Genomic DNA, 121,896 nt, shown 5'->3' on the forward strand with positions numbered 1-121,896 from the left:
GTTGACCCAACGAGCTGAGAGCTGTGTTCTGACCTCCCCGGGTCACTACCAGCCTAATGTCTCTCACAAAGCAGAACAAAAACAAACATGCTGCGCTCCTCAATGGCCAAAACTGCTCCGACTCAAAGGGGTGTTGTATGTCCTTAACCTCAATAAAAGCTTCAATCATCATGAGTGTTTTAGTTCAACCAAACTTCTCTCATTCTTAAATGGAAATATGTCAATTGTTCATGCAGTGCTGCTCAGGGATCGCTAATGGAAGACTGGAAATAAATAGGCGTTTTCAGGGTGGAGGAACTTTTTCATAGTTCCACTATAATAACCCTGTTTTTACTGTGTCCAAAGGGACTTTTTAGCTCCTATTTCAGACTAATTACTCTCGCCACACAAGAAGAACGATAAGTGACATAAGCGTAGTGATTGGTCCAGAGGTGTAAGTCTATATTGATTGGCTGAACACTGCCAATGCAGCACTGGCAACCACCATTTTTAAAAACATTAGCAGTGTAAACAACAGACACCACAGAACAAAAAACTACAGCTCATAAAATGGAAGAACACATGAAAAAAAAAGGCTGAGCATAGACAGGTTTAACTGAGCACATATGCAAAAGGGATTTTTTTTCACTCGTCTGCTGTCAGCAGGCTTACAGCACTTCAGCATTCCTATTTGCGGTGTGAATGCAAACAGTTCAAAAAGGGAGCTCCTCAGTGGGAAGTTCCTCTCAAGGAGTCCAACAGTTTGGTCCGAAAACACCTATTGTTTTAGTTTAAGAAAGACAAAAGAATCATTGTCATGTCATGCCCTGAGCTGAGCAGCTGTTTTATGTTTGCTAATAAATACTGATCAGATCACATGTCCTGTGAGTCTGGATGGCAGGGGCAACTCTACCCCATAGTCCACTCCAAATGCAATTACAGCCAAACAGTGACAGTTAGTGGCCCAGGAGCCAGGTACCCTCTACTCTCCCTGTCCCCTGAGGCCGACACACTCCTCTCTCCATCCCATCCGTCCCTCCCCAGGCTCCACTGAGCCCCTTGCAGGCCATAATTGGATTGGTCAGCAATTTAACTGCATTACAGCTGAGCAGTCGGGCACTTGATATTTCCAAGTTGTTGGCAGTAATTTGCTCCTATTAGCAGCTTTTACTGAGAATAAGAGTCCCAGCGTAAACAATCAACTAAGTAGGGTTTCAGTGTCCAGTTCATGTGTGTTTGTATGTTCATGTGTATAAAAGGGTGTTTGTTTCAGAGGGAGATTCAATTTGCGGAGTCAAATCTAATCAGAGGACACAGAAGTCTTGCAGGACAGAGTGTGTTGAAGTGGGTGTCAGAGGGGCCTGGGTGGCTCTGGTTACCCCAGGAGTGATGCAGTAATGGGACAGAGAGGCTGACGACTGGTTCACTGCTCTGTAGTCGGAGTGAGGAAGGAGACGAGGATGTAGACATGAGATATTTGAATAGCCTGTCCGTAACTGTTTTGTAGGAAAATTAAAATTACGATGCAAATATGCTCAAAGGATGGTTTAAGGCAATACTTCACATCAGTGTCTCTGTAAGCACGACAGAGCGTGAAATAATTCTTGTGTTGGATGCATGCAAACAGAAAAATGAAGAGTTATCATACTCACTGTTTTGAATGTGGTTCAGATTCATTTCCATATTATTTTTCTTTACCATAGGCTGCTGTTATGCCAGCTGTTCTCATGACCAGTTTCTATGTTTTCCTACAAATAGTAATGCACTGGAGTTACACGAAATTTCTTCCACTGATAAAGCAAAGTAATGTTGACAGCCTATCAGGCAGGTGGGAGAGGGAGGGAGGGGTGACGGCAAAAACAAACCTGTGACTTTCAACTGGAAGACCAGTGTTCATGCCCTGTTGTCTGGAAGAAGTAGTTTTCAAGCCTTACCCTGTTCTTTTTTCCTCACCATAGAACATCGGTTTTGATGCCGTATCTTAAGGAAGTCTTTTTGGTGCCTAAACCTAACCATTAGGGCTGGGGTTAAAAAAATTGATTCTAAGATTTAAAATCAATATTGAATTTAATTTTCCGGTTGCTTGGGACAAATATTTATGAGCGCACAGAGGCAAACAATGCGTTAGCTTAAGCCAGCTGGACAAGGTTTTGCTCGTGAGATCAAGACAAGACTATAGGATAGATCATTAATATGTAGACGCCACCTGCTGGACACAGGTGTGAATTGCTTTAATTATGGTGGATCAACCCAGTTTTCTAATCCGTCAAAATGACAGGCGTCCTTCAGAGGTTTCAATCATTATTTTTAAAAATTACAAAAAATGTTCAGTTACTGCAGCCCCTGGTCGGCGGCTGCTCAATCTTGAATCGATATTGGATCGAGCCTGGACCTTGTGAATCCGAATTGGATTGATTAAAAAAATCAGTGGCAATACCCAGCCCTAGTAACCATTTTGCAACATTACCTACATGTTTAAAACAGTTATCGTGACGTGCAACAGCGGCCTTCACGTGTCATATTTTACAGGATATCATACGTAATGCACTGCAAAAGTTTCAACTAGCAGACATATCAGAATGGTACAAATGGTTTGCATCTTTTATTAGGGCCACGGGGCAATCGCACCGAGCACTGGCCCCATACAGCAATAGCTTGCCCCGAGCACTATTATTATACTGTGGATTTTTTTCTTCTTCCTCTTCCGGACACAATTTCGTCCCGCTACTAGTCCTGCAACTCGAAGAGCAGGACTAGTAGAACAATTTATATATCAAAACATATGGTTTGATCGGGATCGGTGTGCTATTACTTTTCTCTACGGAATACGAAAAACTGCCCAAAATTTTGCATCGAAGTGAATGGGACGGCCGGAAAACAAATGAGCGAAAAAGAACAATAATTGGAGATTTTTAAACGTCTACTTCTCCGGCATAATTTCACCTAGAGACTCAATTTAAACTTTAAACAGTAGACACAAGTCTTGTGTATCGGTGTATTAATCCACGTTTCGATAGGTCATATAGTTTTTCTTCAATCCCTGTTCAATGACCATGATGATTTTGAGAAATTCTGAAATTATAATGGGTGTGTATTGCATGGAATGTTCGTGTCACAGTGTGTGACATCATCACCAGAGTGTAGAGGGAGAGAAAAAAATTGTCAAAAAATAAATTTGAAAACTGCGCTCCAGGCCGCAAATTCCACTCTACAGAAATAATTTATACATAGAAACGTAGGAAAATTTGTCTTCTCACTCACAATGCTCTGGTAAAGCTGTCAGAGTTATAGTTTGGGCATAGGATGCACAGATGCGCCACCAACACGCACCAACAGCCTCCTTGGCTCCCATATTAAAAACGCAGGAAGATTTCTGAAAAAGGGAGATGTAACAGTTTTTTAAAATCGCTCTAAAAAAGCTATTTTTTCATTTTTCTTAAAAAAACAAACATATGTAGACGTTCAGGAAGAACTCAGGACGCTCAAAGTGAAGTCGGATCAATGATAGGTATTATGGTTTTGGCAAAAATGCTTTCTGTTCGAGGCCAGAAATTCCAGTCTGTCCACCTCTGGCTGCTGTGACTGCTCTGGACAATTGGCAGTTGGTGTCAGTTAATTCTGTTTATTGCTCTGCTCTGATTGCTTTTGATCCTTTGATGTGATTACAGTTACAGATACACACACACACACACACGCGCGTAAGCGCGCACACTCCTCCAGATACACATGCTTCAAACGCACACACACACACAGGTAACTTTATGTAATTTTAATTACACACACACATACACAGACAGGTAACTTTATGTGATTTTAATTACACACACACACACATGCGCGTAAGCACATGCTTCAAACACACACACACACACACACACACACACATACACATACACACACACACACACACGCACAGGTAACTTTATGCGATTTTCGTAACACACACTCACACACACACACACAAATGCGCATGTAAGCGTGCACACTCCTCCAGTTACACATGTTTCTCACAAACACACACATACACACACACACACACACACACACACTCACACACTCACACACTTTGAGGTTAAAGGGCATAGGTTGCTGTATAAATAAATACTTGAAAAGGAATGCTTGTTGTCGGTGTGCTCCTTGTATATAATATAGTATCATAACATTACTAGTATTAATTGTTTGAAATCTCTGAAGAATCTCATCATAGTGTACACACACAGGCAGTAGCCCCCGTGGCCCTTTCAGAATTTCCCCAGAGGACATTTTCTAGTTTCTTTATGTTGTTTGTTCGCTTGTAACTGGCAGCGGCTGACACAGTGTTAATGATCGCAAAAACAGTGTTTTCGCTCACTGTACTGACAAGTCTGCTCTGTCCTTGCAGTTTCAGGTTTCGTTTATGGCTTTTGATTGACTTTTTGAAGAAGTGACATACCTAAACGAGCTCACCCGGCCTGCGTTTGAATCTCAGACTATAGGGAAGTGCACTGACATCTCCCCCGTCAGTACAGTACTGTGAAAACACGTCTCTACTGACAAACCATACACAGATACAAGTCAAGTTCAAACATTTTAGGTGACATAAAAATAAGAAGAACATATTTTCGAGTGGAGGGGGACTTTAAATCAAACCATGATATATATATATATATATATATATATTTTTTTTTTTTTAAACTAAGGAAGATTTGGAGAGAATAAGAAAAAGAAATGAAGAAACACATACACACTGCAACAGATAGTGCAGCTACATCTCATTGCGTGTGGATAATAATTTGGCCTTACGCTTCATTCAGGAACATGAGGAACATAAAACTGAGAGCAGAGGCAGCTCCAGGTCTCTACAGGAAGCAATAATCTAACTGACGATAACAATCTGAGTGAAGGAAAGAGGGTGGTGGTGGGTGTATGGGGGGGATGAGGGAAGCTGACAGTAGAAGGGTTTTTACTTTGGGGTAGGTTATTTCTCCAGTGTAACCTGGAGAAATACCTGTCCAACTTCTTGCTGAGGTAGACTGAATGAACCAGCGCTGGGAACGAGGGGCCTGTTTTTGTCCTGAAACATCCTGACAGTCCATCTGCAGAAGAATGGAAATATCTCTGAATGTGGTGACAATGGCGTCCAAACCCAATCAATCAGACGGAGGAGAAAGGGAAAAAAATAAAAGGAAATGCCTGGAGTCTTGTTCTCATGTTAAATCAACCTTTTCTCTCCAGTTTGTCTGCTTCCCTTTCTCCTCCGCTCACCATGCGCAGAGAGAAAAGAGGAGAGCGGTTTCCTGACATTTATTCTTGAAAACTTGAAAGAGACGGACCAGGCAGGGTGGAGTGTGGAGGCAGCAAGACTAGTTGAGGGAGGGGGGAAGAGTTTGGAGTTGTGTCTGGGTGTCTGTCTCTGAGGAGGACCTCTCCACCTGTCGGAGCCCACATTCCTGCACATTCCAGGGATCCCATAGACAAAGCGTGGTGAGAGGGCCAGGAACTGACCTTGGCTCTGCCTGTCAACAGCAGATCTCTCTGATAGAAATTGCAAAAGGACCCACACTCACATGCTCATGACACAAGAAGACCCAAGAGAACACATGCATGACCAGGCACATACACCCACAAAGCCAACACATTTAAATAATACAAAATTTGTTCCGTTTTTTTTAAGAGAGTTATGAGGGGAAAAATAGCAATCCCATATTTGTACCAGGGGTGTAAGGTAGCTTCACCAGGTCTGCAAATGTCTAGTTATGAAGTGCCTAAACCAGCTACCATATATCGGCTCATCATATATAAATAGAAATGATAAAGAGACCTGACACTGGACAATAAAGCCTCAAGAAAAATAATACATTATTCTTTGAATTTAATAGTTTTTATAGTTACTTTACTCTACTATACTATACTCACTATTTTGGACAGGATTAGGCTAGCAGTTTCCTCCTGTTCCTATTGTTTATGCTAAGCTAAACTGCATATGGTCCAAATATGAGACTGCTATCAATCTTCCAATGTCATTCTTGGCAAGAACAAGCAATACTGTTGCTTTAAAATTAGTTATGTGGCTTTATCAATTATTGGTTATCTCATATGCACAGATTGTCTGGATGATTCAGATTTCCAATCATTAAGCAAGACTGACCACTGACAAAGTCGTTTTGAGGATCCTTGTCAACAAAACTTTATTTTGAACGAACAAATCACTTATTAAACAAAAGTTCCAAATACTTTTGAGTCCCTGCTTCTCAAATGTGAGGATTTGTTATTTTTCTTTGTCCATCATTGTGATAATATCATTGGATTATTAGTCAGACAAAAAAAAAGCTCTTTTAAGATGTGATTTTGGGCTCAGGTTAATTCTAATGACCAGTTTTAGTATTTTCTGATGTTTTTTTACACCCAATAATCAATTGATTAATTTAGAAAATAACCAGCTATTTAAAAAAAACCAATAAGGTTACAGTTGCCTTTAACATTTTTGATTTGATCAATTCATAAATCGACTGGTGAATGTCAACAGTAACAGGTTCAGGGGTGCTCATCATCCTCACACACAGGACAGTATATTCAAATTAGAAGCAGGTAACTAAAGCCACAACAGGCACAGATGGAGAATATCCTGAGACTATCTATCATATTGCTGTCTGTCCACCTCAGTTTCATACCACTATGAGCTCCGAGCCGTGTTGCATTTCAGCTGTTAACAGAGTGGAGGGATAGCAGTGAGAGGTGGGGCCGGGAGTGTGGAGGGTGCAGCATGTTATGAATGGAGTTCATTCTCCCTGAGAGGACTTCAAACAGGCCCGCATCAATCAGCCAGGTGGAGCACCGGCGGCTGAGCCATGCCCGCCGGCCGTCAGCCCAGAGGTTTCAGATGCACCGAGCATGCCCTCTCACACGACAGACTGACTGACACACTGACCAGGAGTGAGCCAACTGGACTGCAGTCACACACACGCCTCCACCCAAAACCTCAGGTCCTCTGGGACCCTGACAGCAGCTTGGAAGTGCCATGAATGGCTCGATGTCAACTCCGCTGCAGAGCACACACACAAATCTCACCATCTCTCGTCTCAACGTTTTTGTCTCTGCTTGTATGTTTGTCACAGCACTATTTCCAGACAATACCATAGATCTTGGAAGATTCAATGAATGAGTGTGTTAAATGGCAGTGAGTTTTAAATCCTTGCTCCACCAGTATATTCACGTGGAAACTAGAGGATCATGTCAGTGAAAGATAATGATAATGGCAAATAAACGATAGCAAAGGTATTGACAAATAAAATGTTCAACAGACAGTAAAGTGTGGATCTACGTCTCCAAAAAGGTGATGTAGTTAACAATATAATACAGTGTATGTACAGTGTATAATAATGTTTAATATTGTTAAATATGTTTTGAGAAAGTTATTTATTTAAGAAAGCAGCCTCTGAGTACCTTTGCAGAGTCATATTGGTGCAAAAAAAGTTTTATTTTCATTCCAGCTCAAAACTTCACGATATCAATAATATCATAATTATCAGTACCAGATGTATTTTTCTCCTCTAAAATTAGTATTGGTAACTAGGTCAGGCCCTAGTATTTACTGACGTATTTAATTCTGTAGAACAAAACGTAAAAAAGCTCTTAACCCTTGTGTTAAACACAGATTTCAGGCATCTAACCAAAAACGTATTCAAAAAACTCCATTGAATTTGAGACAAGGGAACTGCAATGCAAAAATGACTATTTATTTATGGGTTAAAGGACTCATACCTGCAGCACTCTATGCCGGAGATACTACACTTACTCATCAAATGTATTGTATGTTCAGGACTCTGCTCATGTAAGGTGAAATATGAGATAAATAACATGTAAACACACATGTTCAAGGACAGGGTAATTCTTATTTAAGGGGGCTTTCACACCTGAGCCGTTTGGTCCGGTTGAAAAGAACTCTGGTCGGAGGTCTTTATTCACTGCAGGTCAGAACGCTGTCCGAACCAAAGGAAGGAAGCGAACCAAAACACAGAGCAATTTGGGTTGAATTTGGGCAGAAATTTGAGAATCACCATCAGGTAGGGTAGTAACAGGCATGAAAAAATGTCTCTTGGATAGATGTGGTCAATTATGAAGTAAAGGCACTTATCGAAATATGGTCAGACAATCACATAACATAGATGCTTGTAGCTACACACAAAAATAACAAAGTCTTCAAATTATTTAGCGACAGAAGGTCGGTTTATGGATTCAATCCCTCATTGGATAAATGCTGCATGAAAGTGAAAAAACCTACAGCACAACATTAAAGTCTGTGACTTCCTTCAAATATTTTGTCCAATTGTCGAAGGACAGCTTCAACAATATCACATTTGTTTACAATGTTTGGTGTGCTTGATAAAGCTCACTGTAATTGTTCATCCTGTCCATGCTGGCCTCAAAAAATGTTCCACTAATGAGACTTCAGTGTAAGTGATGGGGAACAAAAGTAAACCGGTCCTTCAATGCTACAACATCCCTCCTTCAGCGGTGCCTGCATAAACCATGACAATCCTTTATCTCTGTTTCTCTTATCTGCGGGTGTTTTAACAAGCAGGATTTTTTATTCAGCCCAAAAACAAACTACAGGAAAAAGGACATTTCTGTCGAAATTCTTACTCCTAAGCTACATAAAGCATCAAACCCTCTTAGAAAAGCACTAAAACCTGATCTACAACAGTTAAAAACACAGTAAACACATCTCCATTTGTCCCTTCTGACAGGTATCTGTGCTTCCTTCTTCCTTCTATGGAAAACAATCCCATAACTTCCTTTAACCAGTCAACAATAGAGAATAGACCAAACCAACAGAGTGGACAGGCGCAATACTGTACGGTTTCTCAAAGGCCGAACTGGCTGGGCCTCTCAGTGGGCTCGTCTTTGTGTTTGTGCTGCAATTATGCGCTCTCTCTCATCCACCCTGCTCCCCTTGTGACCTCTGGGTAAGGGTCAAGATCTAAGACGTCCCTTCCAATGTACACAATGGAGCTCCATTCACAAGCCAGGGCAGGACAGAGACAAGGAGGAGAAGGAGGTTCTCTCAGACATCAGACTGCCTATCGCTCCATCTCTCCATCATTTCCCCTCATCTGTCTGAGCGGAGCAGACTCTGCCCACATCCTCCTACAGCTACCAGACCCCCTGTCTGCCGGCCTTCTCTCAAACAAACCCACTCAGCCCATATCCCACTCGATTTACAAGACCAGGTTGTAGACTGTGTGAACCCGTGCCAAAGCACTCTGGGAACGGCCTGCAGTGCCGAACGTGTCGAACAAACTCCACAGTGCGAGCTTGCGCCGTAAAAACACACAATCCATCTTTTTCCTGAATAGCAGCTGATTCCAAAGCATCCATGTGTCACCTGCTGCCCTGTGTGAATTCAGCCTGATGCCAGCGTCACAGTCAGAAGGGGGGGGGCTCAGGGCTGGGGGGTTAGAAGGGGGGAGTGGAGGACGGCAGTGGAGGGTGTACAGGGCTGGTGTTGATGGGTGGGCGGGGAGGCAGCGAGGATTTAAATGGAGATTGACGCCCAAGGGGTAACCTGGCAACAGGCAGGAGCTGCTGTCAGATTAGGATCTGAAAGAGAGAGATAACCACTTTACTGCCCCCTGGACTGAGGAGAGCTGGAGGGCTGCAGCGTGTGTGTGTGTGTGTGTGTGTGTGTGTGTGTTTAACCCACAGTGCCATGTAGCAGGAGGCAGCTGCAGAGTTGTTTCTAAAGACCTGGTTAAAATGCCACACAGCAAAGCACATCCATCCATCATTGACTTTTATCTCGGACACATAATGTATGAAGAGGAGACACACACACACAATATAAACACGTGGAAATATCTAATGTTGCATTGTGATAATGCACGTGCATGATTTAAACATGTAAGAACATTTACTAAAATAAACACAAACTCTGTCTCGAATGTGACATGATGACAACACAGACAATAGACCACCAGCAGCCTGCATCTACATGACAATAGTCTATCAGCGTGGTGTTATAACGTCCTAACAACAGCAAAGACAAACTGCAACCTCTTTACGTAGTGTGAGAGGGCAAAGGTCATGCATGAAAAGCCTGTTGAAACCTGTTTTTTTTTAAAGATTTGAATAGAGACCAGCCTCTGAGCGAAATGATATGCATTCAAAGACAGACTAACATTGTCATCCATAGAGCCACGAGATCTGCTGGTTTGTACATCCATCCTTTTGGATGAGATTTTCCAGACTGAAATATTAACAATTATTAGATAAGATTTCTGTTTAATTTTAAAGAGACATTTTTGGTCCTCAGAGGATAAATCCTACTTACTTCCGAACATTTTCCATGGCACCACTGAAGTTTACATTACTGGTTTTGAAATATCATGACAATTATTGGATGGATTGTCATGGAGTTTGGTTCAGACATTTATATTCCCCTCAGGATGGATTATAACTGTTGTGCTACGCTGGATTTTCCTCTCATGGCATCATCAGGTCAAAATATCAGTATGTTAAATATTTATGATTAAATACCTACAAAACTAATGATATCCCCATAAGCCTCAAGTGAACTTGGTGCTAGTTTGCAAATTTTAGCATGCTCACCCATTAAACTGAGATGGTGAAGAGAAAAACGTTTTTTTTCTTCCTGAATAATAGCAGACCCATGTTATTTGATCATAAAGTATTTACAGATAAACAGGCAACTGAGTCCCAGTTCACCCACCAGGGAGAGTTAAGGCTCGAACTTGAAATGTGAGCGATAAGGCGCGTTTCCATTAGGATAAAAAGTGGCCGCTGGGAAAGCTTCAGGCCACACCCTCTCAAATGGCCGCTCACTCAGCGTGTCTCCATTACAAAAAAAGGCCCCAGAGTGATTTACGACACTCCGGTGGTGACGTATGGTTTTCCATCGTTACGTAATTGCTTAGCAACAGTTTCGACCGTTACGTCACAAACGCGACAGATTTAACACGGGAGACGCGCCAAACACAAACAACAAGGAAGGAGACGCAGAGATGGAAGGAGCATAGCTGGCTGTGTTTCTTGTCGCTGTGTCCATGTACATGGCAGCGATGATATAGATGAATTATTGTTGGGATTACTACGTCACATCCCGCTTAGCGTTCTAACCAATCAGCAACCAGGTTTTTTTCAGGGGAGAAAAAGCCCGCCTCATTCCGGGTATTCAACTATAGTGGAAACACCTGTACATAAGGCCTGCACTCTCTGGTCAGCTGCAGTACCTGTTGTGGAACCACAATGTTACATGCATGTCGTGGACACATGCAGCCACATCCTCAAGTTTCCACTTGCAGTCCTAATCCATATGACAACATGTGTCAAGTAGCTTTCCAAAAAAAAAAGACCTTAAAAAAGCAAATTGCTAGCACTAGCAATAACCTACTCCAATAACAGGCGTGTGGTTGCATGTCAGCCTCATGACTTCTGATATTATTAAGTCAAAATTCTTAGTCGGTAAACGGTTAAATGGTGAAATAGTAACATCCCTTATTGTCATTGTGTATGTAAGCATTCTGACATTAGCATTTAGCTCAAAACCTCACAGAGACATTAGCATGGCTACAGACTCTTTTTTTTTCCACTTCAGTTAGCAATAAATTCTGAAGCATATTGGATTTTACAAACCTAATTTACTAAATAGATACTAGTCTTTTGAGAAACTTTAACCAAAAAAAAGAGAGAGAGAGATAAGATGGATTTATAGGAAGACTGGTCCAGCAGATAGACATATTGATTAATGAAGATTGACAAACTGATCGGACAGAAGATTGATGAATGTAACATGCTGGCTCAAAACTAACTTGTATCTGATGTCCAATACACTGACTGGCCCTCTATGTCAATCAATCGACTGAGTGACTATCCTTTTTAAGAAAAGCAGTAATCAATTAATTCTGCACTTGATCCTGAGGACAAACGGCATTAAAATAATCATAAATAATTATTGGAGAAGTTGAAATAGACGAAACGTTCCGGGAGCACGACAGACCCAAACACTCACAAATGCAAAGCCCGTAAAATATACTGCAGCACACTCCAAAACTGAAGACAGTTTCAAAGACACACACAAACCCACTTGGGGCCTGCTGGCTGGCGGATTGAGAGGGATTTGTTGGACGGCACGCGACTGTGTCATGGCAGCGCCTCCACCTCCTGTCAGCTGTGTTTGTGCAGTGACCGGGTGGGAGGGGAGGTGAGGGGGGGTGTCTGCAGAGGACAGTCTCTGCATAAAAGAGCCAGAAAAAAGAGCATGTAAATCTTCTCGACAAGGAAGAGAGGCTGGAGAGAGACAAAAGGGAGAAAAGAGGGGGCACGGGTGAAAGTTAAAACAATCACTTTTTCTTTTGTGCAGGTGTTTTTGTGTGTGCACGAGTGTGAAAGAGAGAGAGAGGGAGAGAAAAGACGAGCTGCGCGGAAGGTGAATGACACAGACAGACTTAATGGCATTAACCAAATAAGCCGAGTTCAGATCTGCTTTCTCCTTTGGTTTAACTTTCTGATGATTTGCATTTGCCCTTTAGCGACTGCAAACACTGAATATGTGTGTCTGAGTTTGTGTGTAATGCAGAGAGTGAAGAGAAAAGTTCTTTAGGTTTAATCTTTTATGTGCAAGAATAACAAAAGACCATTCTTAAAATGTCATATTGTATAATTATACAAAGCACAGCTCTGCTTGATGGTATTTGCATTTAATACATAACACGGCCCCTTGTTTGTCCTGGAACAACTATTTGATAAAATAAGGCTGCAATTAATGCCATGTTCATAAAACAGTCACACAAACCATCTAATGGAAGCAAAGATGAATCCATTACTTTCATTACAACCACAAACGAAGTGAAGGCCAATAAACTCAGCAGAGGATTGTCAGTACAGCTAAGTAAGAATAATAAAGATGAATAAAGAGTGTTTTATTGGGGAGCTATAAAAACTAATTTATGTTCTGACTGTAAAACTAATCCACCATCAGAGCCACGAGTGTGGTCCGAGCATCTTCAGAGTACATTTAACACTAGTTAAATGTCTGTCTGTCTGTCCAAGCTTGTATTTGCAAAGGTATATGTGTGACAAACTGTATTTTACAACAGGTATTTCTGTCCAGAATATAGTCAACAATGTGTTAAAAGCTCAAAACTCCTCTTTATTGTCTGCTGTGTTGTTGAATATAGTTTGAAGTTATACTGTTGTGGCTTTCATTATAACTTCAGTTGTAAATATGAATTGGTAGTAATAGAAAAGCCTGCCATTATGGCTGCTTTATACTTGAGGTGAAGTACATAATATTCAACTCTCTTGTGCGTTATTGGTGTCATAAAACACTTTTAGTGCAACTAACATGCAGGTACAATGAAGAAGACAGCTGTGCATTTTTACAAGCTGTACAGCTGATTTGCATCTAATAGATATATTCGTGACTACGGATAGATTTGCATCAACAAATGATGTGAAAATACCGCTTCATGACAGAGAAACTCCTTTGTTTCATCTCGACTCTTTGTGTCAGAGTGCAGCTGTATGCACATGCAAATTCTGTGGTACTTTTACTTTACTTTATATTTCTCCACTACAATTCACAAAGAAATGTTGTACCTTTTATTCCACTGAATAAACATCCAACAGCTATAGTTACTATTTGCAAATAGGTTGTTTGTAATTGCGTCATTTTTATAATGCACAAAATTCAGATGAAGGGCAGAATGTGATGAATCTAAAAACAGCGTGGATTGGAAAAAGAGAGAAGTGATTATATACAGTCATGGATATTAGACCACCCTTGTTTTCTTCAATGTATTGTCCATTTTAATGCTTGGTACAATTAAAGATACATTTGTTTGGATAAACATAATAATAACAACAAAAATAGCTCATAAGAGTTTAATTTCTTTAATTTGATAATGATTTTGGTTATTATCACGAAAACCATGGAAATGACTAGATATCAGCTAGAATTAAAATCTTATGAGCTATTTTTGTTGTTATTATTATAATTGTCCAAACAAATGTACTTTTAGTTGTACCAGTCATTAAAATGAACAAGAAATTGAAGAAAAAGTGTGGTCTAATAATTATTTCCATGACTGAACAGGGTTGGATGAACATGCACGTAGCAGGTCAAACTGAAACTCATATCACATGTGATCATATAAAATGAAGAGGATAAAGTTTTTCCACAGCTTGACCGATCTGGTCTTCCCCGATGTGGACAGCATCGCCATTATGAATAACCTCGTCCTCCAGAGTTTTTCCTACACAGCGAGCCAGATGGAAGCATTCAAGATTCTAAAGGGCTTTAACTATGTTGTGTGTGGCTTGTTTCACAACATCAGAATCAAAGTAATATTTAACAAATGCTGTCATGTTTAAACATGCTTGAAAATTACTCTTTTATTTAGCCCTTTTAACTCAATATGTACATGGATGCACCACTGGTGTCAGGCTACTAGCTACAGTAGCTAACTTTAGCTATTATTTCTACCTAAACCACCCAGAGGTTTGATGAAACTCTGTTTAAAACCTGAAAACATGGAGAAGTTGTCAAAGCACATTGTAGTTGCATGGTAATACTGACTACTGACTGAATACCGTGTCTCCTCATTTGATTATTAATTTCTCCCCTTAATGTAGCACTATTATACAGGATATCCTGCTTTGATTACTTGATTTGATCATAAACATTTGTGCAGTGTTGGTAGCCTCCAGTTTCCTGCCATGGGCATCTGTGCACTGATGATGTCATATGCAAAGAAGCTATTAAGATTTACATTTATAATGAACATAGAAAACAGAAGAAACTTGTAATGTCACAACAACCCTTCTGCAGCTCCTCTGCTCAACATGCAAAACTCAACAACTGTGATAAAAGAGCGCAGGAAGGAATTTGGACACAAAGTTGTCACAGTAAATAACGAGTGGGATTCAGTCATTTGATTATAAAATTCAACCGAGAGCAAGGATGGGAAGAGCGGGCCGTAAAGATGAGGGGATAAAATAAAGAGAGGCTACTCTGGTTCTCATTTCCAGTCTGTGGACATTACCGCTTCATTAGCAGGCAGCATGTGCTAAATATTATTCTGACTCCGATGGCTATCACTCTCCTATGTAATGAGATACAGGCCCTGTGAACACACACATCTTAGACATTTTCTCTTCCCCTCCAACACCTCCTGACCCTCCTTTTACCTCTAAGCAAGTGTGTACATTAATGTGTCTGGAGTGTGTGAACATACAGTGCACTTATGGAGGCTGTAGTGCAAACACCAGAGAAACATAAGTGGAAGGGGAAAGAAAAAAGAAGAGAAAAAGGGGGAGAAGAGGACGATCCAGATCCCTAAACTCTAATCCATATCATAGGCTACTACGTCTCACTCCCTGCGATACCCAGATCTCATTTCAGCTCCAGGACTTTAGGACCTCGCTCTTCACTCTTATATCTCCCTCTGGCCGATTTAGGAGAATTATTCAAATGAAGGAGAAACTTTGTCCGATAAAGAGCCTCAGATGTTCTTTTAAGGACCTTTGAAGGTTGCAGATGGAAAAGGGATTCCTCTAGAGTCGTTCCCTCATTAAGAATGATAATTGAGATCTGGATGTGTTTGATATACACCATTAAACTAAAAGGTCTGAGCTGGTTACCGAGGGAGAGAATAGTTCAGGACAAAGGACATTTTTCCACTGTGGAAAACCTCAGGAGCATTTTAAATTATTTGTCATACACGTCACTTCAACTCTGCTCAACATTTGCTGCTATATTACACGAAAAGAAAATAAAGGTTTGTAGTAATTAATAAAAAATAGTTGTTTGAATGTGACTGGTCGGGTGTGCATCACTAAATACTGAATTAATTATTATGTAGCTCGATTAAATTCACATTACGAAGGACGAAAATTTCACTCTTATTAGATCCTGAGGAACATTTTACAACACAGAGGACATTTTTGGCTCTGATTCCTTCATCAAAGAATGAAAAAAAATGTGAATGCACAGCCTTTATGGAAATTTATAGTATATAAATCAAATCCAATGGACTTTTGCTCGTGTTGCTAAAAAGTGATCATCATTTACGAAGTAAAAGTAGCAATAGCACACAATAAAAATACTCATTAAAAATAAAAAATAAAAAAATTAAAGTATTGGCATAAAAATTTATTACAGTGTAAAAAGTTATGTCATTATGCAGAATGGCTCCCATCAGTGTCAATTTACTGTATTATTGAATCATTACTACTGATGCATTCACATGTAAGTAGTACTTTAATGTTGCAGCTGGTGGAGGCAAAGCTAGTTGTAATTACGTATGTACTTAGGTGGTTTAAACTCAAAATCAGTGCACTATATTTTCTAAAATGTTTTGGGGTTCTTTGTTGTTTTTAAAAAAAAAAAAGTAAAATCAAATCTCAAAAGTAACCAGACAATAGCTGTTTTTAGATGTAGTTAGTTTCATTCCACTGCTGCTGGCTGCATCTTAAAGGATTCCAAGAGGTTTGCAAAACATGTAAAGTTATTTGTTTAAGATCAAAATATTTAAATTAGTTTTAATATTTACATTTGATTTAAATTCTGTATTAAAAAGCAACATATGTTGAAGTAAAGGATTCATAGCACCTGAAAGTCATTATGCTACGTAGTGTGCTCATCTCTACATCAAACAACTAAACTTTTCTTTAATCACAAAACACATTATTTTAAAGAGATCATTATTAAATAGCCTAGTGCAGGGTAGAGTTCATGGGGTTCATATATACACACACAGGATGACACATGACACAGCAGTGAGGATTTATAGATTGAAATTACCAGTAAATTTGACATGAAATTAAATAGAATCACTGATAATGAATCCGTCTAAACTCTAATCAATGAATCAATAAATCAAGAACTTTCAGAGAAGCATTTAAAATAAGAGTGCCAGAGTTTTATGCAAATTAAATTACACACACACACACACACACACACACAGAGAGAGAGAGAGAGAGAGCTAATGAGTCACTGGCCTAACCATTCTTGATAACTACTCCCCCCTAGAGGTGCATATTTCAGTGAAGACAAGAGTGGAACTGCTGAAGTTAACTTTCAGTGGTGACAAAGAACAATATTTCACAGAGAAGAGAAAGTAAAAGAAAAGAAGATTTGAAGTCTATTGGATTGGGATTTACCAATTTTAAATCTGAAATCAGTTTGGCTTTAAATGCAATTGAGCTTTTACATAAATCTTACTGGCAGGATGGCAACTGGAAATATGAACTCCGAAAAAGATACAATAACTCCTATTGGCTGGATATCTGCATAACAGTGCCAACTGGCCCCACCAAAGGCCCACTGACTGTTTTAGAGTATGAATAAAACCTTGGGAAAAGTCAAACATAACATTGTCAGAATGCACTATCAGTGGATGAGGAAGTAAAACTTTTTTAAAAAGTCTCTATTCAAGTAAAAGTCTCCATTTAAAAAGTCACAAATATGTGAAAGTATAAAAAGCGAATGTGCCAAGAGAAAAAGCCCCTTTAAGTGTTATGGTGGTATTTTATATAATATTAGATTAATACTACTGATACATTATTGTGTACATAGAAGCATTTTACATATTCACATTCAGCTGAGTTGAAGTTATTTTTTAACTATTTTATAAACTGTTGAATAGTTTAGGATACTCATATGCATTATATTGTAAAAGCTCATTGTATGCTTTGGAAGAAAATCTTAATCTGTAAATTAATAATAACTAAAGCTGTCTAATAAATAAAGTAGCAAAAAGTTGTTTTTTTTAATTCATCTGAAATGCAACAGTGGAAGTAAAGTGCCATAAAATGGTAATACAAAAAGTATGTCAAACTTACTACAACATAAGTGTATTTACTATGGCTTCTACCTGACAAAAACTCCAGAACTCTTCATTAAAAGTCAGAATCAGTTCATATACTGAACTCATTGAATTACATGTTACTTTAAAAACTTGGTGGGACCAAGTTTGAGTGGAGCGGGAGGAAGCAGGATGAGGGTCAGGAGGATATAATGTTGAGTATTATCGGTGTGTTGGAGCTGAACTCTGGTATCAGTGTGTTATCAGACCATTTATGCCCCATTGCAGTGAGGCGTTATGACCTCCCAATCAGAGCTGGGCCCAGAGATAACGGCCAATCAGAGCTCAGAGGACCGATAAAAGCCAATCAGAGAGGTACAAATTGATAAGGAAGCAGACCCAGTCCTACAGGTGATGAGCTCCGGCCTCAGAGCCACGCAAACCACATGCAAATACTCACTCACACACACTCACACACTCACACACACTCACACACTCACACACACTCACACACACACACACACACACACACACACTAGTGTAGCATCAGCAGATTTTTACTGTGCAGGCTGTCACAGGCTGTTTTGGTTTGTTTGTTAATAGTTTGTAGCATTTAACAACACGGGCAAATTCTGATATTATATTTGCAGTTAAATGTGTTGTTTGAATTATTTCAGTCAAAACTATTAACTTTGAAATTATAAAAAAAAATCCACATATGTTAGACTGATTTTAAATGTACCATTTTTCAAAAGGTAAACCCATTTGCGCCTGCAACTGAATGTTTTAATTCAGAAGACATTTTCATAAAAAAAGAGACTTTTTCTAGTCTAGTCATTGGGCACATTGGGCTACAGTCTGTTTTTTCTTCTTTTTTAAATATGTAATTGTATTTTGGGGAAATAGTAGTCCCATGTGGTCAAAGATTAATTATAGGTTGCAAAGAAAATCAAAAACTACAAAGAGCACAATCAAGTGTCTATTAACTTATAACAAGTTGAATACTAAAGATATGCATACTTATGCATTGAAAAAAAAATCATATGGAAAACTTTTAATAAACAAAATGTGTTAATTCTCTTTCTCTCTCTTTTTTACATCAGTGTATTTCAGTGTAAAAACCTTAACAAAAACCTGAACTACGAGCAACAAACCTCTCACCACACAACTACTATGCCAAGTAGCAGAAATGTATGTATAGAATGTGTATAAAATGTTTGTAAATGTTTTATTTTTTATATTCTTTATTCTTCTATATCTATGTGCTTGTACCTTGAGCTGCTGTGAAAAAACTAAATTTCCCCACTGCGAGGTAAATAAAGTCTTATCTTATCTTATCTTATCTTACACTCACATTGAAAAAAATAATTATTTGTGCCGTGTCATCCCAAAATCATCAAAGCAGTTGTATTTTAAACATAAAGTCTGATTTAAGTTCACTTAATACGTCTTTATGCCCTTCATATCAAACAGACGTGTAATTGCCGATTATAAACCAAAATTTATATTAAAGTTTATTGGTTTATGACACTGATTTTCTTAAGATTTGGACGTTTGTGAACACCTGTATTTTTGAGCAGAGAAAAAAAAACCTCATGCTTAAACCATGACTTTGCTGCACATCTCATACTTTTTGCATGCCACTGCCTCGGCCAGTACAAACTTACAGCAAAGCATGTTTTCTTTGGAAAGCTGTGAGACTGTAATGTATTCAAAATATCTCAAACACTCCCCCCACATCCACTTCATTCAAAACTCAGACAGAGCAGTGGTCGACACAGTGCAGAAACGTCAAGCAGAATGCAACAGAAATCAAACATTATCAAGCCTGATTCACTGTGTGGCTGCTTACTTATTATTTGTGATGTTTACAATAAATCACACATGTAGTTCAAACACAGACCTGGCAATGTTCGCTTAGTGTTCTCTCAGCAGAGAAGCTGATTTTCTTTTCAAGTATGGTGAAAGTGAAAAGGTTGAAGGGTGACAACAGGGTGGAGGAGAACTTTTGAAAAGACCTTGAAAAAATGAAAGCTGGGCCAAAAAGAGATCACAGGCTGCAATTACAACAGCGTGCCGAAGTGATGGAGGTGATAACGTACGCTCTGGGGCGAACAAAAAGCTCGCACTCTGAACCTCAGCTCACCCCGTCTTCCTCCACCTCAAGCTCAAAGCGGCCGAGCAGAAGTCCTTAAGTTCTTTCAAAGGGTTCTCCCAGAGGTCAGGCAAAGGTCGCGTACAGGAAGGAGCTGGGAAGTGCACGACGCAATCAGAACTTCTCATCAAATGGTAAGCCTGCTTCGTTTTTTTTTTGTCTTTTCCTAGATTTAGATTTTTTTCCATGGCAGAGTTTTCCATGCAGGCGTTTTTACCGCACAGTAAGTCGCCCTTGTTGAAAAGAAAACCTTGCAATGTGAGGACTACATCTGCAGCTTTGAAATGTGGAGCTCAGTAAAAATCAGCCGCTGCAGGAAGCAGCAACAATCTAAAACTCTTCTCTTGGAAAATGAGCTCACATTAAAGGGGTTTTAAATGTGTATGTGTGTGTGTGTGTGTGTGTGTGTGTGTGTGTGTGTGTGTGTGAGAGAGAACATTAAAAACAAAAATCAAAAACTAAAAAAGGATGTCAGGACACAGCAGTCTGCTCTGCTGCCATGGCAACATCCTCTATGCTTCGCCTGCTCTTAAAGTTGAAAATGTACGACACTAAACATGAATTAAGAGTGCCCTGGAGAGCTTTTATGTAAACAAAGTTATGTCTGCTTTCAGTGTTACTCGTTGTACTCTTTGTGTGTATCCCTGAGGCATGACAAACATGCCGAAGAGCCGGATCATCATTCCTTTTTTATTTTCTTCAGGGGGTTATCTGCAAAATAATAATACTAGGATAATAACAGGATAAAACATGGGTCAGACTCCAACTTATTATTATTTTTGCATGTGTTTTTGGTGTGAAAACCTTGACTGAATACACACGTGATTCCTAAATTACTTTCTTATTTGTTGCAAAAAATAAATACGCTGTTGCACAAGCAGTTCAACATACATAACTATCACCATGCATGGCTCTTAATGGTTTTAACAAAGGGAGATGTTTCTGGATTTAACAAATATGTCATCCTAGCATTCTGTCTTGTATTCATTTACTCCCATCATTCATTTAAAGAAGCCAAAGAGCTCTTTATGCCCTTGTTAGCACCTCGCTACATTTCTTTGCATGTTGCCAACTGTCAATTAGCAGAAAAGCAGCAAAACAATACTGTATCACATCTCTCATACATGCATCCTCATTTACATGCAAGACACAAATTAAACAGGGATGCGCACAGGCACTGGCAACAAAAATGTTGCTCTCAAAGTATTACAGTACCAGCGGCCAAAAACTCGCCAGTGTACTGCATCACACCCCTTACATCACAACACATACTGTACATATTGTATACTCTCACACACACACACACACACACACACACACACACACACAGTCCAATCTATGTGCACGCACTCACAATTCACCTCCCTCTCACCCCTCTTCCCTGGGTGGGAGTCCATTTCCGTCTCCTGATACATAAATAAATAAAGGGGTATATAGTGCCCCAGGACTGGGATGGAAGAGACAGAGTGTTAAAGAAAAGAATAGTGGCGGACAGACGGAGGAGAAATGAAGAGGAGGAGGAGGAGGAGGAAGAGATGAGGAGGAAGGGGGGAGTTGTAATTGTTTCCCAGCGCAGGGAAGTTCAGTCCCGATGCGACCGGGCCGTCTCTCCCTGCGGAGCCCACCTCCCCTCTCTCCCAGACACGAGAGGGAGGCCTCAATCAAACATATGAGCCACAGAACATGACCTGGCAAGTTCAGCAGGAAAAGAGGGGAGGAGGAGAGAGTTAGTGTGAATTGATTGAATTACACTCGGCCAAAAACACCATGTGTGGGGCTGAAGGAGGAGGGACTGACAGACTGCGGTTAATAACGACTCCCTGCACTTATAAAGGCTGCTGGTACCACTGCTGTTTAACACTGATGCTACACTATTTCCATTAAAGTATCAGAGCCAATTACACATATCTGTGTTTGTGTGCGTGTGTGCTGGATGGAGCTTCTAGAAACAGAGAATTAAGGGGTAGAAATGAGGTTAATTGAGTTTGTTTTGTTTGGAGCCAATCTAATGACGGCTGAGAGAAATAAAGTTATGCCTAACGGGGACTGAAGGACAGACAGAAGAAGTGTGTGTGTGTGTGTGTGGGGGGGGGGATTTTTGAGCAAATACATTTGTCTTCTAGGGATCATATATCCTTTTCCTTTCTCTCATCTCATCCCTCACTTTCTCATTGAGGAGAATAATAGCTCAAAGCGCCAAAAATAATTAAGCTTCCAAATTTATTCATCTAATTTAAAATGGCCGTCCGCACAGAAGCAGTGTGCGCTGTAGGAAGGGGGTTTCCTCGTGCTAAATCTCGCTGTAAGTGTTGTTTGTTGTCGTATCTCTCGCAGTCGTATCAGTGTGGGCAGCACAAGCAAACTTCACCTGCCAATCATAAACAACCTGCCAGCTACATTAATTACACAGAACACAGCAGGGGACTACAGTAACGACATCCACGTCAACACGAAGACTGCACAATATATCTAAACTCTACCGGTTTGCTCTGTACACAGTCAAATTCACAGAAAACTTCAGATCTGATATATTACATATTTACAATTCATTGCGTGTCTCCAAATATGCAAAACTCTAGAAACACAAGACAAAAGTTGTCATACGTCAACAGTATTCTTGTCAGTTCAGCATTATTATGATCCATAAAATACAAAGTATACGTGCACAAACAGAACATTTTGGATTTTATCGCCTCAATGTGATCTCCCTTGATGGTGGGAATGCGAAGCAAACTGTAACAAAAATTAGGATTTCTCACTAAAATAAGTACTGGTGAGTGGATCAGATACAATCCAAATTAAAAACCAACTCATAACACTATCTTGTTCACAGTTTATGATAGTTTTCAACATGTTTCATTTGATCGGAACATCAAGAAGAGAAAAAGACTGAAGAAAACTGAAGAAAGTTTTTGACAACCTCACACCAAACACTCAAGATCAAAAGAGTGCACCACATCTGTAGCAAAGCTCTCATGATATTTTTCTGAGATTGGAAATTAAAAACATTGACTGCGACAGTGAAATCACTTGAAAAGTCAGCAAATCCAAACTAACCGTTTAAACACCAAAATCACACAAAAACACAACCAAACAAACTAAGCTTCAGGGCATCGGTAAACCAGCTACTCCTGTGTTCTGCGAGGTAAAATGATTGTTTTTGTCAAAGGAGTCTGGTGGCTTTGAAAATATATAACAGCTTAAGTTCCCCTAATGTAAACTTAAACAGTCTGATGGCAAGGTAAAACTGTGAAGATATTCTAAATATAGGGAAACCCCAAACTGATATGATTTTTTTTCTGTCTGAAAAAGTTTTGCTGCTGCCCTCGTCCACAGCTCTACATTGCTTAGCTTCTGCGGCTGAACTCCTGCTTTCCTCTCCAAACTGGAGGCATACCGACTGCCATCTACTGTACAGTACCCTGACTACAGTAGCTCACACAGATATTCAAACTATCCATATAAAATCATATTTACATCTCTTTTCATATTGTGTCTGTCTTGGAATGGAATGGAATTGTTGTTGAACCGTGCTACCCAAATAAACTCCCCATTGCTTGCTTTAAAGTTTACATACAACAAAAGCCATCAGATAACACACTCACTTGCACACACGGTGTATTTGCTTACATTTGCCTGGGCCTTTTTTTTTTTGGACTGATCCATCCAGGCCATATGAAGCCTCCATTGTTCATAACTGCTGCATTAAACGCCCCAGGGTCTGCTGGGAACACATTTTACTAAAAAACAGAAACTGTCCTCAAGTAATATCCAACATCATGTTGCCTCACTGACCAATGAAAAGAGTGACTTGAGTGTTAAATCTCCAGTAGAGAGCAACATTAGTGACAGAGTGCCCCAGCCTTATCAAAAACTGGGCCATACAAACATTTTTTTTGTCCTGTAAGATTCTAGAAAATCCAGGGCAGCAGTCATCTCCAAATCTCCAGCATCAGCGGGATATTGGGGTTTGAATGTAATTACTCTATGACCACTTAGTTCAGGCTGTCACTGCTAAGGTCACATGAATAAGCCTCCATATTTGTCTCTAATCGAGCCACTAATCTGAAAGATCTAAGAGCCTGAATCAATCCTCCATTCTGCCTCTATTGATCTCATCTCCTCCGTCTACCAGTTTCACTGCCGCTTTTTTCGTCTCCGTCTCTTCCCCAGCATGCTCTTTGCAGTAATGGATACTGAAGATGTCAGGCAGATTTAACATTTATTGCTTATTTAAAACGGCCTCTGACCCACAGACAATACCCTCCACCACGTCCCCGCAGACATGCCTAAAAAAGAGAAAGCAGCACGTCTCAGTGGGTGCAGTTAACGTTAAGGGGCTGTCACTCTTATTGTTGCAGTAGCCATGAAATGATCAAGCTTGGCTAATGGCTGCCTTATCTCTGCACCAGGCTTAATAATGGCTGTTCAAAGCCTGCTTCTCCAGGTGGGAGTTATGTCATTAAACCTCTATATTACACTTAGACTAACCACAATAACCATATGGTCTGAGCTCAGAGCGAGATATACTGAAAGGTTTTCAAAGCCTGGAGGCCTGGACCAAGGGATCAAAGTAGGGCAACCTGATTGTAAATGTCTACATGTGTCCGCTGCTCCTGTGGTAGCAATTATGTGCATGCCTACTTGTGTGTGTACAGTCAGCTACGCTCACGTCGCCTCAGTGCCTGCAGTGTTTTCACAAGCTGCTGAATTGAGTGAAATTATTATTCAACATGCTCTAATTAATCAAATTGCATGCGGTCGAATTGCGACGCTTCATTCATATTTATACAAAAAAAAAACAGAAATTTGAAAACCCAGAGGGAAAATCATCCGAGCTACAGCGTAACAGAATACAGCAGGAAGACAGTGAGCAGAGGCTCGAGCCCCAGCTTCACACACATAGGCCAAGACTCAACGATAGAGCGAGGGACACGTAGGTTAAGATTGTGGTTGTGTGTTGGTTTGGTTGGTTAACTGAATTTACACCGCATTCCCTCAGTAATCTATAGTCTCTCAGCAGTAAAATACTATCAGGGCCCTGACATGAGAATACATTAACAGGTCACAGTGACTTTCAAGCAGTGCTTTAATGCACATATTGTATAAACACACACACACACACACACAGGTCTCTGACAGCACTGTCAACAGAGCGCACACACTGGAGAGGGAGATGAGTAGTGGCCAGAATTGCTCCTATTTGTGATAATAACATATAGTTTGACCAAGCAGTAACCTCTAGGGTTTGAAAAGTGAAGCTAATAAAGAAGTGCCTTAACCCTTTATCAGGCGAAGAACAGTATTTGGTAACTTCAGCGGATATCCAAAAAAAAAAAAAAAAAACATTTAGAGAAAAAAGTTGAAAATCTACTAGATTAAAGTGGCAGATCTACATGAAAAAAAGTCACAGATTTAAGAGAAAGAAGTGGGGAAAAAAGCTTTTTTCTCGCAGATTCACCTTTAAATCTCGTAAATCTGCTACTTTTTTCGCGCAGATTTGCCACTTAAAATGTCTTAAATCTGCAACTTTTTTTTTGTAGATTTGCCATTTTAAATCTCGTAAATCTGCGACTTTTTCGCACAGATTTACCACGTTAAATCTCGTAAATCTGCAACTTTTTTTCGCACAGATTTGCCACTTTAATCTAGTAAATGTGCAACTTTTTTCTCGACCACATTTTGATATCCACTGAAGTTACCAAATATAGTTATTCGCCTGATAAAGGGTTAAACCTGCATTCTTTCTAAAGGCCAGCAGGGGGCGACTAACACAAAAAAGCTGATTGAAATCTGATTGTATAGAAATCTCACTTTATTACCTCACTAAACACTTTCCTTTTTTTGTCTCAATTGCCACTTTCAAGTCAAGACAGTACAATGTTCATTTTGTAAATTATGGTCCCTTTCAGAATAAAATAGTGATAGTGATAGTAATTTTTGCTTAATATATTATTTCTTCAAGTTGGAATTAAATATGGGCACTCTTTAAAAAGTGAAAAGTAGTTTATAAGTACATACAATTCTGTCAACTTCACAAAATCAAAAATACTAAATATAGCCTCACACTGAATTGTATATAAAATATACCGAAACTGATATTTGAGAATTAAAAAAATCTCTCGCCCATGAATTTGGAATACATTTTTTTTTTAACCTCTTTCCATGAAATCATTTTGACAGTGTGATTTATTCTTGACAGATAAAGTGCATATCTTCTCAAAACTTTATCAATCAATCTATTCCAAACATATCACAATAAAAAAGGAAACCACAAATAACAGAGGATTGTGTCTGAAAACAATATTACTCCAACTTTATGGGCCACTGTGTTTTTCTGCATAGTCTTAAGGTTTTTGTTATCTCGGCCCAGGAGTTTATGTTTTTTTTGTTTTACATGAGTTCACCAAAGTTTGTTGAATGCAATGTAAGAATTACTTCTTAAATACTTCCATTTCTATTTAATAATTTAGCATTCATCTTGATAACTTATATTCCAAATTGTCAGCAGGATCTTTCTTATGGTATTATTTGTTATCTTTGTCATGCTCAAATATGATTATGATTGAAATTGTGATTATCAGAATCAGAATCAGAATTTACTTTAGTGGTCAAGTATGTTGACAGATGAAAGGAATGTGAGTTTGGTTCAGTAGTTCTGAATACATGCATGCACAGTATAATATAATACTTTTCTGACTAAACAAAGACAACAAAGCTAAACAAAGATAAGCAGACAAATGTAGCTATTGTTAATAGTAGAGTGTGTTGCAATATGTTTGCTATTGATAAGTGTATGTGCAGGGTTAGTACTGTTGTGTAATGTAAAATTGTACATGATGATGCAGTTTAAGGGTATAAATAATGTTTATAACCTCACTGTATGTACAGAGACGGATCGTGTGTTTAAGTTCATTGTAATTCTCATTTGAGTGACTGTACTGCGTCTTTAAATATCAAGTAACAACATTAGTGTAACTACAAATGTATTGATGTATTAAAGTTGGGGTTTGAAAATGACATTTTGCAGTACTGGACTATCAAAATAAAAGTTTTACCACATAAAACATTAAGGAGAAACAGAGAAGGAGGAGGGAGAAACACTTCCACTGACAGCAGGAGAAAGACGAGACGAATGGAGCAGGGATGTTTGTGTTTGGAAACAGTTTTGCTTCATTAGGATGAAGAGGAAAGAAAAGATTAGCAAGAGAAGAAAATAAGCGAGTGAGCCGAGATGTGTCTTCCATAAGTCAAAACAAAATCCAGATGAGCGAGCCGGTCGGCTAACTCTTCCCATATGAAACGTAATCAACTCTTTTATGCCCACAAAGTTCACTGAGGCTTCAAATCAACCGCACATTTTATTAAACAGGCACTGGGATTATGGAGATTAATACACAGAGAGATCAGTAGATGGAGACCGATCAGACCATGACAATGACCAGCATAGTTGTGGTGAGTGTGGTATTTACATGATAAAAACAGACAGTGCTGCAGAGCTAAATATAAATGTGTCAACTTCTAGTCTCACTCTGCAGAGTTTTCATTGTTTACAGGAAACACAGGCAGTAACAAAAGGTGTGAACTGAGGGTGATTTACAGTTTGTATTCACCACATCAGCAACCTGAGATGGAGGTTTGTCAAATCCTTCAAGTGACAGTTCAGGCTGTTAGAAAGCAAGAAAAACATTCTCTCTGCTTCCTATGGTGTCATTTTCTATTGTGTGTGTTGTATGTAATGATTTTAAAATCTCTAGAAATATATTTATATCATTTCATTTTAATGTTGGAGGTGTAACCGATTATTCCTGCTCGTGCTGCAACTCACCATTTACTGGTTATTTATTATCAATCATATTTCAGGTTATCCATGAAGCATTTAATGTCTAAAATTAAACAGCAGTGAAAAATCAATTAATCAAGGCGATCTTGTCTCTTGTTTTGTCTTGTTCATCTCTGGTTTAAAAATATATATATATATATATATATATATATATATATAAAATAGAGAAAAGCAGAAAATCTTCACATTTGAGAAAAACATTGAAAACATGTAAAAAGACTTAGAACTATATATGACTGAATTTTGGATTTAGACCAGGGAAGGGCAACTGGAGGCCCGGGGGCCGCAGACAGCCCGCACCCTCACTTGAAGTGGCCCTCAGTACAACTACATACATTTGAGCATGAAATCTTAAAAGTGCTGTGTAAAAATGCACAAAATTACTTCTTGCAATTAATGTTGGTCTGCTGTTCTTGCAACGAAAAATAAGAAATCACAGTAAGTGATTATTTTTTATTTGCTTCAAACCTTTTGTATTCCTATTTCTACTGTTATACATGCATTTGAGTATGAATATGTTACGTTACTGCACTGTTAACATATTTAAAATTGCAATTTCATCATATCTGGTTAAGTGCACGGTCCTATATGTGGCCCTGTGGTAGTGTGGTTGAAAAATTGTGGCCCCCTCCAGCATTTAAGTTGCCCATCCCTGATTTAGACCATTCAACTGTTTTTCTCCATTTCTGTGCTAAGGATTTTTGGGCATGTCTAAAATCATGGCTCGATGATGCACTGGAGCTTCCTTATCATAACTCCGCCCCCAACACTATAAGTATCTTTACCAACGGTGGCTAACTTTAATTAAAACTTTTGGTTTTGTCTGATTCGAATTTGGCTGGGTGTTTATTTACACATTTTTCTGTGGTGTGGAAAACTTAGATCACATATAAATATTTGCCTTACCCAGACTTTAAAGCTTCCATAATGTAAAAAGTAAGATTGCTATATATTGTTTGATTGTAAACCAGGTCTAGGTGTCACATAAATACCAAGAATTGCACACAGGCCGTTTTCAGAAGCTGTGAACAGGGTTGTGATTTTACAACTACACTATATAAAAGAGTAAAAAGTGTTGCGGATTATGTTCTTTCGATCTACTGGACAATTATGCATATTTGAATGATAAGCTCAACAAGTTACAGATTCAGACAGTGTTAAACAATTTTCATAAAATGTAGGTCTGAAGAACCAGACCAGAAAATGTCCTCTTTCTGGATGTTCTGTGGTTTTGATTTGCAGTAGATTTGCTTGTTGTGGGCTATGTTTGTTTTGGTGTTTCTGTGCTGCTCATCTGTGTCTAAACTTCATCGTCCCTCATCGTGGATGTGCGATAGCTCACCTCCTCGCTGTCTGGATTGCAACCCACATCAAATGTTTGCTCAGTGCACCAATCTTGGCCTCGCGCTGGCTGATAAAGCAACACCTCATCCATAACTTCAACCACATCCCTCACTTCTGTGCAATCTCCCCATCTGCTCAGAACCGGCCTGTACTTGTGCGTCTGGCGCTTATTTTAAAGAACGCAAAACAAAACTGCAGAAAAGTGCTGGAAGGTGGGGAACTACAGCAGAAGAGAGAAGGCCAGTGAGACTCAATAGTGTGCACACTTAACTTTAATGCAACGTCTGTCTGTGACAAGAAGAGATCCAGTTACATGCTTGAACTACTGTCTGAGCAAATCGGAAGCATTCAAGACACCCAACCCCCTCCCAGATACTGCTGATTAAATAATAAAAGCATGATAATCGAAGCTGCATTTCCATTTATGAAATCTAACTCACAGGCTGGTCTACCGCGGGGGCTGTCGTCCCGTCCCCTCAAATCATTCCCAAACCGTCTGTCTGACTTCTGCACCCCATGCCAAATGCAGAGAGGGAAAAGGGGAAGGAGAAAAATAAATAAATCCTCAATTTTAATGGCTCATTTCCGTGGGACACTACCCTTAAGCCTTGGGCCTGACATCAGTAAAGAGACAACCCCTCAACCCAAATCCTCCATTAAATCTTCCCATCCGCACACACCAGGAGTCGGCAGTATGTCTAATCTGATTTCTCAGTTTGGTCCTCCTCTGCAGAGAGCAGACAGGCAGCCGAACCCACTGGTGGCAGGGCAGGTGAAGCTACTAGCCCAAACAGGCTGAATTCATGATGAGTTATTTATATGCTTGCTCGTGTTTGTTTGTTTGTTTGTTTGTGTGTGTGTCTGGGCAAATTAACTGTGAGAGTATACACAAACTGAACTCCTTCAAACATACAAAAGAGATAAGAAGTAACAGTGACGTATCATTAGTAAAAGTAGTATTTTCTGAACTTTAAAACTCAATCTGTAATCTTTGACTATATGAATTATACCACTCGGTATACTGGCATGTATCATTTAAGAGTTTGAAAAACATTTACCTTGTTTGTTTCAACTAAGCAAAATTAAAATGATAAGATTCAGAATAATAGCAAATGAATGAAGTAGGGGAAAAAACAACTTAACAAAAAAAGAGACCATGTTTACATATTTTTTGAAAAGATAAGAAATGCAGGAAAAAACATGATATGCTGTATCTCAAAATAAATACACTCAATAATTCATGTGATTACTTTTTAGATAAGTTATCACACTAAATATCTTCATCTGCAGAAGCCAACTCTCCCTGGAATCTTCTGCTGATGTGGGATTAAAATCCACTGAAACGTATACGTGTGCAAACATAATCCACTTGACATGCCCTATGAAAAAACCTTGAATTATATCACACGATTTAGCATTTAGCAAGTAAAGAAATCCATGAAAGGTTTATAGAACTGTTGTAAATAGGGCATTTGTAAGTGTTTGATAATGTATCAACAACAGCAATCTTTGAAGGATCAATAACTAGCATAGAATGTTACTGAGAGACTGGCAGTAAAATAAAATACAGTTGTGAAAATTAAAACGTTATTTATTATCTATTTCTTTTATTTATCAATTAAATACTTGTTGTTCTTAAAGTTAACTTTCTGGAGCAAACCATTTCAGCTGATGAGTACCATGAGATGTAACTCAAAGCTCTGGAAGAAATCTCATAAGTCGACCTCAAGTTAAGAATTTAAGAAATCAAACTACTATTTCTAATATCAAGGGCTTCTGACTTTTTGTAATCTAACTTACTTTGATGAAGTATTAAAAATAGCTATATTACTTTTTCTTTAACCCTCCTGTTATGTCAAATTGACCCATTTTAAAGTTTAATTTTTTTTTAAATGGTTAAAAGTATTTTTTCGGGATGAAACTTCTTCTGCTTGGCTTAATAAATGTAATCATCATATAAAATGAAAATGGTTCATTTCACATATTTGCATGTTTATATTACATAGATACTGTCCAGGTCAATCTGACCCTGAACAGTATGTAGGAGGTGACTTGTGTTAATTTATCAACATCACTCCATAAAAGAAAAACATTTAAAATGTAAAATAAAAATTCCAAAAACTCAATGAAATGTAAAACCATTGTATTTTACATGAATGTCTTTCCAATGTACATAAGAAAAGTTTTAACAAGCATTTCTTTTAATGAAAAACAAGTGAATTATCCTCATTGAACCATGATCTGTAAGAGGTAAAGAACATCATTGTACTAAATATTGATTGAGATGGTATGGTCGGGATTTTTTGGTTTCTGACACTTTTGGATAATAAAAATGCCCCGGGTGAAATTGAGCCACAAACATTATTGCAGTTCTTGAGAAACGAACATAACAGGAGGGTTAACAAGCAAACTAGCAATCTGTAGCCTACTACACTTAAATGTAACCTTCCTGTGTGTCCTGGTGTGCGTGCAGCACTGAGACATCCTATAGGGAGTTGTAACATAATAAACTGGCCGTTTGATGCTTCAGGACGCAGATTTGGAATCAGATGAAGAAAAGAAGAGAAGGAGATATTTCGCTCGGCGCTATCAGTCATTGTATCTGCCGTTCAGTGTCACCCTCGAACGGCCTCTGCTCCTCTGTTGTCTCCTCGCAATGATGTTATGTACACACACCTGATGATTAATATGCAGCCATGAAGCAGTGAAAAGAGGAGCGACGGGTAGAGGGAAAACAGAGAGAGAGAAAGGCCTGATGGGAATCTTTTCAGGACAGTAAACACTGCATGAATTAACCTATCAGAGCGCTGACAACGTGAGGCGTGACCAGGAGACGAATGAGGAGAGGGAGAGAGGAGAAAGAATATACAACAGTTTATATACCAATAATATAATGTCCTTAAATGTATATGATATTTTTATGCAAATATCCTGTATTAGTTTAGCTTCAGGTGATATATTCTTAGTATTACTGCTGACACGCAGGTCAGAGGTATATCATATTGTTTTACAGAACGCTTACATATGCATCTGTGTATATAAGTGTGTACGGTGCGTACTCAATGTCAATCAAGCCAGTTTCTAATTAAGAGTTGCTGTGCAAGGTTAGCGATTGTTGCCAGGGAAGGAAATCACTATCAGCGTCCCATTTTCATATGAATGAGCTCTTTTAATTAAACCGAACAGCTAATGAGAGCCTATATCAAAATAATACAATGTTTTTTACCAGCTATGTAAGAAGTGAACAAAAAAAATTTGAAAAAAAAACGTCGTGATGACATATAGGACGAAAAGGAGCAAAAAAAAGAGAGACAAACGGAAGTGAAAGGCAGGCAGATTAACTGGTTCTGAGCAGAAAACAGATATCTGTTGTCTTTGAACCTGTAATGTTATTTCTGCGCTGACAGAAGTTCAAAGAATCCGGAGGCCCAGATTGAGTTAGACTTTGGTGCACAAAAGGAACGAGGAGGAGAAAGAGAATAAATGTCGACTTGCATGTTGTAAGTCTGGTACGCGTCTGAGAGAGAAAGAAGCAGGAAGAGAGATCTCAGATGAAAAGCAAGAAGAAAAAAAACTCTCTTCCATTGTTGGAGTCTGTGTGTTCGTGTGCGTGGTTGTCGAGCGTGCACGCAGACGTGTGTGCCTGCTATAATTTTTCCATTTGAAGGTTAATTAACGCTTGAAGTAAAAGCTACAGGACTGCAAATCAAAGACAGTAAACAGTCTTCCCGCTGCCTCAGGGGATTATTAGAAAAATAAATGAAAGCTGCATAAAACAATTAAAATATTTGAAATGTGAACTTTAAGAGGCAGTTTTCCCTCCGCTTTCCTTTGATAACACTAAAATGATCAAGGACAAGTGAAATAAACTTAGAGGAAACGTGTGTGAGCTGTACAAAACCCTACGCAATGTGGAGGCTGTCAATGCAATGTATCAATAGAAAAACAACGCATAAAGCATTAAAACAAAGTGTTTTGAGGAACAGACACAAATATCTCAGCAAAATACAGCAAACTTCATTTCAAATATAGAAAATAATAATACAATAATCACAAACTGCGTGATTCTCCGCTCTGCATCTGCCACTTCAAACAGAAAACAACAGATTATTGCAGCAGCCAGTGGGCAAGCAGAGAAAAAAAACAAGGGGAAGCACAATAATGCAATTTGGGCTCCTTGAAAGTAAAAAAAGTATAAAGTGTGTGGGACGACAATGATTGGGGGGGCAGTATATATATATATATATATATATATATATATATATATATTTGATCTGGGGCTGTGCCGTGTGCATGTCAACACCCTCAATCTGGCAAACCAGAGGGATACGAGCTAATTAAGGAGGAAGACAACCGAAGGGGCAAAACTGAGGGAAGAAATCAAATTAAAGGCAGGAGGGATTAGCGAGAGAGGCAAAGTACTTTTTGTAGAGTTTAGCTCAAACATTTGGAAAGGACAAGACAAAGTGGGGCAGTAAATAGGGAACAAAGAGGGAGAGACGCACGAGGATAGCATTTGCTAAAACTGGTTTGAAAAGTTATTTCAGAGCACATTTGCATCAAATGAACCCCCCTGCCCTGTTTTTATATGTTCCGCTCGTCTTTCTGCCCCTTTTCCTTGTCATTTCTCTCTGTCTCCTTTTAGTTCTCTCAGAGGAGCTGTCCCTGTCCCAGCCCCGGTGCAGCGGGGCCGCTATCTGATGGGCAGCGGGCCACTGTTTTCATAAACACAGTTTTTGGAGGGCCAGCATACATACATAAACAGCAGCACCACAGGCTGCAGTGTCAGATCTCTTCTAAACCTCCGTCACTCACTCTGCTCTTCTAAAAGCCCCATCAGGCAGTGTTTGGGCCAGCCTGACAGTGCTGGGCTTTCAGACGGGTCCCAGACAGAACCAGAGCCATGTTTGGGTCCCCCTGCAGACACCGAGCCCCCCGGCATCGTCAGAACCCCACTGTCCCCGCCTGTCAGTCCAGGATTAACTCTGTATACACACTGGCCCATTACAGTACACACAGCGTAGACCTCAGGGCACAATAAATATCCTTTAATCTGATAACCTTGTGTTTGCTTAAAAAAGAGAGTATAGAGGTTTGTGTGGGTTTAAAATGGTATGTTAGCATATTACTCCAAGAAGAACCTCTAAATCTGTAAACAGTTTTTTTCCTGAAATTAAAGAACCATTTGTGGTTTCCTACAGCTGAGAGTTTGAGGTTCTTAAGTGTGCTTTTGGTTTTCTGTGGCACCAAAGCCCTCTGCATGGCAGTGCAGCAGCTGTCCCTTATGTATAAATATTTACATCAATACATTTAAAAAAAATAATACCACCTTCATAACAATAGTCGCCCAACAACTCCCTCCCTGATGATACAACATTTGACAGAGAACTTGTGAATCAGTGCAGGTTTTTCCCTCAGAATAATTTGTGTCTTTATAATATTTTAAAGCTTATTATTCAATATTTTTATGTTCCAAATGGATCAAATGACTATATATGCTATCCAAAAGGGTTGCTCGCAGTGATGACCACACAGATAATTATCACTTGACTCTGCAGTTTCCCCTCCATGGAGCATTTGTTATTTAGACACATTGACATGAACATGAGACCGTTTGCACTACTCTAATAAATTAAATAATTGGCTAAACATATTTTAGGCTCAGTGGATTCACAAAGCTAACAACACAGACTGTGAGACACATAAGGAGTGAGTTAGGAACGGTTTCTTTGTTTAGGACTATCATGTTTGGTGACTAATCTAAACATAACATCTACCTCTGGGTAGATCTGCAGACCAAATGGACTCCCCTGAAGACATTTCATTAGATTGTGAAACAAGCATGAAAATCCAGGAATAGTTGACATCTCTTTGACATCTTTTACAAGGTTATCCAGAGTGGAAGTGACTTTTCACATGACCCTACACATAGCATGACCCCAGCAGCAGCAATTTTAGTTGAACTGGACCCCAGCTTTAAATACTCCTCCCTGCAGCCTGAAGTCCCCTCAGCAGTAACACAACGCTAGAAAAGGAACAGCTTCAGGCCTTTCCTTCAAATTCATTACTCTGTTGGTTTAACATAATTATTGGGAACATTTTTGTGCATACACAGGACCTCAAACCAAAATCCACTATAGTTTAATAATAGTTAAGGCTCTGCACTGAGCCGAAAGCAAGCTTGATAAAAACTCAGATTAAGAGAGAAGAAGTAATATCAATCCACAATCCTACTGTTTGGCAGAGAATGTAAATGAAGTTGGCAGGTGATTCTTATATATTTTCACGGTTGCAATTCTTTGGTTTTTCCTTTTATATCATATAAGTCCTTATGGGCACTTTTTAAAAAGTGAAAAGTAGTTTAAAAGTACGTTCAATCCTGTCAACTTTACAAAATCAACATTATAAATAGAGCCCCACACTGAATTGTATATAAAATATACCAAAACTAATATTTGAGAGTTAAAAAAAATCTGATAATAATACACGGTCACGCATAAAGTTGGAATTAAATATTTTTTACCTCTTTCCAAGAAATGATTGTGACAATGTGATTTAGGCTTGACAGATAAATTGAATATCTTCTTAAAACGTTATTAATCAATCTCTTACAAACATACCACAATTAACTGAGGAGTGTCCAAAAACAAAATGATTTCAACTTTATGGGCCACCGTGTGTATCGGCAGAAAGTCATTTTTCACATAAAAACATTACATAAACAAAGGATGCATTCAATCCATTGCACTGTCGTCCAATCCATTGTCATATGTCTTGTCTTGTATGTCCTTTCTGTCAACCACATCCATGCATGACTGGCTGTAGAAAATTCCAATTGTGTTTACACTATATGGCAATAAATTGAACCTTGAAGAATTGTGACCAAAATGTCTTCTGAGCAGGACATTTGGTATGTTATTAATATTAGTAAATATAATTGTCAGTGTTTTTTTGTATATAAACAATCTATTGGCGACACTGTTTTTAAGATAGCACTGAGGTCTTTGGCTTTGGCATGGCTTCTTGTTAACCAATACTAATATATCTGGAATGAGCCTGGCTTTAATTCTGAACTTATATCAAACATGAAACAACAAACAAAAAACACTGTCTTTTCAATGTATAGCATCTGAGGATATCAATTATAGTTACAGCATATTTAAACATGTGCTTTCTTTCTTTGCTGAAGGATGGCAGTGACTTGTAGTTACTTGTTCTACATAATGGGATTTAAAATATGTGAACTCAGAGAGGATGGCTATGAGATTAACAGGTGTGCACGGAGGATGAATACTGGAGGGAGGCTGTGGGAGATGTGTCCTCTATCTTATTGATATTTTTCTGAACCATCTCAGCGTCACCTCAACCTGAGTCACAACTGCAGGATGAGATTTACATGTATATCTGCCTCCTCCTCTCCTCCATATATGAAGGTGAGTGAAGTCGGCAGGTGCACAGAATCATGGCGGGCATTTTTCAAGGTGATGCTGCTGGTGACCTTTGACCTGAACAACTGGACTCTGCTGAGCTCAGCTGTAATGATCGACTGTTATTCTTCAGCCATCAGCCTCAGCCTTTCACTGAGTGTCCCCTCGTCCTGAGGTGACGAGGAGGGAGATGGGAGGATGACAGTGGCGGTAACAAAACGGACAGCTGTTTGTGTAGTTCGTGTGTGTGTGTGTGTGTGTGTGTGTGTGTTTGGAAGCACTATATCAATACATTGCTTTATTGAGGTGCCAGCACTAATTTGCATTGCATTTTATTTCCTGTCTGCCTAAATGAGACAGGAATAGATATGCAAACTATCAGAGGTGATGGGGGAACAATGGTGGTCTTCGATGTGTTTCTTTCATTAGGGTGTCCTGCTTAGCCCTGGAAACAACTTTGCAGACGTATCAGCTAATTAGCCTCTTTGGTTGTAGAGGGTGATTGCAGAATTGCTGGCCATGTCCAAAACTAAGTGACACTATAGGGATCCAAGTATCACTGAAATACTAAATTTGTTCATTAAGAAATATTTACTTCGGCCATGCAGAGGAAAAGGTCATTTGGAATTTAAATTACGAGATCAAAACAAAGTCCAGCTAACATTTAGAGATTGCCCTTTTAGCGAAGTGCACAGACATCTCCATCTTGAAGATGGAATTTATGATTCATAACGCCTAATAGTAACAATACTCCCATGCATGTGGAAAAAATAGGTAGCACTTTGACAGAACACCAGCTCACACTGCACTTGCAACATTCACTGACGTGCGAGAAAAACAAGTTCACAAATTCCAGGTAACACAGGGTGAGAACATGACGATCATTCTGAGGTGAAGCATTCCTTTATACGTACTGGTATTATAATTTTTTTAAAGGATACCCAGCCATAGTTATGTGACATTTTACCTATTCATGATATATATGCTGCAACACAAACCCTGAGAAAAAACTCCTTAACTCTCTAATCTTGTCATCTTGCTGTTACATTGATGTCTTTGACTTTGAAAGTAGTACGGCATCACTGAGACTGGCTACTGCATTAACACACTGCTTATACAAGAACTATTAGAACACTTTTATAATATTATTGTAGCACGAGTACTATCATTAAGTATATTTTGCTGCTAATCTTTCACTTTGAATGCAGGATGATTACTTTGTGATGATCCAAATACTAAAAATAATACCAGAGTTCAAAGTATTTTGGGAGCAGCGAAGTCTGACGTTGTACCTTCATATAGGTAGAATTGGCAGGACCTTATTTGTGTCCATGATTTACAAAGGCATTAGTTTTAAAAAAAAACGAAGACTTCCACAGCTGATGGGGGGATGGGAGATAAGCAGTGCCGGAAATGGAGGAGTCGACTGAAAGAAGCTGCGGCGGTATTAATTAAACAATGCCCATTTTAATCTTAGCTAATTATATTTGCAGGCGAGGGTTGAGAGGAGTGAGGGGGCTGAGGGAGATTCTATCTGTGTCTGTGCTCATTAGTACGGTGGAGCTGTCTGATACAGCTTCTGTCATCAAATAATCAGCAATAAACATAATCTCTGTTAGAGGGAGGTGATACTGTTAAAACTGGTAAGACCAACCCCAGCACGTAAACACAGCTGGTGAGGGATCAACCACAGACAAACGTGAAAAAAAGCACTTCTAGAGACGCTTTCAAGCTACAAAAATATGCCGTCAAACAATATAAAGGGGAATATAATAGTCTGGAGTAAAATGGGAATATGTTTGAGCAAAAGATAGCAGCCTAACCACCTCCCCACTGGTTAAATTGTTAATTAATGTTGCACCCATTTATCAGTCAAACCGCTGCTAATTAGTCTTTTCAATCTCCTCTGCCTTGAACCACATTTTAAACTCTTTTTATGCCCTCCTCCTTCGCCTTGTCAATAATCCAGCCACCGCTCCCTTCCCTCTTTTCTTTCTCTTACACGGCTGCCCGTTATCTCTGCTCATCAGCGGCCGTTTCCCCATCTATAAACATTCAGGAGCTCAGATGTTGACCCTCGACTCCTGGCTGACCTGGAGGTCACCAGCAAAAAGGGACAGGCGTACTGAAGGGAAATCATCACGGCTGTGTCTTATCTCTGTGGTTGGAGAGGAGGAATTTAAAAGGGAGAAATGTACGCAAGTCTTATTGGGAATTGCAGTTAAGAATATGAGCACTGAGCCCCAAATAAAGGTCAAAAGGAACAGGAAGAACAGAAGGTGTGATCACTTTCCCATGTCAGGTGTTTACCTCTTATACCGTGTGTTGAGCCGAGGTGAGAACACACTCCCAGCTGCAGTCCCATCATAGCCTCCCTGTCTGTTTCCTCCTCCCGCAATCAGCTACGCCTCTAAAAGCCGATTATGCAGTCCATCCAAACCTCCTCACCTAAGCTTGGAAAGGACTGTGGAGTCTCTCTCTCGACATACACACTCACACGCACAACAGGATTAGCATGCATGTTAAAACATAGTAGGGAGAAACACGAGAGGATCTTTATCAAGACAAGGAGGATGAAAATAATCATCTTTTAACAAGACTCATTTGCAAATTGATTCAGTGTTTACAATTATATTAAGGCAAAATGCCTTTTTTCAATTAGGTTGCGGTACAAGAATGGCTTTCAGCTAATTTATATATATTATATATATATATATATATACAGTACAGGCCAAGAGTTTGGACACACACCTTCTCATTCAATGCGTTTTCTTTATTTTCATGACTATTTACATTGTAGATTCTCACTGAAGGCATCAAAACTACGAATGAACACATATGGAATTATGTACTTAACAAAAAAAGTGTGAAATAACTGAAAACATGTCTTCTATTTTAGATTCCTCAAAGTAGCCACCCTTTGCTAACTAGAATATAAGACATGTTTTCAGTTATTTCACACTTTTTTGTTAAGTACATAATTCCACATGTGTTCATTAATAGTTTTGATTAATTTACAATGTCAATAGTCATGAAAATAAAGGAAACGCATTGAATGAGAAGGTGTGTCCAAACTTTTGGCCTGTACTGTATATATATATATATATATATATATATATATATATATATATATATATATATATATATATATATATTGTGCTTGTTTTTATACAAGTTAAAGGAGGATCACATGCAGATGAAGATACTTTAGATTAGATATTTTTTTTATGGTTCTGACTAGAGCTGCCCAATTATATTGAAAATGCAATAGGACTAATGCAATATACAATATTTGTTAAGAGGCAAAATACGTGTAAAAATACAATTCTGTTTTAATATTTTGGTGCTGCAGAGATTTCCCGGCCTACAAGTTGTATTATTCAGGCTTATTATTATTCAGGAAAAAACTTTGTTAGGTACAGATCCTCGCAAATAAAATCACTCCATGATCACTTTAATATATATTTTCAATATGAATTAGAATAATGACACACAAATAATAATTCCCTCCATTATGAATCATGTAGCAATTGCAATATCAGTCCAAATAAGCGCTTTGAGATATTTATTCCAAATTGTGCAACTCTAGAATTGACTAATGTGAACAATAATTTTAAGATTTAAAAAAACACTTTCACATCCATCCCCATGTGACAACAATGCCACAAATATGTGCATCATCATGGCCTGCCTGTGAAAATATGACATTAAAGGAAATATGTAGAGGCTGAAAAGATGATTTCCATTACTGTCTCATGATGAGACGTCAGAACAGTAATAGACAGAGAAAAAGGTTTTCAATAAAAAAAAAAACTGGAATGGATGGAGAATGAAAGACGGGGGTGGAGCGAGAAAGAGAAATTGGAGAGACACAGGAGTAAAAAGCGACAGAGATTTTTTTTTCGTCCCCCGTCTGGTTTTCTATAAGAGGAACGAGAGGAGATAAGACTAAAAGGACTGTCACTCAGAGGAACAATCCTTCCAGTGTCCCCTCTTGCTCCTGCTGCTCCTCCCTCCTCCCTCTCTCTCCAATTTCCACAGATTCCTGCTGAGATAGAGACGCTGTTCGCAGGGACAGTTTGCTGACATCATCCGCTACATACTGAGTGTCCTGCACTCTCACTGCCCCGCCCCACAACACTTCTGTGACAGGATGGACACACGCACACACACACACACACACACACAACAGACAGTGAAATGATCATACCCACTCTGTGTAGTTCTCAATGAGGCTCAAGGCTGATGAATAGCACCATCAATCATCTCCAATTGATGGATTATCATTGTTAAATGTTTCCTACTTTTCTTTCTCATTCAAAAATGGGTTAGAGTCAAAACATACGGGGAACTATAACTGTACTTGGAGATTGCAGAACTCCGCCAAGGCCAATGGTGCATTCACATACTCCTCAGAGCCGTTCTTTCAATTTTAGTGGATGAGTTTTAATTCATAATGTAGTAACAACATGGCTGCTAAAAGATGATGCGCCGAGCATCCAAACGTGTTGATAGCCATTTCTAATACTTGTGTGTCAGTGAAGAGCAAAGCCAGCAACTTTTAAAGTTGTTATTCCGACTTGAGGGGAGGTGCGCGTGAATTTTTGCCAATGGGAACACATTTTTCGGATAGTTGTGATACCACATAAATGTAGCACAAATGTCTTTTTCTCGCAATGTTAATAAAAGTGACTAATAATTTGTGTATCTGCCCCATGTTTTTTTGAAAAATATAAAATGTCCTTGGCTCATGCTACACCCTTCCACCAAGTTTCATCAAAACCAGGCCAGAAGTATTAAAAAAAACCCTTCTTTGCAGAGAGACCGTCATATAATTACAAATACAGTCATGGAAAAAATGATTAGACCATGGTTTTCTTCAGTTTATTGTTCATTTGAATGTCTGGTACAACTAAAGGTACATTTGTTTGGACAAATATAATGATAACAACAAAAATAGCTCTTAAGAGTTTAATTTAAGAGCTGATATCTAGACATTTTCCATGGTTTTCTTGATAATGAATTTGGGTATTATCAAGAAAACCATGGAAAATGTCTAGATATCAGCTAAACTCAAAAATAATCAATTAAACTCTTATGAGCTATTTTTGTTGTTATCATTATATTTGTCCAAACAAATGTACCTTTAGTTGTACCAGGCATTAAAACTAAGATAAGAAAATTAAGAAACAAGGATAGTCTAATATTTTTTTCCATGACTGTACAGAAGATAATGCCCATCTCTGAATAATCAAAATGTTAATAGTTTATTGCTTTTTAAATTTAAATAGCAACTTCACAAACAGTATCAATAAAAGTAAAGTAAAAGTTAAAAATTACCAGAGATCCATTTTCTAAAACTCAAAATATTTTACCATGTATCAATGATGCTTTTGCAGACCAGTGTAATATGATTCAGTGGGCAGTTTCAAACTGCATGCTACAGTAGCAGGCACACATCTTGTGGATATTAGTTACAGCTTGGATTGTTAATGTAGAAAATTGATTCTGGACAGTGTGACATCTGGAAAACTCATTTAAAATCTGCTCATTATGCTGTACAGTACGGATGACAGCATAACAAACAGAACTGAGAGAAATACAGGTTTGACACACATGAGAGTTTAGGGTTCAGTATGTACTTAGTGCGGCAGAATTGCAAATAAACTATGTGGATATGGTATCAGTTTGGATTTGATATTTGGCATACTGTTCTTAGTCAAGAAAACATTTTGTAACACCTTATGAATTCAGCTTGTTCTGAGTCTACACCTATTGCCATTATATGTGTATTGTATACATCACAGACACTACAAAATGATCACACAGAAATAAAACTTTAGCATAGGTTTGCTTTATTTGTCTTTCTGAAAAGATCAGTATTCAATCAATTCTGCTATTCTGGGTAAAAGCTACAAACTTCCATTAAAGTAAAATGAAATGAAACATTATTGAAATATTGAGAAATCGCTTGGAAGTCACAAACATGGACCTTATCCCAGCAAGAGAGGCGGACAGTGAGTACAGACATCTATTGAAGTATGTGAGCTCAGAATTTCTGTAATACTAGCCGATGCGTCTGTGCCAATCAAGGCTCTGCTGAATTAGAAACATACTGCAAAAAAAGTTTGCTGCAAGTGAAAACAAGTGGTTCACAAAGAAGAAACAAAAGCACTTGTTGTTTTTTTTAAGACAACTTAAATGCATCAGGAACAGAAGAGCTGCTGCCACCCTTGTGATAGAGAAAACTGGATTAAGTTCATCTCCATAAAGCCAGATAAACAAAAAAAATCATTGTTTCACATGCGTTCAGCATTCCACAATCATTGCATTTCAGCAGACTGTCTGCGTCAGGGGCTGAAAATGATCAAACCTCTGATACAGAGGCCAGTATTCCCCTCACCTCTACTTGACCTCTGCCTGTCTGAGGCACTGTGACCACACAATGTCAGGCTGAAAGTGTAAGAGCAAAGGTCAAGACTGAACCATCTTTTTATGGGGATCAAAGACATACCGCTTGAAATACAAGTGAATGCTAACAGGCTGAGAATCTGTTTTGGGGTCCTCTTCGTTTGCCGGTCCGCCCTTGCTTCCACCCTTCCCTTTCTTCTTAGAGGTGGAGGAGAACAACTGCTTGGTTTCTAGGCAAAGGCCCTCTGAATAAAAAAATAAACAGGCAGGTCAAGTGAAAAAGGTTGATTATCTAAAAAACAATCATTACATAAATGGATGCCCTTGTGTAATAAATCTAGATTATACCCTCTACAGCCTGACACTAGGTATGGTTTTTAGGTCAACGTGATCATTTCAGTGTTGGTGTATCTGATGCTTGATAGAAATCTTTTCTTCCCTGTTACGTGTGCAGTAGGTGCTGTATCTGTGCTGGAGGCTGTTCAGTGTGCTGACCTCGAGATCAACTGATGCCTTCATCCTCCTGATGTAACTGATGAAAATGTGCAGAGATCGAGGTCTCCTGACACTCTTCCTTAAATTTTCTGGAGGAACACTGAGTTCCTGCATGCACCATAAGTTCTTCCATGCCACCCCCCTGTCTTTTTCTATGTTGTTTGCCGTTTTGGACACAGAAGGTAAGAAATGTGCCTGGTTCACTGCTTTACACGCTGGCTGTCTGACCTCACGTACAATGGCGCCAGCATTCTTCTTGTTATCGTTATGCCAATGTGAGGGTTGTTATGGTTGCGGCACAGACACAAATCTCTTCTTGTTATCTACGATCAGCTGAAAATGTCCGCCACAGAACACTCGCACGCCCAAACTTAAATGACTCCTGTTCACATACAAGTGACATATAGTTTGTCCTCAAATACATGTCTACGTATTTGTGCGTAGAAACATTTAAAAATCATCTACTACTACATCTATATAATAAAAATGCTGAACGGACGTAAAGGGAAGTCTAAGAATAAGATAAGTGCATGTGAAGCTTTACGGATATGACTAGTGACACTAAGACAGACCAAATAAGCACCAAATATGGAAATAAATTTGCTTTAGTGGAGAAAATAAAGTAGGTCAGTAGCCAAGTTGGCAGCAAGTTTATTTTGAAGGAGCAGTATACCACCAGGTTTGAACCGCTGTGTTTTCTGTGCTTATAGCAGATAAGAGTCGAAAGGAATGATAATCTTGCTGTCCCCCTAAATCCATCAGGTGAAAACTGCCAAACACACTCTAATTCCAGTTTCTATAATGTGCAGATGTGCTGCATCTGTTTGTGTTATAGTGGAATGATTATATGGGGGTCAAACAAAACAAGGAATTTTACAGCATCATATTTGCTCTTGAAATGTCTATCAAAATGTGTCAAAACCTAACAATGTCAATTGAAAAATAGAGGGAGCAGTAAGCAGATTAATAGGTAATGAAAATAATTGTTAGTTGCAGCTTTAGAAATCATGCAGGTATGAGCAGCGGGTATGAACAACAGGAAAGCATTGACCAGTCTGCATGAAAGCAGAGTTACTTTTTTTTTAAATTCTCTTCATCTTGTGTATGTTTTCTAAGGAAAGGACAGAAAATGAAAGAGAAAGTTTATAGAGTATAGGGATGGTGTATCGTTAGGATTGTATCAATGCCACTACTCTTAATATTGGATTTAGAATTGGATTAGAATTTATTTGGATTTTAAATGTAATTAACCGAATGTTTTTCTTGAACAGCGAGAAAAAAGTTTAGCAACAGCAAAGCCACTCAGTGTTAACAAATCTAAATATTGCTGACGTGAGAATACTGAGTGAAGAACACAGACATGTCAGTCAGTCATCCTGTCCTCATCCACTAACTAATGTGATTCACTGTCTGCAAGTAGCGCTGGTAGAGGAAGGAGGGGTTGCTTTGTCCCAGCCAGCAGCTCAGTTAACAAGAATTTAACACATTTTGAGATACATGGCCAACTAAGCTAAACAGTTTGATTACTTACAAACAGAACTTGAAAAAATTCACCATTAGAGTGCTTGTTAGATGTGCTTGTGTAACATAGCGGTGGCAGATGAGACCACTGACAGAGCAGATTGGAAATTTGCTTTTCTATACGTTTATGCTTGTTAAGCAAGTGTTTTGATTAAAAAAAATGTTTTTTTTATACACAAAGGTTCTATTGCACTTATAGTATTGAGTAAAGACACATAGGACAGAGGAAATGCTGCAGTGATAATAAGGCCTTAGGATAATTTGTGGCTTATCCAGATTGACTTTAGAAAGCCTGGACAGCGAAGAACCTCAAGAAAATCTGATCTCAATCATGTTCAAAAGGTGGTTTTAAATGTGATTCTTGGTTTCTCCAGATGCCTCCAAGGCTGGACGCTCTGGACACTCAAATTGATTTTCAAAGTGTCTTTTGTTTCACTCACAACAAAACACACAACAACTTCAAATCCAGAGTGACAAAGAGAGAGAGAGTTTTTTGAAAGACAACAGTCTGTGGACTGTTAGAAAGTAATCTTTCTAGACTGCGTCGTTACCACAGCCTTACTGATACGTTGGTGATGTAGTAACACACAAATCTGAACGCTTACAAATAACAGTGCGGACAGGTTTGACATATCTGCAGACTGAATGTAGCCTAAATTTCACCTAAGAGTTAAAAATCTAATCAATACTACATTCTTATATAATTTTGCGCTTGGGTCCATTTAACCCGGGGTTTCATTACCGATCCCTACAGCAAACAGCAAAGAGTCATGCATTAAATTTAATATACATGTATATTAAATTTAAATACCATGTTGCAACATGCAACATGGTATTTGCACCATCATGCAAAAGTAAAGCTTGCAAAAGGCTCAACAAAAGTAAAAGTTTGTTAGTTGTTGTTAGTAAAGGATAAATACATTCATCAGGACATTGACACGAGTTGATAAAGTATTTCAGGAGACCGTATTCAGACATATTTGTATCAAAGATTTGACCCTCACTAGAACAGTGCCATCTTTGCCCTAATGTCTCAGGTGAACAACGCTGGAATTTTCGTTCACAAGAAGTGTGCCTTAGTGTGTCTGGGACTCTTGAGTATGCAAGTGTGAGGCAGTGAAGAGGATGTAGGTGAGGTTCTCTTTCTAAATGTTTTTGTTTTCTCTTCCCTCCCGGTGTGGAGGAGTGGGTTCGGAGCAACAGAAGGTAAAATAAACACGGAACAGACTTCCCCCGGAACAAAGGCAATCCCCGGAGGAATCCTGGGAATGTGGCTCAGGATGTCGGGCCTACCACTCTTACCGCATCCTGAAAACTGTCCGCAGAGCCCCAACGTCCAAGAAAAGATAGAGAAAGTGCTCTGGATGTGTGTATAGATGAAGGGGGGAGACTATGTGACATTATAAAGCGCCAAAGTTGTGTTGGAGATCTTTGACTCAGCTGACATTAAAGAGTGTTTGAGTACTGGCGTGAAGGAAGGTGAAGGAACAATAACTTCTCACCTCATGTAATCCTTACCTTGTACTCGGATCTTAAACTTCCCACTCTGACCAAACCCACCCTCGATAACGCCAGTCTCGCCTGTCGACAGTGTGACCTTCAACCCCACAAAGAGCTGCAGGTTGGTCTCCTTCTTGAACAGGTTACGGCCGATCACGGTGTAATCGTCAGTCACCTGAACACAAGACAGGGGGGAAAAGCCTAATGAGCTACAGCACGAGTGAGAGATGAAATGAAAGCACAAAAACTGCCACACGTGATTAGAAGTCCTCGTTAAATGTTGTGCAAGCATGTGATCTAATTATGACTGTGAAAATGTCAGGACGGGTTTTCAGTTTGATCTCTTTTTTCCTTCCTTTGATGTCTGGATCTTGTGGGATGTCGTGATTTCACTCTGTCATCGTGGCAGAGTGAGGAAGAAGAGCTGATTCTCTGTCCTGTGCCCTCATCAACTGTACCACTCGCTGTCAGCCACATTCTTCGAGGCTCGCCGCCTGGCTGTCTCGCACTCTCTCTTTCATCCTCCTGCACATTTCATGCTATATTTGTTTGTATTTCTTTCTTATCATCCATCACTAAGTCGATCTAACCCGCCACTAATCTGATAACATGAGGGCACCGCTCTGTCTCCGACTCACCCCCCCCCCACCGCAAGCTCTTCCTCTCTCTTCTGCCTAACCCTCATTCATTCCTGAACATTTGACCCCGACGTCCCTCAAGCGTGACTGATGAGCAGATTAAAAAAAATACAGTTGCTGTACACGTCCGACAGACCGTATGAATTGTGACTGGACGAAGCCGTCATATCTCAACAATGCCAGTAATGTGTTCTTTTGCAAGAAGGAATTCTTAAGTCCTGAAACATAACTGCCTCTTTCTGGCAGATGAAGGACAAATGTAACATCACATGATGACCACGGGCTGACCTCTCGCACATGCTGTTCTAGTCCTGAGTCACTGACTGGAGCTGTCAACAGCCTGAGGTGCTAACAGCAGGAAACTAGTTCACACACTTGACCCCTGACCTGAGTCTGACCTCACAGGATGGTGCACACAGAGAAACTTAACTGTACTACGCAGAATGACAAGAGTCATAACATCTTCAGTGTGCCCACAGATGAAATACAAACAAAGTTTCAGAGTGTTGACTTTTTGAAAAAAATCCTAAATCAGATGTTGAAGTCAATAAGAAAAACAACAGCATAAGATAAGAGGAGATATGGATCGGTATGAACTGAAGCGCGGGATTTAGGACAGAACGTACTGCAGTAACACAAGAGCAAAATTCAAAACGGCATGTGTGAAAAAGAGAAAGAAGCAGAGAGGAGAGAGAGGAGGGAAGGACAGTCATGTGGGTATTCCTGTGCCACTCAGGTGTGTCCAAACAGTGCCAGCCTCTGACAGCTAGACAGGACTTGTGGCGTCAGTCGGCCACCCACGCACAACTCTGTGTCACAGCACATGCTATGGCATGCATACCCACCCATGTCTCAAACACTGATCACCAGGTCTGCTTATGCATGCTTGTTTGTGTCTGTGTGTGTGAGTGAGTGTGTTTGTGCCTGTGTGTGTGAGTGTTTATGACTGTACAATAGGGGCTCTGTCTAAGAGGCATGCTCCAGTGCCACCAGCAATGACAAACATCCAAAGAAGAACTGGAGCCAGAAGAAGGAGGACAAGGTGATAGAGAGGGCAGAGGAGCAAGGACAACACTCAAGGGTAAGCAGAGAAGATGACAGACAGAAAAAAATACTACTTTAAATAAACTGCTGGGTGTCCCACTCACCCGCTCCACCTGCCCCTCCTTGTGTTTCGTCTTGTAGATGCGCAGACGAGGCAGGGCAGTCTCAGCATAGCCTTTATCTTCAAAACCCTGAAGCAGACGGCCTTGGAAGGCCAACCGGCATGCATTGGCGTGGATGTCAGTGTCCAGTTTGGATCCAATCACCAGGCAGAGTGAGGGGCATGTGACTGGTCGCTCAAACTCCAACAAGGCCCACTGCTCTGGGTCAGGTCCTGAACTCGCCTCTCCTTGACTGGTGACATATTCATCCTGGTAGTAGTACTCCCTCTCAAAGGTGAAGGGTGTATCCAGCGAGCAGGGCTCTGATGGAGGTGGTTTAGTGTCTGATGGGGGCTCTGAGGCACCCACAGGTGGCAGGCCGAAGAAGGTAACTTTCCCCATGACCGTTTCATGACCCACGGTGATGTGGAACTTTGCACGGGTGGCAAGAGAGCCCTTGAAGTAGCCTATCTTTCTCACAGAGATGACAGCTGCATAGAGGGTGCGCAAGGACCCTGGGGTGCACACCACACCCCGTTCCAACAGTTTAGGGTCGAACTGTGTCACACATACACCCACACGATCCCCCTGCATGGCGCCGGTAACTGGCTTCCGAAACATCTGCACTGACTTTATCTTCTTGGTCACCTGACAGAAAGTATACAGATGCAATAAATAACACAGATTTCAAACATCAATCTAAAACCTATTTCACTTACAATGAACAGAACATAACAGATTTGGAGCACAACAGACAACAAGTACATAAATCCACAGTATGTTACATTACTGCTGCGTTGCATTTGTTTGTTTGGTTGGTTTAGAATATTTTAATACCTCAGGTCCAACTTTAATTTCACATTTTAAACATAGTATCTAAAGTTACAATCTCAAAGATCTCCATTTTATTCTTCAACAGCACTTATGGCAATATCTGGCAATTGCAGGTGTGTTTTTTGTACTTGCACTTGTTTTTTAGGTTTTGTAGTATATGGTCATCCCCTTTTTTTCGTCATTGGTTCGACCTTGCAACACTGGCAAAGACTGGTAAAAACAGTGCTCCAATTCACCCACTGATGAGTTAGAGAACAAGTCTGTTGCATTAGTCTACCTTCTCTGCTGGGTGATAGAAAACTGTCACTAACTGTGTGAAGCTTGTGATTTTTCCTGAAAACGTCACCATCAGAGAGATCCAGCAGGTAGTACTGCAAATGCAAGGGCTCACATCTGCGGGCCATAGGCTAAATCAGCATTTGTGTTGTGTTATTTGGCAACAGATAGTCATTGAACATACATTTATTTAAATTAAAAAGGAAAAGGCCTAACAGAAGTCTTAGGGTTTTTTGGTGAGTAAATATGCACATACACAAGTCCTCATTAAATATGCTCAACTTGCAGTTTATGCTACTTCTTTCTTTAAAAGTTAAGAGTTATTTGCAAACGTATTGTATATGGTTTTAAGTTAATATTTTAAAAAATCATATTTGTATTTTTATTTCATCAATATCAAGCTTTAAAAATGTATTACAGCTAATGATGTGCATTTTTTTATTTAAACTGTACATCTCCAAACTAATAAGTACACAAACAAAAAAATAAAAGATAGGTCTTGTTACTTAATCATCTACCTGTCTATGATTGTAGAATCTACAATACCACAATGTTACTCTGGTTGTTTTTGTTTTATACATGGACAAAATCAACAGCGATCACAGATCAAAGCTCTTTAACAAATATGTTAATTCAGCCATTTGCTGCCACCAAGAGGTGAACATGAAAACTGCAGACAAAACTGCTGAGCCTGGCTGGAAGTGTGCATCTGGTCTAAATTACCAAACTCCTGTGCTGCCAGTCCACCCCCCAGTCCCCTCATCCTTCCCTCACATTAAACTGACACATCCTCTGCACCCACTCGGACATCCCTCCCTCTGTCTGCCCACTTCCAGTCACCTCCTGAACTTCCGAATCTCTGTGGTTTCTACCAAAGAATTTCCAGCATTCCGGTATGTTACCAGGTTGTAAATATCAGGGGTTCAGAATTAATGCCCATTTTTCGAAGCATACCTTTAGTGCTGGGATTTCCACGGTGTCATTGATGGCCAGCGACCCCTGCAGGATGGTCCCAGTCATGACGGTTCCCTGACCACGGATGGAGAAGCAATGGTCCACAGCCATCAGGAGGTCGCCTCCGGGGTCTCTCTGGGGGAGGTATGTCTGTTTCTTTAAAAGCTGAGACAAACAACCAAAAGGACAAGAAGAAAGACACATTTATTTATACACACAAAAGATAACTGCTGTCATAATACTGCAAGGTCACACATACACACATATGAAAACAGATCAAAGAAAGACACTAATTAGATCCATATCTAGTCTGACTGTTTGATGACTTCACAAACACTGTCTAACACACTGTCTCTCATGCTATAAGTGCTGCTCTGACCCTGATGTCATACTGCTGTTTTTCACACCCCAGATTGATTATTTTTGTTACTTTTGGATTACCTCAAAAACCAAATATGCAGTGTGCTTGGATGATGTCAGCATTTTCACACCTAGAGGCAAAACTGGCACTGTACTGTGATGTTGTTCTCCTTTTCTTGTGTTTTTTTTCCATTAAAGTTAGAGTTCATGATAATGAATTGGCAGGTATTAGCTGTGGCTTCGCTCGAGACCAGAGTGGTGTAATGTGCGTGTATGAAAGTGTATTGTTCTTTGTTTTTTAATTTTAAGATATCCCTATCAAAGGTATTGGTTTGATGTTTTTCAGTGTTTATGTAACACAAAAACGATTATGTGATGCTGTCATGTAAAGATTTTTAACTTTTTTTAATATCAAAATCTGTAGGCCTCAAAATCCAGTATTAGTCAGGCTATAGGTAAGAGTTTCCAACACTGACTTAAATGTGTTTGAATTTCTTAAACTAATGCTTCTCCTTGATTATTTGAATCGTTACCTGCCGTAAAGTACATCACATTCTGTAATTAGTATACAGTTTATTGGCTGCACAAAAAGAAGGACTTTTGTTGGTTGTTTCAGCTGAGAACTTGCTTCAGTATTTTACCACCACTTGAACAGTATCAGCTGGCTAACAGCACTTGTTCATAAGTGAGAACTTATGTGCTCTTTTGTGCAAAATTAGTAACAATGGAGGGAGACCAGCGTGTTTCCGGATTCTACCTCTATTAACTCTGGCACTGCATGTGGCTCCTCTGTGTCAGGAGCCTCCGGGCCCCCGGGCTTCGCTGCCACAGCAATCACTGGACATTCCTTAAATCTGGTCAACAGAAAAACAGTCAGATGGAAATTACTTCATGCTTTGATGCTGAAGTTATAATTAAAGTTACTTTGAATAAAATACAAGTGGGTCTGACAGACAGACTGCCGGTAGGCAGAGAGGGAGACAGAATGTGTAATGAATGATGAAGTTTCACGACAGATTAAATCCCAGGCTACTGGGAGTTCATAGGATGCCCTCATCCACATAGCTGTCCAGGCCCACTTTTCCACACAATCCTGATTGTGTGGATCATTCATTTACTTGTAATAAATACAGACCTGGTGTTCTCTAGAGTTTTGTGCAGTCTCTTGGTCATTTTCTCAATGGCACTCTGTCTTTTGTTGGGTGGCAGTAGGTCAATTTTGTTCAGGACGACAACCATGCGAGGGCAGGTCAGCTCTCCTATCAGCAGACACTCTGCAGTCTGAGTCTGCACCCCTTTCACCACATCCACCACCAGCATCATCAGGTCAATGATTTGGGCACCTAAAGAGATCAGAAAATGCAAACAATAATCATCAAATGCAGCAACTCTGAATCAGAACAACACAGAAATTTGCTCTTCAAGATATTCCAGCTTTCCTGTTGTGCATCTATAAAAAGACACTATGAAGCTGACAACAACGACACAAACAGGAATGGACACAGATACCCAAAAATAACAGTAGAACCAGAGGAGAAATTAGGGGAGGGGTGCACAAAGGGAAAGAGAGAGTAAAAGGCTAGAGGGTTGAAACCAGAGCTGCAGCTCACTTGGTTGTCTTTCCTTTCCCTCTTCTCTTTTCCTGACTTTGGCAGTCTCTCTTTCCTGTGTTCCCCTCTTTTCTCTCTTTCTATTTGGCTCCCTCTCTTTCCTGTGCTCTCCCCACTTGGGACAGGAGGGGAAGTTTAATACATACCCCAATCCCCACACTTTCCTTCCTCCCTAATCTACAGCATGTGCCACCCCACTGGCTCATCGGTTTCATTTAGTATATTGATTACACAAAACGACACAGCAGCATTCAGTGTCTGAGTGCCCCTAGTCTGCTTTAATATCAAGCCCATTACTGTGTTTAAGGTATGCCTTGGAAATGTCACACTCTTTAAGTTTAAAATAGACTGATCTGTCTGATTTATAGGAAAATTGAGAAGGACTAAAAGAGAAAGAAGTTAATAGAGACAGAGTTCCTCTGAGTTAGTGTCCTCTTTATCTATTCTGGACACCACTCGAGTTTTTTCTCCTCCCAACCTTCTAAACCAATATTAAATGATCAACCTAGCTGCTTGCAGAGAGAAGGCGCCCTCTGCTGGATAGGTGAAATTGAAGTGATAACAGTAAGAATGTAGTTTAATGGCATCTGACTGTGACTATGACTGCAATATTTTTATCAGATTTTTGGCCAGAACAATAGGTGGGAAATGTAAAAATGTATCATCTTATTTTCTATTATGATGCCTTATTCACACACTGGTATTAATACCACAGTATTGTTACTGATGCACACTGGCACTGATGTATCTGTGTTGGGGTTTTTTTTAGCCTTACAAAGCAATTTCACATTTAAATTGAATAGTGATTTGTTTTGCGGAGGTTTCTGTGAAACTTAGTTAGCATAGAAAGGGAAGACTCCAGCTATATGAGGGCAGCTTGTCTGTAAATTGAATATCATGAACATTATCCCTCGAACCTTCAGATTGAAAGTAAGATTCTCAAATGACTGTTTACATGTAGATAATGGCGTGTGTCTGTAAATAATGTTAAGAGAGAGTACATGCACTTTGATTTCAGTGTACTGGTATAGTGCATGCTTGCTGACTGTAAATAGAGTTGCAATGATTGGTTGACCAATCAATTCAATGATCAACAGAAAAATTATCGAATTTTGGATAATCAACTTATCTTTAAAGACATTTTCATACAAATACATTTTTGTTTCATATCATATAAATAGAATATCCTTGAGTTTTGGACTCACAAAGCTAGACATCTAAATACATCTTTGACTATGAGAAACTGGGATAGACAGTTTTCACCATTTTGTGATATTTTATAGCCAAAACGGTGAAAAAAAATAGTTAGCTGCAGCCCTGCTGTCAAACAGTCATGGCTTAACAAAACGCTCAAATGAAATAGATGTATTCTTATTGTTAATTGTAAGCTTTTCCTACTGTGACACGTCTGAATGCCTGCTGTAAAAAGGCCAATTTAAGAGGCTTTTCTCTTTACATTTAGATAGCAGTTTTTAGGTATACCTTGCTATAACTAAAACAGTCTAGGTCTACAGCCCTGCAACAAATCATAGCTCCATGAAAGTCATAATATCGTCACTCTGGCCAAATAATCGCCTAACTCATTTTTTCAAGTTTTGCAGGAAACACTAAAAACTTCACCAAAAGTGTAACATATGACATTTATTGATCATTTCACTCAAAAAGGATGTAACAAAGGATGGCTATTGGCATAGTAATAACAGTGTGTAAATTATGTAACTATGAACATGCCTTTGTGACTTAAGCAAGATATGGTAACACTTTATTTTGAAAGTGTCTACATAAGAGTCACACAAGCCTGTCAGAAACATGACATGAGTAGTATCATGAGCATTAATGTTACTTCAAAGTGTCATCAATGTTCATGACTCATCCCATGTCATGTTTATGACACGCTCATGTCACTCTTGTGTAGACACCTTCAAAATAAACTGTTACCATATCTTGCTTAAGTCACAAAGGCATGTTCAAAAAATGGGCCATTATCTAAAAGGGGTAAAATCACATGATCTGTTTAACTGAGGATGTAGGCGATTTTACCATAAGTAGCTGGCGTCATGAGGAGATAATTTAGGCAAAAAAATGAGGCGATTATTTTAACAGTGTGACGATATTCAGGTTAGTGAGAGGTAGTGACATGTTTCACCAAAACTTGCAGAAAATTCAGAGAGCTCACCCCCAATGATAGTCCGAATAAGAGAGGCGTGTCCCGGACAATCCACCAGGGTGAACTGCAGGCTGTCATACAGGTGCTGGGCCCCGCTGTCCCGCAGGTGATCAGGAAAATCCACCGTGAAGGAGGAGAAGCCGAGGTCCAGCGTGATGCCTCTCTCACGGGACTGCGGGTTCTTGTCGAAGGCAGCCGTGGAGGCGGTGCTGCTCAGCGCCCTGGCCAGCGATGTCTTCCCGCTGTCGACATGCCCTAGCACTCCCACGTTGAAATTTAGCGTCCTGGCGCGACTGTCAGCAGACTCAGACATTTTCACAAAGTTTGATTTAACGGCGTGTGTGCTTTTGTTTTCTCCGAGCTGGACCTTGAACTCAACTCCAACGGTAAACTCCAACGGCTCTATCTGCTGTCAGTTAGCTTTTAAACCGTTGACGCCCTTTAATAACCCAGTAGCACCTTCAACAAGAAGCGGTTTTAATTATTTTGCCCCTTACAACGCATATATCGCTATAGATAAGACTTTAACGTTACTTAAGCATGGTAACAGTTGAGAGAAACGTCTTCCTGGCTGTCAGTGCACTCCATCATGCTAACTCGGAACGTTTTAACGCTAGCAAACAAAAGTAAAAAGAGAAAAACTGACCCGACATAATAGCTCTTTCATTAAAACTTAACTTTAAAATGTCAACCGGAAGATGAAAACCATTCATATTTTTGGTTCTGCATTCATTTTAAACTCTTACTTATACTTTCTTGGACAAGTTTCTAGCAGTTTCTACTACGACAAAGCAAGCGAAACACAAACGGAAATGAAAACTGCGGAAATGATTGACATGGAATTTAGCCAATCAATGTGTTGCATTAGTCGCCACGATCCAATAGTTTTAGGAGCTTGTCTAAGTAGGCGGTGCTTCAGGGTATCACTTCCGCTGATTTTCCCTAGTTACCCACATGGAAACCAATTTTCCTGTGTTTTGAGTTTCGGCGCCGATTACGGCGGTGAAAAAATATCTGAGGTAGAAGAGGTATTTGGCTCAACGTTAGCCTGATTTGCAATTTGTACATCACGTACCTGTAAAGTAAAAGTAACCATGAAGATCGAGGAGGTGAAAAGCACCACAAAAACCCAGCGGATCGCCACTCACAGTCATGTCAAAGGACTCGGGCTAGACGAGGCCGGGAATGCTAAACAGTCGGCATGTGGACTCGTCGGCCAGGAGGCTGCAAGAGAGGTAATATCACTTTTCACTTATTCACTGCACCTAAGTTATTCTTGTATTGTTTGGAGGAGTGACTTTCAGAGCTGATCATTTTTTTGCAGGGATGATTTCGCCCATTGCAGGCTATCAGGTGTACCCACAAGCTAGCTATGTTAGCATTGTGGTGTCGCTGTTTCATAGGTTAAAGGGGAGCTAAAGGGAAAGTGCACAATACATAGAAGCCACATTCATTCATTTTCTGGAATTTTATTTTATTGAATGGATATTTTCTCATACAGGTGAAGGGCCTGTATTTATAAAAAAAATCAAGATGTAAAGATAGTCAACATTCATGATAGATAGTTTGATAGAATTCGGTAGCTTATACAGAACATACTGTCCAGTAAACAATACAGCAAAGCACACAAAAATATTATAGAGTCAAAGATAGAAAATAAATTACAGTAAAAGTAGAAACGCAAAAAAGTTTTTCCAGTGACAGAACAATATGAAATATGAATTGGTGTTAAAAACAAAATAAATATATAAAATATTAGATAATGAATAATAACAATAAATATTATGTATAAAATTAAGAACTGTGCTCAAACTGAACAGTGAAGAAGAAGAAGTGTGATCAGATACAGACCTCCAGTCATGATGCTCTGATATCCAGGCGAGGCAGACACCTGACTGTAGGGATGCATTACTGTCTAAAAATATAGTAACACAGATGGACTGATTGGCTAGGGGTTAAAATGTGTTAAAGGGACAATATAGTAGCTAAAATCCATCTCACTTTGAAGTCAATTCTGACAACATAGCACTCAACTCAAGGGGTATCTGACAACCGGTGACTTGTATTGCAATTAAGTTCTGTTGATATGTTACAAATGTAAGTCAATATATAAGGTACTATAATTTTTTTTCACTCTCCAGGCCTGTGGTATCATTGTGGAGCTGATCCGCTCAAAGAAGATGGCAGGACGAGCAGTGTTACTGGCAGGGCCACCCGGTACAGGGAAGGTCAGTGTGCAGTTGTAAAACTTAATCGAATATGGCCTCTGTTGCTGCAAAGTTTTGACCTTTTTTTACTCGTTTTTCCAGACTGCCCTCGCCCTGGCCGTAGCACAGGAGTTGGGAAACAAGGTGCCTTTCTGCCCCATGGTTGGCAGTGAGGTCTACTCTTCTGAGATTAAAAAAACAGAAGTACTGATGGAGAATTTCAGGAGAGCTATTGGTGAGTGGCACTTTTACACAGTTGGCTCCTTGGCCATAGCTTCTATCACCACAACAAGTCACTGTGACTGAGGTTGTTGTCTATGATTGGCTTTGATCTCTTGAGTTGATTTAATTCCAACGGATAGAAAAAGTGTCATTAACATTGTCAGTGTTATACTATTTGTAGAATTAGTTTACAGTGCTGACTGCATAGTGTTGTTTCTGTCTCCTTTGATCCAGACATTTCCAATAACTCCAGAGAGTTGTAAAGTAGAAAAATGAAAATGCATTGAAAAAACATGGATGTAATCATTTACCAAATTCCCAATATGTTTTTATCTAAAGGAATATTCTGTTTCAGTCCATATTTGTTGGTGTTTAGCCTTTCAAAAACAATGTTGTTGCCTGTTTGTTTTCTCGTTGCTGCACACATCTGCAATTAAAACAAAAAATACTGACAAGGTATATTCAGCGTTATAGGTTGCAGCATAATTGCTGTTTCTCAACCTCAGCACATAAAACCGAAGCTGTTCAGATACCCCTTGGGCTAAAAGTTTAGTTTCTCTACTGTCTTCATCTCTTGGTGTAAAGAACCTTATATGTTCACCTCATTCCCTCAGAGGAGCCCTTGAGCAGATAGAGCAAGGTGTCCTGCACACACCATTCTCATGAGCTGAAAGGCAACACTCGACAGCGGATTTATGAGAATGGTGTTGAGAAGGAAGTAAGGCCGGAGAGGGGGAAGGGGTTTGTCTGACTGCTGATGGTACCTGTCGCAGGGTAGGAAATGGAGCTTAGGTGGAGGAAGAGGTGGTCATCAGCACCTTTGCTCCTCCCCTAGAACAGGATCCCCAGGCGGGCGGGGGTTTCATTTTGGAGTTGTCATCACTCTGCCGATAAGAGCGCTGTGACAGACAGTCCCAGCCTTAAGCACTGCTGTCTGACCCTCACCACAGCGGATCAGCCATCTGTGTGCAGCTCATACACGGTGCCACCGGCTGCATGAAAGGGAAGAAGGGTGTGATCATGTTACACAAAATGATGCCCAGACATTTCATGGGCACACGCACACGTGTTCCCTCTCTGTAATAAAATGCATTGTTCAGTAGACTGAAGGATGCGGCGGCTTAGTTAATACAGGAATATAAAGGCTCGATTGAGTTCTCACTCTGCACTGTGTATAACTGTAATGTCTCCCACATTCAGGACTAAGAATCAAAGAAACAAAGGAGGTGTATGAAGGGGAGGTGACAGAGCTGACCCCCTGTGAGACGGAGAATCCCATGGGTGGCTACGGAAAAACCATCAGCCACGTCATCATCGGCCTGAAGACGGGCAAAGGCACGAAGCAGCTCAAGGTCAGACTGTGAGCTGTAATCTGCTGCATGTAAAACACCCGGAGCTATGTTGCATGTTTAAATAATGTAACAATAACAGTTACTGAATTTTTGTGAACGATATACACTTTTCAAAGTACTTCACATTTGCTAAATTATTTCTGTGGTTCTCTTTACACGCAATATTCATCTTGTATCATCAAGATTGTGTCGCAGCCATAGACTGTATATAAATAATGGACATAGTCACGGTGACGTCACCCATTGGTTTGTGGACTGCCCGTTAGAAGCATTGAGTTTAGCGCTACACTCGCCGCCATCTTGCGTCACCATCTTGTTTCCGATATGGGGAGCAGACCATATACCTGGAGACCATATCTGTTAGCATTAACTGGAGCATTAACTGGAATGTTAGTTTTGGCAAAAAAAAAAAAAAAAAAAGGTATGTTACTGACCTCAGAAAACTGAACAGCGACTCCTTAGAGTGTTTGATAGTCCAACCAAACACTGAACAAGACATTTAATGAACAAAACGGTCAAATAAACTGCCACTAAGTGAAAATACAGTGAAAGGCTAAACGTCCTTTTTTTATATCTATATAACGTAATATATAACTTTATTGACAAGTTGCCGTGGATACGTATTGTTCTGTTTCTCTCTTGATGACGGCTCGCTTTGTCAGTGACCTGTCAATCAAAGGTAGCCACGGCCCAAATCATACGATTCTTTATCTTTTATTTTCTTCTAAATGGGGCCATTATTTGCACTATTAACATCAAATTGTCTTGAAGATTTTTTACTAGCGATTGAGACCATAGTGTTGTCCTTAAAAAAATTCTGAGGTAAAAAAAATTAAGTGAGAAGTTTTCTCATATTGCACTGAAATGAATGGGCAGATTTTTTCTGCAGCCAAACTTAGCACCCCCTGCTGGAATTTTCGGTAGAATGCAGTTTAAGGCACTTCCTGGTTTGCCTCCATGCTCAGACACGGAGATTGCCGCCTGGTCACAGTGTGATTTTTATCTCTTTCCTTAGCAAAACTCTTAAGCTCTGATAATAAAACACCTTCTTTTCTTCTCTACATGAGTATTTTTCGACAATCCACCTCTGTTCATCTGCAACTTATAGCAATAACTTACATGGAAATCTGTCTTGTTCCCTCAGCTGGACCCCAGTATTTATGAGAGTCTTCAGAAAGAGAGAGTGGAAGTGGGAGATGTCATCTATATTGAAGCCAACAGTGGAGCTGTCAAGGTATCACTTGCACATGTTAATCCTGTCAAAAATGTTGATCAGAGTCAAATCAAGTTTAATTTATGAATACGGCACATTTCATTTAATGTAAACCCAGTGTACTTCACACATATATTTAAATACATATAAAAAGAAGAGAGCCTTCCCTGCACACCCACTAACATGAATATGCCCAGCCACATATAATCAAATCAAATCAAACTTTATTTATATAGCACTTTTCATACATAGAAATGTAACACAAAGTGCTTTACAAAAAAAGAAAGAATAAGAATTAAAAACAGACAATAAAATGACATATACCCAAAGAGACAGAGAGAGGGAAATGACATCAACGAACAGAGAGACTGAGGCTCTAACTGAGAGAAAAAGTAGCTCTTAAGCTTGTTTTAAAGACGACACAGTTGTGGTACGTCTTATATAATCAGGCAGTTTGTTTGAGAAAGTGAGCCCATTAAAACGTGATGCACCTTCACCAGATTAACTGCTGATCATGGGTACAGTTAGCAGACAGTGCCTGATAATCTGAGAGTTCTGGACAGTTTGTTAGCATTGACAGGTAAGAGATGTAACTAGGAACTAGACCATTAAGTGGTTTGTAAACTGCAACAGTTAAAAATCAATTCTGGATTTTATAAGAGTTCTAAGTTTAGTTTTTCTTGTGCCAGTGAGCAATCTTACTGCATCATTTTGATTAGTCTTTTTGGGATACCCACAGTCAGGGTATCTAAAATGGGTAGTCCACTCAAGATGATGTGAATGCATGAAACAGTTTTTCAGTGTCTGAATAATTCAAGGTGTATCTCACTTTGGAAATATTTTTAGGTGGTGAATGGCTGGGCTACGTGTAATGTGGTTTGTAAGTTGAGCTCTGAATCGAAAACAAAACCTAGATTTTTAACATTTAAAATAACTTAGGAAATATTTGGTTAGACCAAAGTTTAGTGTTTTCTGTGTTGCATGTTCTCAGCCCTTCGTGGTGGCGTTCTTTCATCCCTTTTCAGTTCTGCATCAAAGCTCTCCTGTATTTCTACTGTACTCTGGAATGAGCCTGTCTCATTCCTTCAGTTCTGCATGCTCCCTCTATCTCTTCATCTCCCTCAATGCCTCTTTTCCAGCAGCAGGGCTTGTGGCCTGTGTTGACAGGCGACGATGACGGCTCCTTTAATCGGCGCAGGTGGGCCGGGGGCGCGGGTCAGCTCCAGTCAGAGGCCAAAGAAGGAGGGCTGGACAACACATTTGTTACTGTTGACAGCCGTATCATGACCTGCCTTCTGAAAACTCTTTCATCCCTGAGCCACATGCCCTGCTCTCTGCGATGGGCTGGCACTGGCTTCAATCATACACCTGCTCTCCCTCCTCCCCTTGTCTTTTGTTTCCCTGTGACACATTAACAGTGGGTAGACCTTTTTTTTTAAACTCTCATTATTAAGATTTTGGCATATTGTATCTTTGCAGAGACAAGGTCGCTGTGACACTTTTGCTACAGAGTTTGACCTGGAGGCAGAGGAGTATGTGCCGCTGCCCAAAGGTGATGTCCACAAAAAGAAGGAGATAGTCCAAGATGTCACACTGCATGACTTGGATGTTGCAAATGCCAGACCCCAGGTACGTAACCGCACATTTCCTGTTTTTTGATATCAGTACAGCTATTTACATCTAACAAAAAAGAGTGCCCTTTGCAAATTTATGCTCTTTATGTACAGGTGCATCTCAATACATTAGAACAGCGGTCTCCCAAACTTTTTTAGCCGCGCACCCCCTTCTATGTCCCAACCGGATTGACGCACCCTCAATCCCCCACACCTTCAAAAAAAAAAAACATTTTTTTTTATAGCCATATTAAAGGCTGCATGTTTAATCATGCTCAAATGAGAACACACATATAATAAAATAATCACGATCGCATTTAAATTCATCTGAAACACAGTTTCAATATAATGCAACAAAGTTATGCGCAAGCTTCCACTTTTAAGAGCAAAGAGGATGATGACAGGCTCAGGATCAGAGGCAGAAAGCACATAAGTCTGGGAAAATGTTATAATATTTTGAGCCGCGTAGAACAAAAATTGCAGCAAGTTTAAATGAGCGTGGAGGTTGCACAACCCTGTCATCATAACACAGGTTGGAAAAATGGAAGAAGATAACTTCTTCTACGCTTCATTTTTAGATTAAGTTCATTTTAAATAGCCTGCATTTATTTATTAATTAATATTACAGTTTTTGATTTTACATTTTACAAAGGAAATGTTTATTTACACGTCTTTATTGTGTGGGGGGAAAATGTAATTGTGCAATTATCAGACCGCCATTACATTTTTCATCTCGCGCACCCCCTAGTGGCAGCCCGTGCACCCTTGGGGGTACCCACACCACACTTTGGGAATGCCTGCATTAGAATATCATGGAAAAATCCATTTCCAGTAGTTCCCAAACAAGTATTGAGTGCATATAGATGGACATACTTTTCAGAGGCCAAAATTTCCATATTAAACATACTTTTTAAAATTTGTCTTTTGTAATATTCAAATTTTTTGAGACACTGAATTTTAGGTCTTCATTAAATGTAAGCCATAATCATTATAATTAGAAGAAGTTAAATCAATGAGGCCATGAAATGTTACATTCTGTGTGTAATGGATCTATATAATGTGTTATTTCCTCTTTCTGAATCGAATGACTGACCTAAATAAACTTGTCTATGATATTCTAGTTTATTGAGATGCACCTGTATAAAATGAATGCTTACTGTTTAACCTCAGGGAGGTCAGGACATTCTCTCCATGATGGGACAACTGATGAAGCCCAAAAAGACAGAAATCACAGGTAAAGAAAACCTGACAGCTTCCCAGCCCACATCACCAGCTTCCTTCAACACTAGTTGGCTTTTATTGTTTATCATTCCTTCTTTTCTCTTGTATTTTAGATAAACTGCGTGCAGAGATCAACAAGGTGGTGAACCGCTACATCGACCAAGGCGTAGCTGAGCTCGTACCCGGCGTGCTGTTTGTGGACGAGGTGCACATGCTGGACATTGAATGCTTCACGTACCTCCATCGAGCACTTGAGAGCACCATCGCCCCCATCGTTGTGTTCGCCTCCAACAGGGGAAACTGTTTAGTTAGGTAGGAGGTCTAAAAAAAATAAACCAAGATTTAACAGAAATTAGTATTTTGTCTCATTAGGGTGTAAGATTTGCAGTATTAATAACGATATGTTGCCTCCCAGAGGGACAGAGGACATCAGCTCTCCACACGGGATTCCCCTGGACTTGCTGGACAGAGTCATGATAATCCGCACCATGCTGTACACGCCACAGGAGATGAAGCAGGTGAGTCTCGGCATCAAGGCATCTGCATGGGGTGTGTACTATCTGTGCATGTGTCACTAATGTGCGCTGTTTGTAGATCATCAAGATCCGTGCTCAGACTGAGGGGATCAATATCAGCGAGGACGCACTTTCACATCTGGCAGAGATCGGCACCAAGACCACCCTCAGGTAACTATTTACACCAGATGTGATTTTTCTGTATTGAAAGCTTGGTTTTCAAATGAAGCTCTGAATGTTTGTCGTCAAGTCTTAAAAAAAAGTCTCAAAACAAAATTCTTAATGTGAATAAATGAACCAACAGATTGAATGACAATGCATTTATTTCCTGGTGTGACTGTAACTTTTTGGATTTAAATGTATCCAAAACCAGAGAATTAATTAAAGATTTTAGACGTAAGAAGGAAATTCCTACTGAGTGCATTATACATAACAAAAAAGTTGAAATTGTTTCATCATACAAATATTTGGGGACCTTTTTTGACGACCATCTCAAATTTGATGTGAACACAGATTTTATAGTAAAGCGAGGACAACAGAGAATTCATCTTCTCAGGAAACTAAATTCTTTCTCTGTCAGGCCTGTTATACTCTGTCGTTTTTATCAAGCATTTGTTGAGAGTCTTTTGTGTTTTTCCTTTATCTGTTGGTTTCATTGTCTTTCAGTCAAAGACAGAAACAGCCTGACTAGTATTGTGAAGTCATGCTCTAAGATTACCAGAGTAAAACTAAGAGACTTAAGTTCCTTTTGCAACCAGCAAATCCTCCATAAAGCTGAGTGCATTTTAGCCTCCCCGAGCCATGCCCTTGCGGGTGAATTCTCTCTGTTACCTTCAGGGCGCCGTTATGCCCTTCCTAGGTGTGAAACAAATCGCGTCTCCAAATAATTCGTCCCCCTTGCACTAAGACTTTTAAATTCTTCATAGGGTTTTTATTTTATTTAATTTTTTTATCTATTTATTTTCCAATGTGTCCATTCTAAGCTCCATGTTGTCTGATGTGTGTTGTGTCGACTATTTATGTATTGACTATTTGTTGCTGGCCATGTGGGCCGTATGAACCACGACAACCTGCTGCTCAAAATGAATTGCCCCTTGTGGGATTAATAAAGTTGTTTGAATTTGAATAAAGAAACTTGCAACTCCTCTCAAACTGACTAACACTGTATCTCTGCTATATGTGTGATTATACTGAGTGGCTCTTATGTCTTGTTTCTTCTCAGGTACGCTGTGCAGCTGCTGACACCAGCCATCCTGCTAGGCCGAGTTCAGGGTAAAGAGACCGTGGAGAGGGAGCAGGTAGAGGAAATCAACGAGCTGTTCTACGACGCTAAGTCCTCCGCGAAAATCCTCCAAGATCAACATCACAAGTTTATGAAATAAAACGGGATTTTACAACTCGCAGGGCTGGTATTCCGCCAGCTGTTCACTTCTATTCTCCCTCTTTTTTTTTTTTTACATGAAGTTTCTTTGCATTTTTTCCATCTTTACCCTCCACACCATGGCTCATTCTAGTGTCCCTGCCTCATCTACTGTTGTAGTTTTGTTCTAATAAAGTTTTATTCATTCTGTTTGTTGATAAAAAATAATTTTTTGAATAAAAAATAAAAACAAATTAACTTTTGGTACTGTCCATTCCATTTATTTTGACATTAACCATATTACTGACATTTCATTCAAACACAGGCTGGATGAGACCAAATTTGTGAGAAATTTCCCAAACTTAAAAAAACAAATGCATATTAAAAAAAATTACAGACGCAAAATACAGATGACTAGTCTAGAAGATTATTTTACATTTTTGTATTTTAAAATTTTTTTTAACAACCTGTGATTTATCCACACCTGAGGGAAAGGGAGGCAAAAATGACCAAATCTAACTGACATCACTATTAACACAAACAAAAAGCAGTTCTGACTCTTCAAGTGTTTATTTTCTTTCTAGTAAAGTACATCAAAAAACTTAATAAACTTACTTTGGCTTTCACAGAGGATCTTGACTAAGAACACAAAATAAAATTCTTTGTCATTATCTTTCAAATCACATGTTAATGTACACTATTACTACTGGTGTATTGCAAACCATCTTTAAAGATACCACAATCAGTGTGTGAAAATGTTGAAATGAAAGCTCTGTATTAGCAGCTGATAATTAATCTGCTTCAATTTTATAATAACCATCACTAATAATATACATTTTGTGTTATTGCCCGAAATACATCATGCATTCCTCCGAAAAATGAATCTTCTTGCCAGTCATTCATCATTACCCTGCAACCTGAAATGGTGAATACAAGTTGGTGTGACATTTTAAAGATGAAATACTGGCTTCCTTCTGTTTAAGGAATTCAACTATCTGCTAAATAAAACTGCAAAAACATGCCCTAAATGCAAAAATACCAGAACACCTAAAAAAAAAAAGAGGCTTAAGTACAGCTGGACAGTAACTGGTCCCAATCCCCTAACGTGGAACAGGTGTTGTCCAATCATGGTGCGGACGACCACTGCTACTTCCTGATTGGTCGAGCTGAGCGTGCATTTAAAACCGTCTCAGCTCCTGACCTCACTCCGCTGAACACAGAGGGAGCAGCTTTACCAACTTTCTCTGTGGAGAAAGCGAAGCAACAAACACAATGTTTCACTGTTAATGAGACAGAGCAAAGAGTTATATAATAATCTGGATATGCTCTCTCACACACACACACACACACACACACACACACTGGGTCAGAGAGAGAAAAAAACAGTTCAACAAAAGTCTCCCATCATTACAACCCTCCTCTTGTGTCTGTATATGGAGTGGAAACTTTAGCATCATAAAAGGAAACACCCCACAGACTCACTGCCATGATGTGATCTTAACCAGACACAAAACAGAAGACGGTTTCCTTTCAGTTTCATGTGTAATACTGGTGTTAAATCACATTTCCATGTGTGTTTATGTGTGTTTTTCCTCACCGCACTCGTCCATGACTTGAAGTGTCTTGCTCTTCACTGGACCGCTTCCACCCAGCCTGCCCTTTGCTTCAGTCAGGTCCTCCTCGCTCACCTCAGGACGCTGCATTTGTTCACCTTCTTCCTGACCTGCCTGAGGGGCAGTAATAGAAAAGAAAAGTATGAGAACAAACATTTGTGATTTCTTGAAAACCAAGTTTGCAGAAAGTCCTTTCAACAATGAGAAACAGTCATCTTACTTGAGACATGTTGTTGGAGCGGTTGCTGAGTTATGCTGGAAGGAAATCTCCTCTTTGTCAGCTGTCTCTCTCTTGTTCCTCTGAGTCTGGCATAGCACTCACACTCGCGTATATATACACAGCTTAGCAGTTTCTCCAGAGGACAATAAATCTGTTCTTCAGACCAATAAATGACGCTATGAGAGTGAGCGCTCCTCCTCTTTTCTGTCTCTCGGCCTCTGGTTTTTCTCATGGTCTGTCCTCCCTGCTGCTTCATTAGGAAATGATGAGATCACTGCTGCAACTTGTGGCATTACATTTCCCCAAATAAATCCCAAAGATGCAAGAACATGACAAATGCATGTCTGTTTATCCTGCCGCTGGTGATAATTAGCGAGCAAAGCAAATTGGACTCAAAGTTCAAAAGGTATGACTCAGAAGAGAAGTAGCTGATTGTCTTCAGACACCAGCAAACTTTATACCGTGTTTGACTTGTGTACAAATATATGTAAAAAAAAAAAGGAGCAAAGTGGAGAAGAAAAAAGCATTGCCTTGCTTTAAAAGAATGCTGTCCCCACCTCTTCCTGCTCATTTTCTTTAATTACATCATTATTGGACCTTCAGGGACCCTAAATCCAGTTCAGACGAAGGATAAACAAATAGCAAGAAAGTTTCCAAGCAACAGGTCAAATAAGAGCTGAACTGAAAGCTACTCAGCTCCCAGTGAAATATGAAATATGACAAAAAGCTGGTGCAAACCACTGCTCTAGAAAGTGTCTTTCTCTCTATAGATATTTGTAGCAATGAGTCACCCACTACTGAACATTTTTAAGTAGAGGTATATTGAAATACATTCTGAATTAAATTCAGCAATATATTAATATATGAATAAACATGAATGAGTCAATATAGTAAAAGGAATAAAAATAAATTAACATTTTAAATAAAATATTTTTAAAAGGACATCTTCAATATTTATTTAATTTTATCGCCAATTCTTTTTTTCATAGGCATTGTTATTTAAATGTATTTATTAATTTATTTCATATTGACTTAAAAGGCATTCCACACAGGGAGGTGTCTTCATGCTTTGTTTGTAGTGGACAAAACAGAATTCCTCTCTGCCTCTTTACTTTGTCAATACCGTGTGTGTAATGGACCTTAAAATATTAAAAACAACTTGAATGCTCCAAAATGTTGAAAAGACAACAGGGCGTTAAGAAACCTTTAGAAACACATGACAGATTATTTAAACTGCTTAAAGTGTAAAAAAAATCTTATTTTTTCATTAAATTACCTTTAGACACCACACATATGGATGAGCTTGTCTTGCTTTACTGTGTAGGAAAATATTTTCCTGTAACAAATTCAACTGTTTTCATAAAATACATTCATTTCTTTATCTGCCACAATTAGATCCCAAAACATTAATGATGTGTCTGTTCATACGTGTATGAGCAACTCAGGAATGATCCTGTATAAACATATCAGCATCATGCACACACTCGTACACACAAACACATTCACAAACCAAACACACATTCTTTAAAGTTCTTCCTTCGTCGATTCCACACAGTCAGTAACTGTCAATCAGCTGCTTTGTTAGAACTGTTTGTAGTGAAACAGAAGATTTCTTCCAGTTCACCAATGATCCAGTCTGATTCAAGTGTGTTTCTTTCTGTACTGGGGTAAGAGCTGAGTCCTCACGAACTGAATGAGCCCAGTCTCTGTGAGAAGAACCGCCGCAAACACACCGAGCAGACACACTGCTCCTACGCCGATATGTACCAGCCTGAGGAACCAGCCGCTGTCACAGCAGAACACTCCCTGCAACCAGAGAATAAGGAAGGGATTCAATCAGATTATATAGAATAAAAGTGCAAAATAACGGTCAATAATGGCAAGAATTTGGTGATGTGATATTGTAAGCAGGGCAATATATTGGATTAAAAATATATATCATTTCTTAAACTGTATAGATTAAAACACACTACCCTTTTTTATGCAGTCAGAACAGTGGGATTTGCATTCGTATTACATATTCATAGCACTACTTTTTGTGCAATCTGTCTGCTACAAAACTTTGCATATAAACTATGGATTAAAAAAAATCCATCCATTGTTTTTGAGAATCAGTACAATATTGCAAAACATTATTAATTACCCCTATTTTAAGAGATAAAACCAAAGTGGAGAATGAAAATGACTCTCTTGTACCTCAGAAAGCGCTGTGATGACAGCACTGACAGCCAGTGCCAGCAGTAGGAGCGGAGAGGGCAGCAGGCCTCGCAGAGGTTTCCACTGACTGGACTGGAAGTATCGGTGTATGTACAGCAGGCTGTGCAGGATGCGGAGGCCCATGTTGAGGCAGTTTGCTAGTATGAATCCCACACCACCAGCCCACCATGTCAGCATGTAGGACAGGAACAGGAAGGACACAGACAGAGCCAGCATCACCAAGTTATACCTGGGGAAAAAAACACAAACAGTGTTTACTTAGGTCTGGGTGATTAATCAAATGATATTTTCAATTACGATTTGAGTTTGCATCATTTATAAAAACAAGAGAATCAAGATAAAACTATTATCTTTCTGCATTCTGTTTCACAATGATGTTCTTGTATTAAAACTTCCTTTACATCAGTACATTTTCAGTTACTGACTGAATATGTAGCATATAGTTTACCAAAATGTTAAATATATGTCTTTAGTTGTTTTCAGATTGTGGCTGTATATGTATATGTATATAGTATGTATTTTTTTTCTTTTCTTTTTCTTTGAAGTTTTTTTAAATAATATATTTAATTTATATTTAAGATATATTTTTTATTTATGTACAACTGTTTAAGACTTTTTAAAGTTCAATAAATGGAAATGATTTCAAAGTCAATGAGTAATCATGTTAAATAATTGTGATCTCAATATTGTCCAAAATAATCCTGATTTCAATTTTTGCCATAATCAAGCAGCCATAACATTACTTACTTGTCAACTTCTTTTTGGCTCATGGCAGCAAATACAAAGCACTCTGTTACACCATTTACAGCAAGCAGGAGAACATAGCAGCTGTAGCATCGCAGCAAAGTGGGCCCTTTGATAAAAAAACAAAACAAACAGAGCAGAGACTTAGAAAACCAAGAAAAGCTGAATTTGTAACATATATCCAACAAAACAAGCTGGTATGTGACTCTGTTACCTGCTCCACTGCTCAGTAGAGAGCCGCCATAAATGTCCAGAGCCAAGTGAGAGAAGGCGTAGCCAAACACTGAGATAATGAGCCCAACCACAAGCACCAGTTTCAGCAGACACTCCAGCACCTCTGCTGCAATGGCAACGTCTTCCTGCAGACAAAACCCAGAAACACAAAGTTAAAACCAATAATTCCCTTCAATCCATTACTTTGTCTTTATATTACAGCCTCACACCTGTTTCTGACTTTCAACATCACGTCCTCGCACCAGCACTTTGGCAAAGAAGATGTAGAAGCTCTCCTCGATGGGTAAGAAGATGAAGCGAGCCACCATGGAGCCCAGATTATTGACGATATCATAAACTCCCTGGTCTCCAAAGCTGAGGACGTTCAGGAAGGTCATGACGTAGCGCTCGCCTTCCGTCAGCAGCTGCTTCAGGAAGGACTGCTTGAAGAAGCTCCATGTGAGCCGGGCCAGAGTCCAATCAACCAGAGGCTATAAGAATGGTAAATGGTAAATGGAGTGCACTTATATAACGCTTTTATCCAAAGCGCCTTACACTACACACTAAGCTCATTCACCCATTCACACACACATTCATACTGGTGGCTGAGGCTACCAGGGCACACTGGTGCCACCTGCCACCATTGGGAATTCATTCACACACCGATGAACGCAGCATTGGGAGCAATTTGGGGTTCAGTATCTTGCTCAAGGATACTTCAACATGTAGGCTGCCATGGTCGGGGATCAAACCACCAACCTTCTGATCAGTAGGTGACATCTCTACCAACTGAGCAACAGATGATGATCAATACTCTGTACGTGATGAATAATGAATGGTTTTTTATCTTGTCCTGTCCTACTACCTCTCCATCAGCTCTACAGGGCAGGAGATCTCCAACACGATGCAGAGGAAAACCCTTCTTGTCTGCCTCTTTAGAGCCCAAGAAATGAATGAAGTAAACAGCATAGCACAGCACCAGGAATCCTGTGTACACCAACTACGAAAAGTAAAGAAAAACCATTACACACAGCGGAAGTAACCACAATAATAATAATGCAGAAGACTTTAGCTCATTTCTTACATGAGCAGCAGAGAAGATGTAAAGGCCCCATCCACGGGCAAACACCACCAGCACCACGGTTATACTGCACTTTGCGATCATCGCTAAGCTCTCTGCGACCACCTTTAGTCGGACAAACATGTGAGCCTGAGCCAGGACCCAGAGGGGCTCAGCCAGGAGCTCCTGGACTCCTGACAGAGCAAACAAAACCACAGCAGGGCCGTAGTAAGGGACAGTCTGCGGGTCTGGGACCTCCAGGAGCCACAGCCACACAGAGGCCAGCAGGGCTGCCCACAACACACCCAGAGGCAAGCTGAGAGGGAAGAAAGGTTAACAAATAATTAATTTAAGAATAAGAATAAAACATATTATTTATAAGTGCCATTCAAGTCACCCAAGGATATACAAATGATGTTTTCTATATGTTTGTCAAAAACGGTTGTCTAAAGTCAACCAGGGATGATCAAATTTAGATCTGTGATTTTGCAAAATGTGGCTAGGGAAGCAATAAGGTTACCCTCCGATTGCAGACAACCCAAGCAAAAATACAGACAGGACGCGCAGGTAAAAGTCTAAGCTGGATACACAATATTAAATGCACTTGTTTTTTACAATAACTCACGTCAGCCATAGCAGGTTGATAACTTGTCTCCAGCTGTGGTTCGTTCCAGATACTCCGCTCAGACAGGCTCTACGGAAAGCTTCTCTGGATAAAAATACTAATGTGGAGTACAGAAGTGTAAGTCTGCAAAGTAAAGACACACACACACACACACACACACACACGTTACAGCAGCTGGTGCATTGAAATGCGTGCTGATCTTGACTGGTGGCACTGTTCTCATTACAGGAGCTCCCATGCTCCCCAGTACAATATCCTTTTAATAGGAGACATAAAGAATAATTTAAAAAGTTTTTATGTTCTCAGATATGCTTTTCCTCTACTCAAATGTCGCATGTATGTTTCCCTGGCTCAACATGTTGAAATCATCCACCTACAGCTTAAAGCCTACTGGTTGTTGTACTCTTTGAAACCTATGCCCTCAGATTTGCAGGTAAGAAAGTTTTCTTAACTTCAGACATTGATATCTACACAGTGTCTGGACAGATTTTCATCATTCAAACAGCCTTTGAAACATCCATCTCTCTTCATCCTTGTATATATAACTGTATAGATATTTCTTACCAGTCTCTGACGATGTTAATATATATCAAAAGGCATATATGAATAAATAAAAATATGTGTATATCTTTCATCACTAGGAAGACAGATGCAAAGTGTGTAATTAGTGTTATATCATGGGAATATAAAGCTGGGGAACATCCTACCTGACGTTGACAACACCGATCAGCTCTTTGGACACAAACCGCAGTGTGAATGCGTTCAGCAGGAAGGTGAGGACACGGAACATCACCTGAAATAGTAAAACAGTAAACCATTCATCGTTTAACAATCCAGACAGCATATTAAATTGGCATAACTTTGAAACACGGGGCTGGTATGGTGTTACACCTCAGCTGTGTGTGTTTACCTGTAGCAACACATTATAGGACGCCAGAGTGGACGCCTTCTTCAGTACGTCCTGAGAACTCATTGTGGACTTCCTCTGACTCACTGCAAATCTTCAATCTTAAGCGTGAATTTGGCAACTTTTCAGCTGCTTTTTATAAAGGAAAACCATCATAGAGGCATAATGTAACACAGTCAGGGTGGCTGCCTGAAACCCGATACCAAAAGCTCCTATTTGCTATTGAATAAGCATGAGATTACACTTCTTAAACAGTTGTTGAAGCTAGAAGCACTAGTAGCACAGTAACACTTCCGTACACACTGTACGGAAGGACGTTACGCAGTGACGTCAAAGAGCTTTACGCCCAGCTCAGGGTCGCTAGAGGGCGTACTCCATCCTTGTGATAATCTATGGGAGGTGAAATAAAATAAAAATACAGGTAATTTTATTAGATGGGCGGACTCCAAACTAATCAATGGACTTTTTAAAAATGTATTTATTTTTTAAATTTTAATTCAGCAATTATAACCGACTAGGCTGCAGACTGTGACATCATTTTAATCTGTATCGGTTTTTTTCTTTGTTTTTATTTGGTATGGACAGATTTGTTTGCTTGTTCACACTGTTAATGTACCTTTCCCCCCCTAATGTAAATGAATAAATAAAATCTGTTGGAGGTGACTGCTAGTAATGTTGTACTACACAGCAGTTATATCCCTTGCAATGGTGAAGGAAGTATTTTGATTATTTACTGAAGCAAAACTACAAATACAACAATGTGAAAATGTTACTTAAGTATGCTTAAAGTATGTAAGTAAAATATGGAAATGTACCTAAAGTATTTAAAGTAAAAGTAATCATAGCAGTAACATATCCCGTGACGGTTATACTAATATTATATTTTTTTACTAATGTGGTTAAGTGAAAGCTGTAGTTGCTTTAGGTGAAGCTCATTTTGAACTATTTTATATAGGACTACAACTAACTGATTATTTTCTCCATAAATCAATGGATTGTTACTGTAAGATCTCTGAAAATAGTGCAACATGCCAACACAATTACCAAAAGTGACACCTTCACAATGTTTGGTTTGTCCCACTAATAACTCACACCTCAAAACTGTGAAAAATACATTAAAAGGAATTAAAAGGAAAAACATGGGAATCCTCACTTATGTTTTTAATCCACTACCAAGTAGTACTGCTAATTTTGTTGTATTCTGTACAATGACAATAGTCTTTTTGTTCTATTCTATCTGATGACAATCTTTCCAACTCTTTTATGAAGATGTTCTTTTTATAGTATTGGAACAATGTAAACTGTAGATGATATTTAAAAATAGTGCACCAGACTTGGGAGTTGATGGTTTTTTTAATCAGATGTAAAAGATGGAGACAGTAAAAAAAGTACATCCTTAGCGAACCAATATACATGTTACAACAATATACAGATATATTATCTATACACAGCATTGCAGTGACTCCCCACTCACTGTTTTGAAGTCACGTACCTTTACTTGACCTTTTGTATCCGACTGCATCCCCTATACAGAGACAGGCAGTTTCAATTTAGCTGAGACCAGATGTTAAAGTTTGTTCTTTACATGGCACTGGAGTCAATCACCACAAGTTCTTCTCCGTCAGCAAGACATGATTCATCCAGTCAAGGCAAGAATTCAGATGTTTTAAAAACAACATTATAACATTCATTATTAATCTTATTGTTAAAGACGGATAGGTGTTTCTTGGTCTGAGATTTTTTTTTACATGCAGTCAACTCATTCACACAAACAATCTACATTTGAAGTACACAGTATAATTTATTCCTAAAGGTTTCTTTCCCTCTTTGTACTTTTGCATCCACAGTTAGGTTGAATTGAACATTACAAAAAGGGACACACAATGGCTGCAGACAGTAGCGGTGACGTCAAGTGGAATGTAAGGATTTTCAACCTCACGCCCTAATAATATTACTCAAACAGGCCTTCACAACCTGGACAAATAATACGCATGCACACAAACACAATAACATCAATATATACATTACAAGGGTCCTTTTCTACTCATAGCATTTCTACTAATACCCAATGAGAATAGCTTGTGCTTAAAATAAGGTCAGACAAATACTGATTTTGGAACAGCTCACTCATTTGTGAGTTGAACGATTTGAAAGATTTAGGGAACTGTCCGTAAGCAGTAGACATGACCCCCAGGTGTCGCCACACCAGTCACTTTTCTAAAAGATGCTCCATCTTCGGGTTGATGAATGAAAAGCCAGCGAATGCCGACTGATCCATGGAGTCTATGAAGTTCTTATCGCTGTAGGAGAGGCGAGGCTTCTCACTGAGGAACTCCCGATCAAAGTTGCTGCAATCATTCGGTGCTTTCTGTAATCGACAGCAAACATATCTCAGCAAAATGATAAAGCACTCATCACAGATTGTAGAAATAATGTATGTAAACACAGCACATAATCCATTTTTTTTCATGTTTTATTTCTCAGTTGCTTGTACGTGGGACCTACCACTTTGGGTTTGAAGGGGGGTTCAATCTCTCTCCTCTCCAAGGCCTGAAAGTTGAGGGGCTTGAAAAAGGGGTGTATCCGGATATTACCCACAATTCCTAGCCTGCGAGTGGGGTCTCTCTCAAACAACTGCAGAGAAACAAAGTCAGTAAGGGTAAGGAGGGAATGTGCATCATAACATCTCAAACTGCTCCTTTTTTGGCTTCATGACTATATTATATAATTGGATTTTAATAGACTTCCTCAACCAGCTGTAGAATTCTCTCATCCTCTACAGGAGCATTAGGGCTTAAAATTTAGGGCTATACCAATAATTTAAAGCTCTGAAGCTTCATTCATAACACTGGCATTCAAATGCTAAATTAACATTCAAATGCTATGCAGCAACTTCTTTTTTTACAAATAAATATGAGGCTACAGTGCAATACTATTAATGTCATTCTACTTGTAGAACTAGATTACAGTACTGGCTGCGTAGGATTGTTTCCGACTCTTGTGATCCAAACATTTCAAGTAACTTTTTTTAGTCTAAAGGTCAAAATTTATTTTAAAAAAATGTAAGAAGATGCAATGAGTTATATGTTCTATTGAAGAAAGTTGATTAAGTACAAAAATGAAATATGAAGACATTCTACGTTTCATTCAAAAACCTCAACAGAAGCTTCAAATGTAAAAAAAAAAAGAAAGAAATGACTTAATGACTTAAATTTAACTATAAAATAATCAAACACATAAACGCCAGATTTCCCCCGAAATCAAAATGGTGTCCAATAGATATACTTTCTATGAAAGGTATGGTACAGACCCGCTCAAGAAGGTCTTTGGCCTCTTTGTTGATCCAGCGCGGATAGTGAGGAGTATCCATGCGGATGGACTCAAACAGCTCATCCTCATCATCTCCATGGAAAGGCGACTGACCAACCAGCATTTCATACAGCAACACCCCAAATGACCACCAGTCAACAGAGAAGGAGTATTTCTGTCCCAGCAGGATCTGAGTTGAAACACAATAAAATAAATAGGAATTATGGTAGACAGACACACACACTTGTTTGAATGCATAATGATAAATGCAAATGAAAAACTTATAAATTAAATATTCTAGAACACAATATGAAACACTGTACCTCTGGAGCGATATAGTCAGGAGTACCGCAGAAAGTCGTAGCGCGATTCTCTCCAAACACGTTCTCCTTGCACATGCCAAAGTCTGCGATCTTTATGTGTCCCTCATGGTCCAGCATCACGTTGTCCAACTTAAGGTCTCTGGAAACAAAACAATGACAGCAGGACTAAACATAAGCACAAGTGATTTTGAACAAAACAAAATTGTGAGTTTGCAACTATTAGGTTTAATCCAGCTGGACTGTAAAATATTGAATGCTCACTGTCTTAAACAACACTCAAGCGAGAAAGAACCTAACTCACAGCTTTTTTATTTTCAAGTAGCAAATGGGTTTTGGTTCGTTTTACTATGATTTGAAAAATCACAGATCTAAATGATTCAATGTGAATATTCAGTCCACTGTTGTGTGTTAATGTATGTGTTAATTTATTACTATCCTGATTCCAAAAAAAGTTGACAAAATGAAAACAGAATGCAATGCTTTGCAAATCCTTACGACCTGCATTCAATTGAAACCTGATGTTTTTGGTAAATATATACTCATTCTCAATTTGATGCATTCTGTTTTTATTTACATTTTACACAGTAAAGTATGTAATTGCAAGTAGTTATACTATTGCTATGCTTTTACAGTCAGCTACCTACTGCAAGAAATAACAAACTCACGGTTTCCTCAACAGTCTTAATTCACAACTGTATAACCACACAATAATAACAAAACTTTCAGGAAAAAAAGTGTCAAAATGTGTGGGATTACCTAACAAAGCAAGTTTCAAGTGTGATCAAGTTCATTTTCACATTGCACTTGCAATGTGTCTGTGTCTTTATCTTGTGGGAGAAAATAATCCAATATGGTCAGCTGTGATGCAAAGACTATAGCAAAACATGAAAAATGACCAGTATGGTCACTTAATGCATGCAGTGTACTTCCAGATTTAATACATATTATTGTTCTGACCTGTAGATGATCCCTTTGGTATGTAAGAACTGAAGACCACATATGATCTCAGCAGAGTAGAACCTGGATGGACAAACAAAGCAAAGATGATATCAACTACTCATCTCTGGTGGAAAGCTGCAAGTCTGTACTGCAGCTATCTCACTAGTGAGTTGGCAGCGAAACACTGGTGTCACTCATTTCAGTGTAGAGCTGAATTATTGAGGAGGACATTTGTATGGCGTAGCAGACAGGTGAATAACGCTCTCATAATGTGAAACCTGAGAGCTGCAGTGAGCGGAAAGATTAGCCTATCTCTGACCTGCTTCTCTTGTCATCTGTGTCAGCTGAAACGATTGAGTCCTGAGAAGACATAGTGGAGCCTCCGCTCTAACCCAATAACTGGCCGTTCACTGTAAACGACCGACTGACAAGGACTGAATAGACTGTCAAGCTTTATCTACTGATCATCTCTCACTACAGCTCTCTTCGAACGAGTTAGAAAGTGCACACATATATATATATATATATATATATATATATATATATATATATATATATATATATATATATGGACATGCATGTCTAAACCTGCTCTACAAACACAAAATGAAGTTTACATATCAGCAAGTAAGTCTGGCTTTGCAATGTGAGGAACGTTGAGACGTTGGACTAGACTCTCTATAGCACTGGGTCGTGAGGTTGGCAGTAGCCACTGGGAGTACAGGGCCTTTGTGCTGATAAAGAGGTCATCAGAAACAATACAGTTCAGTTGCTGCCTCAGGAAAAATACTGCATAACCAAATCCAGGAGATACTTTTCATTCCACTGTGACAACTTGTGTAGCAACACAGGAGCCCTATTATTATATTTAAACATGTATGTAAATAAACATGAAAACACATGTCAGCTCAATTTTTTTCTCTTACTCACTTAGGGTAAAATATCCATCTAGGCTGAATACAGTCACTGAGTGAGGAGGATTTTAGTAGATGCCAACACAAGATCAGGTGTCTGTGTTTGCTAAGTAGCGAATTACTCCTGTCATCTCATGGGCCCAGGACACAGCCACCAGTTTAACTACAGGAAATCTTGCCACAGACCACATTTTTTTGGGTCACTGTTCGTCCTACTTTTGAAACACACCAGCATGTTCAAACATAATAGTAGTAATATTAGTGTATACTAGTGTGAAAGAAAGATGATGGTAAATGTATTGATACTTTTGACTGGTTGAGTTGTTTCATTTCCTAACATTACTGTAAGCTATTTTGTTGAGTTCCCTTTTAGCAATTAACCAAAGGGTGTATTTACACCCTTTGGTTAACAGTAACGTAGCGTATATGCCTTGGCCTTTACTGTGAAAGGTAAGAGCAGAGGGAGTTGATAAGCTATATGTTGCCTTTATCATGGTGTAATAAAGTTTGTCATCTTGGTTCAAACTATGGCTCTGTGTTGTGGTTAAGAATTAAGTAAGAGCGCAACTCAAAACTCTCGGCTAAAATACAGTGTTAATTTTGCATATGTGCGTTCAGCACAACATGGTGGGTTGATGCATTTATTTGCTGTGTGAAATATTCCCATTCTGTGTAAAAGTACTTACTTATTAAGTATAGTGATATGCAAATTAACCACATGAAAAAATGGTGTGAAAAGGTCTTTACGTTGCTCAAAATAATCAAAATATGTGTACTATAGCTGTATAACTGCTCAAACTCTTTGATACAACAAAGAGCACACAAAGGCTACTAATGGAAGACATTTTATTTTGAAAAAAAATCCATTTAGATAAAAAAGCACCTGCAATGGAATGTTTCACATCATCTTTGTTTGTAAATGTGAGAATTATTAAAACTTTAGTTGGCGATGGCACAGGTGCCACAAAGCTTTAGCCTTCACAACACTCTCTTTTACCAGTGGGCCATTGTTTTTTTCTGGAGGGATTCCCACAGAGTGATGAGTGGAGAGGTGGGTGGTAGTAACTGATACCTCCTCATACAAACAGCACACAGGCTCTAAGAGCTGCTTAGTCCTTACAAGGCCAGTCTGCTAGTGAGCAGCAGCTTATGGAAGCCAGCCCCGATGCATCAGGGTTCAGTATATCATGTAGACAAAAAAATAAAAAACATAATGGGATGGAGACAAAGAGAGTGACATAGGGAGAGTAAACATAGGCTCTTCTTTACAAGTATCTGCTTTCCATCAGCTCATTGATTCTGTATGTGTGAGTCCCTGCACAGCTAACACGTAGCATGCGCGGTTCTTACACCAAGTCTGTATGTTATTATGTCTGTGTGACTGGTGTGACTCACGTGGCTCTGTAGAGTTCAAATCGCCCTTTCTCCTGAATATGAAACATCAGATCTCCTCCGTTCAGATACTCCATCACAAAGAACAAATGCTCCTGTTGACAAGTTTCACTTTGAGTATTAAGGATACGATTCCAACCAATGGTGTTGAATAGGAAAAATACATAAACACTAATGAGATGAAAGTGGTCTACCTTGGTTTGGAAGGTGGAGTAGAGGTGTGTGAGGAAAGGGTTATCCCAAGCTAAAGCCAACACCCTCTTCTCTATCATAGTGCACTCCACATCATCATCCATCAGCACTACATCTTTCTTCAGAGCCTTCACTGCAAAGTACTCTCCACGACCCTTCAGCTCGGCCAAGAGAACCTGTGTGGTGAAGGGAACAGAGAGGAAGATGAGAAAAGAGTAGACGAGAGAAAAAGATATGTTTTTTTAACTTTCAATGTTCTCTAATTAAACATTTCTCTTAAACAACAATAGTACCTTACATTGACATCTTGCTAACACCTTTATCAGATTTAAGCTAAAAATGCTACTTCAACTGATATACCATTAGTCATCAGAGTAAGCCAGGATTGTTTATTTTGCTTCAATTTTATGATGTACTTATTCAGATATTAAGTTTTTCTTTAGTTAGTTTATTTGTGGGGTGGGGGGCTGGAACCATGTTTGTGAATGTGTGCTCAGTATTTGAAATCTGAAAATAAAATATACTAAATCATTTAAAAAATGTGATTAAAAAAAAACACCAGTACAAAACGAAAATATACCTACACACAACTAAAATCAACCCACCACAACAACCTGTCTCTGTTCACACCTTTACTTTCTCACCTGGGTTCTCAGAGAGAGCCATGTGGCCAGTTTGGCCTGACCACACAGGAAACTTACTTAGAAGCATACATATGGCCCTCCTTTCAAATGAGAACATAGGCCCCCCGTATATACAGACTAACAGAAAAGACCCCCATCCCCAACTTACCACAGAGAACATTTAATACATCATGCGGGGTTGTTACACTGAACAAACACACATATAACAGTCTAAGTTATGTCACAAAAACGGCAAACCCCCTACACACATTTGAGACAAGAACAGAAGCTTTTTTTCTGTCTTATAAAGACAATACAGCTTGAAAAGTCAAGTCTGCAGTTCATAGTTTGATCAAACGTCTACATTTTATGCCATTGATTCTGTATGAGGACTGTGTGTTCCAGTGTGTACATGACATTTGACAAGTGTTGTCAGTAATGGTTATCCTCACTGTTTTTTTTCCTTATATAGCAGTCTTACATTTATCTTAACACTGAAATGGTTGCATTGTACCTTTCCAAAGCTGCCTTTTCCCAAAACCTTGTGGAAGACAAAGTTGTCCACGTTGATGCGGGTCAAATGGGAAATACGAGACTGAGGCCGTGGGTTGGACCCTTCCCACAGTCTGCCATAGGGAGATCCATCTAATGAACAAACAATTACCACACATAAAATACTTCATAACATAAATACCGTAAACACTTGTGTTTATTATCTTGCAAATATTATTATCAAAACAGAGTCCATACAGAAAAAGGCTCACTGACCATTGATGTCCAGTCCAGAAAGCTTGCTAACTTCATCGTAGATTCCAATATCAGGCAGATCAGCCAGGTTGGGATCTGAACGGCGGGTTGACGATTTCTGATTGAATATAGAAAGAAAAATAAAAAATAAGCATGAAACAGCCAGGCAAATAGTTTCCCAGCAGTGGTTACCCATCTAACTAAGGTATATTCAATGAGAGCATATTTTGTCTCATTCTTCTCTCAAACAATGGTCGTGTTCTCTGCCTATCCCCCAAACTACATACATTTAGAGACCTGTAAAAACAGAAAGAGAGAACTGAGGGTTCCACAATGAGCCAGTCCTTAAACACACCAGGACAGGAAGCTCAGGTTCCCAACAAGGTCTAATGTCACACTCTTAACAATATGTCAACACACACTGGGGCTTGGGAGTTTCACATTCACAGGACACTTAGTTTGATGGTTTTTTGATAGGCCATTGTTGATAATCAACTTGCTATCAAGGCATTATAACAATAACAATGTGTTAGTAGAACTAATATATTGAAATGATGAACTGAGTGTCACTTGATACTTACACAATAATATTGTGAGGAGGAGTCTACAGACATGCTCTGACTGTCAAGGGTACAGTTGTGTTCTTACTATTCCAGACGTTTAAATGAAAAACAATCTCTTCTTCTTTAACAACAAGAATAATAAATACATTTTTTAAAATAAAGGCATTTTTTTGTTTTTTTCTACAAGATAGTTACACCCTTGGACTTGGACAACATCCAATTTAAATGTTCAAATTCAGACTCGCCTCCAGACTAACAACTCTTGAATACAAAACAATGCCATTTTTGTAAGTTTAGATGTTGTGATAAGTGTAAAAAAAAAAAAGCTATTACCTTGGGCAGGATATTAAAATGTATTTAGTTCTCATTTACAATAGTGATCATCTCATCATCAAGTTACATTTATGTTCTTCAAACCCATCTCAGCACACTAATATAAAATAATTTAATCAGATATCCACAATGTGTGAAAGAGCCAGGGAGTGATTACATTAGGTGGTATGGTATCTGAGTCAGGCTTGTCCTTAAAATTCTTTAGACTTTAGTCTGACTTGACACTCAACTGGACCATGCATCAAATGAATTGTGATAGTCTCAATGAACTCACCGCGCTGACTTGTGTGAGTGCTTCAGCTAGTAGTTTTTGGTTGATACCACAAAGGTTGGCTACTTTATCCTGACACTTGTGATGGACATTCATGGCACAATCTACAAACAGAGAAAAAAGGCTGTTAAACATAAAAGTACACTTACACTCCAACAACTAGTGAGTCATATCTGCACAGTACCTTCACACTTCAGGCCTTGTTTGACAAGACCCCACAGCAGACTTCCACAGTGGTCGCAGAAGGTGGGACTCATGTAGTTGTTGGTCTTGAAACGGTGTGGCATGTCAATTTTAAAGCGCTCCTTCTGAAACTGCAGGGACAAATAGGATTTGTCATCTCCATGAATGACCGCTGGCAGAGGAATTCTAATCAGTGGCCTGTGATACCTCGCAGGCCTGCGCACTTGCCTCATTTTTTTTCTTTTCTTTTTGCTTTGTTGTCTGCTTCCCTCTCTGAGCCTATACTGACCAAACTGCAGGATAAATGTTTCTTTTCCCCAGGTTTACCTCTACACTGATTTAGAGTGCCTCTCTGAGACCACACCCCATGTGTGTGCTTGGTTATTTCCATGCAACCATTATCTAGAAGATCAGTTGGTCTTTGACCACCAATATTGATTATCATTGAAAGGCACATCTTATAGCACGTGGACCCTGACTGGTGTCTTACTTTGCAATCAAAGGGATAGTTCAGATTTTTTGAAGTGGGGTTGTATGAGGTACTTATCCATACATAGTCAGTTGTATTACAGACAGTAGAGTGCAATCGGCATGCACCCAGTTTGAAGAAGAAGGGAAGAGTATCAGCACGGAAGCTGAGCAATGCAGCAGCAAAACATACTTTAAATATCTAAAGAAAAGACCAACTGAAAAACATTAAATCTCAGTTTAAATGTAGGCTATATGAAGAATATTTTCACTGCTTTACCTTGCCGTCAGATAGTCCTGTCTAAGTTTAGGCAGAGAGAACCGAACCTGTTATTTTTGCTCTCTTCAAAAGCATCAGACTCCTTTGACATAAACAGCAGTTTTACCTTGCAGAACACAAAAGTTGCTAGTCTACCGCTGCCTTGATCTGTGGTTTCTTTGGGTTATTGTGAACTTTGGTGTTTTAAATGGTTCGTTTGGATTCACCAAAGTCACACAATATCTCCTGTGTTCTATAAGGTAAAAGAATGACTGTCAATGGAGTCTTGCTGCAGCCCCCATTCAAATCAGTACATCACTTCACTTCCATGCCGGTACTCCTGCCTGCCTCTTCAGACTGGATTGTACCGACTGCCATCTACTGTGGGTAATACACTGACTATGGACAAGTAACTCGTACATCCTGACATAGAAAATCTAAAGTATCCCTTTAAACTCTGACGCAGGAGTACCTGCCAGTTTAATAATAATGTCATTATTGTTAAAGCTGTTTATTAAGTAAATAACTATACTATATAACTATAAGTACTATAACAGCAAAAAAAAGGTGAGGAAAGCCCACACTAAACTGAAATTGTGAGACATATGGAGAACACTCAGTACATGGTGTACTGCACAAATATGTGATACGTACCACAGTATCCCGACTGTTGGCAGCAGTACCGGTACATCTGCCGATGATTTTGTCTATGCATTTCTTGTGGATGGCTGCATTGCATTCTAATAAAAATAAAAATAAAAAACAAGGAAAAAGAAATTTGTTTAATTTGATTTTTTGTGTCTGACCATATCATGTACAACAGGCATGCAAATAAAACAGTGAGGAATGTATTTTTAAAAATATATTATCTATGCACTGGGTTGCATAAGCAATGCACACAGCACAGTGAGTTTTTAAATTATTGTACACTTACGTCTGCATTTATAGCCTTGCTTGTTGAGTCCCCTGTGGGAGGTAAAGTGACACAAATGGGTCAGTCTGTATCATTCTTGGTTTGCTGATTAATCACTTAGTCAAAATGAACAGCTGCACTACGCCCATACTGATTTGTGTATCAGGGTTTCCTTTTTTTACAAACTTCCCCTCCAGAGACCAAAATGGGCTTCAAAGCACATCTGTTGCCATCAAAAATAGTAAACATTGTCATTGCCTCAGTTCTATCATCATAAGAAACCAGTTTGTCTAGCTCTGTGAATATTAAATACAGCAAAATAAAAGGAAGACCCTAAATACTATTTTTGATTGTTTTTATCTCAAAGTGTTCAATTTCTGTTTTAGTTTATCTGATCTGAGGTATGAATTCCCCTTTAGCTGCTTTGAAGGTTTGTTAAGAGGGGAACAGCAGGCCGGACTGACCAGACAAATTCTCTGCACACAGAGCAGAAAGTGGGCTGTCTGAAGAACGTAGCGATGAACTCGTGGTTCTTAATGAAGTGGATCTTGGCCTGCTTGATGGCTCCTCGTCTACGGTTCAGGGTAGGACCCTCCTCCTCCTCTTTGACAGCCTGCTTATTCTCTGCAAGATACACAGATAAACAAAGATCAGTCATCACACAGCATTGCAATGGAAAAACAAAGGTCATTTCTCACTAACTGGTAGCCTTAATCTATGGGGACCCAAAGAAATTACTCATGTGAATACTTGTGGATAAGATTATATTACCAAGGAAAAACACTGACAAGTGGCTAGCCGGCAGTCAGTGTATATATGGGGGTGGGGGTGGGGTGGAATGATTCCAGTCCATAGTTATCAGAGGAATGATAAGTCCAGACTGGAAATCACACAAACTGGGTGCGGAGCTAGAGATAAAATCAATGGCTGAAGATTTTTATTCAGATATGTTTAATATTATAGTGAAATACTATATAGTATACAAGGGCTTTGGGAACACAATAAAATGGTGAAATTACAAAAAAACAGAGAAACAAGATTGTCACAGAAAATGATAAAGATTACAGAATTAAGTCCCCAAGCAGAGAACAGAGGAAAGTTAAGAATGCTTCCATGTTATTTCCTTCACCTGTATCCACCCCCTCCAGAAAATACTGCACTGCCATCATCACTTTCCCAGAAGGATGGAGATCCACCTGAACACACAAACACACAGTTAGACACACAGACAGTTACACATAGTCAGCCTGAGATATTGCTCTACAGGGACAGAGGACAATCTGTGATGTCCTACCCAGAACTCCGCTCGCCCGTTGGCTTTCTTGCAGCGCTCTGCCAGGACAGACACTCCAACAGAGACCTCAGCCAGTGGCTCCTCTGCTGTCTTCATCAGTAGTACCTCCAGCACACGACCCTCATAAATGTGTGCATCAAAACTGGCCTTCCAAGCAGGGTACATGGTGGGTTTCCGCTGAACCAGGGTCTTACCTCGTTCTAGAAAAAGGAAGATGGACATCAAGGGAAAAGAAAGACGTTTTATTTTTATGTTTTCAAGTGCAAGAAATAAGAAGAAAGTGACAGGGAACAACTTCTGTAAAAGTAAGGCTGGTGTCAGCTGTCAAATAGTTTCTCACCAGTTGTCAAGGCCTCCTTCATCTTGATTGCACAGAAAGGTGGGTCGGCCGGCGGAGGCAGTATGCCCAAGTCATAGGTGTTAAAGGCAATCCTCAAGAAAGGAGCCATGGTGACGAGTGCCAAGGTCACCTGCTTTCAAAGATGGACAAACACAGTGGACTAATTAAAGGAGCACCTTATCTTCTTCTTCTTACATATATATATATAAGAAGATAAGGTGCTCCTTTAATTGACGTTTTAGAAGTAGATTTAAAACATATTCCTGACACCTGCACATGGACATAAACACAGTAAAAGGCTGTACCAGCAAGGACATTGTGACTTCTGTTGAAGTCAAGTAAAGTCACTTTTATTTATATAGCCTAATATCACACATCACTAATTTCCCTCTAGTGGCCTTACAATCTGTACAGCATATGACACCCTCTATCTTTAGACCTGTATTCAGATAAGCAAAAGCTGCCCCAAAAACGCAACCTCATAAGTTTTAGAAAATAGTCTGACTACAGTGAAATTGCGACTACTGGGACTAACATCACTACACATAGATACAATTGTTCCTTGATTCTACAAGAATCTCAGCTTTCCAGTCATACTCAAGTCAATAAAATTGTAAAACTGTTTAGGAACCTCATTATGCAGAAACACACAATTTTAGATAGGTGAAAATAACACTATTTTCATTCAGATATCTTGAGGTCAGAGGTCAAGGGACTCCTGTGAAATGGCCATGTTAGTTTTTTCCTTGCCAAAAGAGTCAGGAGTCAGTATATATCAGTAAGAGATCAATATCACCCTACATGCTGGGCAGTAGCTGTTGATTTTACAGAACTGGTTGCAAGACCTCACATGTGTTACAATGTGGAACCACAACTTTTTCTGTAACATCTACTAGTATGCACCACCAGTTTCTGCAAGTGCAGTGAAAAGGTGACACCCATGAATTTCACATGTTGGCCAGACACACCCATGTTGTCTTGCATATTCAGTCCACACCTCTTTGTATAAAAATACAGTCATAATATCAAAGTCCCAGCATCATTTAAGCCTCTGCTACCTGTATGGTTCCCTTTCACTGTGTTTTCTTGACTGTGTTGCTGAATGGCTGCAGCTGCAACAGTGGAGGTGTTTTCCTGTACTATGAAGGCAAAGCGAGCCTCAACATGTCGCTAATCCAAATACAAGCATGCAGTGCACCACAGTAGGCCTAACTGGTATTCACAATCTTGAACCCATAAGCCTCCCACACTAAGACCAGGAAAGTAAGACACAGAAAAAAATACAGTGAAGAAAAAATGTTGAGGGAGGGGATGAACGACCATATTCACTCACTCACTGACTGCTGCTGTGAGCTGTGATGTCAGGGTTTTTGCAGTTAATCAATAGCAAGCACACTGTGTTATTGAGGGCGGTAGTGATTGATTACCTAGCAAACTGTTCATGTGCAGTTTCGATTTGTTCCATCTGTTAAATTCAGTAGTTATGCCCCATGCACCAGTACAATGCAACTTTCAGTCTTCCACTTAACTTCCTAATTTTCGTCTTGATACAAACTGCTTCCTGGTACTTTCAATAATGACCAACACAAGAGCATGTTTGTTAGCAGGGGTAGCAAGGTTGAAACATTACATTATCACTCCAAGAATCTGGGCTTAGGTGATATGTAATCACACTAAGAAAAACTTTGTTGGTACATGTTTGCTTGTTTTTCCAACACCATATCTTAAAATTAAATTTATACAAGTACAATACTGTTGTAGCAGTGGCATAAGTAACTTTTCTACAGGTATGTCAAGTCTGAGTGCTGGATACCAAAGTGTATATAAACACTTCTATGAGGTTATTTAATAATAAGTTGATTTTGGTAAGTTAAGTAGAAATTGGGAGGTGTGATTAGTACTCTTGCTTCGCTACAACAAAAAAAGGAAGAAAAGTAAAATGCAGAAAAAGAGAGGGAGCTTGTACAGTGAACTGCTATATATATGTAATTGCCACCTCACAATGTAAGCATCGGAAATTTAGCCTGCCTGCATTAAACTACCCTGTTGCTGCTGGTGATGGAAACACGTCCTCACACGTACTTCTGAGTCACACACACACTATGCTAAAAAACATATTGCAACCAGTTTGAAATCCTTCACATGATGTTCAAAAACTAAAACAGAGTACAAAACACTACTGCATTCATAAAGCACAGTAATGCTGTTATTTGCAGTACAACTGTAGCCATTTAAAGAGCATCAACGGAGAATCAGGCAGTGCATTTGATTTTTTTTTTTTTTTGCAACAATTCTGTCTAAAGGATGTGGTTGGTTGTCAGTTGCAGATGTTTCTTCAAGTGTCAGACGACAATGTGAGTTCATAAACTCTTTATTGTACTTTGTAATACACCTTCACAGTGTTAAAATAATCGCCTAAGTAATTTTTTGTCAAAATTGTTTTTTTTGCCTAAATCATCTCCTCATGACACCGGCCACCTATGGTAAAATCGCCTACATCCTCAGTTGATCAGATCATGTGATTTTACCCCTTTAAGATCATCACTTCTTTGACAATTTGCCACATTCATAGGCATCAGATAATAACACGGCAAAGAAGAGCTAGAGGGAGATTGTTTAGTTATCAGTTTAGTTTATCATAGTTTTTTTGTTGACACTAATATTGGTAACACTTTACTCTAAGGTGTCTATATAAGAGTGACATGAGCGTGTCATAAACATGACATGGGATGTGTTATGAACATTAATGACACTTTGAAGTAACATTAATGCTCATGTCATGTTTCTGACAGGCTTGTGTGACTCTTATGTAGACACCTTCAAAATAAAGTGTTACCATACCTTGCTTAAGTAAGAAAGGCATGTTCAAAAATTGCCTACGTCATTTATTTCTCTTAAGTTACATAATTTACACATAGTGTTATTACTATGCCAATAGCCATCCTTTGTTACGTCATTTTTGAGTGAAATGATCAATAAATGTCATATTTTACACTTTTGGTGTTTTTTTGTGTTTCTTGCAAAACTTGAAAAAACGAATTAGGCTATTATTTTAACAGGGTGACGACATATGCTGCATAATGTAACCGTTTTATTATTTACTCCCCTTTCTTTGCTGTACAGACGAGCCCACATTCCTCCTCGCGCCCGATGTTACAATATATTCTGTGACCCGTGAGATGCTGTGACCTCAACTGGAATTCCATATCGCCTTCGCCACCATGGCTGCACATCCGTTCAGTTTTCTAAAGATGTATTAAGATGGGAGTTACACATTTTGAGAGCTGTCAAAGCGCAATGTGGTGGCCAGCATCAATCAGTTTATATGTTAACTTTTACATGTTAATGTTTCATCAACCAATCAGTCCTTTTTCCACAGTGGACGTATCGTAAACACACAGTAACACGTAAACCTAACAGGTTACAGATTCCGTCGCACCATCATCAATTTAGCTTAATTAAACGAGGGGACTCCATCAGAAAAAGTTGGTCGGGATTAATATGTCAGTCACAACAGCTAGTTGGCTTGCTTTAAATGGCTATTGAACAGATGGAGACGTTGTGATAAAGTTGCTACTCTAAGTTTATTTACAGACGTTACAGTACTTTTTAAGACAGAAATAGTTAACGTTAGCGTCAACGGTTACGGTTGAGCGAACGTTACAGATGAAAGAAGACGAGGGGGTACGCTTGGAGGGTCTTTAAACAACTTTTTTCCCAAACGCACGAGACCCTAACTCGTGTGAAAAACTTGACTTAAAAATAAAAGCAGCAGCAGCCTCACCTCGTCCCTGTAAAACTCGTCGCTGTGTCTTTGTCACCGCAGTACGACGAAAGTTGCTCCGTCTCTTCTCTCGTTGTTTCGCTCTGTGATTCGGTCGATTGAGGAAGTGTGGCGCGCGCTAGCAGAGGCTTTCTCGGCAAGCTGTGACGTTTACCTGCTACACACGCGCGCACACACACGCTCTCTCTCTCTCTCTCTCTCTCCCCCTCTCTCTCTCGCGCGCACACACAGTGTAGTTTCATTGCAACCTATTTTAAATAAAGGTCCTGTCAGTCATTTTAATGTTGTTGTTTTTCAATTTTCTTTTTCACATAAATACATTTCAGCAACACATTGTCCATTAACTCCCCCGACTCATTTATATGATGATGTGTGTTCATCACTGCAGACCACTTGATCACCTGAGCTGAAAAAAACCTGCTCAGGCAAATACAACTGTAGATACAGATCTGCATTGCTGGTGAGTGTGCCCTAGATTACCGTAGCATAGCCTGGTATGTGGGGGAAGAGATGGTTTTCTTTCCACTTAAAGTGTTTGTGTGGCAGGGGGGTGGGGTCACGTGGCTGATACTGTAGGCTGCAGTGATAGTTTTTAGGTTTGAGCTGGGTTTTGTGCTGGTGAGGAGGTGGCAGATCTGGCTCTTGCAGCCAAGGGATCTTTTCTTGTTCTGAACTAGCATGAGCACACCAAATTATCCGTATCCTTTTATTTATTTCATGCTTGCACACACCCCCTCACAAACACACCCCCGACACACACATCCAAGTACTTGTTTGAACAAATGAGCAAGTACAGCTATTCTCATCGGATGAGACTAATGAAATTTTGGCTGAAGTTAACAAACATCTAAATGAGGAACGCGGCTTTAAATCCCTGCAGAATTAGTCATAATTAGATGTTTAGGTGCAGTTTATTAGCATGAGGCTGTATGTGCTGCTATAGTGCAAAGTGAAACCTGCCAGGAACAGGCTGACCGTGCACAGGTGTGTCAGTGTTCCCCTCTCTCTTCTGAGGACTTATATAACAGGCAAATTGTGAGTCATGGCAGACACAGGATGTCTACAGTGGAGACTGTGTGCACCAAAAACTTCATTGCCCGACTGCTCTTCACTGACTCTGACAGAAGCACATTCAAAGCTAGAGGAAGCCTTTCCTTCTGTTCCTCCTCTAGCAAACACACACACACACACACACACACACACATATCCACACATACCAACTGTCATGACCTACCCGTGGGATGTATATAGGCTGTAGAACAGGCGGATGTTAAATTTAGCATACAAAGTCTGATGGAGATCCACATAGAAACTCCCTATGTGTGAAGATGATCCATATGGCTGTATGTCTCAGCTGTGGCACAGACAGGAGAATATTGCATCATTTGTAGCTGAGTTTGCTATTGTGATGTATTAATATACAAATAAGTTATGTTTTTATTGGTGTGAGTAACATCCCAAGAGGTCCTACTCCAATAAGATGACTTATTATAAGAAAATATATAATACAATACTGGATAATTTTATATCTTGAAATGTAATAATCTGAGAAGTAAAAATCACTTTCTGGTTAGATGAATTGCTAGCACCTCATTCTATTTGAAGACTAACTTTACAGTACTTGATTTAACTGTAAAGCAGCATCAATAAAGAAATGCAGATGACGAGATACTGTTGGGTCTCAAAGGACACAGGCATCGATCACACATCAGCCCTGATGTCATGCTACTACAGCAATTTTAGAACCAATCGTCTATCAGTCAGACAACAATTTTGACCATGAAACAGTCCCAGTTTGGTTTAGTCACCAAAATGACTTACTTAGGTTTAGGTACAAAAACTAAGTGGTTAAAGGTAATAAAGAGCTAAATTGTTGTCAAATGATAGTTGACATATTCCAAGATTGCATTTTAGCCAATGAGTTCTGCCTCTTTTGCCCTTCAAACTGACTGTTTACCTGTGGTCAACCAAAGCCTGCTCAAACGTGACTGGTTAATGCTACTGAAACTACAAATTTTGCATTGATATGCAGATATGTGTTTACTGAAATTACCTCTACAGCAATATACTGACTTTTAATCCATCATTTCTTTATACGATACTGTGTTAAATCATAGGGCTTGAAAAGTTTTCAGTCATTAGAAAATATGGTATCTAAAAGGAATAATTCAACATTTTTGGAAAAACAATGTTATTGAGAGTTAGATTTGAAGAGTGACATACTATATGTCTGTTAAATATGAAGCAACGTAGTTTACCACAAAGTGTGGAAACAGCTAGACTGGATCTGTCCAAAAGTTACAAAATCCACCTACCAGCACTTAATTATATCTGGATTGTTTAATCTATACAAAAAGCGTAGTGTAAAAACCACGCTCTGTCATTTTACGGGTGTCGTGTGCTGGACTATTTCTGAGACTTTCTGAGTCTCCACTGGTTGCCTGGCAACTGCTCCCAGCAAAGAAATAGCCCAACACAACACAAACTTGTCAGATTAACCAAGACGAGATGTTACGTGTTCATTATGAGCCTGAGTAGTCCTAGTAGGCAGCTTTTGTCACCTTTGGACAGCGCCAGGCAAGGTGTTTTATCTCCAGTCTTTATGCTATGCCAAGCCAACCAGCTGCTTCACCGAGCTTCATACTGAACTGACAGAGACAGTGGTATCAAGCTTCTCATCCTGCCAAGAAAGCTACAAAGCATATTTCCCCAAAGGTCAAACTATTCTTTGAATATAAAGGAAAAACAACACCCTGACTGTCTGTGTCTTGGCTCAAAGACTCCAGACAGATTTTATATCCCTCGGTGACAGCTGCCGGCCCTGCTGACACGCGTTTATGCTTCTGTCTCTGCAGATCACTGCCGATGACAGAATGGTCACAGAATGGAAAGCACAATGCAGACTCCATGTTTAGGCAACAGGGATAATAAATGTTCAGTCGTAGGTGCAGAGTGTGCAGAAGGCTGTTTCTCTCTGTTTGTCCTGTTGAGGGAGAGCGGGCTATTTAAAGCTTTAGGGGAGGTGGAATAGGTGTAACATTGACTTGGCAGCGTAGGCTGCAAAGAGTTTACAAAGTGGGACATAAGAGTGTGTCCCTCTATTCTTCCACCAGCCTCTCCTCTTTCTCTCCCCCTCCCCATCTCTGAAGGACGCCCAGAGACACAAGACAAGGTGCAAACCCAGAAATGTCAAGCCAATGTCAAGTGGACACGGCTATTTTCCCCTTTGTCCTATTTTTCAGTCTTTTTTATTTAAATCTACAGCTATTACGTAATCAAGTCTTTCTTTTACCCCTGAGGAGCTGCCGCCCACACAACATTAGATGAGAAGGCATGCTGTTATAACTCACGACATCAACACAAACACTGCACTGGCTTCTCAGACTAAAACTGAAAATGGCCAGAAAAGTTTGTTGTTACAAACTGCTCACACAACTCCCCTGTCAGATCGTCGTGGTTAAGAAAAGAAAGAAGCCATAGATGGGGAAGTTGAGCTCAGAAAATTAATCTTTAGAATCAGCTGTTAATGGCTCCTGAGGCAGAGCACATATAACAGAGCTGAATGCGTCCGGCCTTATTGAGTAGGCCGTGTGTGTATGATTGATTATTTGCTTCTCTCTGCATTGCTCCTGCCTGCAGCGATATGAAGTAAGCTTGGATTATGACACTGTTGCTGTCCCACTGTAATAAAACAAAAAGGCCTTTCCGCCATCGTCACAGCAAGCTTTCATCAATTGTTTTTCTATTTAATTAGCACATATCGGCTCATTAAAGTGTGATTGGACTTTTTCGTTTTTGTTGTTTGCTCTTCAACCAGCTCAAGTCAACAGTTTCCTGTTTTCTGATGCTTCGCTGCAAACAGAAAAATCATAAGCAGAAGTATGGTAAAAATACAAAAATGAAAGCTCCTTTTCACACATACGTGTGTATGTGCATATATATATATATATATATATATATATATATATATATATATATATATATATATATATATATATATATATATATATATATATATATATATATATATATATATATATACAGATAACACTTCTGTGTTTAGGTGGGTATTTCAACTGATTTGCTCTTGGCAGCTATTCAGTTTAAGTGTTGTATAAAGATGACACCAGGTACATTTTCCACTCAGCACTGAAACTGAGCCAATTAAGAGAGGTTATTCCAGCAGAATAAGGAACAGGTGCAGGAAGTGTGGGAAGATTAACACTTTAAAAAACTGTCATTTGTGTATTGTGTCACAACTAACAGCAACAAATGAAAGAAAACATTACTAAGATTTGATTTTTTTAAAATGAAGAGTGAAGCAACAGAGGAGGGAGAACACAGAATTGGGGCTAGAGAGGCAGAGCGGTGTGATGAATGAGCTGTCCTCTATATAGGACGAGGTGTCTGCAACTTTTCAGGAGCCCCAGAAAGCAAACTTTCTGCCTAATATCATTCTGGGTCAGGAAGCCTCTGGGGTGGGGGGGGCGAGAAGCAGAGCAGGCCTGGCCTTTCTTTGGCCGCACAGCACATCACTCAGTCCCTGGTGTCTTCCTGAGCAGCTGAAAATGTGTTCTGAAATACAGAAGCCAACTTGGTGTTTCATCAGATCTGGCCACACATAGACCACATGCCAATGCAGACTCATATGAGTGCAAATTGTGAAATGCAAACTGTTCAGCCTCCTGGCAGCAAATGTGTCCATTTTCAATGTATGGACTGAGCTCGGTCAACAACAAGACAGTGACAGGAAGTCAATGCCAGCCTGTTGTACTTTAATGTTTAGTCCACCTGCCATCTACAGGACATGCGGAGGATAAAGAGAAAACACAGACACGGACTGATTCCATAGTTTAAAGCCTCCTTTACTTGATTTAAAAATAATACTGTTAGAAATTAAAAACTGAAAAAATCAGCAGTTACAGTACAAAGTCCAACACACTGATTATGCAGATCAAGTGATTCATGGTTCAATCCATAGCTGGATGTGGAGTCTTTATACAAATAAGAATTTACATACTTATTTAAAGTATTTAAAACAATAAATTGGCCATATTAAAAAAAAATTACGGTAAGTAAATAAAGTAAGTTCAGTAGCTGCAGCTTCTGGCCTCTACGATAAAAATACACTCATATTTCTTTCTCAGGTTCATTCCTTTTTATATCAGTGCAAAAAAAAAAGCATAGAAACTGTCTATTTACTGGCAGGACCATTTCCATCAGTACAGTGCATGGCAAAGCTACAGACACTTCCATACATATAAAATTACTCATTCTTTGATACAGCCTTTCCTTCAGAGTATTAGTCATAGATTGAATCCGGTGGAAGAACACGTATTGAAATGAAGGCATAACTAATTCAGCTTTTACTGACGATCAGGCCATTCCAGATTTGGGCATTTTTTTGACTGAGGCTGAAATGTGTTACTATTTTTTCAGCCTCTGTGAAAATGACAGTAAAATCATTGTGGTTTAAGTATAAGTTTGTCCAGTTTTGTCTTAATGTTGTACTTGAAATATTTGATACCCTGAAAAAATAGTTTAAATCATCAACCCTTTCTTTCTTTTTCTCTAAATAAATCTGTAATGTTCCCCGTGATTTGGAGGAAGTTTGCTGATCAGCTGTTGGGGGAAATACAGGTCACATCAATGTAATGTTCCACACTGACAGGTATCTGGGCCAACGCCTCTCCTCGTGCAGCTCTCAGCACCACACCTGCTGTAACAGCAGGCAGGGGACACTGGAGGTCGACAAAGTAGGTAATCGTGTCCCCTCTCAAAGAACAGGATGTCTTCTTTTGTTCAGTCCAACCAGACACTTGCAGACATAATCAAATATCTCTTTTTTTTCTTTCACTCTCCATCATTCCACTTTTGGTTTCACAGTCTGTTTGTATTAGAAGGAAAGGCAGCAGGCTTCTATTTTGGGCAGCCAACCTCAAGTGGCTGATCCTATAAAACTGTGGCTTCCTCCATGGCGTTAACCCACCTGTATGAAGAGAGGACATCACATGAGGATAAAAGCAGAATTACCTGCAACACCACTAATTCTGTGCCTGTCAGCAAGACATACAGCTGCATTATTAACTGAGCTAAATTTATAGCATGCTCCCCAATTAGAAACATTGTCTATTTTGCCCTAGAAGAGTAACTTTTACTAACTTCGCTGTTTTTGTAAACTCTGCACATTGCTGCTATTCAGAGATAAACACTGAAAGTCCAAATTTGGTGTTGCTCATGTTTCCACTTCAGGCCAGTCAAGTCAAAGTTTACATGGATGTCTGAGGGTCAAGGAAAACTATCGAATGTTGGGCCAATTAAGCCCTCAGGGACTCACTGAGAAATGTAAAAGTTAGAATCTCGACTGTTTTTCTTATTATTTTTTCCTTTTCCCAAGATAGAAAATTGTGTGACCCTACAAGGCATCAGTAAGGTCGCAGTGGTATTACAGTAACCATGGTATGCAAATTAGCGGTTATGATCCCATGTACTTTTGCTTATTTACAGTATTGAAGAAATGGAACCAGACCTGCACGTGTAGATCTCCATTCCTCCCCAACAAACTTTCTTTGTCACGTTGTGCCACACATGTGATGTATTCTTTTTTTTTAAATCAATTTTCATTTATCAATTAATTTTTTTAAAGGTCCTGCTCCTTTTTTGTTCCTAATTTCTTTTGTTAAAGCAAAAATATTGCAGCTTTTTCTTAACCTCTCAACATTTTGAAATTAGCTATCAAGGATGGAAGTTTCTCACCTCTGGGCTGTGAAGTTGTCCTCAGCTTTAAAGGAGTAATATAGAGTGTTTTTGTGGTAAAGCTGGAAGATGTTGGCCTCCTCCTCTCCCCCCTGCTTGTCGGGTAGCTTCACTGTGAAACCCAGCAGAGGTAAACTCTCGGATGCTACTTTCTCCTGCAGACAGAAAATGAATAATAAATTAGAGGGAACAAAAATGGATTATAAGACACAGTGATGTAAGCTGTGTAAAGTCTGTTTAAGTGTGAATATGTGCTGTTCAGGTTAAAGGGGAGTGCCTGTTTCCCCTCACCTCTTGGGCTCGGTAGGTGTAAAGCACCTTGTCTCTTAGGAGGAACCACAGTCTCTTCCAGTTCCTCTTGCTCTTCTTACTGCGCTGCAGAGTGCCACTAATGGAGCCTTCCTCCGACACTGTCACCTGCATGAAACAGGAGCAGGAGGAGGACTGATAACTACCAATGTTACTTCACAGCTGTCATCCACACCACCAGCATGGCCCTCTCATGTTGCAGGCGTACCTGAGTGAAGGTGGCAGTGCCTTTCCGATGTCTCCAGATGTTGGGAGGATGAATGTTTTGGAACACAGCAGAGAGAGGACGACTGGAGCGGCTGGGACGAGGGCTACTCTTACCTGACAGCACAGAGACGTCTCCCCCTGCAGAAATATACAATTGGTTTTTAACCACAGCAGAGGAGATGAGACTGTAACCAGTGGTGGAAAGCAACTAAGTACATTTACTCAAGTACTGTACTTTAGTATCATTTTGAGGTACTTGTACTTTACTTGAGTATTTCCATTTTATTTAGCTTTATACTTCTACTTCACTACATTTGAGGCAAATATTGTAATTTTTACTCCACTACATTTAGCTGACAGCTTTAGTTACTTTTCAGGTCCAGATTTAACATTAAATATATGATCAATTTAAAGTGATTTGATATTTATTTAATTAAACCTCATAAGAGTATATTAAGTCATTGAATTAGCCCTATCTGGACAACAGTAAAATGCTGCTCACATAAATGCATCAATAATAACAATCCAATTATATATTTAGAAAATATAAAACAATCTGAGTGGGTCATTCCGCAGTACAAGTACTTTTGATACTTTAAGTACATTTTGATGCTGATAAATTTGTACTTTTACTTCAGTAAGTTTTGAATGCAGGACTTTTACTTGTAGTGGAGTAATTACACAGTGTGGTATTAGTACTTTTACTAAAGTAAAGGATCTGAATACTTCTTACATCACTGACTGTAACTCCTAAACTGACAAATTATGTGACATGGCAGGTTAATGGTGCAACCTTGGTAGCACGGCAGAAGTTATATCCTTTTTTGTTGAATCATATTGAGGATAATTTGAATTGAATCGTAATGGGAATGTAATGACCTTTTTTCCCGACAAATGTGAAATATCTTATAGTAAATAAGCAAATTTTTCTAAGTAAGGAAAATAAAGGGAAATGTTTCCTTTACATGTGAAACTCTGTTTCATTTATGCAATTTCCTGTATATTGCATGAATATTACACAAACCGGAGTTTAAGCTCAGAGTGTGCAACACACGGAAACTATATTGTGATGCAACTGGCACTGATGTGTTTGATGTGCACATATTAGTAGTTCATGACTCTTCTTTGATTTCTACTTCCACTTTTTGTTCAATAAAATACATTTGTTTTTCCAAAATCTGCCAGCTGTCGGATTTCAGTCCATTGTAAGTGGGGCAGAAGAAAAGCAATGCTAAATGTGTGGGCTGATAGGCAGACTGCCAATTAAAGCGATCCATGAAACCCAAAAAATGTATTCAAGCTGAGCTTTCCCATACCTCTCTTCTTCAGCTCGCTGTAACAGTGGTCACACACTTTGGCCATGCGGTCTTTCATGTATTTCAGGGGATATCTGTTCCTGGAGCAGCTCCGACAAACAATCTGTGTCAAAAAACATCAATTCACCACAAGAGCACAGACACATTTAGCTCACGGGTCAGAGACAAGATGGTGCATCCTCTAACATATATTGAAGGGACCGTTTTGAAGTGAGGTCGTATGAGATACTCACCCATAGTCACTGTTTTACCTGAATACAGTAGATGGTGATAGGCACACCAACAGCAGTTTAGATAAGCAGGCAGGAGTAGCGACACAGAAGCTAGGAAATGTACTGCAGCATAATGTCAGTATCAGTTCTAATGAACTCTATATTTAGAATCATTTCACTGAACTGATGAACTGCAGATGTTATCTATGCTCTCTTCAAAGCCACCATACTCCTTTAACAAAAAAAAAGCAATTTTAGGCCCCGTTTACACGAGGACGCTCGCGGGTAAAAACGACAAAATATTTTATCGGAAGTGCCTTTCGTTTAGACTGTGACGGCGTTTTGGGGGCTTAAAGACGCAAAAATCTGAAACCACCTTCCAAAGTGGAGAAGTTAAATACGCTCCGCCATAGCGTGTTCGTCTACACTGACAAGACGCAAAACTCTGCTCAGATCTGCTCACATCACGTATGTGTTTACGTCACATACATGCTCCAGTAAAGGAAAATAAACAAATGTGGGATTATTTCCATGCGTCGGAACTTCAAGCTGCTCTGGCAGCTCTAATAAACTTACAGGAGTCTTTCCACCAAATGTACAGGATATGTACAGATAGTATTAGTGAACAGAGAAGGACCTGTAATTACCTCTATCACATTTTGGATGCAGCAATTCGTTGGAGGCGAGCCAGACGGCTGTGAACGAGACCTGGGAGATCTAGTGATGGTGGATAACTTTGTGGAAGGAGAAGCTGATGAAAATGTGTGGCGTGAAAACTTCTGCATGCCCAAAGATGCTCTTATCGCTTTAAGTGATGCCGCCTGGCATGCATACAATCGAATTTCACACACGTTTGCGTCACCGTATGCACGGAGATTTCTTCCCGAAAATGCTCGTCTAAACGAGGAATAAAAAGTGAAGACGCGACGCCACTTTTGCGTCTTCTGTTCAGACCGTCCTCGTGTAAACGTAGCCTTATTTTGTAAAACACACAAATTGCTGATCTACCGCTGCTTCATCAAAGTCAAATAATAACACAAACAAACTAACAAGGAATCAAGGAATCTGGAGACCAGCAACTCCTGTGTGTTGTGAGGTAAAAATGACTATTTTCGTCAATGGAGTCTGGTGGCTTTAAATAGAGCATAGATAACAGCTTCAGTTGCCCATCGGAAAGGGTTGTTTAACAGCAAGGTCAAGTGGTGCAAATATTCTAAATATCGTGAAAACTGATACTGATTTTTTAAGGTGACCAAAATATTTTTTTGCTGCCGACCCCTTCCATAGCAGTACATTACTCGCCTGCTTCTCCAAACTGCGGCTTGCCGACCACCAATAACTGCAGGAAATACACCGACTATGGATAAATACCTCATACAACCCCACTTCATTAAATCCGAACTATCCCTTTAAAGTATTATCGCGGACTGTGTTTTATGTGTGTGTGACTCACTCTTCCGCAGCCATGGCAGTGGTGTCTTCGGAGAGTGAGGCTGAAATCTGAGGTGCAGTTCATGCACATCATCACTTGTGAGACTGGAACAAGCGTGGGGGCTTTCTCTCCGAGAGTCAGCTGCAGGCGATCTCTGGCCTGGAACAAACACACAGAAACAGAAAAAAACACACTGACACACACTGCTGAGATCATTGATGATGATGACTTAAAACATAAATCTTCTACTTGTTGGGTGAGGATTAGCATGACTGAGGAAAAGTGTTATGAAGCAGTGACTCAATGCTGTTGATAAATACAGAGAAGCAGAGTTTTCTCACCTCTCCTGAGCAGCTGTTGAATGTTACAGATCCTCTGGCGTGTTCAGTGACAGTGCGGCTTAGAGTGTAAAACCAGTCCTCTCGTTCAATGAAGGAACTGCAAAAAATAAATAAATCACAAAATTATCACACTGTTAAAAAATGCATAAAGTAATAAACACACTATATTTACTAGTCAGTTTTAAACCGTTTCATCACTGTCATTATTAGATATTAGCCATTTTTCAAACAGGACACAGTGACCCACCTTGCAGACAAAGTGATGGAGATGTCTGTTCCCTCGATCCTCAGTGCGTTTTGAACATTTTCCACGATGGGTTTACTGACCTGAGATCAGGAAGATCATAAATCAGGAAGTAAAGTTTTCCACTCACTGACAGTTCAGGAATATCATATTCTTACTTTCTCTAACTGCAAACAGGTAAATAGTTTATTCTAAAGTCCATATACAGTGCTTAACAAATTTATTAGACCACCTGTCATTAAAAACGAGAAAACATAAATATTTCAAAAAATCTTTCAAAAGTTTGTTTTAAACTCAAATGTTATTGTTATTTATTTGTCAAATAACAAACTGAATTCAACGTTTTATGCCCAAATTTAAGCTGGCTCACTGGGCTTCTCTGAGAAGTCAGAAATTAATCAAGCAGAACATTCAACCACTAAAACTAATTTTTCTGTTTAGGAATGCAAGTTAATAACTATAATTTGATATCTTAATCAAGAAATAACAATGTGCTTTACTATTTTTACAGGTTTTTTTTAAAAACAGTTAGCAATTTAAAAATTCTTGGATAACAATAATTATTCTATCTTAACATTAAAAATGTCATTTTGGGTTAAAGAGCTTCTACATACTGGTGTATTAACCATTACAGGAATGTAAAAGAAGATTTTGGTAATTACTAATGCTGTTAGTTTAGGACAGCTGTGGCACAAACCGGTGGTCTAATGAATTTGTTAAGCACTGTATGTATAATATCTATTACTTTAATGGCTATGGTTTTTAGATGTGTTTGATTTGCATAAAAACTTCTGTGGGATTTCAAAGGTTAGCTAACGCTCTGACCTTCAAGTCAGTGAGGGGCAGAGTGTTCTTCAGTCTGTACTTCCCGTTCTGCTGAGGGTAGGTGTAGAGCAGCACATCGTTCATCTAACAACACACAAACCTCAGAGTTAACACTCAGAATTCAAAATGAATCTGCAGAACAGACAAGTAAATGCAGGTCAGAAGACATGCTAGAAAGATAAATAAAGTGCTCCAAATGGTCAGAATCATTCATTCATGTGTGTGCAGTAATTCTCCAGTAGGTGGCGCTCTACTACAAAGCTTGAGTTTTTTCAGTTTACACAGTTTATTTAATGGGTAAAAATCACATCACACTTTCCCTTTTTTCTCTTTTTTTGATAGGGTGTATAGTTATATGAGGAGTGGAAGAAACAACAATTAACTGATGAAAAAGGGTGTGATTATCAGAGTAACACTGCTTCAAATACAATGTCAATAGGTCTATTAAATCAGTTGACACTTCATCACTATTTTTTTTTGTTCAATCCTCATACATTTAATTTATTCCAGTGTTATTTTATGATTCCGAACTAACCTTTCATAGCACCAAAGTCACACAAAAACACAAAGAAACTCACTGATCAAGGCACACATTGAATTAATTCCATTATTAATTTGTAAGCATTTTTCAACACCTCATTTATTTTTCAATCATTTTTTGCTGATTCCACCCACTTTCCTTAAATGATAAATCTTTTGTTATGAATGTTGAATGATGAATGTTTAAGCTGTTTAAACAGCTTTAATATTCCCCACTTTCACATGCATTTTCATCACCACCACCATAATTTATATTTTAATTTTTGTTGTATACACTTTCATCATGTATACAGTTAAATCATTGTCCGCTCCAAACTAGAGCTCTCTACTGGTTAGACCACAAATGTTGAACACAAAACTAAAATTGAATAACCCATAAAAATGCAGCGATTGTTTCTTCACTTGTTTGTTTAAGCTTCACTGTGCGGAATGACGTATGTGAACAGTTTGACATGAGAAAACTGTTTTCGCATTTATCTGCTAAGAGGGGTGAGTTTCCCTGTGCAGGGGACCTATAAATTTAAAACCCCTACCTTGAATTTTTATGATGACACATGAATGAGATACTTCAGTACATAGAAAAAGTATCTACATCAAACTGGATCATTAACCTCTGTATCATATTTCCAGTGTGTTTGAGTATTTTGTTATGAGATCGGCAACTCCTGCAGACTTTTTTTATGATGCTGCCTCCAACATTAATAACAGCTGATAACACGTGACCAGCGTCTGGGTGGATAAACTGGCAGGATAAAAGTTATACAGCGATGATTGCCAACATTCCTCCAGAAGAGACATTTACGAGCTTTTTTAGTGTTGAACCCAGACCGCAAATTTCAAAAACGCCACAGGAGGGAAAAGCAAAGTGCTTTGATGATGCTCTATGGATGATTTGCGAAGGCGTTTCATTTTCTAATCTCTCTCGATTAAAACATTTCAGAGCTATCTATATGTTAGGATTTTTAGAAACCACCGTGTTTCTTCTGCCTCTTTGAATCCCTCTTTTTTATGGCCTCTTTAATGAAATAAATGACGTATTGACAGGATGGTGAAAAATGACAGAAATTACAGTGTGACTTAGTTTAGACACACATCTTTATCAGTTAGATCCCATCTCCCTACGTTCCTATGTTCTTGAGCATGATCTTAGTCAACTGGAAGCGCTGTCTTTGTTAAAAGGGACAGTTCACCCCGAATCAAAAACACATATTCTCCTCTTCCCTGCAGGTCTATTTATTATTCTAGAGATGTCTGCTTCCTCTCGAATATAATGGACCTAGATGATTTTTTGACAATAAAATAGCAGAAAAATATTTTCTTTCTGCTGAACGACAGGATTGTGCGGGGGGCAGATTTAATTCTTCCTTCTGCGCTGTGATACACTGATAGAAAGAAAATAGTTACTACTTGACTCTGCACACAACAAGGTTTGTGGATTACCTTGAGCAACGGGGTCATTATTTCTGGAAAGATACATTGTTATTTAAATTTTTAAATGTATGTTTTTGGGCACCATAAGCTGAGTGCTATTTGATTCCATCATATTTGATACGGCTCATATCTCCAATAAACTCACACCAAAACGATCTATATTTATATATATCACGACAGGTAAGATATAAAATATGTATTGTTGATTTGGGGGTGAACTTTTCCTTAAATATTTAACTGGCAGATTTAAAATAATAAAAGTTTGCAGGTGCACACAGACAAGGAGCTGGAGTTGACCTTCCCTGTGCTGTCAGTAAAGAACTGGTACAGGAAGTCAGCATTCAGAAACATCCTGCCAGGAAACTCTGCTCTTAATAGCTCAGTCTGGACACAGAAACGCAGCAGACAGAAAATGCATGACTCTACATTTCACACAGAGACATCTAGGGGACTTGGCTACATGATGAAGAAAATACAAAGATTATAAAACATCACCACTGGCATGTGTTTGTTAATTTAGAAATATGAAAAACAGGAAGCAGGATTTACCAAAAACAGATGGCGGGGCTGTCTGCTCTTCCTGCTGACCTTCATCAGGGTGCCCTCCTTCACAAAGACCTGGTTAAAAAAACGCATAGACAGAACCAAACTGAACACTTCACTAATCAACTGATCATGACACCCAGAGGGCATCTGCAATAATTAATGTTGTTTTAAAACCGGGCCGGCTGGGGATTCCCAGCTGAATGATTGTGTAAAGGGCAGCACAGGGGCGGTGCGGGGCAGACAGGGTGGGCTGGCAGACAAACAATGCTGTTATCAGAGTCATACCCTGCCAGGCTGCAGAAGGTCCCGCTGGCCACGAACACTGTACTCTATGTTGACCAGACGCAACAAGTTCTCCTGAGACACAAAGACAGAAAAGAACAAAGAGACAGGGAGAGGAAAATGAGAAAACACCAAGACAGAAATGGTGACAGAGTCCATGACCAGTTATTTAACAGTAAATCCCAAACTATTTTCATCTGCTTGGCTATTTTTTACAACTCCCTTTGTTTAAGAAATATTATCACCTGCATCAGGCAGCCATGTTCTCTTCAGAATGAGCCATATTATTTAGAAATGCCATTTTTCTGCAGCTCTAACTACAATTACTGCATCCATCAGAACACATACAGTCATGGAAAAAAATATTAGGCCACCCTTGTTTTCTTCAATTTCTTGTTCATTTTAATGCCTGGTACAACTAAACATACATCTGTTTGGACAAGGAGTACAACATAAAATGGTAAGAACAAAAATAGTTCATAAGAGTTTATATTTAAGAGCTGCTACCTAACCATTTACCATGGTTATCTTGATAATAACCAAAATCATTATCAAGATAACCATGGTAAATGGCTAGAAATCAGTTCTTAAATTAAACTCTTATGAGTTGTTTTTGTTGTGAGCATTATATTTGTCCAAACAAATGTACCTTTGGTTGAACCAGGCCTCAAAATGAACAAGAAATTGAAGAAAACAATAGTCTAATAATTTTTTCCATGACTGCATGTCTTCACTACAGTGTAGCAGCTGCAGCTATCCAAGTAAGCTTCACAAGCTGTTTACTGTGGCTCCTAGTTCTTCATACAAAGACAGAGTGAAAACTGTAACATGGAAAATACAATATATCACCATCTTTACTACTACATGTGCCTTTTCCCAATTTAAATACAGACAGAATAAATCGTTTTTAATTGCAACATATGAATAGCTTAAATGATGTAAATAATGTTTTAACCTTACCTTACAAAGTGCAAATATGAAATTATTCATTCATTAGAGCCTCTCTTTGAATCTTTAGACAACTTGCAATGAGCATTTAGATACCAAAGACACTAAATGCTTAAGTTCTGAAAGCCAAATTCTTTCCCATATTGCTTGATATACATGACTTTCTACACAGTATGAACATCAACATAAGTGTCTGTACAGAATTTTGTGCCGATCCATCTGGTAGATATTGATATTTCACTGGATAACTGAAAATTTTGACCTACTGAAGGCACTAAAGGAAAAGTCATGGTATCACCAGTAATAATGATCTATCCCCGGGGAGTCTGTACCACATTTGATGGCAATCCATCCAACAGTTATTTCCATAGAAATGTCGGGATACACTGCTCTACCCAATAACAGTTTGAAAGAAAGTTAAATTGGAAAGAAAGGTAAGTAAAATATACATTATTGTCCAAAGGGGGCAATAGTACTACACAGTTCTAATCAACTTACAATATTACATAGTCAACAAGACACAGAGGTCTCCAAAGACACAGTAATATGCAAAATACTAAATTAGGACAAAAAAACAACAACTAAAAAAACCTGTGTGCAATATTAATAATAAATGCCAAATAGCAGCCATGTTAATTGTATGCATACAAATTGTGTATTATGTATGTACATTATGTATGTATATGTCTCATTTTTTATTCTATATTTTGTTTTTTTATACCCTGTCTGTATCTTGAGCTGCTGTAACGACTACATTTCCCCACAGGGCTGATATTTATATTCTAACACTAGAAATGGGAGACAGTTTTTAGGTTTGATTACTTGTTGAAGTGAAAACACTCATATTTCTCCCTCTGTATACATTTAGTCAAACCTGTACTGTGACGCTACATTTACTCGGGAAGCACTCAACTTTCCTTCTTTAATAATCTGTTCAGGACTTTTAACTTTAGGTGGATGATATATGTACGTTTACAGAATTAGAGAAAAAACAGATCCAACCCAGATTGTTGAAAGCACTGAGCTGAGAGATTCCATAGATGCGTGTTAAGCATCTGTGTGTTGAGTACTGGCACAGGTTTAGGTCAAAATACGATGTAAATGCTTGTTTATTCAGTTCAAGAGTTATATATTCACTAGTGCTCAAAAGTTTGGGGTCACCCAAAAAATGTCTGTGCTGTTTCCATAAAAAAAACTGTTTTATTCATGATTGAGTTAAAAAAAATGAATCGGAAATATAGTTAAGACAGTGACAAGGGTAGAAATAATAATTTAAACCTATACAAATCTCCAACTTTACCTCTAGATACTCAACTAGCCTGAGGAAGGATAATTTTATTGCTTCAGCAAATCAGCACAAAACAGTTTCAGCTGTGCTAAGATAATGACAAGTGTTTTAATGACCAATCAGTCTTTCAACACTATAAACGTGGATTAATACAATGTGCCACTGAAACACAGGAGTGATGGTTGCTGACAATATAATAGACATAATAGGAAAATCAGCCGTTTTGCCACATTAACAATGTCTAGACTGTATGTCTGTTATTTTAATTGTAAAAAATTGTGCAAAATTAAGGACAATTCTAAGTGACCCTAAATTTTAGAGCGGTAGTGTATATATACATGACACTTACCCCATGTTTTAAGCTGTCATTTGCTTGATCTGCAATGTCAGACACTACAGCCACAGCAGCTGTAAAAACAAACATACAGAGAGAAATCAGGAAAGACACTACATGTAAGAAAGTGAAAAATGAATATTCATAACAGAGAAGATGTTCCTTTGTTCTTCTCTATGTAGAAAACATAAAACCTGAAGTGACAGTCTGGACAGGGGTGGCTCCCTTACTGGAGATAAGAGATATTGTCGCTGCACTGGCCATCTCATGAATTACACATTACAGTCTTCACACAGAAGAGAGCTGAAACGACTGCCTGGTGGGTTTCCACCACACACAAAAAATCTAAATTGGCTCTTTCATGGCCGTCTCTCCATACAGAATAAAAGCAAATAAATTCCCTGTAAAGACAGGACAGTAAGGCTCTCCTGAGAGTGGCTGCCTCTGTCCACGCTCGGTCTGTTTGTTTGTTTGTTTATGGTACCTTGGGTGTCTTCATATTCCTTGGAATCGGGGGAGAGGTTGTTCAGGTAATCTGTGAGAGGAAGGAGAGAAATGATTGTCTCCTGAGTCAGGAGTTCAACCACTATGAGTGAATTCATCAGAAAAGATACTTAAATCTTCTCACCTGTGAGGAGCATGCGGTACTGAGCCACACGCACAATGACCTGCAGCAGCTGATGTTTCAGAGACACTTTATCACCAGCTGGACTCTGCTGCTGAGACATATAAAACAATACAAATTCAGCACTTGCACTGTATCATTGCAGCACATTAGGGCCAGAGTTACTGTGAACTTTGGCCAAATTACATCTCAGATTATTCAAAACAGTCAAGGGGATCACGAGTGTGAAAAAAGCTTCCATAGAGAAAAAATAAAAGTTGCACTCTGAAGCAAATTAAACAGCAACACTGGAGCTTTGAGTAGAACAACCCCTCATTTTTAAAATGTGAACAAGGGCCAATAACACAGACTGCTGGTCAGCACGGCGCCTCACAGGACAAATGTGAAAAGACAGCAGTCCTGCATGTCTCTATGGATGTGTTCCAATACTTGAAAAAGATTTAGGATGTTAAAAGCAGTATGCCAGAAATACCAGGATGGTCATATTTTGTCATATTATGTCAGTATGCAGCTTCTGGTTATTCTTACTTCAAACGATCGCTCTGGATCAGTGGTGGAAAAAGTATTCAAATCCATTACCTAAGTAAAAGCCCTGCATTCAAAAGTAAAGGTACTTGTGTATATAAATTTATATACACTGTATATATATTCTTGTATTGATGCATTTATGCAAGGAGCGTTTTAACTGTCTCAAGGTAGGGCTCATTTTAACTACTAAATATACTGGTATGAGGTTTAATTTATAAAAATGTCTAATCACCTTAAATTTATCATGTTTTTTATGTTAAATCTTGACCTGAAAAGTAACTAAAGCTGGCAGCTTAATGTAGGCGAGTAAAAGTATAAAGTTATATAAAATGGAAATACTGAAGTAAAGTACAAGTACCTCAAAATTGTACTTAAGTACAGTACTTGAGTAAATGTACTTAGTTACTTTCCACCACTGCTCTGGGTGTATTATACACTGGATTCAACACCAACTCTGAGTCTTGCAGGCAATTTTTCCGAGTAGCCTCTTACAGTTGAGCAACAAAAAAATCCCCTGCTGCTCAAAAAGCACTTTCTCCATAAACCACAATAATTAAAGAAACCATTGGTGGGGACACCTCCCACGGCAAAGTCAATTATGACTCTTTCTATTATGAAGTTTTGATCCACAGTGGTTTGATACATGTGAAATTTTACTTGGGGTAAAAAAAAAGTGATATACATTTTTTGTGATGTAATAGCGATGTAAAGTCTACGACAGGGCCAGCAGGAAAACGGACTGCAAATGTTAAGTGTGCAGCATAAAGTGGAATAAACCTGGAAGCCAGAAAAAGCAAATCCCATATATAACATCTCAAAATGATAATCAGTGGAACTCATAATGATGAAAGACAGCAGAGAGAAAACAGCTTACTGCATGGACATCAATACACAAAGTGCTGAGGAGAATCAGTGGACTTTTAAACGTGGGTGCTCTTAAATCAGACAGAGAAAACTGCCCTGCTCTGCAAAGACTTTCTGCCAAGTCTCCTCGGTGGTCTATAAAATGGAAGGAAAATATTGAAAACTCCTTTGTCCATGGCTGTGTAATATCTGATTATAAATTAAAGAGTGGATGGTGAACAGATGCTGCAGCCTCCCTGTTGAACTGTCGAGCCTTCTATCGTATATCCTGTTTCCTTTTTAATATGTTTCACACTTTAAACTTAATAATCAACTTAATAGCTTCTATGGCTGACTGGTTTTAAAAACAGCCTTGTGTGTGTCCATTTAATTGAGACTAATTATAACAGCTCACTAGAGTGCATTCTTTGGATATGTTGGGAAATGCAACCTACATAAATTTTAAGATCGCTCTGTTTTTAAAAGAAACGATCAGCAGTTAATTGTTGTTGTGAGCTGCTCAAACCAAACATATTATTTCTTAACACCTGAACATGCGGGTTGTATTTTTCCTTTGGGTGCCATGACGGTTACTTTTAACAGCCAAGAACACAGTGTTGCTTTAAATTAAATCACTACTTTTATTCACTTAGCTGTCTGCCTTTTGCTTTTAGTCACACGGATTCTCTTCTCTCTCACACACGCACAGGCCGGAGCTGCATACTTAACCATCACCATCTCTGCTCCCACGAGACACACACTGTCACTGTACACTAACACACACACACACACACACACACACACACACTGAACTCTGCTGATAAGAGATAATGTTGCGGAGATAAGTGAGGCTCTTGATAACTATCAAATATATGAAGTTTAAAGCAAAGTTTAGCTGTTATTTTTAATCAAACCATCTGTAATATTTCACCACCTCATAAAGTGTTCTCTATTAAAATCTTTAATTATGCCAAATGTTCCCAGTTGACCTGTTTTCTTGTTGTTTACGCATTAGAGCAATGCGCAAAAGTGCTGTATTTCCGGAAATCTGCATAGCCCAGCATTAATTAAATGATAAAAACCAATAAGACAACACTCTACCTACATAAGTTTTAACTTGTGTTAAATAACGACATTCATTATATTTGCATTGGGGTTGGGGCTGTGGACAAAGTATGTGATGAAATTCAGGTTAAAATGTGAAGTATTAAATAAGTTATGTGATTAAAATGGAAGTTAAAATGTTATATATTATTTTAGTGGGTTGAAAGCACAGTTAATAATGTGGAGTATTTATTTAAACTATTCAAGCTAAAAGTAATTTGATAAAGAATGATGTGAGCATTTACAGGAGTTAAAAGCTGCTAAGGTTAAAATCATCATTAGACAGCGCTTTAAAATGTATTTAATTCATTTCGGGTGCTCTAAATATGGGTATTTTCCACTTATTTTCAAGATTACTTTCTGGTTCTTTAAAAATGTAGTATTTGATTTTGGGTTATGTTGATTGTGGCTTATTGACAGATTATGGTTTCTTGGGTTACATTTTTCTTGACCTTCTATTTGTGTTTGTGTTTTGTGTTTTTCACCTCTAATTGGCTTTGGCAACTTTCAAAATAAAAGAGAGAAAAGAAAGAAAGCTGAATCTTGGTCATTGATTGAATTGCAGTCAAATCTTCTGAAGCAAGCTGCCTTTTCAAGTAGGGGAAGCTGCAGTTTAAACCTCACAATAATGAGGGCCACCTGACAGTCAGTTATAGTGCATGTTTTCCCGTCAGCACATCAGACGGCATTGAGTCCTCGGAGAGATCTATGCATATCGTGTTATGCGTGTTTGTTACATTTATGCTTTTAAATGTTGATTTTTATGGATTGTATTCAAATCAAATCAATCAAGATTACTTTATTTATCCCAGAGGGGAAATTCCGTCCTGCAACGGAGAGAGAGGAGCCGTCTACTGCTGTTTTTTTGGTCCATAAAGGTTTTGTGTAGCGGATGATCCGGGTATTTCAAGATGGCCTCAAACATCTTGACAGGTCATCTCTCCACCACCTCCTCCAGTGTGTCCAACCTGGCTCCAACCACAGAACCAGCTCTTTAGAGTGTGTTTAACCGCCTTGCAGCTCTGTCTGATGCTGCCTCCCCAGCAGACTGCAGCATAAAACAACACACTACCATCACAGACTGATGAAACATCTGCAGCATCTTACTACAGATGTCAAAAGATCTGAGCTTCCTTAAGAAAAAGATGTTATGTGATGCATTACATGGTTTGTGTCTAGACCTAGAAATGCCTGTCTGACCTCAAACTGGTGAACAACGGCTGCAAAGGCCGGTGAAGTTCGGCAGCTGTCGTCCAGCAGATTCATACTTCGATCGTAGTGGCCAATATAAGTGGTGAAAACCAGGAACTCTGCTTTTCTGGATAGAAAGATGTCTGCAATCCTCTGACTCTCATCCCTGAATGATAAAGACACAAATGTGAGAGTGTGAAAGGTAATTTCTTTTTAGTTACAGCATATGTGTGTGCATCTCAGTATCAACAGCATTGGACACTGTCTCACCAGTTCCGGATTCGATTCTCCAGCTCGGTGAGAATTCGGCGGTGCAGGGTGTACACATCAGGCAGCTCGTTGAGAATCTCTCGAAGTCTGTCTTCATCCAACACGGGTTCCCCCTCGTCCCCGACTGCTGCCGCCACCGCTTCCCGGAAGTCCTGGCACACATGCAAGTGTAGAGGAACAGTTATTTTACACCGTTTGTGTTAAAAATATTACTAATCTTACAGTTTCACTAAAGTTTACATTCCTCCTGTGTTTTTCTTCCCTTCTTCAACAATACTGTAACAAGATAATATCTGACATCAGGAGGTACATGAGTTATTGTATAAAAAATCTCATCATTGATAAGAACACTGAAGCCGTGACAGTCACGAGATTAATCTAGCAAAAGGAAGGGAGAGGGCGGCATTTGTTTTTCACGTGTAGTGTGCAGCTTTTAGGTGTGAATGTGACTGAGTGTCGAGCAAATGTTTCCTAGAAATGATTATCTGTGCTCTGTGAATCTACTCTGGTTAATGCAGCTGCAATGAAATGGTTGTTAAACAGTCTTAATTTAATACTGATGCCTCTATATGACTTAAATAAGCAAATGACAACATTAGCAAGAAAATTGGCAATTTCTAGCGTTATTCTTAATGCCTGTCCCCGGGCCTGATTACCTGTAAATTCACACAAAACAATTTACAGCAGGCGGACTGAAGAGCCTATGTTTATATTTTCCCAGGCAAAGTTACTGGGGCAAGAATAGCAAAGAGAACAGAAAGGAATCAACTGAAAAAACAAAAAAAAAGTTAAAAGGGACAACCTTAGTCGGTCATTCACCAGACCCTAGTTGTAGATTGGTACATAATGTGTCTATTTGTGAGACATATTACAGTTATTAATCTTGTGTAGCCAAAAATACATACTTCACCTCACTGCTATGCTTAAAAAAACAGAATTCCAAATTAGTTGCTTCTTTCTTTAATTCACTTTAAAAAACAATTGCATGTGGTACCCAGATTTTAAGGTCACGAGGCTATGGTGGATGGAAACACCACTTTTGTTGCTTTGCTGCCAAAATCAACACAAAATAACTTCCTTTAAAAGAACTGACAAAAATATATATAGCTTTAGTAAAATTTAAGTCACACAGAGCTCAGACAGCCCACCCTAGCCAAATGTAGAAACTTCTATAAGTCCCTCACACAGAGAATATCTAGATGAATGATAATTATATTTCTATTGTAAAGAACATAGATGCATCACTTACCTCCTGGAGGAGCTTGAGGGTTTTCACGTGTCTGTGGACAGAGAAATAAAAACACAATCAAACAGGGAACCTGGTTAGTTTTGACGGATTAGCTGCGATGTTTGATAAGGCAAATTAATCGACATTTAACTTACAATCTCTCCGTGTCCACCAGCTCTTTTGCAACGTAAAAGGCTCTGGATCGGCCATCAGGCTGCAAACAATCATATTATTTACTTGTAATAAGCCCGGGGTTCGTAAGAGCTGAAGCATTTTGGCACAAGTTCAATAAATATAGCTGCCCCCCCCCCCTCCACATCGTCTCTACGCAGCAATCAAATTCTAAATAATGAGGACAGCCTTGTAGTAGCCCATTAACCTCCATTAACCCGCATTAAAATCCTGGCTTGTGAGGGCAATTTTGCAATTGCCCAAGGTGAAAAACAGTTCACTTTGTTTTAGTTGTTCTGTTTTTTCTTCAAACATATCATCATTTCTGCCCACCATTTGGAAAAAGGTGACACAAAAACAAATCCATTGACTTTAAATGAAGTCTTGGGTGAAAACAGGAAACTGACATTATCAATTGATTCATGAATAATAAACTACCATTTTTTTCCAATTCCATACAGATATCTAAAATGATAAAACATGCCGTAGTAATAATAATTATTTCCACCTTGACACAAATTCAACACACATTAGTCAGAACTAACCTGTTTATCATAAATGCTATCTGCACCTCCGTCTTCCTCCTCAGAGGTGCGTCCTTGGTCTTCCTCACCCGCTGTCTCTCCGTCACAGACTGAGATGTTCTGTGGAGCAACAGCCAGCGAACACACATTGTAGGCTTCGGTGTAGGCACTGGTGAGAAAGAAGGGTTGCTATGGTTATATATAGCAGACATACAACAAATACATACAGTAAGTAAACAGTAAAGTAATTAACCCTGTTATGTTCGTTTCTCACGAACAGTATTATGTTTAATTATCCAAAAGTGTCAGAAACCAAAAAATCCCCAAAAACATGGTTTATATTTCATGATTAACTCCATTACTAACCATATCAATCACAGTGCAATGGTGTTCTTTACCTCTCACAGATCATGGTTCAATGAAGATAATTCACTTGTTTTTTTTTATACAAAATGCATGTTAAAACCTTTTTTATGTACATTTGAAAGATCTACATATAAAATGCAGTAGTTTTACATTACATGAAAATTTTATTTAACATGTTTTTTCTTTTATGTTATGTTGATAAATGAACACTAGTCATCTCAGTATCTATGTAATATAAACATGCAAATATGTGAAATGAACTGTTTTCATTGCATATGTTGGTTACACTTATTAAGCCAAGAAAAAAACTTTTAACAATTTTTTTTAGATTTTTAAACTTTGAAATGGGTCAATTTCACCTGCAACATAACAGGGGGGTTAACTGATTAGCATCAAGTTGCAAACCACTCAGTTGCATCGAGTCAGAGATTAGAAACCCCTGATTGTGTACAAGACACATTGTGTACATGAATATCCGAATCCCAAAATTAAAGCCCGATACCTTTGCAACAAATGAATATCCAAATAGTTGAATATTCAAATCCAGCCCTTATACTTTCACAGTCTTTCACAGCCCCTTGACCTGCTCTATAATTTAAAAAATCTCACTTTTTACAATATGTGACCTTCATTCATCTTGTGACCCCTTTGCTGGGTGCTGACTGCCAGGTTGGGAACCACCAGTAACTGTTTGACTCAATGGTTTTATTACATAAACTGTGCTTTGTCCTCATTCATGTGAGAATAAAGCAGATGAATTTCATTCAGCCACCCAAGCCATCTTTATGGTACGTTTGGTCCTCTACACTGAAATATCGCTATAATAAACATATTCAGTGTTAGAAGAAAATGTGAATAGATAAAACATTTCCGGTGTAGAGAAGCCAATAAACTGATCCTGAAAAGCCCGCGGTGACAACAGTACCCAACCAGGGACGCATGTCTGAATTTTATGCTATGATGTTCTCTTCTGCAGGGAGCCCAAATGAATATGCTAATGGCTGCGGCTCAGTGGGGAGAGTAAGCTATGCAAATAAAAACACCTCCTTAAGTTACAGTAGTGATGTAGTAGTCCTCTATGTGACCAACCGCCCCACCAATGCTCCTACCATGTTTCACTCCAAGCACCGGTGGATTTAGTCCCACTGAGATGCAAATTAGCTACGTATGAAGAACATATGTGAGCCGTTCAGATCTCTGCATCACACACATTAGAGCTGCATGGCCCATTACTGCTCACTGGATCAAACTTCAGATGAGACACCGGGGGGGTGTTTGAACTACATGCACGGTTTCTATATTAGGCTTTTATATCAGCCCCACAGAAACTGCCTCTGTCACTTCTCACAGGCCTGCTCTGTTGTATCAAGGCTCAAGGCGAAATCTATAGAGATAAATTACAGAAGGAGATAAAAAAAAATATCCATTTTCATTTTGCCTCAGGTTCATTGGTGAGCCTATTTGTTCCAGTGATAGCAGTGATGGAGCAAATGATCTCCCAAGTATGATGTGTTAATGTTGCCCCTCCAGGCCACTGCAAATCTAACCGCTGTCCGTCCGGATATTACTTTGCTGTGATTACAGACGCTGTGTTCACTGGAAGCTCAAAGTGTGGAAAATTATAGTTTTTGTTTAGTGTTAGCACAGAAAGCTCAGGTTCTTGCAAAAAGGCATGTAGCTTTTGCAGTTGTGCATTCTTTTATTGGGAAAGCAATGATATAAAAGAGGAGCAGGTGCTTAATGAGGCACCCAATCCAAACTTTGAAGTCTTACCTGCCCTAATTTGCATTAACAGTAGTGTGGGATAACAAGTTTCATTTACAATTTAATTTCAGATTTGATTTACTCAGGGTCATAGTTGCATGATATACAGTACATGCAAAATATGCAACTTAAGTGCAAGATAACTAGTAAAGATAAGTAAGATAAGTAGGACATTCTTCAAGATGGCAGCTAATTTACATATACAGCAACTTTTGAGTTATCTGATTCTAATAACAAAATTGTTTTTAGCAATCCATTAATAATTCAGCAGAGGAAGTTCAGTTACTTTTAGCTCTACTAATGCGACTATGCCTCCTAATCTACAGCTATTTAAGGCACATGCACAGCCAAAAGCTTTTAACAACTAAAGACAAATATCTCAAATCTGAATACTACAGTAAAAGATTTTTAACACCATTTTAAACATTAATAGTTAGTTATCCATAGTCAGTGGACATGGGCAGTCCGTGGCCTAGATCCGGTTCGAATCCCGGTACTGACAGGTCTAGGACTGAAGTGCCCTTGAGCAAGGCACCTAACTCCCATGCACAGCTCTCCGGGCGCAGTAATGTGCTACCCACTGCTCCTTGCATGGTGTGTTCACTTGTGTGTAAAAAAAAAAAGGATGGGTTAAATGCAGAGGTTGAATTTCCCCATTGTGGGATTAATAAAGTAATTAATCTTAATCTTAGTCAAAAAATAAGTGTATTACACTGTATAATACCCATAGGTACCCATTGTTTTGTGAACTATGGTTTTGAAGTCCAGAGTGTAGTGTTTTGGCTGTAGCCATTTTGGCTTTTTGGAACAGGAAGTGACCTTATTTTGAAGACAGGGTGGAGGATGCTTAGTTATCAGCCAGCACTGGCGTTTGTCAGCCAGCTTGGTTAGCAAGGTGCATCCATAAATCAAAATAAACAGCCAAACGTTGAAAAAGAAATTTTTAGGTGACAATGTTACAATTAACTTGAAGTGAAAATACACTGTGAATGAGTCAAAGATTAAAACATGCAGTGCATTGTGGTAGTTCCGCCCGAAAGCTATATTGTCTGTTTTACTGTAAATAGGACTTTATTTTACTTAATGAATGTTAGGCTGTATTGAAGAACACTTGAAATTAGTAATATGAGACCATAAACTCATTAGGAAAATGTTTATTATTATTATTAATAATAATAATAATAATAATAATAATAATAATAATAATAATAATAATAATAATAATTATAATAATTATAATAATAATAATAATAATAATAATAATAAATCAAGTGAGAAATAGGGTCATTTTCTCATTGACTTCTATACAATCTGACATATTTTGTTTATTGCAACCAGTCAGACCCTGAGACGAAGTCCATGTTAAAGTGTACAATAAAAAACATGTTAAACACTTCTGAACATTAAAAAGAAGAGGAGAGAATGAAGATGTTGTAATTACTGTATATATCAATGTGTATTGTGTCGGTTTGAGTCCCTTAGAGAGCTCAAATGATTAACTTTTATTATCAAACTAAAAGGCTGCTTTTGTTGTACAGTATTTCTTGCACACACAACCACAACGATGATGAGAGGGAAGCACTGCAGTGAACAACTGCTGACTACAGAACATACTGAGATTTTATCTCAGCCTGTTGTTCCTGACTGGCTCGAGAAGAGCAATGACTCCAAAATGCTCTGACTATTAATCATCCTGAGCGGCCTGTATGATATGGGCACAGCCAACAGGAATGCAGGGGGGATGGGTTAATGTCAGCGCAGCATGGCTGATCATACCAACAAATAACTCCACAGCAGGGAGGCGAGAGGCTCTTCCTCCACCATCAACACATGGGGCTGTTTTTACACCTAAAAAGATGATTTATGAATGAAAGCGGCCTGTTTTAGATCTGAAGAGACCACCCCCACCTCCGACACCACCTCCAGCGTATCCTTCCCTACCACCCAACAAGCCCCGACAACACACAGCTGAGGCTTAGTCTGTAAAGCATGAGGGAAGCTGCTGCTCTGACCTCCCGACCACTGATCACCACTTCCATGTCTGCTGTGATCGCAGCGTCAGGGGATTCAACATAATAAATAGTTATAAATCCTCCTCCCCAGGGGCATTGTTAAACCCACACAGTGGCCGAGCAGTAATAAAAAAGACTTGTGCTCAGTGTAAAAGATGGCAAGGACCGCAAATATTATGTCCAGTCGCATCAATCTACATTAACACACGCTTTGTTCACACACAAGTTTTAGTCAGGCGGCACGGCCCTATAGAAGGCAATGAAATATCTCAACAACTATTGGATGGATTGCCATGAAAGTTTTGTACAGACAATCATGTGCCCCAGAGGATGAATCCCAAAGATGATGATTCCTCTGCTTTTCTCTAGCACCATCATCAAATCAAAATTTAAATTTGTTCACTTCTTTGGTTTATGATGAAATACCTGCAAATGTTAGCACGCTTACACAATAAACTAACTCACACCTCTGCCTAACGTACTGTGTGAGTGTTATGAGTGATCGAAAAATTGCTCAGATATTATACGTGATGTTGCAGTGTGATGAAGGGATGAGTTGTTTTTTTCTGTTATGAAAATCCTCTCTGCAAATAAGTGTGTAAGTAGGCTTGTCACGATAACACATTTTTTAGGATGATATATTTTCCCAGAAACTATCACGATGAACGATAGTATTGTTGTATCGATGTTGTTTTAGTTTTATAATGAAATTAGAGCATAATAAGTACATCCTTTTCCACAGCAATGCAGTTTTTAATCTCAAGAATATTAAACATTGGAATTGAAATGTGGAAAAGAAATAATATCCTAGATAAATAAAACAAATAAATAAACTACAACCAAAACAAATAAAATAGACTTTCAGGCTCTGTTAACAAAAAATTGCAATGAGATAATCATTATGTTATATTATATTAAGATAACATATACACAGCTGGAATGGCTACTTGGGAGATATCGTTTTTTTTTCCCGGCAATTTGTACTGCTTGTCAAACATTTGCACAATACTTTAAACACAACACAAAAAAGCACAAAAAGTCAGGCATGTAAACAAAAATATATTGAGTTCATCAAAAAACTATCGTGTCCATTTTTATATATCGAAAAATAAGTCGATATAGTAATTATCGTGACAGGCCTATGTAAAAGTTATCTATTCATAACTAACATAATTTTCTTAAGTTTCTATAAGTACTAGACTACAACAATTATGTTTTTGTCAACTTAAAAGATATTAATTAACTTTCCGTTACAGGATTTTTACCAATGAAAACAGATTGAGATGGAGCATGTGCGCCAAACTTTGCAAAAATAGCGTCCAGGTGGAGCGAACTAAAGGCTGAGTACTATCAAATAAAGGCAAAAAGACCCCCAAAACACTGAGCGTGGGTGAGAGTTCTTTCAGAGAAGCAATGCCGCTTTGCAAGTTCACTGATGCACAGAGCAGGCTACAATAGGACATTTTCATTGGGAAAAACTGAAACAATATGATGTTGATCCATTTGCGTCTAGTCAGGAAGAGGTGTGAAAGGAATAAACATTAAAACTGTGCAACATCATGTTAGCGTTTAGCTTTACTATACCATCACAGAGCTGCTAGCATGGTGTACGTACCTTTCTGTTTCCTGTTCAGTTGACTGAGTTTTATTCTTGAACCCGGGGAGGCTGCTCATGTCTACATAACCATCGGTGTCGTTGGCAGAGGACAGCATCCGACTGGGACGGTCAAAGAACTCTGTGTAGGGCACCTGCCGGACAGGCCTCCTCTGTGGGACCTGAAGGTTCTCGTAATCCGAGCTGATGGCGGGAACATTCTCGTAGTCTGAGGTATCTGTGTTGGGGAAGGAGATGGAGCGAGGCTTGGTCATAGGCAGAGGTGTGAAAGGCACACGGGAGCGGTCCTCAAAGGACTCCACCCGGATGACGCTGCGGTTAAGAAAAGCCACGGAGTTCCCTTTTCTTTTGCTTTCCTGGTAGAGCAAGAAGGCAGAGGCTGGCTCGGATGAACCGTGGGGTTTACTAGCAGAGCGTGAGTGGAGCTGTGGAGAGCTACTGATGCTGCGTCTATCTAGATCCAGCAGTCTGCTGGGTGTGTGGTGGCTGGACTCTGCTGAGGGCTTAAACAAGGATGGGTTGACATCAACCACAGGTTTGCTCTCCGTTTTCCGCCTAAATTTTAGCATCAGGAAACGCTTAATGGAGGATTTCTTTTTTCTGTTTTTCTCTGCTGAGTCTACTTCGGTGAAAAGCGAGGGGGAACTCTTTGTGATGGGCCTCTTGGTGATGTAGGCCAGCTGAAACGGAGGAGGGATATCCACCACGGATGTCGGAGTGGACAAGCCGCTGGAGGACAGAGGCGAGCACCGTGAGAAGCTTCCAGATGAACAAATGGCTCCTCCCTGTCTTGGTGATCCATCCCTGTAGCTGTAGACACCCAGAGGCATGTCCTGTCCCTCCATGGAGAGCGAGCGCGGGTACAGAGCCAAATAATTGGGTTTGCTGTAGGTCTTGTGCCGCGTTGAGTTCAACATGGGGCTGCTGCTCAGTGCAGGTTGTCCAAATCCACTCATGTAGGGCTTCTGAACAAACTCAGCCAGGTTATTATTAATGCGTTGAGACATTGAGCAGGAGCGCACCTCTGCTGTCATCTTATGGAAAGGAAAAACATTTACGCCCTCTGAGCTGTGCCCTGGATCCTCGTAGACATGCTCATCACTGATGTCCTGCTCCGTGTCGGTGGTGTCGTCCAGAAACGGCACTATGTGACCCTCCAGGTCTTCTTCAAAGACATCGGAGTCACTCGGGGAAAGCAGCTGGCTCTCCGAGAGAGAAGACGTCAGCGAGGTGTCGGTGTCCGTTGGCACTGAGATGGACACCAGCCTGAACCTCGGCTGGCAATCCACATGATCGAGAAAGGCCTCAGCTGTCCGAACTGTGGGTTCTTCAGTCCTTTTCTGATATGTCCTCCCCTTGTTTTCATCGATGTTGTAGCTGCTGAGCTCAAGACTTCTGCCAACCTCCACGTAATTCTCAGAGAGCATACACTGTGTTTGTCCTTTTTCTGCTGTTTCCTCATATGTCTCAGCTGATATTCCACTGCTGTTTTCAGATGAAAGTGGATTCTGTGTTACTCCATTAATTTTGTTATTCCTTGGCATCATCTCTCTGTTAATAATATCCTCTGAAGAGACATAATAAGGCTCATGAGTTGGATCATCCTCAACAGGAACATGTTTCTTAGTTTCATCAAAGATCTGCTTCTGGTCTTCAGGGATAAAGTCATGAAAGCAAATGTTCTGTAGGTTTTTGTCCTTTTCCTGTATTGTATGGCCACATCGAAACTTTAGGATGTCACAAGTGATGTTACAATCACTTTCCTCCTCTTTCTCCTCTCCATTTGTTTGAAAAACTTGTTCATCAGTGTCCTTCTTGTTTGCATTGCTGAGGAGAGGTTCGTCTGTGAGGGACTCCGTTAAATCGTCTGCTGTTTCGTCCTCCCTGAACTGCAGCTTCTCCTGTCTCTCCCTCAGGTCATGATTTTCAGCAGAGCAGCAGCCGGCCTCCTCATCAATGCTATTAACAGAAATGTCTCCCATTGAGAGGCCGTCTGTGTCGGCCAGCGCCTCCCCTGCGTCACATCCTTCGGCGTCCATGTCCTCCGTCACATCCGTGTCAATCATCTCCACCACGTCCTCGGAGTCAGCTGTGAGTCCAGCATCACTGACCCAAAGTGTTTCCAGGGAGTCCACCTCCTCTGTTAGTGCGCTGTCAGTTAACCTCCAGTCCTCGTCCATCTTCTGAATCATGTCTTCTTCCTCTTCCTTTTCCTCCTCCGCCCCCTGAACATCTCTTTCTGGTAATTTGAGGATGTAGGCGTTAAATTGTTTCTCTGCTGGCGACCTGTCCACAGCCGCTTTGTCTAGACCGTTCTCATGCTCCTCATCGACCTCGCCATCTGAACTCAGCGAGCCGCCATTGATGCATCCTCCCTGGTTGCCGTTAAGCTCCGGTGGTGCAACTTTAGGTTTTGGGGCGATAGAAGGTTTGGGACCCCTGGCTGCAGACATGAGAGGGGAGGGCAGCCTCAGGCTGGCGTGACAAACAAATCTTGGCTTTGGAGCAACAGAAGGCTTGGTGCAGTCTGAAAGAACAACAGGAAAAGGAAACTGTAAGATTACGCGCTTTAAAATAGCATACAGGTCATTTGTATTGTGTCCCTGTGACCTAAAACTGCTCAAAGACTCAAACTTCATACATAATCAACTGTAACAATCTGTTAAATAGTCATATTTAGATTGTTTTGATTATATTAATATTGATTATATTGACATGTAGTCGCAGTTTGAGCATTTCCCACGCAACATGTAAACATATTTGTTACAGAAGTACCTGTCAAGTCAGCTAGTAGCTTTTTCCCATAGAAAGAGCTATCCAAACTAATAATTTGCTAAATCTGATAAAATAATAAAACGACATAATGACTTAAAAAGGAGTAATGTTTGCTTCAACATCCTTTGAGAAAGAATACAAAAAAATCTCAGGGATTTCCCTGACTCACTTCCTGTGATTCAAGAGAAACCCCTCTCAGGCTGCCTTTTTATTGCTCTGAGAAAATATACTTCATATACAGAAAATAAAAAAACACATTTAATTCACGTATATTTTATATGTTTAACTCTTGAACAACATGATCACTTTCAGAGAAGCACCTGGAGGACCTAATGAGAATAATACACCAATTTTCTTGAAAATAATAATGTATCTAGCCTACACATAAAACGTTTAAAAAAGCATACTTTAAATATATTTGTATTAATTGTATAATGAGTATTAGACCTGTGGATGACTGCAAAGTTTGCTAGAGTATTTTCCTTTCCTTTTTTTAGTACGTAATTTACACCCAATTTAGTTTCACTGAAGCCAGATCACGTTGAAAGCTCTTACAGACATTAAACGATTAAACGATCCTCTGCTCTGAAATCAAGAAAAACTGCGTTAAAAACACTTCCTGTCGCTCAGGCTGGATTCACCATCTATTCATGGGAATGTACAAAAAGTCAAACATAAAAATAAATAATGAACAATTAAAACGCCATTTCCTCCATATGCTTCATACACAGTTGCTCAAAATGAACTAAATCTCCAGCACATAGTAGATAAAGGTTTTGGTCATTTCAAATCTCACCTGTGTTCATTTTTGCGAAGCGACCATCTCCAACATCTCGTCCACAAAAACAGCTTCGGTACACAAAATGTTAAATAACGTGTAAAAACGGAGCCAAACGGAGCCAAACTAAGCCAAAGTGTGCAAACACAGAGAGTGGAGATTGTGACTGAACAGCAGCTCTGTCTAATCTTCCTCTGAGAGGGAAAACGCTGCTCAGCTGCTCGCTTGTGCGTCCTACAGAGCGCTGGACGCGACTGGAAACCAAATGGAGGGAAAAAAGCAGCTCGATTTGCTCAGCGCAGCCCAGGATCCCTGTTAGAGCAGCAGCAGGTCCAGTCAAGTGTTAAAATGTTCACATCAGCCTACAATTGAAGGATTAGTATTTTAATATATGCCACTATTTGGTACAGCAACACGGGGAATGGTGAGATGTTGATGTCATATGCATATATATGCACTATAATTGCTTTATTACTGGT

General features: G+C 39.3%; 5 protein-coding genes across 9 annotated transcripts; 1 reads left to right on the top strand and 4 right to left on the bottom strand.

Annotated features, from left to right (window-relative positions):
* Window positions 1-42,386: 42,386 nt before the first annotated feature.
* On the bottom strand, window positions 42,387-55,275 carry eefsec (eukaryotic elongation factor, selenocysteine-tRNA-specific). Its single transcript, XM_059328359.1, has 7 exons — window positions 54,473-55,275; window positions 51,822-52,029; window positions 51,444-51,540; window positions 50,327-50,491; window positions 48,266-48,910; window positions 46,498-46,654; window positions 42,387-43,208 (listed from the first exon to the last, which is right to left on the bottom strand). Exons 1-7 carry the CDS (start codon window positions 54,774-54,776, stop codon window positions 43,027-43,029), a joined length of 1,758 nt encoding a protein of 585 aa, XP_059184342.1. The 5' UTR covers window positions 54,777-55,275; the 3' UTR covers window positions 42,387-43,026.
* An 81-nt stretch (window positions 55,276-55,356) lies between these two features.
* ruvbl1 (RuvB-like AAA ATPase 1) lies at window positions 55,357-64,429 on the top strand. Its single transcript, XM_059328361.1, has 11 exons — window positions 55,357-55,698; window positions 56,605-56,691; window positions 56,773-56,905; window positions 58,093-58,244; window positions 59,389-59,478; window positions 60,937-61,086; window positions 62,241-62,304; window positions 62,405-62,603; window positions 62,707-62,809; window positions 62,886-62,977; window positions 64,029-64,429. Exons 1-11 carry the CDS (start codon window positions 55,558-55,560, stop codon window positions 64,186-64,188), a joined length of 1,371 nt encoding a protein of 456 aa, XP_059184344.1. The 5' UTR covers window positions 55,357-55,557; the 3' UTR covers window positions 64,189-64,429.
* A 1,821-nt stretch (window positions 64,430-66,250) lies between these two features.
* rft1 (RFT1 homolog) lies at window positions 66,251-72,055 on the bottom strand. 2 transcript variants are annotated; one of them, XR_009390255.1, is made up of 11 exons: window positions 71,769-72,055; window positions 71,566-71,651; window positions 70,859-70,981; window positions 70,258-70,549; window positions 70,039-70,173; window positions 69,404-69,664; window positions 69,175-69,319; window positions 68,964-69,069; window positions 68,196-68,445; window positions 67,515-67,805; window positions 66,251-67,452 (listed from the first exon to the last, which is right to left on the bottom strand). XR_009390255.1 is itself a non-coding variant. In XM_059328360.1 (10 exons), exons 1-10 carry the CDS (start codon window positions 71,829-71,831, stop codon window positions 67,641-67,643), a joined length of 1,626 nt encoding a protein of 541 aa, XP_059184343.1. In that variant the 5' UTR covers window positions 71,832-72,055; the 3' UTR covers window positions 67,460-67,640. The 2 variants fall into 2 exon arrangements, 1 of the variants encoding a protein (XP_059184343.1); XM_059328360.1 differs by lacking the exon at window positions 66,251-67,452 and having other exon boundaries at window positions 67,460-67,805.
* A 1,044-nt stretch (window positions 72,056-73,099) lies between these two features.
* On the bottom strand, window positions 73,100-88,748 carry prkcda (protein kinase C, delta a). 2 transcript variants are annotated; one of them, XM_059328356.1, is made up of 18 exons: window positions 88,613-88,748; window positions 84,829-84,958; window positions 84,489-84,688; window positions 84,324-84,390; window positions 83,659-83,818; window positions 83,216-83,247; window positions 82,936-83,021; window positions 81,556-81,685; window positions 81,375-81,475; window positions 80,226-80,322; window positions 79,972-80,102; window positions 78,837-79,010; window positions 78,646-78,737; window positions 76,355-76,417; window positions 75,398-75,536; window positions 75,076-75,264; window positions 74,271-74,399; window positions 73,100-74,133 (listed from the first exon to the last, which is right to left on the bottom strand). In XM_059328356.1, exons 2-18 carry the CDS (start codon window positions 84,935-84,937, stop codon window positions 73,975-73,977), a joined length of 2,058 nt encoding a protein of 685 aa, XP_059184339.1. In that variant the 5' UTR covers window positions 84,938-84,958; window positions 88,613-88,748; the 3' UTR covers window positions 73,100-73,974. The 2 variants fall into 2 exon arrangements, with proteins under 2 accessions (XP_059184339.1, XP_059184340.1); XM_059328357.1 differs by having other exon boundaries at window positions 84,829-84,961; window positions 88,613-88,698.
* A 4,708-nt stretch (window positions 88,749-93,456) lies between these two features.
* On the bottom strand, window positions 93,457-121,678 carry LOC131969001 (FYVE, RhoGEF and PH domain-containing protein 5-like). Of its 3 annotated transcripts, none has more exons than XM_059330105.1 (21): window positions 121,436-121,678; window positions 117,865-120,391; window positions 112,129-112,276; window positions 111,568-111,626; window positions 111,434-111,464; window positions 110,185-110,336; window positions 109,924-110,080; window positions 106,252-106,339; window positions 106,108-106,158; window positions 105,639-105,697; window positions 103,057-103,128; window positions 102,775-102,843; window positions 100,255-100,338; window positions 99,433-99,512; window positions 99,186-99,282; window positions 98,866-99,003; window positions 97,201-97,303; window positions 95,886-96,022; window positions 95,660-95,785; window positions 95,369-95,523; window positions 93,457-94,601 (listed from the first exon to the last, which is right to left on the bottom strand). In XM_059330105.1, exons 1-21 carry the CDS (start codon window positions 121,443-121,445, stop codon window positions 94,565-94,567), a joined length of 4,380 nt encoding a protein of 1,459 aa, XP_059186088.1. In that variant the 5' UTR covers window positions 121,446-121,678; the 3' UTR covers window positions 93,457-94,564. The 3 variants fall into 3 exon arrangements, with proteins under 3 accessions (XP_059186088.1, XP_059186089.1, XP_059186087.1); XM_059330106.1 differs by having other exon boundaries at window positions 95,687-95,785; window positions 106,252-106,342; XM_059330104.1 differs by having other exon boundaries at window positions 106,252-106,342.
* Window positions 121,679-121,896: the final 218 nt, after the last annotated feature.

This window comes from Centropristis striata, chromosome 3, assembly GCF_030273125.1.
Source record: "Centropristis striata isolate RG_2023a ecotype Rhode Island chromosome 3, C.striata_1.0, whole genome shotgun sequence".
Classification (NCBI taxonomy): domain Eukaryota; kingdom Metazoa; phylum Chordata; class Actinopteri; order Perciformes; family Serranidae; genus Centropristis; species Centropristis striata.

Excerpts from the sequence above, each read along its gene's own strand:
- eefsec (XM_059328359.1), bottom strand. The coding sequence starts at position 54,776 with ATGTCTGAGTCTGCTGACAGTCGCGCCAGGACGCTAAATTTCAACGTG. Across the intron at positions 50,492-51,443 it reads CAGTGCCAGAGTTAATAGAG|CTTTTAAAGAAACAGACATA; the intron begins GTAGAATCCGGA and ends TGTTTGTCTCAG. Across the intron at positions 43,209-46,497 it reads GTTTAAGATCCGAGTACAAG|AGGGCCTTTGCCTAGAAACC; the intron begins GTAAGGATTACA and ends TTTTTTATTCAG.
- ruvbl1 (XM_059328361.1), top strand. The coding sequence starts at position 55,558 with ATGAAGATCGAGGAGGTGAAAAGCACCACAAAAACCCAGCGGATCGCC. Across the intron at positions 58,245-59,388 it reads AAGGCACGAAGCAGCTCAAG|CTGGACCCCAGTATTTATGA; the intron begins GTCAGACTGTGA and ends TTGTTCCCTCAG. Across the intron at positions 59,479-60,936 it reads CCAACAGTGGAGCTGTCAAG|AGACAAGGTCGCTGTGACAC; the intron begins GTATCACTTGCA and ends GTATCTTTGCAG.
- rft1 (XM_059328360.1), bottom strand. The coding sequence starts at position 71,831 with ATGAGTTCTCAGGACGTACTGAAGAAGGCGTCCACTCTGGCGTCCTAT. Across the intron at positions 70,174-70,257 it reads ACATCTTCTCTGCTGCTCAT|TTGGTGTACACAGGATTCCT; the intron begins GTAAGAAATGAG and ends TACTTTTCGTAG. Across the intron at positions 68,446-68,963 it reads AGCCAAAAAGAAGTTGACAA|GTATAACTTGGTGATGCTGG; the intron begins GTAAGTAATGTT and ends TTTTTTCCCCAG.
- prkcda (XM_059328356.1), bottom strand. The coding sequence starts at position 84,937 with ATGGCTCCTTTCTTGAGGATTGCCTTTAACACCTATGACTTGGGCATA. Across the intron at positions 83,022-83,215 it reads GCAAGGCTATAAATGCAGAC|AATGCAATGCAGCCATCCAC; the intron begins GTAAGTGTACAA and ends TATTTTTATTAG. Across the intron at positions 81,686-82,935 it reads CCAACAGTCGGGATACTGTG|TTTCAGAAGGAGCGCTTTAA; the intron begins GTACGTATCACA and ends TTGTCCCTGCAG.
- LOC131969001 (XM_059330104.1), bottom strand. Across the intron at positions 100,339-102,774 it reads AGCCCCGCCATCTGTTTTTG|ATGAACGATGTGCTGCTCTA; the intron begins GTAAATCCTGCT and ends GTGTGTTGTTAG. Across the intron at positions 95,786-95,885 it reads GCACTGCCACCTTCACTCAG|GTGACAGTGTCGGAGGAAGG; the intron begins GTACGCCTGCAA and ends TGTTTCATGCAG.